At 64.2% G+C, this 107,680-nt stretch overlaps 2 protein-coding genes across 4 annotated transcripts; one reads left to right on the forward strand and one right to left on the reverse strand.

Moving 5' to 3' along the window:
• Positions 1-17,203: 17,203 nt before the first annotated feature.
• NKD2 (NKD inhibitor of WNT signaling pathway 2) lies at positions 17,204-32,957 on the forward strand. The gene is made up of 10 exons (XM_069492322.1): positions 17,204-17,228; positions 17,325-17,351; positions 17,548-17,651; positions 27,799-27,859; positions 28,548-28,669; positions 29,387-29,482; positions 29,909-30,056; positions 30,140-30,224; positions 30,800-30,927; positions 31,590-32,957. The coding sequence occupies exons 1-10, from the start codon at positions 17,204-17,206 to the stop codon at positions 32,129-32,131; spliced, it is 1,338 nt and encodes a 445-aa protein (XP_069348423.1). The 3' UTR covers positions 32,132-32,957.
• A 1,899-nt stretch (positions 32,958-34,856) lies between these two features.
• Positions 34,857-72,293, reverse strand: SLC12A7 (solute carrier family 12 member 7). Of its 3 annotated transcripts, XM_069492278.1 has the most exons (25): positions 72,093-72,238; positions 59,413-59,510; positions 58,922-59,044; positions 57,904-58,050; positions 56,833-56,887; positions 55,244-55,374; positions 54,354-54,595; positions 52,587-52,798; positions 51,821-51,997; positions 50,670-50,768; positions 50,124-50,181; positions 49,379-49,553; positions 48,849-48,967; positions 48,303-48,401; positions 47,710-47,829; positions 47,074-47,178; positions 45,962-46,130; positions 43,931-44,126; positions 43,469-43,638; positions 43,271-43,402; positions 43,029-43,136; positions 40,792-40,970; positions 40,145-40,159; positions 37,437-37,570; positions 34,857-36,287 (listed from the first exon to the last, which is right to left on the reverse strand). In XM_069492278.1, exons 1-25 carry the CDS (start codon positions 72,214-72,216, stop codon positions 36,196-36,198), a joined length of 3,279 nt encoding a protein of 1,092 aa, XP_069348379.1. In that variant the 5' UTR covers positions 72,217-72,238; the 3' UTR covers positions 34,857-36,195. The 3 variants fall into 3 exon arrangements, with proteins under 3 accessions (XP_069348379.1, XP_069348378.1, XP_069348377.1); XM_069492277.1 differs by lacking the exon at positions 40,145-40,159 and having other exon boundaries at positions 59,413-59,507; positions 72,093-72,293; XM_069492276.1 differs by lacking the exon at positions 40,145-40,159.
• Between the last annotated feature and the right edge of the window lie 35,387 nt (positions 72,294-107,680).

The following is a 107,680-nucleotide window of genomic DNA, read 5'->3' on the forward strand; positions in this document are numbered from 1 at the left end:
ATTTCTACCTCTGAGGGAGGAGCATGGACGCCTGCAGCTGCAGCCGTGGGTCCGTCTGCTCCTTTCGGAGCTGTCGGGTTCTGCCTGGCGTGTTCTGAGCCTCTGTGTCCAGGCTCTCGGTGTCGTCCTCGGTGAGCGTCCTTCTCTTTTATCCTCACGCGATGTCCCTCTTTATCCCTGGTCATCTTCTGTTACGAAATCTACGTTGTCGGAGTTTGATAGTCACCGCAGCGGTTATTTGATTAGTGTTGGCATCAGATATCTTTTAAATTCTCTTATTTTCAATCTACTTATATCATTATATTTCAAGGACTGTTTTTCGTAGGCAGCACCTGGGCGATGCGTCAAATCCATTCTGACCTAGCGCCACCACTATTATTTGTTTTTCTTTTTTCCTTTTCTTTTTCATTTCTCTGTTTCGCATTTCCTGCCTCCCTTTGAGTTATTTGATCGTGTTATAGTTTGTTTTAGTTAAACTGTTTTACCATTTTGGTTGAGGCAGTAAAATTCTTAGTGTCAATCATTTCGCCCCCAAACCCAGGTGAACTTCCGCTGCGGACTGTCGGGGAGGCGGGGCCCTCCCAAAGCCGGTTTTGCCATTCGTGGGCCGCACTGTCTGTGGACCTCAGAGCCTGTGACGTCCACATTCCACCATGCCATCCCCGCCCCGGCCCATCGGTTTGAGTCCCAGGCTCCTCCCTAGAACTTGTCCTGAAGCTTCTCCCATTATTCTGTGGTTGTCGGGACTTTGTTCCCCAGTCGGTTCCTCGGGAAGGGTGTGGGGACCACGCCCCCTCGCGCTTGTGTGTTCCCGGTGGCTTTGTCTGTGTTCCCGGTGGCTTTGTCTGTGTTCCCGGTGGCTTTGTCTGTCTGTGTTCCCGGTGGCGTTGTCTGTCTGTGTTCCCGGTGGCCTTGTCTGTGTTCCCCACGAGCTGCTGGGCTGGATACGACGTTCTTGCTTCACGGCTCCCCGAGGGGCCTTTCATGTTGCTTCACTGGTTTCTAGCGAAGAGTGATTGAGACGTTTGGTGCCAATGAATTTGGCTCTTCCATAAATGAATTGATCTTTTTTTTCTTCAATGTCCAAAGGATTTCCCCCTTATCTTTAATTCCAGCAGTGTACTGGGATAGATACTGGTGCTGACTGATTTTCCTGGTGCACCGTGTGTCTTTCTAGAGCCCCGCTGCGGCCATGACGCCTTCCCGCGGTGGCCTTGCTGGAACCTCGGCGTCTGCGTGTCTGACTCAGCCTCGCGGTAGCGACTGTTTTCCGAAGTGGTCGTGGTAACGTCACCTTCGCCTGCAGCACACGAGAGCTCCTCTCACTGAGACCCGGCAGCTCCCCGGCACTGCCTGACTTCAACCGCGAAACAGCTGGTGCCAAGCGATGTGCATGATTTTAAATTCCATTTACCTGACTGCTAATGAGGTTGAGCATCTTATGCTTCCTCGGGCTGTCTGTGCTTTGCTTGTTGGATTTTAAGGTTTTTAAAACCATATTCTGAATATTCCTACTTTGTTGATTGGAATCGCATTGCACCCATAGGTCTATTGGGAGAACACTGTCTTACAATATTCAATCTTGCCTTCCATCAACATGGTACTCTCGCTTCGAATTTAGTCTTTATTAATGTCGCTCAATAAAGTTTTATGTTTTTCTGCCAATAGTTTTGTTCATCTTTTGTTATATTTTTTAATGTTTTTTTCTAGAATATAGAAATGCAATTGATTTTATATATTGGGTTTGCATCCAGCATACTTGCTACTTGTTATTATATCTTCAAACTGTGTATGTAAATTCTTTTGGATTTCTATCTTTATCTTTTATTTCTTATATGTTATTTCCTTTCCATTTTGTTCATTCTTTCCTGATTTCCACAATGATACTTAGTCTGTTTCTGCTGCTATCAAGGAAAACCGCAGCTGGGTGACGCCGGAGGAACGACGTTTCTTTGGCTTACGGTTGTGGAGGCTGTGAAGTCCAGGGGCCGGCGCCTGCTGGACACTGGGCGAGGCCTCGTGCTGCGTCATCGCAGGCTGCACAGCAAGCGTGGGAGGGGGTCGGACCCTGGGACAACCAGCCCACCCCCTGGACAAGGACGTGGGTCCATTCACCTCCTGAAGACCTCGCTTCGGTTTGGCCACAGTGGAATTGAGCTGCAGCATGAGCTCCGGTGAACACGTCCCAACCACAGCAGATTCCAACTGTGAAGAACATTCTCCCTTATCCCGGCCATTTCCTCTCTGTCCCTCCCTCTGCCACCCTCTGTCTTTGTCTCTGTCTCTCTCTGTCTCTATGTCTCTCTCTCTGTCTCTGTCTCTCTCAGGACTGCTAGCGTAGCCGTAACCTACCGCGTTCTTGGTGTTACGGGAAACGCTCCCTGTGCTGCCCCGCTCGGTACGGTGCTGTGTGTGCTGGAGGGTTTGTGAAGAGACCCTTTATCCAGTTGAGGAAATTCCTTTCTATTCTTAGTCTGCTGAGAATTTTTCCTTGAATGGCTCTTGAATGTTCCCAGATGTTGTCCTGTATCTGTTCAAGGGTCTCGTGGTTTTTCTTCCTTCCTTCCTTAGCGCAGGCTCCGGGAAAGCAGGCTTTGTGTCCGCGCCCGTGCCCACGCCACCCGCGGAGCGCCTCGCACACGGCACCCCTGCACCCAGCCTCCCCGTCTGGAGTGTGGGTCCAGCTCAGTGATCTAGGACCGCAAACCTGGGGCTCAGGGCAGCACCAGCCAGGCCCCGAGTGGAGGTGGTGGCCAGGGCTCCGTGTGGCCAGGGCCAGGGGGGGAGCTGGTGCTGGGGGCAGGGCTCTGGCCCAGCCCTGCACCCTGACACGTGCTCAGGAGACGCCCCAGAAAGCATGAGGGTCCCTGCAGCTCCACTGGGGTCTCAGACCTCAGGCGGCCTCCAGAGAACCCCTCCCAGGGCTCTGGCATGACGGGCCCATGGGGTCTTTGGACTCACCTGCGAACACCCAGGATCCCTTGAGGGCAACTCTGCCCCACCCCGAAACCCCTGGCAGCTGAGACCCGATCGGCCTGGAGCCTGCAGTCCCCTCACCCAGGCTGGGGCCCTGGAGGCTGCGGGAGCCCCTGGGTCCCTGCAGGGGGACCCGGAGCAGCCTAAGGACTCCCCAGGCTGGGCATAGGGAAGGAATCCGCTGCCCAGCTTGCACTCCCAATGCGCATCCAGTTCTCCCCGAGGCCCTGCCCTGCTGGGCCCAGTGCGGTGCCGGGGCAGGGGTCCCCGCTGTGCCGGGACAGCCGATGGGCTCCACGATCCGCAAGGGCGGCCTCCCATCTGCCTCGGTTCCCTTCAGAGCCGCCCCCACCGCCATTGGGACGGCATTTCATAAATAATTACATTCCTTAAACTCTCCGAAGCCCAGAGAAAGCAAGACTGCAGTGCTGAGACTCCTGGCGTGTTTTCCAGGGATGGGGCCGGCCCCGGACAGGCCCCACAGCGAGCCCGGCCCCTGGCTCAGCTGCAGCCCTCTTTTTTGTGGCACTTGAGTCAAAAGACTTGAAAAGAAAATAAAGGTCTTTTATGACCGTGGTATCTGTCAGGGTCCCCCAGACAACGAGGAAACCTACCCAGACCCACAGAGCCGGCTCTGGCGCAGCCCTGTGGGGGGCGCAGGGCCCTGTGACTGGCCTCCTTCTCGGGCCCAAGACCCTCGAGGGCCCGAGGTCTCCTGGCCCGCCCTTGCCCCTTGCGTCTCCCCGGGACACGGGGGTAGCCGATGCTGGCCAGCCGCAGGCTCCGTTCCGAGCAGGTGGCCGCCTTCATCGTGTCCTGTTTTCTCCAAGCGTCTCCGTGGCACGCACCACGGCTGCGCTGGGCGGGTTCCCTGTTACAAACACAGGCTTAGTTTTGCCATTAAACAGCTGTTTTGACTCTGGTCTGGCCTCGCAGGAGACCGGGTGCGGGTCCTGGCGCAGGCTGGCTGGGGCTAGCCGTCCTGGCCACCACGGCGCCGCAGCATGCCTGGCCCTCCGGCCGCCAGCACTCGCCATGTTCACTGTGGGCATTTCTGGGCCATTTCCCCGTGTTTCTCCAGGGCCCCCACGTGGCACCCCGTCTGCTCAGCCCCCACGGCTGAAGTGAGAAGTGGGCTTGGCTCGTGGGGGACGTGCGGCGTTGGCTCTGAGGCTGTGGTGAGGCAGGGACTCCCATTCAGAAACCATTTGGGATGCAGGGTCGGGGTGGGGTGGCCCATGCGCCGCGTCCCATGGCAGGTCAGGGCCTTCCTTTGCTGGCTTTTTGTGGTGAGCTTTCTGGGCAAGACCGCAAGTTCTCATTCTGTTTGGACCAGGAGGAACAACACAAGGAAGTCGGGACGGTGCTGGGAATGCAGGGCAAGGAGCGTCCCCTCCTCTGGGGACACCCACGGCCCAGGCGGTGGGTTTGGAGGATAATCGAGTTCCAGCCGCTGGCACTTGGCTCAGCCCTCCCCGGACTCCCTCATCCTCCCCACGCCAGGCCAGTTTTCCAGAAAGAGACCATTGCACCCAGAACAAGAGCCATTTCGTCACGTCCTGGAACTTCCTCAAGCAAACATTTTCCCCTTGTGCGGATGTGGCTTTGCAAGGCACTGAGGGGGCGCCCGGCTGCTGGAAACGGCACAAAACTGCCCCCAAACCACGCGAGAGTGCGTGGGCGTGCGCCCCCCCAGACCTCTTGAGAGCGTGTGGGCATGGGCCCCCCAGACCTCGCAAGGGCGCGTGGGCATGGGCCCCACAGAGCGCGTGGGCGTGCGCCCACAAAGCAAGGAGTGTGGCTCATGTGGGGCTTCGGTGTGGAGCGGCGCTCACGGGGAGACAGCCGGGACGGGCGCAGGCTGCGCTCAGCTCTTGGGCTGTGGATTTTGAGCCGGTTCACGCCCACGGCTGTGCCGACACTTGGCAGGAGCCCTGGCGCTCACGTCGCACCCGGGGAGGACACTTCTCAGGACCCGCTGGGCCTGGAGCAGGGAGCGGGCGGGAGCTGTTCCCACTCTGCCACTGTCACTGTCCTCAGGCGGCCGCGGGAGCATCGCCAGCGGGCTCCACCCCGCACGGTGCCACAGTGCGCTGCTCGGGGAGGACAAGTTGCGACCCGGCCCCCCCGGTCCCCTGGCAGGCAGAGATGCCGCGGGGAGGTGGTGCGGGTCAGGCTTCTTTGACTTAGACAGCCCAAAGAACTGCCGTGTTTGGGGACAGGAGAGCGCCCCCTGCTAATCACGGAGCCGCGCCCACCAGCGTGAGGCCACGTCTGCTCGTCACAGGTAGGACAGTCAGTGTCACTCTCCAAACGGAGTAGTGTCTCCCACGGGCCTGGAAAGGGTGACCTCGGCTGTGGCTGGGAGCCGGCTCACTCTGCTCACCGGGTTTCCCTCTGCGCCTCGGCTTACCCAGCCAGAAAATGGGTCCAGCTGGCAACGTGAGGCACTGGCGTCCGGACCCTGTGAGTGGTGGGAGCCAGGGCTGCGCGGGGACGCTGGGTGATGACCCGGCTGTGCTCAGAGTCTAGAGGGGCCGGGGCAGCTCCAAGCCAGGAGGCTGCATGTCTCCCGGCCAAGGTGGCCGTGGGCCCTGCCTGCTGCCCCCACCAGAGGCCACTCACCTGGGCCGCCCTCCACTCCACAAGCCCCACGTCCCTCCAGCACCCCACGGACCTTCTCTCTTCCCGACACGAACACCACGCCCAGTCTGCTCTGTCCTGCTTTTCTGGACACATGGCCGGGACGGGACACGGCTGCGAGCCACGCCCAAGGCCAGGCTAAGATCTGAAAGTTTCATGCTCCCCTGACCGGCTGCTGAACAGCGTGTCCCCACACCCGGCACACCCGTGTCCTGTCCCTGCACCTCCCCTCTTGGCCAGCCTGGACACCAGCCAAGCGGGGGCGTCCTCAGCACTTCCTGCCCCTGCGGGTCCTCCCTCCGGCCCTCCCCTGCAGACCCCGTCGGAGTCCAGACCTTAGTAGCAGGAAGGGTTCCGGCCCCACCGTCCGGACACCTGGGTCTGCGTGAACCACCTGCTTCCCCTGGGCTGCGACCCTAAGGTCAGGGGAGTGGCTTCCTTTACACCTGTGGGACTGCTTGGTGCAGTGAACATTATCTTATGCCCTTGTTTTTAAAGTAAGGGAACAAGTGGTCCGTGCTGCTTTCTCCCCACAGCCGGGGGCTGGACGTCTCTCCCCTGCCACCTCCTTGCACGTCACCTCCTCCTGCCCCGGGGCCCCCTGTTGTCATCCCTGCTCGTGGGGCTGGGTTCAGGCCCAGAGTCCCCGGTGCCAGCACCTGGCTCTGTGTGGGGTCATGGGCCGTCCTCTCCTTGTAGGGCTATGACACCACTTCCAGATTTTTCTATTAAAAAGGTGTGAAGCACTGTTGACATTTCTAATTAACTCCTTAGGTGTGACTCCTAGAAACACACCTAGGAAGTCGGGAGGCGAGAGTACTTCAGACCGTCTGGCACCAGACTGGTGCCGTCCTGGTTCCTCCTCTGCCTCTAGTCCCAGAGAGGCGTTTGCCGCTTTCCCTGGGGGCAGCGGGGGGATCCCTGCTCCTGTCTGGTCCGGTGGGCAGTGGGTCCCCTGCAGACACGGTCCCTCCCAGAGCCACCCGGGATTCTCACAGCACTGCTGGGCACCGGGCTGCACCAGGACAGCCAGCCCCCTTGTGGCCTGTGCCTCACCCAGCCAGGTGGGCAAAACTCGCCGTGTGCCCTGCTGGGGGCCGGCCGTCACCCCCATCCTCCGAACTCATGCAGGCGCCGGGGTCCTCGGGGTGGGGGAGGAAGTCCAGGCTCCTGCTCCTCTGGCTTTGATCCCGGCATCGCCCCCTCAAGACGCCCGCGGGAGGCCGGGCCCAGCTGGGCGGCAGACACGAGGTTCTCATTACCTGCTGGGGCAGGAACAAAGCGGGGTCAGGTTTCTCCCCTCCACAGGCCCTAAACGGGGTGCTGAGCGCCATCCCTCATGATGGCGCCGCTCCCAGTAAAACCTGAGGCCAGCGGCTTCTTGCGTCTGCCCCAGGCAGCGGAAATGAGAGGACAGTGTCCGGAAGCAAAGCAGACAGAAGAACAGAGCAAAACCCTGAATCTGGAGGCCCCGAGGAGGCCGCCCCAGCTCACCTGTGAGGACCGTCTGGCCGCGTCCCCCTCACGGCCACCCCAGCCCGAGCGGATGGTGCAGCCCCTCTGTCTCTGCCACGACGATGGTGTCTGACAAAAGACCGGGGCGAGGCGGGTGGGACCCTCAGCTCCGCCAGCTGCTTTGGGGCCCTCCCCCACCCTGGGTGCCTCGGCTCCATCCCTGTGTTCCCTCGGCTCCCGGCTCTCCCTCGGCCAGACCCCGCTGCCCGCGGGTACCATCTGCGTGTGGGACGCAGCGAGGGTCCTAAGGGTGGGCCGTGACGTGACCGGCCTCATCCGCCCTCTGCCCACCTCCTCCCTGCCCAAGGGAGTGCTGTAAAGCAGTCGTAGAACAGAAGAAATGCCACCTATAGGAGCAGTGACGTGAGGGACCCAGGAGGGAAGGGGCGACGTCTTCACGACACTGAAAGAAGACAGCCGCCAGCGCCGGCTCCGGTTCCCGGTGCAGAGTCCTCACGCGTGAAGGTGGAACGGGGGAGTTTTCAGAGTAAAAACCAGAGGTGGCTCTTTGCCCAGAGACCTGCACGGAAGGAAACAGGAGGCGGAGCTGTTCAGGCCGAGGACACGTGTCAGCCGGAGCGGAAACCGGCCGAGGGCACATCCTGACAGTCCAAATGTCATAAAGACAGATGCCACCAACAGCACCGCCGGGTGGGGGTCAGAACGCAGGTGGGGTCACAGCGTGTGGCCACCTCGGCACAAAGCGGGGAGAGGAGCCCAGAGCCCCGTGGCCGGGAGGGAAGCCGCGGTGGCCGAACTTCAGACCCGGCAGCTCCGAGGGCCGAGCTCTGCTCTCCAGCGCGGGCGTCCCGGCTGCAGACTGCGCCCGGCAAGCGCGCTCCTGGGCGGAAGAGGGGACACTGAAGACACAACTGGGTTTCTCTTGGGCCAACAGAGTTGGACGATCAGTGTAAACACAAATACATCAGTAATGGCACTAACTCCTCTAATCCAAAGGTAAGGGTCACCAGGGTCAGGCTGGACCTGAAAGAGAGGAAAACAAAAAACTATGTGTTGCTTTTGACAGGTCCTCCTCACACGTAAGTGTTTGGAAGGTGAAAATTAACAAAGAAAAAGGCCACGCCAGCTGCCCGTTGGCCGCACCTCCGCCCGAGCAGACGCAGGGTAGCAGCGCTCGTTGGTGGGGGGTTCACGGCGGTAACAGGGGCCAGCCTGGGACAGGTGTGGCAGTCCCCACGCTGTGTGCGCCCGGCAGCGTGGCCTGACGGTGGGATGTAGCAGTTAGCAGCACTGAAGGTTAAAACAGACAAACCCGCAATCATTGGGGGAGTTTTTAACATAGGATTCTAAGCAACTGTCAAAACCAGCAATAAACAATATTGTAAGGCCGGGCGCGGTGGCTCACGCCTGTAATCCCAGCACTCTGGAGGCCGAGGCGGGTGGATCCCCCAAGGTCAGGAGTTCGAGACCAGCCTGAGAAAGAGCGAGACCCCCATCTCTACTAAAAATAGAAAGAAATTATATGGACAGCTAAAAATATATATAGAAAAAATTAGCCGGGCATGGTGGTGCATGCCTGTAGTCCCAGCTACTCGGGAGGCTGAAGCAGGAGGATCCCGTGAGCCCAGGAGTTTGAGGTTGCTGTGAGCTAGGCTGACGCCACGGCTCTCTCGCCCGGGCAACAGAGGGAGACTCTGTCTCAGGGAAAAAAAAAAAAAAAAAAGTAATGTCCAGTTAAAACAAAAGTTTAAAAACCATTTTGCTAAATGTTGGGAAGAATCGCAGTGTAGTCTCCTAAGTTATTGTGTAATGTTGCCTGTTTACCCACGAAACATTTGTCTTTAGAAAATTGAAAACATTAAGTGCATCGTAGGGCACAGAATGTCTACATGTGACAATGTCTCACTGTTGCAGAGGAGAAGGACAAAGGACAAGACACACGCCCTCATACTTGCATCCCCAAGTATTTCGCAATCCTCCCCGCTGGTGAAAACTCCGGCCATTTGTAGGGTTTCAAATCTCAGCTGGAAACGCATTTGTTTTTCCTGCTTTGATGAGGTTCTGTTGTTTTTTTTAGGGCTTTGAAGTTTATTGTCATTAAATTGCATTAATTAGTTTTGAAGCTTATACTTTTGTTCACAACTTTAAGACTTTGTGAAGGGCATAACATCAGCGTAGACTCAAACAATTCAAAGAAATGGATCCAGCAGTTACTTTTAATTGGCAGCAGAATACGGCCTCCAATTTATTACAAACTTACACGCTATGGTTTAGAACTAATTTTAACTTCCCCTTGAAGTTGGAATTCAAAACCTCACTCGTGGCTTGCCATGGTATTATCCGAGGAGAATGTTTGTTTCATAACTTGAAACAAGAACCTGGATCTTTTACGAGGCCCAATATTATTTCCATATGAGGGTGGGGACGGACGAAGCCGTGGGAACGGGCGCACACAGAGACCGTCCCAGCCCGGGCTCCAGCCTGGGGTGCTTGTCCCTGAGCCGGGTGATAAGTCTCCGTGTGTGTCTGTCCTGCTGCTGAGAGCCAGCCAGGGGCCTTTGCAAAGCCCAGCCTCCCACCAGGGCCAGAGAGACCTCCTGGGATGACAGTAACAAAGTAAGAAAGCAACCCCGCCGGCCTGCAAACCCCGGGCCCACTTTCCGGCAGGGCAGCTTGGCCTGTGCCTGCACCCACCGCCCAGCCGCCCACCCGCGGCCATCCGGTCATTGCCTGCTGCTTCCTTCATTCTTTCCCTGTTTCCTTTCTCAACAACGTCCAGAACGCCCACTGTGGGAGGGGCTTTTCCAAGCTCTGGGGCGGGCCGTGAGGAGAGCCCCCCACCTGAGCTGGGGAGGACGGGGTGGACCAGGGGTGCATGGGTCATCCCCGCTCCGGCCAAGGGGGATCCCCGGGTGGGGCAGACCCAGGACGCCCTGGGAGGCGGGAGTGTGCTGGGACGGTGGCCCAGGAAGGGGGCAGAGGACACAGCAGGCTGGGGGTGGGGTGCTCTGCTGGCAGCTGCCCTTCAACCCCCAGCCCACTGGGCCGCTCTGCCCTTAGCCGAGCACCGCCCTGGCGCAGACCCCGGCCCGGCAGAGGTGAGAAGCTGGGAGGAGTCCACTCAGGAGAGCAAGGCCTAGGGCACCGGGGGTCCGGAGGTCTCGGGAAGAGCAGGGACGGAGGCAGGGCCTGGGGGTTTTGGGGACTCCAGCCCCGGCTGAGAGGTCGAGGGGAGGCGCTGGGGCTTGGGGTGGGGACTGTCGGGTCTGACTTTCCGCAGGAGCCGCTAGAGGGTGGCCGGCGGGCAGAGTGACCCGTCCTGCGCAGACTCGAGGCACAGCCCACGCGTGTGCGGCGGGTGGCGGGGGCGGGGGTGTGAGCGGAAGGCCCGCGCGTCCTGGGTCTCCGTGCGAGCCCTGGAGGAGCTGCCAGCTCCTGGGGGGGCACAAGCCTGGGTGGGGCAGCCGGAAGCTCGTGGTGGGCGTGTTGGGGTCACAGCAGGCTGGGAATTTGGGGCTGGAGCGTCCCTTGCGTGGAAAGGGGGGACGGTGACCGCCCAGCCTCCTTTGTCAGGCTGTTTTTCTGCACTGTGCAACCTCCATCTGTGCCTGTGCCCAGGGCCACAGCCCCCAGGCCAGCCCCGTGGTCACCTTTCACCTCTTCTGCCTCAGTTTACAGATTCTTCCAGGGAGGCCTTTGACCAGCGGTTCCCAGAAGCCCGTCCCGGCCAGCCAGAGCCCAAAAGGAAGTTTTCCCCGGTCTGTGGTAAAGACAGAAACAGCACAGGGAGGCATCTTTCCCTACGGCAAAGGGGGCTCACTGCCCAGGGCCGGCCTCCGTTCTGAGAACGCTGTGCTCACAGTGACAGCTCCCGGCAGCGTTTGCGGGAGGACACGTCCAGCCCTGCGTCCAGCCGTCGGTGGGAGGTAAGAAACCACAGCTCCGTGCTGTTCTCCCAGAGTCTGACACCACCTGGGAATTCTTGGACGTGTCTCGCACCAGGAGGGGCACATCTGTCCCTCCCCTCGAACCTGGGGGGCTTTTCTGATGGCCTCAAAGAGCAGTCAGCACAGGTGCCCCTGCCTGACTTCCACGGCCAGGTTAGAAAAGGCCTGGACCTTTCTCCTGGGAAGGCTCTGGGAGCCTCCAGACATGGCGGGGGCGGAGAATTAGGGACACAGAGAGGGAGGGGGGAGGAGGGCGATGGGGACAGAGACAGAGAGGGAGGGGGAGAGTGAGACGTAGAGAGATGGGGGAGGGGGGACGGGGACGGAGGGACGGTTGCAGGGGTCGGGAGATGGGCGCCGTGTCACAGAAGGAGAAAAGTGACCCAAGTGTGGCGGGTTGATTTGTGTCCCCTGCCGACACATTCACACGTTGAGGTCCTAACCCCCAGCACCTCAGGACGTCAGCTTGTTTGGAAACAGGAGTTAATCAGGTTAAAACGAGGCCATCGGGGCAGCCCTGGTCGACTACACTAGTGTCCTTTCATAAAGAGAGGACATCGGGACCCAGACGTGCACCCGGGGAGAAGCCCACGTGAACACGAAGGCACTCGGGGTGAGGCACCCATAACCAAGAAACGCGGGGGACCCCGGAAGCTGGAGAGAGGCGGGGACAGCCCCTCACTGCCGCAGACGGAGCCAGCCCTGCGACGCTCGATGTCAGAGCCCAGCTCCAGCACAGTGAGACAGGGTCTGTCTGGGCCACCGGGTCTGTGGTCCTCCACCTGGCTGCCCCAGGAGGCTCGCACGCGACGGTCAGGGGAAGCGCGTCACTCCTCCTCCATCTCGCTCCGCCCCCTCTCTGCAGGGCACACAGGTGACCTCACTCTCAGCTGCGCAGAGAGGAGAACGCGGCTGATTCTGCCCACGAGAGAGTCTTCGAAACGAAATCACCCAGAAGACGAGAGATTCAGGGAGCAGAGCAGCTACGCCAGGCGCACGTGAACGGGAAGCGCGTGGAACTGACAGCGCCTTCATCGCAAATGAAACCAATGGTCAGATGCACGAACTGGAAAGAAGAGGGGCACTGTATATTTATAAAGGATTCACCCCACGTGAGATAAAAGGGCCAAGCTACTCACGTACCACAAACATAGCTTGGAAAATATGAAACATAAACTAGAATTGATAAACAATTTCATAATCACAGACTGTAATTTGCCTTTCTCATAAACTAATAATCAGTAAATAAAAATATTTTATAGACTTTTATAGAAATAGAGATTATTAAGTGCATTATCACACTCGTAAAGTAACAGATGCATAGAAAGCCATGTACCCAGCAAACTGAAAGTACACAATCTTTTGAACACTCACCGAATTTGAATAGCACCAAGAAAGCAGATACAGACAGGTAACACTCTCAGACCACAATATAAAACTTTTTAATTAACCAGAAAAACAGAAATAAACAAAAATCCACCCATGTACTTAATAATTAATGTGTTGGCTTCAAGGGGAAATAAAAACTAATGTATGGACAATTTAGAAATTAATGATAGTAAAACCACAATATATAGTTACCTGTGAATACAGTCAAAGCAGTCCTGAGAGTATCACGTATCATCATAATTATAGTCAATAGACACAAAGAATGATTGAAAATTTATCAACTAAGCATTGTACTTTAAAGACTAGGAAAAGAGTGACAAAGTTAACAGTAAAGAGAACACAAAACATTGCAAAAAGCAAAAATTAATAAACCATGCCTGATCAATAAAACAGAAATCCAGCCCTTAAAAAATATGAATAAAAGAGAAAGAAGTTATCCTGTGCCAAAACATAATTTCCAGTTACAGTTTTCTGGACAACACTTCTGCTTCCAGACAAAATGGAGGCAAGAGACTGAATTTATCTTCCCAGCTGGAACATCAGACAAAATACAGAAACGACGGTTTTCCAGACTCTGCACATGAGGACACAAAGCAGAGTGACACCTGAGAGGAGAACACAAATGAGGGGAGACCATGGCCCTCGGTATCCGTCCTGCCCGTGTCTGCAGGGCAGGGAGGGCAGGGTGACCGCATGCAGCTGGGAGTCGGCAGGCAGAGGATGCCGAGGGCCGCGGGAGACAAGGCAGCTTCGCAGAGAGAAGGAGCAGGAGATGAGCTCGTGGTTTCCCTCGAGTGTTCAGCTGAGTTTGATCAGAGCGTGCGTGAGAGGGAATTACCCGGGCCAGGACGACGTCAGAGGGAGCAACGTCTGACGCTTGCCCGGCGTCCGCACCAGCTCCCATTCTCGCCAGTCGGTGGGTTCTGCCTTCACAGTGGTTGTGGCTTGCTAGAGCTGCCATTAACAAAGGGCCACAGCTGGGTGGCTCAAATGGAAGACATTTATCACTTACAGTTCTGGACTCCAGAAGCCCAAGGTCAAGGTGTTGGCAAGGTTAGAAGGAAGAATCTGAGGGCTGTAGGGGGGCTCTGTTCCAGCTCCTCTCCTGGCTTCTGGTGGCTCGTTGACAACCTTTGATGTTCCCCGGCTTGTAGGAGCATCGCCCTGACACCTGCCTTCGTGTTCACACGGAGCTCTCCCCGCGTGTGTGTCTGTGTCCGATTTTCCCTTTTTCCAAGCACGGTGGATTAGGACCCACCCTGATGACCTCATCTTAACTTGATCATTTGTAAAGACCCCACTTCCAAACAAAGTCACACTCGTGGGTACTGGACTAGAGCGCCAACATCACGGGGGGACAAAACTCAACCCACATAGCGGTGACGCAGAATTTCTCACTGTGTGCTGCTCTGGTCCCAACTCAGAGAGCTTCCAAACCCAATCAGAAAGGAGCAAACTATGTCCAAATAACTATATTCTAGTACAAAGTTCAAGGATGTTTGTGGGAACAGAAAACCAACCAGCACCCATCTAGGTAATATTCACTATGGATGATATCCAATCAAAACTTGGCAAGCTGCAAAGAAGTAGGAAAATGTGACTCGATATGGAGAAAAATTGAAAATAATGGCAGCATGGCACAGATTTTGTAGACAATGACATTAAAACAGGATAACTGCATTCCGTATTTCACAAAGCCAGAGGAAAGTTTGAACATGACAAGTAGAGGCATAGAAAATATTAAAAAGGCTCAAATGAATTTCTAGAGGAAACTACATTATCTGAAGAGAGAAATACGTGGGATATGATTAACCGTAGAGTGTATATTGTGGAAAATAAAATTCATGAATTTAAAGTCAGAATAGTACAAACTATCCCAAACGAAGCACATGAAGACTGAAAAAATGAACATAGCATAAAAGAAGTGTGGAAAAACTTGGAGTGGACTAATATATGTGTTAAATAGAATCCCCAAGGGAAGGGAGGAGATATTAAAAATATTTGAAAAAATAATGGCTGAAGTTTTTCCAAATTTGATGAAAACTATAAACCTACAGATGTGTGATCCTCAACAAACCCCAAGTGTAACAAACAAGAGGAAAACTACATCAAATGCCGAAAACCAGTGAAAATAATGCGATCAGGAAGACAAAGGAGCAACATCTTTATAGTTCCAGCATTAAAAACTACCAAGCTAAAATTCTTTGGTGAAAATATCTTTCAAAAATAAATATAAAGGCCGGGCGCGGTGGCTCACGCCTGTAATCCTAGCACTCTGGGAGGCCGAGGCGGGTGGATTGCTCAAGGTCAGGAGTTCGAGACCAGCCTGAGCGAGACCCCGTCTCTACTAAAAATAGAAAGACATTATATGGACACCTAAAAATCTATATAGAAAAAATTAGCCGGGCATAGTGGCGCATGCCTGTAGTCCCAGCTACTCGGGAGGCTGAGGCAGTAGGATCGCTTGAGCCCAGGAGTTTGAGGTTGCTGTGAGCTAAGCTGACGCCACGGCACTCACTCTAGCCCGGGCAACAAAGTGAGACTCTGTCTCAACAAAAAAAAAAAAAAAAAAAAAATATAAAATAAATATTTCTTCAGACAAATAAGGGCTGAAATAATTCATCATAGCAGACCTGCACTACAGGAAATATTAAAAGAAGTCTTTCAGATGGAAATCCGGATTTTTACAAAGGAATGAAGAGCATCAAAGATAACAAATAAGTGGGTAAATAGACTTTTTTTCATGATTTAAATCTGTATAAAAAGATAATCAACGGTTTCAAGTCAAACCCTAGCGACGTACTTGACGTTGATAACGTGTGTAGGTAATCCGGCAACAGCGTCCCTAAGGCCAGGAGGGCCATACGGCGGTGTGACGCTGAGAGGTCCTTACACTACCCGTAAGTTGTTCCAATATCACTAGAACACAGATTGTGATAAGCTAAAGACGTAGGCTATAGCCCCTAAAGCAAACACCAAAATAACAGTTACAGCTGATAAGCCGTCAAAAGAGATAAAATAGATCATAAATGATACTCGATTAATCCATAGAAGTAATAAAAGTGGAGAAGGGGCATAAAACTAGGAAAGATGGAAAACAGCGAGATGGGAGATTTAAACCCCTGCACCAACAACCACATTAAATGTCAACGGTCTAAACGCGGTAATTAAAAGGCAGAGGTCGTCAGACTGGATTAAAGAAAGCAAGACCCAGATACCCGCTGCCTCCAAGAGACCCGTTTTAATTCTAAGGGCAAGCTAGATGGGGGGGGGGGAGGTAAACCATGCTTGCACCAATCAAAAGAGAGCCTGGGTGGCAATATTAATTCAGGTCAGAGGTCAGTAGCCAGCTCCGGTTCAGCCTTCAGTTCTGTGCTGCCGGCCTTGCACCTGGGGACCCCCGCGGTGCTCTGGGCCTCTGCCACATGGAGTGACAGCGGCACTGGCAGGACATGGGCTCGTCCAGGGGTGTCCTCACAGGGCGGGAGGTGGGGGCAGGGCCCAGGTGGCTGCGCTGGTGAGAAGACCCTGCTCCAGCAGGACGGGTGGGGACGGAGAGGGCTGGGGACCTGGCCAGCCAGAGGAGGCTGGCAGGGCCAGAGCTGGGCCAGGCGCCAGGCACCAGCCCTGTAGCCCAGGGCCAGGGCTGAACCGGCACCCACTGAGACTGGGGAGCAGGGAGGGCAGCAGCCTGCGGGGAAAGTGCTGAGTTTGCTCTTGAACCCGGCTCGGAGACAGATCGGTACAGCCCTGCCTCCGGGCAGAGGAAGCTCAGGCACAGCAAGGAGGGGTCCTCAGGAGCAAGCTGGGGTCGGGGCAGAGGTGAGAAAAGATGGCTTTTCGAGGGCTAATAGGGAAGAGGGCAAGGGTGGGGGGAGGGGTGCAGGGAGGAAGCAGACGGGGTGGAGGGCTGGGCACCCGGAGGTCCAGGCCCCGAGGACAGCTGGAGAGTGGGGGAGGGAGGTGGGGCCACTGAGCAGGAGGGAGGGGGCCTGCTGGCGGCCAGGCCTGGGGCTCCACGGACACCGCCCCCAGCCAGCCCGCACGGCCCGTCCAACCCAGGACGAAGGGCGCGGGCGCAGGGCTCCTCCAACCCCGCGACCCAAGGCTGGACCCTCATCCACGCAGCTGGCCTCGGGGAGCAGCTGAGCGCCCCGCCGGCCAGGAGAGCCACCATCTGGCTGCGCCCAGCGCCCTCCCTCCTCCAGCGGCCCCGCCCGGGCCGACCTGTCCACGCTGCCTGCACCTCAGGGCTCCCCACCAGCCCAGGCTGGCCGCGTCTCCAAGGCCCCCTAGAGTTGGGGATATCTTGACCCAGGAGGCCTGGTGAGGGGTCGAGGCTGCCCTCGCAAGGGTCCGCGCGGAGCCCCCAGGCCGCCCTCACAGTGGCTGGGCCGGGGTCCTCGTCGCTGGCGGGCGCCCCCAGGGCACAGCCCCCACAGCCACATCAGCCCGCGCCAGGGCTCCGGCAGGGGCGGGGACGGGAGTGGGGACACAGGGGTGGGTGGAGGGGGCGGGGACACTGGGGTGGGCCGGGGGCCCGGGCGCTGCGGGCCGCGGCCACGGGGGGCGCTGCGGGTGCCGCGGTTAAAGCTGGGGCGTGGGCGCGCGCGCTCAGAGGTAGCCGGGTGGCCGGGCAGTTGCTGTCGCCGTCGCCGCGCCCCGCCTCACCCCGACCCCGGCCCCGGCCCCGCCCGGCGCGGAGGCTGCGGCGCGTCCATGCGGCCCCGGCTTCGGACCGCAGACCCGCAGCGAGCGCGGGGCGGCGCGGGATGGGGAAGCTACAGTCCAAGTTCGGTGAGGTGCGGGCGGCCGGGCGGCGGGCGGGGCGCGGGCGCCGGCCACTCACTGTCCCTCCCTGTCCCCGCGTCTCGGGCCGCGTCGCCGCCGAAGCCTGCAAGCGGAGGGGGAGCCCGGAAGGTGAGGGCTCCGCCGCGCAGCCCTCGGGCGGGTCGGGGGTTCGGGCCGCGGGTGCGCGGGAGCTCGCGGGACCCTCCCACCCGCTCCCCCCGGCCCCGGGGCGCGGGCGGCCGGACGCGGCGAGGCGCAGCGCCCGCGGGGCTCACGGCGCGTCCTTTCTCCCTGGCGGCCCCCGCGCGTCGCTCGCCGGGCGCAGGGGACAGCTCCGGGGAATCCGCGTTCGCCGGCGGCCGCAACGGCGCGGAGGAGGCGGAGCGGCGCGCTGCAGGCGGCCTGGAGCACCGCGCGCGGGACAAGCAGGTAGGCGGCCCGCGGGGCCGGGATGCGGGCCCAGTGGCTGGGCGGGTGACGTTCGGGGGACGAAGACGGCCTGTCCCTCCACCGGGGGGGGGGTGGCGGGGGTCTCGCGGGGCGGAGCCTTGTCGGTGTCCTGTGCTGAGGGGGGTGGGGGGGTCCACGTTTCAGGCTGCAGGAGCTGGGAAAGGGGCAGGGAGGAGGGGCCAGGGCCTGGGTGTCCCAGGCGGGGCTCCTGTGGGGCGGGACCTCAATATCCCAGGCTGGGGGGCTGGGGCAGGGGCTGCGGGGCTGCGGGCCTGGGAGGCCGGGACTCAGTCACTGGCACAGCAGAGAGGGCTGGGGGGTGGAGGCCAGCAATGCCTCCCGCTTCCAGAGGGCCGACCACAGGCCCGCAGGGGGGCTGGGAGACAGAGGGATGGCAGGACGTTTTTGGCCACCCAGACTGCAGGCGCTGCCAGGGTTGGGCTCAGGACCCAGGTGTCCCTGAGGGTGGATAGGAAGGTGCTCTCGCCAGGAGCAGAGAGCTCTGCAGGGCTCTTGGACAAATCAGAGCAGCATGTTTGTGGAGCGTGAGAAAGTTGACACTAGACAGTCGTTTGTGTCCCTGTGCACTGGATTGGTGATGACAGCCACACCAGGTGGCGGGGACCCCACTTGCCCGCTGCCTTCTCCCTCCATCCCCAGAGTTCTCCGCAAACAGCCCGCGGCACACAGAGTCCTTTTTGGAAGGACATCTTCTGCCAGCTGGTAAATAAAAACTTCTGGTGTGTTTGTAAACACTGTCCGGAGAAGGGGCCCAGATGTGCCCAGAACTGCGCACGCAGTGAGCTGGGATTCAGGCTAACGCCATGCCTGTGAGGCAGGAAGTGCGCCCTGAGGGGTAACAGCGCTGGGTGGCCGTGTGCCTCCCGCCGGCTGCGGCCCAGGGCCAGGCCCGGTCTCCCGCCGGTGGTTCCATTTTCCCAGGGCAGTGCTGGTGACGGGCGGTGCCTCTCAACAGCGCAGAGCTCTCACGTGTGTGATTAGACGAGGCTGTGAAACCCGGGGGCCGGCGTTCACCTTGGTGGTGGCCGAGGGCTCAGGCCGGCCCCTGTCCTTTGGCCGGCGGCGTGGGTCCTCCCCCGGGAGGCTGGTGCGCTGCGTGTTTGGCTCCGTCCTTGGAGGCCCTGAGAGGGGCACTGGTGTGTCCAGAATGCGCCCCGGACACAGGCAGCCCCGCACAGCCGGAGTCTCCAGGCGGCGCGGGGCGGCGGAGGGCGCGTTGGACAGGGAAATCGCTTCCGGCCTGGCCGTGACGTGACTGCGGTGAGGGCCGAGATGGTGTTTTAGGCCAGGGGGGGTCCACACTTTGGGACCGTTTTTGTTGAAGACTGGCATGGAGTCTGGCTTTTATCCTCACTTCATGAGAGAGAGCTCCTTTCTAGTATATAAAGAATGAAGGACGGTCCATTGATTAAATACGTTGCACTTTCGGGCAAAGGCGCGGCCTCTGCCCTGTGGCCCTCAGGCTGCCCAGACACTAGCCTGGAGCTGACACGCCGGCCCAGGCGTACCCTCACCTGGCCCAGGTGTCCTCGATGCCACATTGCTGCCCCCTCACCAGGGGGCACATGCTACCCCGGGCGGCTCCTGCCCAGGCCCCACGAGGGCCGCAGCCCATACCCTGGAAGTGCCCAGGTGGGGCGTGCAGGTTTTGGACCCGATGTCCCTTCTGTTTCCATGGCATCCAGAGCCCTGTTCAGAGCCCCTGTCCTCCCAGGTGGTGTTGCCTGAGGAAGGCCAGCCCTGGACGACATGCCATACCCGCCAGTGACGTGTGACCGGGGCCAGCGAGGGGACTCTCTCCCCCTCTTTGAAGTCCAGTGCGTGTTTCCATGCAAGGCGACCCGTGTGCACCATCTTGCCACAGGAATTGTGGCAAATAACCCCGTGGAAATTAATCGAGTATCCACAGCGTCTGGTGGCCCTCTTCCCCCAGCCCCTAAAAGGTAGAACAGATGAGGTTGTTTTCACCATTAATTGTAGGTGAGCTATCATGGTTCCTGCCTCTATCTAAAAAAACTCTTACAAATACCAGCATTTCCCAGGCAGATGGCCCCCTGTCCCCTCTAGAACGGGTCTCCTTGTCGATTCTGAGAAGTGCAGCAGTTTGGTCTTGGTGGGACCTGCCCGGCTTCGTTACCGAGTGTCACCGAAGGGCCAGGCTGTGGGTCTGTGGCACGGAGGAGCTTGAGCGGAGCCGTGGGCTCGGAGCACAGGGGAGACAGGTGGCGGCACAGCAGCACCTGCGGGGGCCGGTTTTCACAGTGGGAGTGACCAGCCGGAGCAGCGGGTCACGTCACAGGGCAGAGGGCCCTGCCCTCACCCTCTGGGCTGCCCGACCAGCTTTAACCCCAACGCTCCCTGTCGCTGGTGGGAAATAGTTCAGAAGACAAGAGTCACCGTTAACATTGCAATTTTGCTGTGAATTAAACACAGATTTCCATTAAGCCTGAGAAAGGAATGTTCCAGCTAACCCCAAAGGTGGCATTTTAACCGAGGCTTGTGACGCCCCCGCCTGGGTGTGAGTCGAGTAGGCCGTCACTGTGGCCGTCACGGGGACTCTCGGCCAGGGGCGGGCCCTGCTCGTCCTGTCTGGGGCGCACCTGCCTTCGAGGATCCACTCAGCAGTTCCACCCAGTCCACACGCGTGTTGCGTGTCGCCCGAAAGGAAGCAGCCGCGCAGGGAGCTGGGGCGGCTGGCGAGAGGCCCTGTGGCGCCTCCCAGGGCGGAGCTCCAGGGAGTCACCTGCCGGCCTCAGCTCCAGCCAACCCGTCTGCCCTGGGCTCGGCCCGGCCACGGCAGCGCTCCTGGCTTCTGGGGTCTGGGCTCAGCCCCAGGGTGTGGCTTGACCCCTTCCAGGGGGCTCAAATTCCCTGGAGCCCTGGTGGGCCCCTCAGCAGGGGGCTGCTGCCCACCCACTCCCATGCTCTCTGAGGGGCCCGAGGGCCAGACGTGGTGGGGGACCCACAGTCTCAGCCAGTGGGAGTGGATTCCTGCAGAGGGTCCTGGGACACTCCCCTGGCCCCAGCACAGTGGACACCGCCCGGTCGACACAGAGCTGCAGTGTGGGGGGCACATACACGTTTGTAGGAGACTCGGGGGGACCGGGTGTGTCCCCAGACAAGGCGGTGTGGTCACCATGGCTCTTCCTCAGCCACGAGCTACGGGCCACGGGCCACGTGGGAGGAGCAGTATTTCCCATGTGACTTTCCATAGCACAGATGGTGGGCACTGCAGCCCCCACCAGCTCTGCATTTGGGGACAAACCACCGTAACCTAGGTGAACGGTGGCCTTGGTGGTGGTGGGGGGTGTCCCTCGGGGCGCTCTTGGGCACAGACTCCGACCGAGGGTCTTGGTCTCCGTGGTTGCTATGACCTCACGGAGTTGAGGCTTCAGTGCCCCCTGGCGTCAGGGCCAGGAGTGGCGGCACGGCGCACTGTGGCCGCACTTCAACTCGAGTTTGGTGCCCACGTGTCCCTACCCTGGGACGTGCCAGGGCTCAGGGCCCACTTGGACTCGGGGCGCTGAGGACAGGACCTCTGAGAGCCTGGGAGTCCCCAAGGCCGGGCGGCGTCCGTGCCCCTCGGCCCCCGCTGTGCTTCTGAAACTGCCCCGCTGGACCCCGCTCGGCCCAAGGCTGGGCCACGCGGTCCTGACTGAGCCCGTCCCCCAGCGGACGCGGGAGAACAGTCTGGCAGGTGGTCCCGGGAACCAGCAGGCCACTCTGTCGGCTGGCTCTGGGGTTCTGCGCCCCAGACCCTCGTTCCTCCTGGGGGTCCCCGCCAGGGCCCCGCCCACCTGCGCGGCTGGAGGACGGCAGGACCGTGGGGCCCCTCGGCGGGGGGTGCCGCCCGGTGCGCCTGCTCGCGTCTCCTGGGCTGCCCCCCGCTGGGCTCCCGGGACCTGCCGAGGAAGCCGCAGCTGCGCGGCCGTGGGAGCTGGGCCCTTGCGCGGGAATCCTGGTGCCCGTTCTCCTGGGGTGGGAGCAGCGTTCCAATCGGAAGGGAACGCTGTGCTTCCAGGAGGATTATGGGAGGGAGGCCTGCATCACAAAGCTTGTCTGCACGAATCCCTGCAAAGCAGGTGAGCCTCCCAAGGCGCAAACCCCACACCTGCTTCAGGTGAAAGTCTGTCCCGTGGGCCCGGGGAGGCGGATGCGCTCGAGCAGCTGGCGATGATGATGATGATGATGATGATGGTGATGATGAGAGCCGCCGGTGCGGGCGTGGCCACGCCAGGAGAAGGCGCCTCCCCCGGCCGACCACGGCCCCTCAGCGCGCCCCGGGGTCAGGGCCGTTAACGGTGTCCTGGTCCGTGTTCACTAACCGGTTCATGCGTGTTTACCTCGAGCACTGCTGAGTTTGGCTTTAGGGTGCTGAGAACAGCAGGTGGTGATGTGGACCCAGATTCAGTTCTGTGGCCTCCTGGAACATTCCAGAGAATTGCAGTTGTGTAAGTCCTGTCTCCTCACGGCCACTGCCTCAGAGCAGCCTCTCCTTACCCCGCTGCCCCCTGCCCTCAGGCCCCCACCCGCCCCACGCGGGGGCCAGTGCCGCGGGCAGGCCCCAGACCCGTGGACGCAGCCAGTGCCCAGGCAGGGGCCCTGCCCGCCGGCGGGGCTGGCGCAGGCTTGTGCTGGTGCTGCCGCCAGCACAGGTGTTACCGCTCTGTCCACACCTCATTTTAAAAGGCCAGCCCCAGCTGGGCACAGTGGCTCACACCTGTAATCCCAGCCCTTTGGGAGGCCAAGGTGGGAGGATTGCTTCAGCCCAGGAGTTTGAGACCAGCCTGGGCAATGTAGTGAGACCCCCGCTACAAAAAACTGAAAAATTAGCCAGACTCGGTGGCATGCATGTGTGTTCCCAGCTGTTCCAGAGGCTGAGGCAGGAGGATCACTTGAGCCCAGCAGTTTGAGGCTGTGGTGAGCTGTGATTCACCCTTGCCCTCCGGCTGGGCGAGGAGCGGACCAGAGGGGACACTGTCCTGCTGCGGGGTGTCCTGGGGGGCAGTGGGTCGCCGAGTGGGGTCCACTCCTGCGTCCCCTCCACGCACCGTCAGGTCAAAGGGCAAAGGGACCAGGCCCCTGCACCTGCCTTCCTGCTGGGCCGCATCCCTCTGCCTCCAGCCCTGGTGGCCAGAACAGTGGGTCCCGGCTGCCGTGTCCCGACCCTTAGAGCCACGGCGCTGCCCAGTCCGTGCTCGCCTGTGTTTGCAGCGACCCCGACGACGGCTGTGAGCTGGGGTTTCCTGCCGCTCTGGGTTCAGGCCTTGGGCCGCGCGCCCTTCCCGCGGTGAGATCGCGTGTTACTTAACAAAGACGTGCACGTAGGTCCCCTCCGAACACTTTGTACCTTTCACACGTGGGGTCGCACCTGAATTCCTTTACGGGTGAGTTTGCCTTCGTGTCTATACACGTAGCTTAGTTCAGCCTCTGCCCCTCGCGGCCGCCAGGTGTGGAGCTGCCGGCAGGGGCCGGGCTGGGGTCGTCGGTCCCGGCGTCTGCACTCCGTGCTGCGGAGGGTGCGTGGGAAAGCAAGCAGCGAGCGCGGCTGTTTTCGGGGCAGCTGAGCCCCCGGGTCCGGGCTGTGATCAAGCGTGAGCCCTCGACGCCATCCGCCCGCTGCTCTCTGGTGGGGCGCAGCCTTGCACGCCAGCGTACGGCGCCTTCTGCGTTAGGAAAACCCTGAACGTGCCGCAGTCTCCTCCGGCTTTGGAATCAATCTTCCTCCGAAATGGGAAACATGGGGCCTCCCGTGAATGGAAGAAAAGAAAGCTGCCCGGGGTTTCCTGCGGGAATTGAGTCCCAGCCCCGCGTCCAGGGGGGTTTCCTGCGGGAATTGAGTCCCAGCCCCGCGTCCAGGGGGGTTTCCTGCGGGAATTGAGTCCCAGCCCCGCGTCCGGGGGGGGGGGGGTTTCCTGCGGGAATTGAGTCCCAGCCCCGAGTCCAGGGGGGAGGGGCTGGGGAGGAGGCCAGCTGTGCAGATGAGCTGCAGAACGATCGTCTGAACTAAAAGCAGTCTCAGAATGCTGAAAACCGCACAGGTGTGTGGTGTGTACGTACATGTAGGCATGTGTTTACACACATGCATGTATATAGGCTATATACACAGACACGCCTACATACGTGTTTAATACCTGAGCTGAAAACATTTCATTTCAAGGCCTCCCCTCTCTCGCCCCCTGCAGCCCTAAACACCCCGGTCACCCCCAGTCACCCCTGGTCACTCCTGGACACCCCCAGTCACCCGGTGACCCCTGGGCAGCCTGCGTGTCCTGGACGCCCCCGGTTGGAGCAGAAACTGGGAAGGGCGTGGGCCCCGTTCCTGCGCCTGGCTGTGGGGTCAGCTGCGCTCACTGCTTCTCCTCCCCGTTCGCGCCTGGTGACATGGAAACCCCGTCACCCTGTCACTCTCTCCCAGCACAGGGAAGGGACTCGTGGCCAACCGGCCTTGGAGCCAGGTTCTCACGGGCCCCTCCTTGCCTACGATGTTTCTCCCGTGTGATGTCGGAGTTACTGTTCTGGCAGGCGGCCGGGGCGCCCGGTGGCTCCTTCATTCGCCCTCGCGCTCCTCACGGTGCGCCCTGGGCGGTGGGTGTCGGCAGCCGTCCCGACAAGTGTGCGCCCTGCGGGGACCGTCCCCCTGGGCCGGGGTGTTCACTGGTGAGCGCAGATGCCGACAGAGAAACCCTCTGGGCCCAGGAGCCTGCGGCGCTCCCTGCCCTGCTTGCCAGCGGCTGCGCGGTGAGAGCCTGCGGCCGGATGACGCGAGGGTGACCCGGACGCATCGTGACTCCTGCCTCTCACGGGAAGTGAGGCCGCAGAGTGTTTGGGGAGACCTTTTGGTCCCAAAGTTGCTGCTTTTCTAGGCACAAGTTTCAGGTGTTGCTATCACAGAATCTCTCAACAGCCCTGCCCAGAAGCACCGGGCCGGTCCTTGCAGCGCCTCCCCCAGCTGGGGAAGCTGGTTTCACTTTGGGGGGACCGAAGACGTCTGCACTGGCGTGTGAAGGCCGCTCACACCCCCGCGTGCCTTGGTTTCCCCTCCTGATCTTTCACTTCAGAAGCAGCAGTTCAGAGCGACACTCGCCCGCGGCGCCGGAGCAACTCGCGGTGCCGGGCCGCACGTGTGCCGTGAAGCTGCGTCGGCACATCTGAAACCGTTTAGCTCTTGAAGCCCAGACTCGACTTCAAAGCCCGCCGTGGGGTTTCCAGACAGACGCGCTGGCGGATCACCTGGAAGTCAAATTCCACCCGACGGTGACGGCCCTGCCTACGGGGCTCTGGCACTTTCTTGTGAGAATGGGGAGCCCCCGCCCCGCAACCAGCACCCTGGTGACGTCTGGAGCACGCTCTCGGCGTGGGAGTTCCCCGCAGTCAGGAGCGGGGGCTTCTGTGCATTTAAGGAGCTTGGAAGCAATTGCGGCCCCAGGACCCCCATCCCCCACTTCCCCGGGCCAACCCCGCCTTCCCTGTACCTGCCCGCCCCTCCCCCACGCCTGGCACGGTGCCCCCTGCCGGGGTGCTGTGGACCTCATCTTCCTGTTCCCTGAGCCTGCACCCTGGACCTGGCTGGCCTCTCTCCAGAAAGCACCAGGCAGGGACATTGGCCACCTGAGTCCCCACTCCCAGGGGAGCCTGTCCCCTGTGTGCCGCCCCAGTCAGAACAGTGACCGCATCATGGGTCTCTCCCAGGTGCCCCTCAAGACCTGCAGGTGCCAGCCAGAGACTGCTGACCTGTGCCTGCCGCCCACGCCCAGGACTCCGTGTCGGGGTGCTGTCCCCTCCCGGGCTCACGCAGGCGCTGGCGGGAGGGCAGCGCTGGGCCCAGCCCTGGCTGACCCATTCCTCGGGGCGCGACGGGACAGGCTGAGGCCACCGGGCAGGGCGCGAGGGGTGACATTGCTGCGAGCGGGCCGCCCGGGGCCTGAGCACCGAGACGTGTGTTTCTGGGAAGATGACACGGAAGAGCAGCTCGGTTCATGCCTGCCCTGGAGGCCGCAGCGCACAGAGGAGCCCTTTGCCCCCAAACCAGGACTGCGGCCCACAGCCACCGTCACTCGGGAACGTCTGGCTTTTGACTCCACAGAAGGCCGGGAGCCGAGATCCTGTGTGAGGTTCCCCCACACTCGGTCCCGTGGGCCACTGCAGGACAACTCAGGGCCAAGTGCGGGGGGTAAAGAGCTCAGTTCTGCCCTGGTGGCTCCAGGAGCAGATGTCCTCACTGTCACGTCCGGGGTGTGGGCCGTGGCGTCTGGGATGGCCGCCCAGAGCAGCCCTGCGGGCCAGAGGACGAGTGTGCAGTGCCGTGGGCTCTGGTCCCTGGGGCTGTGTGGCCGGGATTGGACCCGTCTGCCCCTGTCCACGGCGGCCCTGGTGCGGCGGGCAGGGACCCACTGCTTTGTGGGTCCTGTTCCCACTGGGATGCGGGCCCTGAGGGGCAGGGCGTTTTGGGGTCTTGATCAGTCCCCAGAGTGAGGGGCGGGCCTGGGAGGACAGCAGGGGGTGTGGGGCAGCGCAGGCAGGTGTGCGGAGGCCGGGAGAGCTGCCCGGGGCTTGGGGGCCGGGAGGACCCGCGGAGAGCCAGGCCCAAGCACCTCTGAGCGCAGGTGGCTTCTGTGGACTCGGAGGGCGTGGCGGGGGCAGGGGTGGTGCCTCGGGGTGGTAGGAGGGTGGGCTGGGGAGCCCCAAGCCAGCGGCTTGGCCAGGGAGGCCCATGAGGAAGGGGTGCGGCCCCCCCAAGTGGGATCAGGTTGGAGGGTTTTATATGGGGCTTGGGCTCCTTGGTGGGGGCAGGATGGGGGGGCTGGGGCAGAGTTGGGGCCCCTCGGGGACGTCACAGGTGGGAGAGGGGGAGAGCCCTGCTCTGTGGGATTTGGCCGCTGAGCGGGTCCCCCAGTGGGGAGGGGCCCACATCTGGCCGGCAGCGCTGGGCAGATTTTATACACTGCAGTTAGGGCTCTTGGCCTTCTACTTAACTGGAGCGGGGAGATTAAAGGGCATTTTTAGTAACCGGGACAGATCTGACTCAAATCACCAGTCTCGGAGACCGAATGACTTCTCCCTGCAAACGCTCATTTTCCTCTTATTTGACCCTCTGCATCTCGGAGGTGGTTGTGGACGTGGCTCCTAGGAAGCACCGTATGTCCCAAAGCCGGACACTGGGTGCGTGTTCAGCACGGTTCCCCGCGGTGGGGAGTTCTGTGCTGGCTGGTGTCCACCTTGCCGAGGACCCTCCCCGGGGGAAGGGGAGGCTCTGGGCGCCACCCTGGACCCCATGGGAGCCGGGCTGCATCTCCGCAGGCCGTTTTACCTTTACAGAAAAAAAATTAACCCAATTTCAAGTTTTTGGAGACTATTTGGTTTCAGCCCCACGTCCACCTGGGCCAGAGCTCCTTCCGGCTCAGGAGGACACGTCACCATGAACCTGAACGGGCCTCGTAGGCCCGGAGCGAACTCTTAGCACCAAACCAGGTCTGTGGCGGTCAGCGGCGTGGTCGGGAGGGACGTGGTCTCTCGAATGCTCGGATGTTTCCTCTCTTACTAAAATGAGCTCAAGCTCTGCTGCCTCCGTGAGGTCGGGTCAGGGGGCTCGTGGACCCAGTCTGTTTGACTCACAGGATGACCCGGGGGGCGGGGGGAGATGACTTTCGGGCCTGTTGTGGACGGGAGCCCAGTCCCCTCCTCTGCTGTGGCCTGGGCTGGCAGCCGTCTGTGTGGGACCTCCCACCGTCCCCTGTGAGGGCCCAGAACAAGCGCTGTGGCCCAGGGACCAGGGTCCAACAGTGTCCCCAACCCTCTGCCACCTGGGGCCCACTGGGCCAGAGCATCTGGGGCGTCGGGTGCACTCAGGGGTGACCCTGCGGGGCCTGCAGCCCCCGAGAGACGAGGAGAGATGGGGGGCCTCCCCTGACCCCGCCAGGAGGAAGGACCAGGCCACGGACCACGAGGGCGGCCGGTGGAGCAGCTGCACCGCCTTGGGCCAGATGCGCTGGGCAGCAGGCGGGCGGGTGGGGGCCGCGTCTGAGCGTCGGCAAGGAGGGGCTAGCGTCACGCTGACCCCTGAGGGGGCGGTGGGGGCCGCGCTCACAGCCTGTCCTCCCTGCAGGAGCCGCCCAGCGGGGACCCCGAGGAGGGGCCTCTCCGGCAGGACCAGTGTCCCCTAGAGGGTAAGTGCAGCTCCTGGGCGCCTCCCCCCAGCCTCGCAGACAGGCCCCTGCCCAGGCACAGGCGGGAAGGGCCCCCGGGAGCAGCCCTGCCTGTCACACGCACTTAACCCCTGGGTGCACATCCCCTCGGGGGCTCCAGGGGTCCGCAGGGACAGGCAGCTTGGACCTGCTGAGCGGGGAGCAGAGGCCACGTCTCCGTGGCTGAGCCCCAAGTGTGCGCTGTCTGCACTGGGGTGTGCGGGAGCCTGCGCAGGGTGACCTGTGACCCCTGGGTCAGGTGTGGGTCTGAGGATGGGAGAGACAGCGGCCCGGCCTGAGCACTGTGCTGTGGTGGCCTCAGCCCTCCCCGTGGGGTGCGCAGGGCTTTGCCAGGCTCGCCGTGGGGCGTCCCAGCGGCTGGGGAGCTGCAGGTGCTGCCTGCCCCTCACGGCCAGAGAGGCTGCACGGGAGGCCACTCCCCCGATGCGCGGGCTGTGGAGTGGCGGCACCCTAAGACCTGGGGGTGGCGTGAGGCACTGTGAGCTGGGGCAGGAGGGGCACCTGGCCGTGGCAGCCCAGGTGAGGCCTCCCTGCCCTCGCAGGGACGTCTGGGAGGGATCAGGCCCAGCGCAGGGAGGCGGCGATGCCCCGGGGCTGGCCACATCCCACCGCGTGCCCTCTGCCCTGCGCCCCCCTCTCGCCCCTGCAGTGGCACTGACCCCCGAGAAGGCCGAGGGCCGCGAGAGCCCGGGACGGCTCTTCAGCGCGGAGGGCGGAGAGCGGGCGGCCGAGGGCCCGCGGGGACCGGGCAGGAAGCGCCTGCACATCGACGTAGGTCTTCGCCCGCCCCTCCCGCGAGCTCCCGGGCGGCGCGTGTGGGCTCAGCGCGGCGGTTCCGCGGTTCCGCCGGTTTGGGGCGTTACAGGGAGACGCGGGCGTGCTGCCCGCCAGCGCTGGGGGGACGCAGGGTGTCGCTGTGGGTGTGGCAGTAAATGCTCCGAGGAGCCTCCCCAGCCTTGGCGCGTGCGGCGCGCGGGACACTAAGGCCGGGAGTCCCGCCCCGCGGAGGCGGAGCCACGGGAGGTCCCGCCCCCGTGGAGGCGGAGCCACGGGAGGCCCCGCCTTCCCTCCAGGCCCAGGGAGGTCACGGTTTCTAGAACCAACAGCCCTTGGCAGTTGGCGTGGCCTTGTCTCCTTCTGGGTTATGCTGAGCACCAGCACGAGCCGGGCGGGTGTCACACTGGGGAAACTGAGTCACGGGCACAAAGCCAGGTCCCCACCAGGAGGGAGGAGCCGGGTGAGGACAGGGTCTGCAGAGCCCAGGGCTCTAGCCTCAGCCGCGCCCGCCCTGTCCCAGCTGCACACTGGAAACAGACGACCCCCGAGCTGTGTCCCCCGGACACCCCTGGGAAAGGCCCCCCGGAGACACTGCCCTCTGTGGGGTCACGGGTCACCCGAGTGATGTGTGCGGAGGCTGAGGGCCCTGTGCGGGGACCCCAGCCCGAGTGCACCACTGACTCCCCGGGCCCACACCGTGTGCACCCACAGGCCCTCCGGTGCGATGTCTCGGTGCGGGAGGACGACCGCCAGGAGTGGACGTTCACGCTGTACGACTTTGACAACAGCGGGAAGGTCACCAGAGAGGTAGCGTGCTGTGTGTGCGGTGTCTGTCCGCGGGAGGGGCTACTCCGGCCCGGCCTCCCAGGTCTGGAGTCCGGCTGGGCTCGGTGCACAGACGGACGAGGCCGTGCCCAGACGGGGACGCAGAGAGGGCCGGGTGGGCAGGACCCCCCGCAGGCCCTCACGCGGCTGGAGAGGCTGCCTGAGCGCTGCAGGTGTTCCTGCAGCTGGGCCCCAACCAGGGCAGGGCCACCCTCGGCCTCCAGAGGCGCAGACGGGGCTGCCTTTGGGGATGGACCGACCGGCTCAGACGCGGTGTCTGTGTCCGTCCCTGCGGTCTGTGTGGGACGCTGAGCGGACAGAGCAGGGTGGCCCGTGGGTGGGGTGCCTTGGAGGGAGGGTGGGCATGGTCCCCTGGGAGGCCTGCTGTGATGCCGGTGCCCGGCCCAGGACGTGTCCAGCCTGATGCACACCATCTACGAGGTGGTCGACGCCTCCATCAACCACTCCTCGGGTAGCAGCAAGACCCTCCGTGTGAAGCTGAGCGTCAGCCCCAAGCCCTCCAGCAAGAGGAAGGAGGGTCCTCCCACCGGCCAGGGTGAGTGGGGCTGCCCCTCGCCGAGGAGCGATGAGTGGGCAGAGGGGACGAGCCAGGGGCTTCACACGAGGACCCTCTTGCAGACCGGGAGCCCCCTCGCTGCAGGACAGAGGCCGAGCCCGCCGAGGACCCCCGGGTGGCCGACAGGAGGCTGTCCGCCCACGTCAGGTGCGGAGCTGGGGCCGTGGTGGGCAGCCCCGTTTGGAGAGGCCCCTGCCCCTGCCCCTGCCAGCCCCACAGGCCATCGACGCCGTCTCAGCAGGCCTGGGGTGGGCACTGCCTGCCGGGTGAGGGCCCCGCCCTGTGGCTGGTGCCCCGGCAGAGCTGAGCTCCATGTCTGTCTGAGATGGCCTTGGTGGCCGGGTCGGCCTGGACTACAGTCTGGTCTCGCCCCGGCTCTGGCTCCGTGTGGCTCTGCCCACCAGCTTTGGAGCCCACGGCACTGGGGGTGGCTGGGGCAGCGGCCACCATGGTCCCCCGGTGGTGACCGCAGAACATCACAGCGTGAGTCTGAGGCACGTGGCATGTAACGGGGAGCTGGGGTCCTGGTGGGGACGCCCACGACCTTTCCTCCAGACAGTGTGCATCTGCGTCCATGCTCCACGGGCCCTTCCTCCTGCCCCGCGGGGACATGGCGCTGGCCAGAGCCCCGGGACCCCCGTGCCGCCTGCTGCAGGCCATCCACGGTCAGGGGCACTGCTCTGGCCACGTGCCGGTGGTCAGGCTCCCTGTGCTCCCCGCAGGAGGCCCAGCGCTGACCCCCCGCCCTGCTCAGTGCGGGGACCCTACTGCGTGGACGAGAACACAGAGCGCAGGAACCACTACCTGGACCTCGCCGGCATCGAGAACTACACATCTAAGTTCGGCCCCGGTAGGTGCCAGAGACCACCCCGGGCACCGGGCCCTGGTGAGGCGCCTTGTGGGGGACGAGGGGTCCTGCAGCCCTGAGTCTGGGGGGCACCCCCACCTGGCACCTGGGTCCTTCCACACACCCAGATGTGGACCCGCCTCACCCTCCCACCACCTGCTGGCACCTCCCACGAGCAAGGCAAGCGCCCGTCCAGGTGTGGGGGGCGCAGGGGGGTGACCTGGTCCAGAGGGAGGTGGAAGACCTTGCCTTGGGGTGGGAAGAGGGCGTTTTAGGAGGGAATTGCCAGCTCATGCACAAGAGGCCCGGCTCGCGGGACCCACCCCGGGGTCAGGGGTCTGCCTTCAAGGGAGCCCGGCAGAGCCAGGCAGTGGGTCACCCGTTGCCTACAGGGTGACAGCCAGGGTCCCCTGGAACGGAGCCACCCCGGAGCCGGGGCAGGGCCGGTGCAGGGCCAGGCTCTCCGGTCGCCTCTCCCGACCTCGCTCCGGGCACGTGGCCATCGGCACAGACTGGGCCCAGGCCAGCCGCTGCTGGGGGTCCTCTGCGCAGCCCTCCCCGTGTGGCCCTTGGTGACACGTGACTTTTGCGAAGAGGAGACAGAAACCTAACCCATGCGTCTGGGCCCGCACGCTGGGGCCTCACGCTCTGTCCCCTGCCCACAGGGTCCCCGCCGGCGCCGGCCAGGCAGGAGCAGCACGTCAGGGCCATCCACCCGCAGAGCAGGTCCCACTCCCAGGAGTCGGACGCGCCCGTCCCGCAGCACCGGCGGTCCCAGGTGCTGGCCGACCACGCTGCCCTGGCCACGGAGCCTGCCGCCTGGGCCCTGGACACGCAGCCCCGGCTGAAGGGGCAGGAGAAGCCATTCCTCAAGTCCCCCAAGGGTGCAGGGAAGCCGCCCGGGCTGCCCGGCAGCAGCAAGCCCGGCAGAGCCTTCGGCTACTACCTGCCAGCCCAGGGCCCGCCGGACGCCCACCATCCCCCGCAGCCCCCGCCGCCGCCCTACGGCCACCGGCGGTCCCGGCAGAAGGGCAGGGAGGGCCACTCGCCGCTCAAGGCCACGCACGGCCAGCCCGCTGCTGTGGAGCACGAGGTGGTGCGGGACCTGCCGCCCGTGCTGGTGGGCGTGATCCAGCGGCACGAGCACCACCACCACCACGAGCACCACCACCACCACCACCACCACCTGCTGCCCCAGCCCTGCTAGCCGCCCGCCGGCCGGCCTTGGCCTCCCCACCCGGCATCCCATCTGCCCCACGGCAGGTGTCGGCGGGAGGCAGCGCCGGGAGGGCCACGGGGGCGCCGCTTCCTCTCCCCGATGCTGCTGGGTCCCCGGCTGCAAAGCTGCTCGGTGTGACCCGTGAGCACCACACACGCCAGCGTGGGATTCCACAGTGAGGCGCGGAGCACTGGAGGGAGTCTCTGCTCGGACGCTCTGGGCGTGTTTTTCGCAAACTGCTTCCACTCTGGGTGCTGCGGCCGTTGCTGGCACAGGGGCGTGGCGGGGCCAGCAGCGAGTGGACAGGCGCAGCCTTTGCGTCATTCGCTCATCGCGAAGTCTCAGCCTGTGGGTGGCAGCTCCTTGGCGTGCAGCGTCCTCAGCCGCACTGGGCCGCGCAGGACTCAGCGGGAGACGGGCGGCCGAGGGAACTGTCCAGAAACGGCGGAGACGGGGCCAGGGGAGCGGCTGGGCTGGCGCTCGCGGGCGGGGGGACAGACCTTGGTGTCACCGGTGTGACAGTGGCGGGAGAGGCGGGACTGAGGTCAGCGCAGAGCACGGGCAGGCTCAGGCAGGCCCGGCTCCCCGGCATCTCACCCCCGGGGCCCTGGTTGCTGAGAGCCGCGCAGCCGCGAGCTCCACCATCGTGGGAACCTGTGCGTTCCTGTCCCCTGAGACGAGCGGGGGGTGGGGGGGCTTTCTGGCCGCTGAGGGCGTGTGCAGGGACTTCACGCTGCTGCCTGGCGCTGTCTCCAAGGGCAAATCAGATTTGTGGTCACCTGGTAATTGAGACTTTTTCCAGGCATAATAAAAATACGTGCATTTTGTAATACGCGATACCCTGTATTAAAACAGTCTTTTCAAAGAGGCTCAGTGCCCTGCGTCAGCATGTGGCGGGGGTGGGAGGGGTGTCCCTGCGTTCGCGGAAGGGAAGTTGACACACGCAGCACACGCCCCCAGGTACAGGCAGGCTTCTCCCCACGTCACTGCTCCAAGAAACCCCAAACCAAACCCTAACCCCAGGTTGGGTCCGTGGCGCCAGAACCTATCAGCCCCTGACACCCTGGTGCCCCCTCGGGCCAGGGCTCGGCGCACCAGCTGGGGCAGAGGGAGATTCTGTGAGGCCCGAAGTTCGCTGGTGTTAAGAGCAGAAACCATCGGTGCAGGTGCAACACCGGAAAACCCGGCAACGCTGAGCCCGCGGCGCAGGCGCAGCCCCGGCCCCACTGCAGCCTGCCGGCCGCGCCAGCCGTAAAGACAGAAAAATGCTGGCGACCCCCCAGTGACACGCACGCACCAAAGTGAGAGACCAGCGGAGGGAGGCGCCCGTCCCCCCCGCCCCCCTGGAGGAGAAGGCCCAGAGCCGTGACTCCGCGGTGGCCGGGATGAGGGGTGCTGCGTGCGTCCTGTGAGCCCGAGCTCTGGCGTCACGGGCCAGCTCTTGGCGCCACCGTTGCGTCCCCTCCCAGCCTCACACAGGACACTGGGGCACTGTGGTGTCCCTGGCATAGCAGCCTCTGTCCTCGGGGGCCCCCACACGCCCTCCCCAGCCGGGAACCCCAGGTGGAAGGTGGCGCTCGGGGGACAGCCTTGAGCGTCCAGTCTGACAGCCGCGAGCCCGACCCGTCCAAGCAGCGGGGAGCTCCCAGGCCTTGCTCCGGATGCCTGAGTCCCCCTGGCTCTGCATGTCCTGGGTGGCAGCGGGTCCCAGGCTGCCTGGGGCTCCCACCCCACCCAACACGCTCCCCACGTCCTGCTGACGTCACTTCCGAAGGTCCCGCCCACCACCCATGCTAGAAGCCGGCCCCGCTACCCCAGGAATGAAGAGCCACCTCCCGACGGAGGTCCCCACCGCAGGCCCTGCCTCCGTTCTCTCTGCCGGGGGCGGGGGGGGGGGCCTGCGCTCCCTGACCAGCCCCCACAGCGCCCCCCGCAGCGCAGCCCCAGCCCGGGCACGGCTCCCTCCACGCTCCCTGCACGCTCGTGTGGGCCGTGGCTGACGCTGCCCCTGCTCGACCTGTTGGCCTCAAGGTGCCACCACCGGGGGGACGGGAGGATCACAGCTCAGGGATGGTGGGGGGCACGCTCCCCAGGGGCTGGGCCCTCGAGCTGGGGCTTCGTCCTGGGGGTGGACACCCGGGCACAGTGGCGTTTACCCCCCCGGGGCCCGAGGACGGCTCTGCCCTCACAGTCACTTGCCAAGGGCCGACGCCGGCCTGTGCCATGTCCCTCCTGTGTCCACCGTCTGCAGGGACACGCATCAGCGGCGTGCCAAGGTGTGGGGCTGCGGGTGAGGCGGCAGCTGCTTAACTGGAGGAGCCACACGCTGCCCAGCGCCCACCCCGCCCACCTGCACGCACACGGCTCCCTCTCCACGCGCGGCCCAGCCCCCACCCCGCCCCCATCCGGCTTCAGCCACGCCAGCCACGGCAAAGCGACTGGCCCCCCAACTGGGGGTTTTCTCTGTGTTTCCACCTCCTATAAATTGCAGACTGAGCCCCTCCGACGCTGCAAAGCCCAGCGGGGGTCCGGGACGGCCCTTTGGTTAAGTGGGCAACTTTGTTCCAGCCCTCTGGGCCATGCGCGCGGCCGGCCCCAGCCCGCGTGTTGGCAGGGCCCGTCGACCTGGAAGGCTGGAGAGCAGCTGGTGCGTTTTCCCCGGTGGTTTGACGTTGACGCTGAACGAGACACGAGACTCTTCCACATACTCAGATTCACAGGACTTTATTCCACTAACAAAATCGTACAAAGACAGGGAACCCGTGACAGGGAAACAGGACATCAGTGGCCACAGTCACGGGTCACATGCAGTTTGCCGTGGAGAGGGAGGGGCTGGCGCCGACACGGGCTGCACACGCCAACCCCGCAGTGCACGTCGAGGGGCCTGGCCACCTGGCAGGAGCCTCCAGTCACCGTGGCTGTCCCCAGCCATCCCCAGCTGTCCCCACACGCCGCCGTGCCCTCCATGGGCTGGGCCCTCAGGGTCCACGTGCAGGCCCAGCCCAGACCGAGGGGTTTGGCTGCCGTCCGGGACCTGCCCTGGACAGGAGTCCCTGCGCAGTGACACCAGCGCCCTGTGCTGCCCTCAGCTCTGTGCGGGTGGGAGCCTCGTCCCAGCTACAGGAGCGACCTCTTTGCGGACAACCTCGTCACCATGAAAGCTCCCCCGGTGTTTAAATAAATAAATATGCTGTGGGGAAAGGAGGCCCAGGTCACTGCCGGGACCTGCAGCCAGGGACGCGTCGCCACCCACAGCAGAAAGACCCTTAGGCCAAGTGTGAACAGCCACCAGCTCCGCGCGTGGCTCTCCCAGGGCAGGGACCCGGGACTCGGCCCCACGGACGCCGAGGGACCTCCCAGCCCCCCAGGCGGAGGGCGGGACAGCACATCCCACGTGGCGCGTGGAGGACACGCGGCACTGACTGCGTGCCGTGCCGGCGTTCGGCACATCCACCTGCGCAGCTGGACGGCTCCACGGTGCGCCCTGGGGGGCCCGTCAGTGCTCAGGAAGAGGCGGCCGGATTTCCACGGGGCCGGGACCACGGCAGACCGGACACGGCGGGGCCCCTGCCAGGGCTGGAGCCGGGACCAGAACACGCCCAGCGACAGACGACCCGCCGAGCCCGGGCCACGAGAGCCAGGGCTGTGGCGTGGACGGAGCCCTTCAGCTCCTGGCCCCCACCCGCAGGAACACGCGCGAGGCGCACAGACCAGTACGCGCTGGAGGCAGCCGCACGGAGCCGCGGCCTGGGCTGGCGCTGCCTTCGTCACCGGGGGACGCGTCGGCCAGGCGAGCGTCTCAGGGACGGGCACAAAGGGAGCACTGCCGCCGCCCCAGCGGGGAAAGTGCGTCCAGGAGCCGAGGGCAGAGTCGCCGGCGTCTCCCCTCGGGCGCGAGGGGACCTTCCAGTTGCGCCCTCTCGGCCTGTCCTGCGGGGCTGCCCGGGACAGGAAACCCCAGGTGACAGGTCTAGAAACTTCCGGGGGGGCCCGAGGGGCAGGTCAGGCTGGCGTCGCTGGCCGTGTGTGCGGGTGCCCAACGCCGTCCGGCGCTAGGAGTAGATGGTGATCACCTCGCGGCCGCTGCCGCGGACCAGCAGGACTCTGTTCAGCCCCTCGGTCAAGACCTCGAGGAACTCCATGTCTGGGGTCGCGGGGTTAAGGCCTGGGCGTGTGCAGACGGGATCGTGGCGGGCGGGGTGACCCCAACCCTGTTTCGCCAAGAGAACAGGCGCAAGACAGGCCGGACAGGGCGGACCCGCTTGACCTCGCGCCTGCAGGGCCCGACCCAGGCTCTGACCCGGCGAGCTGGGGATGCGTGCAGCCCACCCGCCCCGGGCCAGACCCAGGGGGGACACGGCACCCACCCCCGCGACGCAGGGCAAGTGGCCAACAGGACACCAGGGCGCCATGGAGTCCCCTTACCGTGGAAGAGCAAAGCCCCAAAGCTCGTGGCCAGTCTGAGCCTTAGAACCCAGGAATCCGGCTTCTCACCCGCCACCACCAGGGCCCCCAGGTCGCCTCCCCAGCCCCCGCTGGACAGAGGGGGCCACCCCATGAGCGCCAAGGCCAGCTGGCGGCCACCCTCCCCACCCGCCAGGGGACCCTGTGCCTCCCGCCAGGGCAGCGAGGAGATGGTGCCCGCAGGGGCCCAGAGGGGCCCCTCAGCAGCACACGACACCCCCACGGGCCACAGGAAAGCGCCCACGGCCACAGCTGGCAAGGCTGGGGCCCCGCAGCGGGCGCTCAGGGACGCGTCGCCCTGGCTCGGGGCCGGTGTGGTGCCAGGACACCCCACGGCTCCACGGCAGGACGTCTGGGTCACACTGTCCCGTGGTGTTTGGGACACAATCTCCACGCTGCCCCCTCAGCATCCCGACCCTGGGGGCCCCCTGTTCCTTCATCAAGGGCTGTCGGCGCAGGACGCGTCTGTCCACACTGGTCACCTGAGCACCCAGCGGGCTCCCGGGCACCCCAGGCCACATGTGGTGTCCTCCCGCCAAACGCCGAGGGACCCGCCGTGCCCAGCCTGCTCCCAGGCCCACCGCGAGCGTCTGCCGGCCGCAGGAACCAAGGGGTCCACCCTGTCCTGCCACGGCCCCCGGGGCAGTGCGGACCCAGGGGGTCCCCTCATTGCACCGATGCCCAGGGCAGCCCCGACTCTCCCCCCCAGCGCCCGGGCCCCCTCCCGGAGCCCCCCTGACCGCGGAGAGCCAGCCTCGCTCACGGCACCCACGACCCCGACTCGAGGGCGCGGATGACACGCCTGCACACACCCCGGCAGAAAGGATACAGTTCTCGTCGCCTTGCCGGTTTCTGGGGGGCCCCGGCATGTTCAGCAGGACCAGCTGGGCGTCCTGGGACTTGTTGAGGACGACCTCGTTGAGCTTCACGGCCGTGTGCATCCGCCTGACGTTGGACTGGTCCCTGCAGGGAGGCGGGCACGGTCAGTGGGCGTCAGGCCACGCTCCCCACACGGGGCTCGCCCGAGCCCGGAGCCACCACGGCGCTCACGCGTGTGAGCAAGTCCAGAGGCAGACGGACTCGCCACCCGAGGAACCGGAGGTGACTGCATGAGTCACCTGGTGACAGGCCACGAGGCGGTTTATTCCCAACGGGAAGCACGTGGCCTCCCAGCACCTGGGAACTGACCACGCCCAAAGCTCCCACGTCCCCGAGGGACACGGCACGGCCGCTCTCAGGCCTGCGTGGGAGCCGCGGAGCTCGGCTGGAGACACAGGTGCTGCCGCGGCCACTGTCAGGGTCCCCTCCCCGCTTGGCCACCCAGACCCCGACTCGTCCTCACGGGGGCTGAGTCTCTGCACCCCAGGAAGCAGCAGGGCGAGCACGCGTGTCTCTGACACCGGGCTCTGCGTGCTCTGCAGCCGCAGCCCAGGGGGCCCTGCCAAGTGCGTCTGGGGACCCTGCAGACTCGGCTGGCAGCACCACAGGGCCGGGCGCCCAGGACAGTGGCCCCTCCTTCCCGCTCTGCCCGCCCCCCTCGCCAGGGAGGCCCGTGACGACCCGCCAGGGACGCCGCCCGCCTGGCAGCCCCGGCGTCTCCATCTGCGCTGACCTCGGTCACGGTGGACCCAGGGTCCGACCGCAGCCCCCAAGGGAGGCCACCTGCGCCCTGGACAGGGGGGCGGGGCCGCCCCACCCAGGGTCGGGGAAGGGCCCCCGGACGCCAGGCTCACACCCTGTGATCAACGTGGCCCTCAAGCCAAACAAGCCCAATCGTAACCACCAGTTCCAGGAGAAAACAGGGACACAGGCCCGTTCTGTTCCCTCCAATTTACTCTGATGAAATTACAGGCGGGGTCTCTGCGTGGCACAATCAGACGACAATTGCCGTGTCCGGGACAAACGGCGATCCCAGAGATGGGTGTGGCGCTGAAGGGTCTGTTAGGGTCAGGAGGTGGCTGGAAACCACACATAGCTCTAGAGCCAGAGTCTCGCCCTGCACGGGTTCCGGCTCCAGGCCATGGCCCTGTGCCGTCGGGGGCGGGGCCGTGGGGCCGGGTGTTTCCAGGAAGCGAATAAACACCAGCGCTTGCTCCCCGCAGCCCGGCTGCGCACCGGCAACACAACAGACGTGCACCGCAAACACGGCTCATCCCTGGGGAGGCACGCCGGGCAGCGCGGGGCGAGGAGCGACCGTCCCTCAGCGGTGGGTGGAGCCGCTGCCCGAGACAGACACGGTGCTCACGTCTGCAGCACGCATACCAAGACACGTGCATGCACACGCAGACACACGCACACACGCAGACACATGCTGACATGCAGGCCCGTGCTCACATGTACACACACAAGTATGTACACAAACAGGTACACGCACACCGACACACAAACATGCAGACACATCTGCTCACATGTGTGCACAAGTACATGCTAGCAAGCACACAAACACCCCTAAGCATGCTCCTGGGGACGCCAAGCTAAGTCACGCACACCTCGCACCTGGGCTGACCAGGAGAGGGCAGGGCCCGGCCACCCCTGCTGGAGGCTCCGGCAGCCCAACCGCGAGCGGCCGCCAGACCAGCCGGGCCCCAGCGCACGTCCGCGACATCGAGCCCTTAAGTCCAGTTTGTTTCTGCTCACAGCCCTGCTGGGACCTGACCCCGACGCTCCCACTCAAGGCAAGCCCATGTGCCAGAGGGCACACGGGCGCCTGGTGCGAGTCTTCACGCGTGTGTGTGTGCGTGTGCACGTGGGGGTGGGCTCAAACCCTACTTCCGCGTCTATGGGGTGTTCCGGTTTTGTTTTAGTTCGTACACTGTCTCGGGGCCCTTTGGGGTCTGCAGAGCAATGGCAGGAAGCGCAGGGTCCTGTGCTCCCTCAGGCCCTGCACACCCACGTGAGCCCCCAGACCAAACCCTCTCTGGGTCCCGCTGTGAGTAGCTCGGGTTTAGGGCTTAGGCGTAGCCACGTGGGTCTCCTCGGCCACGGCGCTCTCACCCGCGCCCCGCGCCACCTGCCCAGGAGGGAAGACGCTGCGGGGTCTCGGGCTGGAGGACCCCGGCCTGGAGCTCAGACGCGGCAGGTCCCCGGCCCCGACCCCAGGACGTGAGGAGCAGCTCTCTGGGGGGAGCAGGGTCACACAGCGCAGAGTGTGCTGGGGACACGCTTCCGAGCCAAGTGCCCTTGGCCTGCAGGGACGGCACGGAGCCAGCGACCGCGGCCGGCACACGCCTCCCCCCTCCCAGGAGCGGCTCCGCACCGGCCCCGGGTCTCGGCTCCCGGGCATCGCTGGGAAGAGGGATTTCGGGCGGAGCCCTGAGCCGCTCTGAACAGAGGGGACGGCAAATTGAACAGGACACCGAACCGAAGCCACAGCAGTGTCCAGCACACTCTGCCCACACGTGCACATACACACGGGGCTGGCGGTGCACACGCCATGCACAGCGCTGCTGAACACGCACAGGCACACACGGGCCACACACACAGGCATGCAAGGCCACCCGGTCTGGGGCGCAGCCCAGACGGAGCGAGCAGACTTACAGGTGTCCCCATTCTCTACACAGGCGAGAGAAACACAGGAAAGGTCACGTCAGGAGCGAACACGCACGGAACGTGTTTCACAGCAGCCGCAGGCGTGGCCTGGGCGGCCCAGTCAGCCGCACGGAACACGTTTCACAACGGCCACAGGCGTGGCCTGGGCGGCCCTGCCAGCCGGCGGGGCGGCTTGCCGTGGCCTCCGAGAGGGGCCTCCCTTCCCGGGAACTCAGGGCTCCCCATGAGGGGCCCCGGTGTAGACGTGGCCCTTGCACCCTGGGACCCGGAGCCAGCACCCCGCACCCCTCAGGCTCTGCTGCAGCCCACGGGGCCTCCGCCAGCCCTGGCAGGCTCGGAGCAAGGCCAGGGGGCAGCCACGGAAGGGACAGGCCCCGGGCCCGACGGGCAGCCTGGGGGGCGGCACAGCTGGGAGCCCACCCAGCTGCCCTGACTGCCGAGGGCAGAGCAGACCTCTCCGTCCACAGCCGTGAGACCCCCCACACGGAACGCAGCTGGGCCACACTGCTCTCGCACAGCTCCCCTGTGCCCTCACGGGCCCTGAGCTCTCAGTGAGTGGGGGCGAGCCTGTCCCCACGGCTGGGTCACTCAGCCGGGACCTGTCCCCCCGAGGCCACACGTGCAGGGACACTCACGGCTTCAGGCTGAAGAGGTCTTTGAATCCAGACACACTGGCGTCCTTGTTCTTGTGCCTCTCGGCGATCAGCTTCTCCCGCGTCCAGGTCATCTGCACCTTGTCTGGTGTGGACGGGGCCTGGGTCCTGGCGGCCGCGGCAGTGTGAGACGCGGTGTTCCTGTCGTGGATTAGCTGGGCCTGGGGGAGAAGCAGAGGCAGCCACGCACTCGGTGTGACCAGGAGGTGTGGGTGGCACCAGGCTGGCCACGGAACCAAAGGGCCACAGCACCCACCCCAGGCGCCCCTGCAGGGCCCACATCCTCACTGGGTCCATGAGTTCCCTCCCCGCTGTGGCGGGAAGTGGCGGGCGAGGATGCCGACCACGGCACTGACCACAGGGGACCCCGCAGGGGCGGCCGGGCCCTCGACAGCACCTCCTCCACCTGCGATGACGCACGGGAACCGTGGCACCAGGCCACGCTCACAGCCCACGCCCCACACGGGGCAAGGCCTGGCTCAGGGAGGACCCCACAGCCGGGGGTGCCTCGTGGCTGAGCACGGGCCAGCGTGGCAGACAGACATGTCCACGCTTCCTCAGACCACACCACGCGCTGAGCACACAGCCGTCTGCGGAGCCGAAGCTGGTTAGTGCTCGGCGACCAACTGCTTACACCAGTGTGTCTGCGTGTGCCTGTGTGTCTGCGTGTGCCTGTGTGTGTCTGCCTGTGCCTGTGTGTCTGCATGTGTCTGCGTGTGCCTGTGTGTCTGCATGTGTCTGTGTGTCTGCGTGTGTCTGTGTGCCTGTGTGTTAGCATGTGCCTGTGTGTGTCTGTTATGCCTGTGTGTCTGCATGTGTCTGTGTGTGTCTGCATGTGTCTGTGTGTCTGTGTGTGTGTGCATGTGCCGGTGTGTGTCTGCGTGTGTCTGCGTGCCTGTGTGTCTGTGTGTACCTGTGTGTCTGTGTGCCTGTGTGTGTCTGCATGTGCCAGTGTGTGTCTGCGTGTGTCTGTGTGTGTGTCTGCGTGCCTGTGTGTCTGCATGTACCTGTGTGTCTGAGTACCTGTGTGTGTCTGCGTGTACCTGTGTGTCTGCGTGTGCCTATGTGTCTGTGTACCTGTGTGTGTCTGTGTGCCTGTGTGTCTGCGTGTGCCTGTGTCTGTGTGTACCTGTGTGTCTGCGTGTGCCTGTGAGTCTGCGTGTGCCTGTGTGTCTGCGTGTGCCTGTGTGTCTGCGTGTGCCTGTGTGTCTGAGTGCCTGTGTGTGTCTGCGTGTGCCTGTGTGTCTGCGTGTGCCTGTGTCTGTGTGCCTGTGTGCCTGCGTGTGCCTGTGTGTCTGCGTGTACCTGTGTGTCTGCGTGTACCTGTGTCTGCGTGTGCCTGTGTGTCTGCGTGTACCTGTGTGTCTGAGTGCCTGTGTGTGTCTGCGTGTGCCTGTGTGTCTGCGTGTGCCTGTGTGTCTGCGTGTACCTGTGTGTCTGCGTGTACCTGTGTCTGCGTGTGCCTGTGTGTCTGCGTGTACCTGTGTGTCTGAGTGCCTGTGTGTGTCTGCGTGTGCCTGTGTGTCTGCGTGTGCCTGTGTGTCTGCGTGTACCTGTGTGTCTGAGTGCCTGTGTGTCTGCGTGTGCCTGTGTGTCTGCGTGTGCCTGTGTGTCTGCGTGTGCCTGTGTGTCTGTGTGCCTGTGTGTGTCTGTGTGCCTGTGTGCCTGCGTGTGCCTGTGTGTCTGCGTGTGCCTGTGTGTCTGCGTGTACCTGTGTGTCTGCGTGTGCCTGTGTGTCTGCGTGTGCCTGTGTGTCTGCGTGTACCTGTGTGCCTGCGTGTGCCTGTGTGTCTGCGTGTGCCTGTGTGTCTGCGTGTACCTGTGTGTCTGCGTGTGCCTGTGTGTCTGCGTGTGCCTGTGTGTCTGAGTGCCTGTGTGTCTGCGTGTGCCTGTGTGTGCATGTGCCTGTATGTGTCTGCGTGTCTACATGTCTGCATGTGTGTGCCTGCGTATGCCTGCGTCTGTGTGTCTCTCCATGTCTGCATGTGCCTGTGTGCGTCTGCATGTCTGTGTGTGTCTGCATGTGTGTGCCTGTGTCTGTGTGTCTGCGTGTGCATGTGCCTGCATATCTGTGTGTGCCTGCATGCGTGTGCCTGCGTGTCTGTGCGTGTGGAGGGGCAGCCGGCGCCCTCCTTCCCCACCCCCAAACACGCCCTCCCCTCCCACGTGTTTGGACTCGCAGCCTGCGTGTCGGGGCGTCTCCAGGCCTGGGGTCCCACCTCTCTCTCGCGCTCGGTCTTGGACAGCTGCATCTGCTTCAGCATCTGGGACCGCTGCTCCATCATCAGCGTCTTCTCGTAGGTGAACGCAGAGATGTCGTTTTCAACCTAGAAAGTTCCAAAGCACAGAAGTAAACACAACGTGCACGAAAACCACACGTCGCCACCAGACGTCACCTGTCTCCCCGGTGGCGGCAGGCCCGGAACGGCACGGTGCCGGGCGGCCCCCAGGCCCCGCTCACCATCTCCACCACCTCCACCTCGGCGCTGATCCGCAGGTGGTACAGGAACGTCTGCAGGTCCCGCTTCATCTGGATGCTGTTGTCGTCCACCTGGGCCACCGTGAAGATGCGCATCCGGCACTTCCGCCACACCTGGGGGGCAGGCACGGCTCAGCCTCGGGGAGCCGCGGCCGCCCGCCCCGCCGCCCGCGGGCCCACCTTGTGCTGCCGCAGCAGGAAGGGCAGCAGCATGAGCATGCCGCCGTCGTGCACGATCCACCACACGTCCACGTGCCCGTCGCCCAGGCGCTCCTGGTTTTGCGGAAACAGGTCCACGTTTTTGGCCACCAGCAGGGCCTGCTGCGCTGCGGTGGTGTCACGGACGGTGTCTGTGGAGAGAGGCCGCCACGGGCGGGTCACCCGGAGTGGGGAGAGTTGGGGGCTCGAGTGCACCGTGGAGCTGGTGGGGGCCGGCCGCCCCTGCGGGACGCGCCTGGACATTAGCCAGCGCGGAGGCAGCCACGGGCGGGGTCCCTGCAAAGCCCCACCCTCTCTCCGTCAGCCTCCCACGGCCCAGCCGAGCGCACGCGGGGCCCGGGTGCAGACCACGCTCCCAGGGAGCCAGGGGCCACGGGGAGGGCTTGGGAGGGGAGAAGCCGGGGCCACGCCGACCACACCTACCCACGAAGTTCTTCCAGGAGAAAGGGTTGTCCTCCTGCTTCCAGGACTCGGGCCAGGCCATGAGCACCGTGTTGTGCTTCATGGCCCCCAGGCCGGCCGACTGGATCAGGTGGGACGTGCCGTCCCGCAGGTTGGAGGAGACCACCAGCTGGCAGAAGCCTTTGGTCTTCTCCACGCCCATCAGAGACCGGATGTTCTGCAGGAGACAGGACGGGGTTGGTGCTGCGGCCCCCGACACCGCGTGTGCATGTGTGTGGCAGGGAGAGACACAGACGGCAGGGTGCACCTGACACTGCATGCAGGTGACAGGGAGGCACACGAGGCCAGGCGGTTCTCTGAAGTGATCCACATCGTCACAAACCACCCACCACACTTGCATGTTCTAGACCCTGTGCTCCACACCGGGGACACTCTTCTGAAGACTGTGGCGTGTCACGGGGTCCCAGCATGACATGCCAGACACACGACAGAGCCACACCAGACACCACCGCTGCACGTGGTTTCTGCCCTTCCCCGTCCTCTCACTGATGGGGGCAGCAGTGCCACACGGCTCGTTTCCACGGGCGGTTGGACACGCATGACCAGGACCAGCCCCGTTGAGGCAACGGTGTATGTGGACGCTGGTCTCCTGCCCCTGCCACTCCGACACTCGGGCCCCGGCTCCTGGGTCCCCTGGGGCAGAACCTCGGGCCAGAGTGCTCCGGCCGTGGCACTCGGGGGACTGCCCTGCTGGCTGAGACGCACGAGGGACGGGCCCCTGTTTGCTCTGACTTCTCCCTCTGGGGGCAAAGTCCCACCTTTGCATTTGGAAAACTGGTTCCTATGTCTCAAGGTCTGTGGACAGAGGATCTTGCCCAGGGTGGACCAGACCCAAAGTCTCACCCGTCCCTTGTGTCTCACCCTTGTCACCTGTGTGACTGGTGTCACCTGTCCTGCCCAGTACCGAGCTGGACGATTGGTAGCGTGAGATTTGGCACCTGGGATCTGAGACTGGGCTGAGACTTCAGACTCAGAGCTGATGCCATAACGGGTCGAGACTGCAGGAGGCTGGCTCGTTTGGAGACAACGTCCTTGTAGCCGTGATTACGAACCTTGTAAATTACATTATGATGCTGGGAGACCATCCTGATTACTGAGGTGAGGCCCCTTAGCGGGGAAAGGCGGGGGCTGAGACAGAGCAGAGTGAACCCTCCTTTCTCTCAGGGAAGGAAGGGGATCTGTACGTCCCGTCTGCCCTGAACAAGCGAAACCTCGGAGCAGTGGAGAGGCTGGCGGTCCAAGCCCACCAGATCCGGGCTCCGGGCCACGGGGCCCAGCCCTGCCTGAGCAGTGGCACCTGCCCGAGTGCCCGGCCTGGATCTGCGCCAGCCTCTGGGTGTGGACGGGGAGCACATGCCACGGAAACACCTGGACTCGCTGGCAAGGCCCAGGTGCAGTGGCTGCGGGGGACAGCAGCCTGAGGTCTCAGCCCAGAGCACCCAGGGGGCAGAAACGGGGCACACGGGCCTCGCGCTGCAGGCGGCTCGCACAGCAGGAGGCGGCCCGGCACACGGCACAGCCGCTGCAGCGGGCTCCAGACTGAGCTGGGGGTCCAGGGTACCCCCTGGAAAGGTCACAGCCCTCGGTGCCGCAGTTCCACGGCCTCCTGGGCGCGGCTGGCGCTGCCCCTGAGGCCTTGGCGCACTGCACAGCAGATTCTTTGGAGGGTCTTCCCTCCCGCTCACCCCACACTCACGGGAACAAACAACAGCGAGACACTGAGACAGATGCCGGCCAGCGAGCCCTCCCCGCGCAGCCGCCCCGCCTGGCCCGCCCACCTCCTCGGCCCGCCCACCTCCTCGGCCCGCCCACCTCCTCGGCCCGCCCACCTCCTCGGCCCGCCCACCTCCTCGGCCCGCCCACCTCCTCGGCCCGCCCACCTCCTCGGCCCGCCCACCTCCTCGGCCCGCCCACCTCCTCGGCCCTCCCCGCGCAGCCGCCCCGCCCGGCCCGCCCACCTCCTCGGCCCGCCCACCTCCTCGGCCCGCCCACCTCCTCGGCCCGCTGCGCCTCCGCGTGCTTGTCCAGGTAGGTCCCCTCCAGCACCGAGCCCACGATGGTCAGGCCCTTGCCGGCCTTCAGCTGCGAGGTGAAGGACAGCAGGCGAGGCTGCTTCACGCGCTGCTCAGCGTCCAGGCTCAGCAGCACCAGCACCTGCGGCCTGCGGCGGGGACAGGGCGGGGCGCGGTCACCAGGGGCTCTCCAACAGGCGGGACAGACAAGGCAGCCAGTGTGCCGCTCACTGACAGGCAGGACAGGTGGGACAGGTGACACGGATGATACAGGTGCAGGTCACACAGGTGAGATAGGTTATGTACAAGACAAGTCACACAGGCAAGTGGAACAGGTGAAACAAATGGGACACGTGAGATAGATCACACAGGTGACATAGGTAATGCAGGTGTCACAGGTAAGATAGATCGGACAGGAGAGACCAATGGGACAAGTCAGACAGGTCATACAGGTGAGATAGGTGATATAGGAGACACAGGTCACACAGGTAACATAGGTGGGACAGGTCAGAGAGATGGGACAGATCAGAGAGATGCAACAGGTAAGACAGGTCATACAAGTGGCACAGGCCACAGAGGTAAGAGGTGAGACAGGTGAGGTAGGTCACACAGGTGAGATAGGTCACGCAGGTAAGACAGGTGGGACCGGTAAGAGGACAGGTGACACAGATGACAGGCAGTACAGGTGGGACAGGTGACAAAGGTGGCACAGGCCAAACCACCACCTGGGCTAGTGCCTGTGGCTCCCTGCTGGGACCCACAGGGTCCCTCGGCTCTGGGCAGGGGAGCGGGCCCTCCCCAGGTGCGTGGGCAGGTGAGCCCCCCGCGGGTGAAGCCCTCCCGCTCCCCACGCCAGGACAGTGAGGGCAGAGTGGCCGGCTGTGACGTCCTCGCCCTACAGCGGGATGAGCATCGTCTCCAAGGCCACCAGGGGCCTGGGACTGGCCTCCACGATCTCCCCGTCAGTGGGCAGAGATCTCGCTCCGGGACGTCACCTGGGCCGAGGCGAGAAGCCCGAGACAGACGGGACGTGGCACCCCCGCGACACGGGCCCCCTGGCGTGGTGAAGGGGCGCGGGCCGCGGCAGCTCACCTCCAGTTCTTGGTGTGGGGCGGGCCGTGCTCCACGCGCAGCAGGGCGTAGCGGGCGGCGTTCAGCGACAGGCCCCGGATGCCGTCACCCCACTCCTTCTCAGCCCTGCGGGGGAGGGTGCGTCCAGCTACGCGCCCGGGAGGCGGCCAGGCAGGACCCGCGGGCAGGAGGGGCCAGACGGGGGGCCTGGCGCTGCGAGGACCTGAGGGCCAGCAGGACGCAGCACTCCCTGCCCCCGCCCCACCGCCCACCCAGGGAAGGGCCAGGAGGGGACGGCCCGCCAGGCACGGGGCCTCCCCCAGGCCGGTCGTCAGGGCAGCGGCCAGGCTCTCCCGGGAGAGGAGCCGGCTGCTCCGGGCTGCGCCTTGGCAGGGAGGACGCCCAGCACAGGAGAGGAGCCTCCTGGTGGCAGAGGCCGTGACACGGGGCTGCACCCGGTGCAGGGAGGGCGTGTGTGCGGGAGGGCGCACAGCGGGTGCTCGGAAGGACAAGCGTGGTTGTTGCTCGTGAGGACGGCGCTGACCCCGAGCCCTCAGGCCAGAACCCCTGTCTCTCTGCCTCATGTGGGCGTGTGGCCCGGCTGGGCACGGCGGGAAACCTGGGCTCGGGAAGGGCTGGCGGCGGCTCGGTGCTCACCCGCGGTACTCGATGTACTTGTAGATGCAGCCGGCGATGAGCATGGCGAACAGCGCGTAGTACCAGGAGCAGACGAACATCAGCGCCAGGCACAGGCTCATGCCCAGGAAGGACAGCGTCCTGGGGGACAGGCGGCTCAGGGGGGCCGGCCGACCCACACCCGAGCACCCCTCAGCGTCCTTCCGGGTACCCCGGGCAAACGGGCGCTGACGCCACAACCCAGCCACCCCCGTGGCAGCCGGGCTCCAGCACCACAGTGCGCCCCAAAGCTGCCCCACCCAGGCGCGCTGGGCACCACAGTGTGCCCGCGGCCACCGGGCTGCAGCCGTCTCCGAGCGCCAGCTCACAAGGAGGGCACAGAGACGACCCTGACCCCAGGTCCTGCACACCCAGCCTGGGGGCCCGGGTTGGCCACAGTCGTGGCCCAAGAGGCCAACATGGACGGCGGGACTTCTGGGGACGCCACGACCTTTAGGGCAGAGGCCAAAGGCCCAGGCCTAACCGGCTTCCCTGAGGCTTGATCCGGAAAAGCAGTTAAGGACCCCCCGGGTCCCCAGGCCACGGGGTCCCCCGTCACCGCAGCCGGGCCTCACCAGTGGTAGTACTTGAAGCGCGGGCGCCAGTTGGGAGTGCGCAGCAGGGTCTGCACGGCACAGGCCAGGTTCACGAACATGTAGCACATGAGGAAGAACCTGCGGCAGGCGGCAGGCTGAACACGGGCCACACACGCCTGCCGCCGCGTGCGCTGGGCCTGCACCCCACCTCCCGCGAGACTGTGCTCGGCCCCTGTACCCCACTGTCCCCCACGGGCTCCCTTGTCCCGTCCCTGTCCTGTCCACACCACTGTCCCCCACAGGCCATCCCTATCCTGTCCCTGTCCCATCCACGCCACTGTCCCCCACGGGCCACAACTGTCCCATCCCTGTCCTGTCCACACCACCGTCCCTCCCTCCACGGGGTCTCCATGCGCCCACCTCAGCCCCCACGTGTCTCTGCACAACAGCCGAGGGTGACATGGACAGGAGTCGGGCCCCCAGGTCCCTGCTGTCCTGTGGTCGCTGTCCCTCCCACAGCAGGCGTCTGTCCTGCGCACTGTGTCCCTTGGCCCACCGCCGAGCCAGCCCCGCCCCATAACTCACATGGACAGGATCGGGGCCACGCTGTCCAGGGAGGCGATGAGGACGCCCGTCTCGCAGATGAGGGCCGTGAGCAGCAGGGCCCAGGTGGGCTCCCCGTTGGCCTTCCCGTGGCCGAACACCTGCAGGGGGAGGGCAGGTGGGCAGGTGGCCGGAGGGGCAGGAGAAACGCCTCCCTTTTCAGAGACGAGCCAAACACACGAGCCGGCCCAGCAGACACTGACTTCCAGGACATGTCGCTGGACCTCACCCAGCCGGGTACAGACAGGGACCCCAACACAGGCCTGTGCCTTGGGTGGCTCCAAATGCTTGTCTGTACCTGGCCATGCCCCTAACTTGTGTGGCTCCAGCCACCAGAAGCCCCGCCTCAGTTTCCCCAAGCACGCAGGGCAGTGTGTCCAGGCACTTGCCGGCTGCCCACCCGCCTGGGGGCCAGGCCGAGCCTCGGGGACCCCACGGACGACCCTGACCTTCTGCGGCCGCCCCCTGGGGGAGCCAGGCGCCCACCGGCCAGCGTAGCCCGGCGGGCTCACCTGGAGGAAGGGGACGATGCCGTCGCGGGCGATGGCCTGCAGCAGGCGCGGCGCCCCCGTGAGGCTCTGCAGGCCAGCGCCGCAGGTGGAGAAGAAGGAGCCGATGACGATGACCCAGGGCGAGGGCCAGGCCAGCATGCCGATGACCAGGTTCCCCTGCAGCGCCTCCCCGAACCTGCGGAGCGAGCTCTCAGCACCCGCAGACGCACCTCCCCACGAGGGGCCTCCCGGGAGCCCCCAGCCGCCTGGCTGCAGACCCCAGGCAGGCTCCTCGTGGGTGGGGGCGTCCCGCTCCCCTCGGGGCCATTCCCGGAGCAGGAAGAGCCAGCCCGGCGGAGTCGGCAGGGACTCTGCACCCGCAGACACCGAGCCGCACTGTCGGGGACCACCCGGGACCCCTCGAGACATAGGGTCAGTGGACGCCCCGCCGGGGCTCCTGCCACATCTGCACTCGGCAGCAGGGCTGGGGTCTCCCGGGGTCCCCGCCTCGCAAGCCCATCCTCACGGCCTCCCTGGAGGGGCCCACGGCCCTGACCCCCTCCCCCGCTCCCCCAGGGCGGGTTTGCTCTGAGCAGCGCCGGCCCAGCGAAGGGACGACACGTGAATGCCCAAGCCACACACGGGGGGCCGAATCCCAGCGCCGGGACGGACACTGTGACGCCCTAGGGCGACTCCCATCTCGAGGCTGCCGCCACCCCCGGGAGGACCCCATGCAGGAGCGTGTGAGCTGCACACGGAAACGCACTTGTCTCGCAAGACCACGCCCTCGATGCAGGCCCCGAAGAGCACGATACAGGACAGATCTGCAGGGCGTCAAGGAACGGCGGGTCCCAAGTGGACGTGACGCGCTGGTCCTGGGCCCCAGGGGGGCCGACCCTGCTGTGCCCGACCCCTGTCCTGGGCACACATGCCACCCTGGTGGCCCTCAGGGCACCCCCTGGCTCCATAAATGGGGCTCGGTGGTCAGCGTGTGCCTGGCCTGCGCTGGACCACGGGGCACGGGGACTGGCCAGGGACACTCGCTCAGCTGCAAGGACAGGGCTCAGGGACGTCAGAGGCCAGCAACCCGGCCACACACACACCGTCAAGCACTACGGCCGCCCAGGGCTGTCTCCATAGCGTCACGCACATGTGACAGACGGCCCCGCATCACGTGACCAGCTGTCTCCATGGCGGGCGCTGTGGTCAGAACCCCCCACCCCGGGAGGGGTCCCACGGGTGCCACGCAGCACCCGGCAAGGGCGGGGGGCAGAGGCCATAGCCCCACCTCCAGGCCTAGACTCAAGGATACAGATGAAGGACGTGGTGACTATGGCCAAAATGGTCCCCGTGGGGATGGACTTCTGGGCGTCCTTGAGGTCCCCGGACCGGTTCGAGCCCGCCATGATACCTGCAGAAACAGTTGCCACCGTGACCGGCTCGCTGGGCTGGGGCGGCTCCGAGCGTGACCGCCACGAGCTGGAACGGTGGCCTCTGGGACAGCACAAGTCTGCGCTGGTGTCCCCCAGGAGGAGCTGGGGCTCGGAGGCCACAGTCCAGACCCTGCCTGTCCATACCACAGGCCGGCGGCTGCGGGGCACAGGCCACGGAGCCCTAGATGTCCCCACACACGGATCCCTGGAGCCCAAACTGAGCAGGGGGCGGGCGGAGGATTCCCAGGGTCCTCCCGACCGCGGGGCGAGGCTCAGGCCAGGCTGGCGGGCACCCTGTCCCCACCTCTGGCTCCTGTGGCCTCTGTGGCCCCACAGTCAAGGGCCAGGCTCCCAGGAGGACGTGGCCAGACGCTGACCGGCCCAGGGGCCCAACAAGGACAGGAGGGCCCAGTGGCACTCGGAGCCCAGCGTGGTGTTCCGCAGACTGACCCCTCCCGCCACCGCACCCACGTCAGCAGCCACCGTGCTCCGGTCACCACTTGGCGTCAGGTGCAAGCGGCGCACACCCAGCTCAGAGGGGCCCAGCGGGTGCCGGGTGGACGCTCCGTGTGACCCCACCATAGGGTCAGCCGGAAGCGTCCGTGTGCTCAAGGCGGCGTCAGGGGCAGTGGAGACACGGGGGCCACAGGCGTGCCAAGCACCCGCAGCCACACGGGCGCTCCCGCTCCCACCGCTGTGCCCACACGACCCCAGGGCCCCCACTCTCGGGTGAGGGCACTCGGGGCCCAGGCTCCCGCTCCTGAGGCCCCCCGACAGCGGCTCGTGGCACAGCACCCCACACGCGGGGCATCCGTGTGACACTGTCACACGCCTGTGCGGGAGAGCACCCGACGGCCCCGCAACCACTCAGAACACGCCTGGAGCACGGGAGCCCGCTCCGTCCCCCGAGCCAAACACGCAGGGAAGGGGGACGGAATGAGCCTGTCAGAGACAGAGAGACACAGAGACAGAGACAGAGACAGAGATAAAGAGACAAACACAGGGACGGCGGGCATGTCCCCGGCCTCACCGGTCACGGAGGGGAAGTAGATGCCGACCAGCAGGGTCAGGTAGGTGGTGATGTCCGAGAGCACGTAGGGCAGCCGGCTGTCGCGGCTGTCGCGGCTCTCCTCGGGCACGGGCACCGCGGGCACGCCCTGCTTCTCCACGTACGCCCCCCTGTCCGCGTACGCACTCCACAGGTTTTCTGTGGGGGAAAGCAGGCCAGGCAAGGTCAGTTCTTGACAGGATTCCGGCACCTTCCGTCAGTGCTCCCGCCACGGGACCACCGCGCCCGACAAATCCCGCCTGCGGCGGGGGGTGAGGGGTCACGGCTCACTCTCCCTGTGGACCCCGACCTCACACAAGGAAGCCACGTCACCACACTGAGCTCTGAGAAGGTGCCTTCCCCTTCTAGAACAGAGTTCTGCGCTCACGTGAAACGTCGCTTGCACAACACGCGTGTCCCAACTGCTCTAAGGGCACGTCCCCCTGGAGGGACCCGCCGGGTGACCTTTTCCCTAGAACCTCAGGCCTGGCCCGAGGCCGGGGGAGTCGCTTCCATGTAAGGAAGCAGATGGGAAAATCTGCTAAGTCACCACCGTCAACACGTCCCTCGTCCCCAGATGTCCCCCTGAGCCACGACACAGTAACAACGAACGGACCAATGAACGGACCCCAGAGCAACCCGCCGGCCCCAACGGGGGGCTGTGCCTGCCTCGCGCTGGGCGGGACGGGACCAGGGACTCAGGCGCCAGGGCCCACCCAGCTGCCCCGAGGCACCACAGGGCCCTTACCCAGGAAGACGCCGCTGGCCACGCCCGGGATGGCCTGCATCTCGGTGACGTTGTTCTGGGCGAAGTAGGCGTCGCAGGAGGCGCTGGGCTGGGAGCCGTTGCAGAAGAGGCCCCAGAGCGCGGTGGTCGCCGTGCTGTTGCCGTCCACGCGCACCTTGGCGCAGACGTCGAAGCCGCGCCGCGCGAGGGTGCGGTTCCCCAGGAGGCAGACCCTGCGGGTGGGGAGGCCGTCACGCCCGCGCCGCCGCCCAGGTGGCCAGCGTGGCCTCCAGGTGTCCCCAGAAGTGGCTTCTCTTCTGACACTACGCCTTCCACGGCAGGAGAGCCACTGAGGCACGTGAGGGACCAGCGCCTATGCCGGCCCAGCAGCCCCTGCGCTGCTCAGTGGCTCCCTCGGCCAAGCCCCGTCCAAACGTACCGAGTGGGAATTCCAGAAATAACTCGTTTCCTACTACGCACTGTTCTGAGTGTGTATGAGATCCCCTGACCCTCCCTCTGTCCAGCATCCGTGTTGTGGACACCTCTCATGGACACCCTGCCGTGGATACCCCGTGTGGACACCTTGCCATGGACACCCAGCTGTGGACACCCCGTGTGGACACCCCACATGGACACCCTGCCGTGGACACCCCGTCGTGGACACCCCGCGTGGACACCCTGCCGTGGACACCCTGCCATGGACACCCCGCGTGGACACCCTGCCATGGACACCCAGCTGTGGACATCCCGTGTGGACACCCCACATGGACACCCTGCCATGGACACCCCACGTGGACACCCTGCCGTGGACACCCTGCCGTGGACACCCCGTGTGGACACCCCGCATGGACACCCTGCCGTGGACACCCCGCGTGGACACCCTGCCGTGGACACCCCGTGTGGACACCCTGCCATGGACACCCCACATGGACACCCCGCGTGGACACCCTGCCGCGTGGACACCCTGCCGTGCACACCCCGTGTGGACACCCCGCATGGACACCCTGCCGTGGACACCCCGCGTGGACACCCTGCCCCACCACGGGGAGCCCCCAGTGCTCGTGCTCATGTCCCACTTATCTCACGTAAGAACGGCCCAAGCGCGCGGTGCTGCGCCTCATTCATAAGTTAAACTTGGCCGCAGTGCAGGAAAGGACAGGCCGGCAGGGCTCCAGGCCAGCCCTGTCTCTGCCATCCCCGGGGGTCTCGGAACACACCCTCGGTAAGGGGGTGCCCGTCCGCCCTATGAACAGGCTCTTATGCTATTTGGGGCTGCTCCGCCTCCCCCCGTTTTGGGGCACCTAACGCAGGTAAACAAGGCTGCTCCCTCGGTGGGGGGCTCTGCAGGGGACCAAGAGGCCCCACCTGGCCCGGCCGAGGCCAGACCCCTCCTCAGCCCAGTCCTGGGCTGGGCCGCCCGGCAGCCCACACTTTGCTCGGTCAGGGACCCTGGGACGCCTCCCCCAACCGCCCTTCCAGGAGGACAAGAGAAGAGGTCACTGGGGCTGTGAGGGTGAAGGGGGACCCACCTAGGACGCGCTCCGTGCTGCTGCCCCCTACGGCACCTATGGGCCACGGGGCTCCTGCCCTCGCAGATCTGGCCAGACGCAGCCGCGAGGGCGCCTGGACCCGCCTCACCCGCGGTCACACCTGTGGGAGCCCAGGAGCGAGGGTCCCCCAGGTTCACACCGCACCTGCTCCCACGAGGCAGGATGGTGCCCGCGGGGCTGGACCCCGGCGCAGGCGCGAGCCGCGACACAGAGGCCCCAGGACGGCCCCAGGACTTACGGGGTGTCCGGGGGGTCGAAGGCCGTCTTAATGACGCCGGCGTAGATGGCCAGGATGGACAGCACCACGCAGGCCAGGAACACCAGGGCCAGCTTGTTCACGTACTTGACGCCCACGAAGACCACCACGGCCATGAGCGCCAGCGTGCAGGTGCCGTACACACGCATGTTGTGCAGCATGGCCGCCGCCTCGCCGGCCGCCGCCTCCGCCTGGAAGATGGCCGCGCCGGGCGAGATGTAGGTCTGCGGGAGGGCAAGGGGGCGTCAGGGCACCGCCAGAGCCGACCTGACCGGAGGACCCGAGCCCCCAAGCCCCAGCACCACACAAGGGCAGCCCAACCCACTGGGAGGTTCCAGAACCTTCTCAGGCCACACAGCTCACTCCAGCAGCCCAGGGTGCCGGGAACCGGGTTTGGCAGGGGAAGGGGAGCGGAAGGACTGAGGATGGGGGTCCCACGGCCTCGCAGGTCCCAAGAGCAGGAAAGGGACTTGGGAACTCGCATGGTGACCAGCGTGGCCGGCCCGCATTCCTGGATGGCTGGGACACCCGCTGGCAAGCGCCTTGCTGGGCCGTGAGCTCTGTGCAGCACACGGATAAATCACGCGGGGAGCACGGCGGGGCCGGTGTCCTGGGGAGGGACCGTCTCCAAGCCCAGGCCTGGCCCAGACTGTGGCCCAGACGTCCAGGGAGCTGGCAGCCCGTGCTCAGCCAGGGGGACACGAGGGTGCCTGAGTGGCCCATGTGGTGCTGCGTGGACACTGCCCGGCGGCTTCCACACAGACCAACGCCGAGGAGGGGAGGCCGCCAGCCTCGGGAGCCTGGCATGCCGGGCGTCCAGAGTCGGGGCCAGGCTGGGGCCCAGCCAGGGAGGCACCCGAACCACCACTTACCAAAAAAATCTCAATGGTCCCCAGAATGTACATGGCTCCCGCGAAGGTCGTGCCCAGGTAGAAGCAGAGGCCGACGGCGCCTCCAAACTCCGGCCCCAGCGCCCGGGAAATCATGTAGTAGGAGCCACCGGCTGCAGCGCAATCAGCAGGGGACAGATGGCGGGTTAGGGACGCACTGCTTACCGCGAATTCAGACGTCGGGAGCAGAGCTCACGGTGCACGGAGCGCTGCCCCCGCCCCCACGCCCGGACACCCACAGGAGGCGCGCGGCTCGTGGGCTGCCACGAGACTGCAGCAGCTCCGAGCCAGTGGTTTTCTCATGGAAACTATGACCAAGGACAGGAACTGCCACAGCGTGGCACGAAGCCCCCAAGCGGCTCCTCTGAAAGATCTGCGTGTTTCAGCGTCAGACCCACCCCCCGTTCTGCTAACGGCTGTTTTTAAGAAAAGGCAAAAGAGAAATGACCTAGGCTGGTTAGGATTGTTTGGTGTGTTCCACATCACACTTAAAAGGCCCTCTTTGCGCAGCAGAGGCCCACGGCCCCGCAGTCTGTCCGCCCGGCTGACACTGCGCCTGGACGGGCACTGAGGGCTCCACAATCCAGGAATGTCTGGGTCGCAAAGGGCGCCAGTGCGCAGAGAAGCCAGCGGAGACCAGAGCCCCTGGGCAGCCCCACCCGGCCCCACGGAGCAGGAGGCCACTGCAGGCTGCTCACGGGAAGATTCAGAACCCAGAGGAAGTGCAGGCTCGGAATAAACGCTGGCCGTGTGTCCAGAGGTCAAAGGCATAAATTAAGACTAGGAAAAGGCCGGGCGCGGTGGCTGTAATCCTAGCACTCTGGGAGGCCGAGGCGGGTGGATCGCTCAAGGTCAGGAGTTCGAGACCAGCCTGAGCAAGAGCGAGACCCCGTCTCTACTAAAAATAGAAAGAAATTATCTGGCCAACTAAAAATATATATAGAAAAAATTAGCAGGGCATGGTGGCGCATGCCTGTAGTCCCAGCTACTCGGGAGGCTGAGGCAGGAGGATTGCTTAAGCCCAGGAGTTTGAGGTCGCTGTGAGCTAGGCTGATGCCACGGCACTCACTCTAGCCCAGGCAACAAAGCGAGACTCTGTCTCAAAAAAAAAAAAAAAAAGACTAGGAAAAAACCTTCCAGGGCATTCGCTGAAGACCCCACTCCAACGAGAACTCCCCACACACAGCCGCCCCGAGCCTGGGGCCAGCCCTGCGGGCCCAGCCTGTCGGCAGCGCCGCCCACTGGCTTAGAGAAGTCCCACCGCGCCTTCGCCTTCGGGGGCTCCAGGGAACAGGCGCCAGAGCCCAGGGACACCAGCGCCCGTCCCGCGGGCCGGGGAGGAAGTGCTGTCCTGACAGGTGGGCACAGGTGCGTCCCCCGGGGGCCGTCGGGGACAGGGGCTGTTTTCCCCATCGTGAGGAACACGGTGCCCTGGTGCCACCCGCGGGTGCAGGGCTAATGTCAAGGTCACTGTCCTCATGGAAGTGGAGTTGGAATGAGAACCTACCGCGCCCTGAAAATAAGATTCATCTGAAACATCTGGAGGGCTGCGCAGCGACGGGACCCCTTACCTGGGACCACGCCATTGGTGGCGATGGCGCTCATGGAAATGGCGGTCAGCAGCGTCTGCAAAGACAGGCCATCGCTGTAGGAGCAGGAGCTTTCCAGGAGCTCACCCGCCATAGATGCTCCGATGGGGACAGGCCTGTGGCCGGCCCCCCACACCCACCACGCCACGCCACGCCACGCCACGCCACACCACACCCTCCCAGGCTCTGAGCCTGGGAGTCACTGGGCAACAGGGCAGGGAGCTCCAGAGCGCCAGGCGCATGGCTCCCCGGAAACTTCCCTTCGGTGCTCAGCCCACAGAGCTGCCCAGAAACATCAGACTCGAAACCAAAAGACTGGCTCAGTCCCCCTCCCCGGCGGTGCGAGGGGGCCCTGTCCACATACCTGCCCTGGGGAACAGAGGCCCATCTAGGCGAGCTCCTCCTGGGGGTACAGGGGGACCTCGCCCAGTGCCCACCGCCCGTGGGGCTCAAGGACACCCTCTGGGCGCCCACCTCCCAGCACACCGCACAGCTGCCTGTCTGTGGGAACCAGAAGGCCCCTCGCCACCGGGGTAATCAAAACAACTAAATTCTGCTCCTCCAAATAAGAACAAAGAGAAAAGGCTGGGCAAGGACAAGAGCTCTGGGGACAGTGGGGTGAGCCGGGCCCGGGGGGCACCTCTGGCAGGTCCCAGCTGGTTGTGCCGCCCGGCCTGCGGCCGACCTGGGTCCCCTTCTCCACCACAGCTCCCTGCAAATGCCGGGGTCGTCCCACCTGGAAAGAGGCCTTGCTGTGCTCAGGCCCACAGAGCGGAGGGGGCTGCCCCCAGGCGAGCACTCAGCCGCCAGCACCGAGACGCCTCTGCACAAGCAGGTGGGCAAGACTCCGCCGGACGGGTCGGTAACCAGACGGGCCGCAGGGCCGGTCCTCCCTGCGCTGTACCCGGTTCTGGCGGAGGAGACGGCTCTTTGGGAAGAGCAGGCCCTGGACAGCTGTGGCTCTCGGGATTAAAGGTGGCCCTGCTGTCCCTACTGTCCAGCTGCCGCTGCCCCCAGGCGAGGACACGGCCTGGGGCCTCTGGGGACACTCACGCAGGAGCAGCACACGGCCACGATGAGGAAGGACTCCAGGATGCCGGCGGCCCCCACGATCCAGGTCAGGCGCAGGAAGAGGATGACACCCAGGATGTTCTGGAGGCAGGGCAGGTACACGCCGATGAACGTGCCCATGCGTGGGGTCTGCAAGGGAGAAGGCGTGTCCCGGGGGCCGCAGACCCTGCCCCGCAAAGAGCTGCAGACAGCCACGGGGACAGGAGAGGACAAGGAGGGTCCCCTGGGGCCACGGGGCAGCTGCTCAGCTCTGAGGAGATGGTGGCAGCCACCACGTCCCCAGACAGCACTGGGGACCCCCAGCACCCAGGGACTTCCCACCCGCAGATCCCAAGTTGTTCCCGCCCAAACCGGGAGGCCACGTGCCAGGTGTCGTGTGTCCCCGGACGGGCAGCGAGGTCAGGGGCCAGGCGCCCGCAGAGGGCGGGGGCAGTACCTGGGCGGGGACGGTACCTGGGTGGGGGGTGGGGGGCGGTACCCGGGCAGGGGGAGTACCTGGGTGGGGTTGGTACCTGGGCAGGGGCAGTACCTGGGTGGGGGTGGGGGTGGGGGCAGTACCTGGGTGGGGGGGTGGTACCTGGGCAGGGGCAGTACCTGGGTGGGGGTGGGGGTGGGGGCAGTACCTGGGCAGGGGGTGGTACCTGGGCAGGGGGCGGTACCCAGGCGGGGGGGCGGTACCCGGGTGGGAGGTGGGGAGGCAGTACCTGGGCGGGGGGGAGGCGGTACCTGGGCGGGGGGGGGGCAGTACCTGCGCAGGGTTGGTACCTGGGCAGGGGCGGTACCCGGGCGGGAGATGGGGAAGCAGTACCTGGGCAGGGGCGGTACCCGGGTGGGAGATGGGGAAGCAGTACCTGGGCAGGGGCAGTACCTGGGTGGGGGTGGGGGTGGGGGCAGTACCTGGGCAGGGGGGCGGTACCCGGGTGGGAGGTGGGGGGGCAGTACCTGGGCAGGGTTGGTACCTGGGCAGGGGCGGTACCCGGCGGGAGGTGGGGGGCAGTACCTGGGCGGCGCGCCGCCGGCTGTCCTCCGCCTGCTCGTGCTCCACCACGCCCTGGCTCAGGTTGGTGTAGGTGGCCAGCTTGTTGAGCAGCGAGGACACCATGGGGTTGCTGTCCATCTCCTCCTGCACGGGGGCCTCGGTCACAGGGGTCGTGCACGCCCCCCCCCCCCCCCCCCGGCCACGTGCGCTGGGCCCCACCCTGCCCTGGAGCCCCGTGAGCCCCACGAGACCCCACCCCACGCTCAGGCTCTGCACTTGGTCCCGTGAGGCCTGGGCGCCTGTGTGGCAGGTCAGAGGTCAGGACCACCCGCCCAGGGAGGGCACCTCCGACCAGGGAGCCCCTGGCGAGGCCTCCCCCCGCGTGGCGGTGCGAGACTGGGCTCCCCTGAGGCCCTCGGGATGCGGACGGTCCCCTGCCCGGGACCCCGTGCTGCGGCCTCACCTTCCACACTGAGCCACCGCCCTGCGCACCTTAGGGAAGACAAAACTACCTCAAAAAGGGCCATGTTCTTCCCTTCAAGGAAACTCTCTCTCTCCACCTCGACATTGTTCACGCACGGGATGCTTTCTCTGGGGCTTCCGTCTCCTGCTGGGGGAAGGACGGTCTGGGGTCAGCGTAGGGAACCCAAGGAAGCAGACGGCAGACGAGGGCGCGGGTGGGGGCGGCCCTGGGACCCCGCCTGCCACCAGCCGGTCACCTCTGGTCCTCAGCTCAGGAGACATGTATTTATCCACAAGCTCTCCTCCCCCCACACCGCGACCCAGAGAACGCCGGGCGCCCAGGCGCACACGCTGCCTTTTAGAACGAAGCCTCGGGAGCTGCTCAGCCCCGGGGCACCCGCGAGACAGGAGGCCCTCGGCCTTGGAAACCTCTCAAGCTGGACAAAATCACTTTCAAACGTCAGGCCACGCCTGCCAGTCCTGAGCGCTTAATCTGCCACTTTCTGACGGAAACAGGCCCTTCTGCTCCGTCCCACGGGGAGGATGCCCATGGCACCCAGCGCTTGTGGCCCCCAGGTAGATGACGCCTCTTTCCTGCGATGCCACCAGGCTGAGCCCTGACTGGGGCGGGACCCGGGAGGGGGTGCAGGGCCAGGGCTGCAGAGGCCCCTGGGCCCGGAGAGCTGTGGGTGCTGAGCCACAGGGCAGTGCCACACAGCGGGAATTGACCACGACACTAAGTAGTAACGCGAAGTACCCACAAGCCACCGTGCTACTCGCTTAAGAAAACAAAACAAGACGGCAGGGTGGGGAATGGGCGGCGGCTGAGCTCGCTCAGTGAGGTACGACAGGAGAGGGGGCAGGCACACCTGCCAGGGGACCAGGGGACCCGCCAGCGCCAGCCAAGTCGGGTGGACAGCATCTGCCCCGGACATCAGGGTCCCTCCCCAGAACACAGAGCCCCGGACTAACCGCACCTGAGCACACTCTCCAGACGCCTGCCAGGGCCCCCAAACCACGCAGGTGATCAGAAAGGGAAAGTCTGATCACGCACAGTCAGGAGGAGGCTGGGGAGACGTGACAACCAGATGTCACGTGGACTCCACGTCCTGCCACAGAAAAGGGCAGGAACACCGCGGAAGCCCTGGCCGTCGGGCCAGGCATCGGGGCGCACAGCCGCAGTCCCCACACTCGGGGAGGCTGAGGCGGGAGGACCACTTGAGCCGGGAGTTCAAGGCTGCAGTGAGCTGTGATCGCACCGCTGCACCCCAGACTGGGCAATAGAGACCGACCCCGTCAAAAAAAAAAAAAAAAAAGAAAGAAAGGAAGAAAGAAAAACGCTCGCAGAGTCGAGAGCCGTGGACAGCGAGACCCCAGGGCAGCCCCTTAGTGGTGACAGACACCAACCAGGAGTGTCAGCACAGGCCCCACGGCGGGGCCTCTGCCGCCTGCTCTGTCCTCACTCACGTGGCGGGAGCCATGGGCCCCACCTCGGGCTGGGCAGGAACAGCCTGCTGAACGCTCTCCCCAGAGAGGCCCCTGTGTGCGGTGGGACGGGGGAACCCTGGTGACTGCCACCTGCTTACTTCCCTGGAGGCTTCAGGAAAGCGCCGGTAGCCTGTCTGCTCCCTAAGCACCTCGCGGACGGCGAGCGCCAGGCCCGTCCACCCTCAGAGGCCGTGGCCCCCCAGGGCCTGTGCCACGCTGGGTGCACCCGGACAACCGAGTGTCTGGTCAGCAGGCCCAGCCGGCCTCGGGCCTCACGGGGACCTTGGGGAGCTCTCCACAAACACCCAAGGCAGATGCCGCAGCTCGAGACCTCCAGGCTCTGCAGGGTGCGTGGCGGGGGTGCCGAGCCGTCCTCCTCTGCCCGTGAAGGCTGCGGGGGCCTGCTCTGGCCTGGAGAACTGGCCAGGAGACTTGTGTTTTCCACCTTTTCCTTTCATGACCAAAAAGGATCCAGCGTCAGCAGAGTGCACAGGCATTCTGTGCACCCCCAGGAGCGCTGGGCTGTCCGGCCGAGGCTGGTGCGTGTCCACCGCAGCTGCCGGCTGCCTCCCCGGCAGGCACAGCCCCCATCAGAGCCCATGGGGTTTAGTTTCTCTCCGATATGACTTGGCCTGGGTAAGGAGACACGCATTTGCTGGGTTTGGACACGCGTGCCCTGCCTCACTGGGCCCCACCAACACTGCCATCGAGAACCGGCCCCTCTCTTCTTCCCTCCAGGACCCTCAGCCGCACAGGCAACCTCTGGCCTTTGCCTCAGCCTGGTTTCTCCCGCATCTCATCGTGCCTGTAAAGCGCAGGCTCCACCCCTGCTGTCAGCGCAGGGCTGTGACTCCTCCCAGCCAAGCCCACACCAGGGCTGTCCCCTCTCCAGGAGGGAAGGTGAGCTGCAGGTGAGCTGTGAAGCTGCAGGTGAGCTGCATGGGCTGCAGGTGAGCTGCAGGTGAGCTGTGTGGGCTGTAGGTGAGCTGTGAGCTGCAGGTGCGCTGTGTGAGCTGCAGGTGTGCTGCGTGAGCTGCAGGTGTGCTGCGTGAGCTGCAGGTGAGCTGCGTGAGCTGTGAGCTGCAGGTGCTCTGCGTGAGCTGCAGGTGTGCTGCGTGAGCTGCAGGTGAGCTGCATGGGCTGCAGGTGAGCTGTGAGCTGCAGGTGAGCTGCGTGAAGCTGCAGGTGCTCTGCGTGAAGCTGCAGGTGTGCTTCATGAGCTGCAGGTGAGCTGTGAGCTGCAGGTGAGGTGCATGAGCTGCAGATGAGCTGTGAGCTGCAGGTGAGCTGCGAGCTGCAGGTGCGCTGCGTGAGCTGGAAGTGAGCTGTGAGCTGCAGGTGAGTTGTGTGAGCTGCAGGTGAGTCGTGTGAGCTGCAGGTGAGCTGTGAGCTGCAGGTGAGCTGCGTGAAGCTGCAGGTGAGGTGCGTGAAGCTGCAGGTGAGGTGTGTGAAACTGCAGGTGCTCTGCGTGAAGCTGTAGGTGCGCTGCGTGAGCTGCAGATGAGCTGTGAGCTGCAGGTGAGCTGTGAGCTGCAGGTGAGCTGCGTGAGCTGCAGATGAGCTGTGAGCTGTAGGTGAGCTGCGTGAGCTGCAGATGAGCTGTGAGCTGTAGGTGAGCTGCGTGAGCTGCAGATGAGCTGTGAGCTGTAGGTGAGCTGTGAGCTGTAGGTGCACTGCATGAGCTGCAGATGAGCTGTGTGAGCTGTAGGTGCGCTGCGTGAGCTGCAGATGAGCTGTGAGCTGCAGGTGAGCTGTGAGCTGTAGGTGCACTGCATGAGCTGCAGATGAGCTGTGAGCTGCAGGTGAGCTTCATGAGCTGCAGGTGAGCTGTGAGCTGCAGGTGAGCTGTGTGGGCTGCAGGTGAGCTGTGAGCTGCAGGTGAGCTGCGTGAGCTGCAGATGAGCTGTGAGCTGCAGGTGAGCTGCGTGAGCTGCAGATGAGCTGTGAGCTGTAGGTGCGCTTCATGAGCTGCAGATGAGCTGTGAGCTGCAGGTGAGCTGTGTGGGCTGCAGGTGAGCTGTGAGCTGCAGGTGAGCTGCGTGAGCTGCAGATGAGCTGTGAGCTGCAGGTGAGCTGCGAGCTGCAGGTGCGCTGCGTGAGCTGGAAGTGAGCTGTGAGCTGCAGGTGAGTCGTGTGAGCTGCAGGTGAGCTGTGAGCTGCAGGTGAGTCATGTGAGCTGCAGGTGAGTCGTGTGAGCTGCAGGTGAGCTGTGAGCTGCAGGTGAGCTGTGTGAGCTGCAGGTGTACATGGCAAGTATCCTTCTGACAGCGGGGAGAGGATGGCTCCTCTGACCACAGACCAGACAAACAGGTTGGGGGTCTGGAATTCGGCTGAGGTCGCCCAGCTCATGGGCAAGGCCCTGCAAGCAGTCCCCAGGCCTGCCGTCCTGCCCATGACCGTCGGCCACGACGCGGTCCAGGTGTGGAAAGTGTTGGCCGTGACGCGGCCCAGCCGTGGAAAGCGCTCCCCAGGCAGCGTCCCGAGCAGGCAGGCCCCCAAGCCCTGGTCAGATTACAGGGCCTGCATCAGCTGCCTGTCTCTGGGCAGCCTCCTCCCTCCCGGGCTGGCCCTCAGATGTCCCGGCCATTCCCGCAAATGGCTGCAGAGGAGGAGTGGAGGGAGGCGGCTGAGCCAGGCAGGGCCGTGAGCTGGCGCCAGGGTCCAGCAGCCGGCACCCGTCCTGCCTGCAAGGGGGGGTCTGCCCCGCCCACCAGCACGGAAGGCCTGCAGCAGGTCGCCAGGGGCTGTCTGCGCTCCAGGTCTGGGGGCAGAGGACAAACCGCTGGCGGGTGGAGGTGGCCGTCCTCCCAGGAGGGACGCTGCCCCACCTGCAGGCCCCCCCACCTGCAGGCACCCCCATGGGGCCCAGGAGGTCCCCATAAGACCACTTCCTGGCGCCAGTTTGTTTGATGTGGAATAAACTTCCAAGCCTGTGAAGGTCGACCAATGACCCGGGACCCTTGTCCTGACCTCCACACTTCGCAGCTGCGTGCACCCTAAAATCCAGCACCCTAGCAAATCAAAGCAAGTGGGGTCCCCAGGAGGCACGAGCTGACGAGAAGAGACCGTGCTTGTGACAGCAGGTTCTGGCCTCAACAATAACATTCTCGGAGAAAACAGAGGGACATTGAGAGCCGCCCACGGCCGAGACAGCGCCTCTGCGGCTGAGGCAGGTCCACTTGCCCTGTCGCGGGACGGGGTGCAGGGGAGGGGGTCTGCCCTGGGAACGCACCTGCCCGGGGGAGGAAGCAGCGGGAGCCACAGAGGCGGAAGGCGGGGCCGCCACCCCCCGGGCTCCCGTCCCCACGCCAGTTACCCACAGGCCGCCCTCCTGGGCCCCCTCCCGCCCCCCCCACCAAGAAGATGCCTGTTACTCTGGGCTGATGTCGTGCTCAGGTGGTGTCTGTCCTGGGCCCAGGGGAGGGGGCTGCAGAGGTGGAGGCACAGTCGCCCCAGTGCTGGGGTCCCCGACACACACCACGTGACATTGGTGGCATTTACCCCTCCTCCACGAGGCTGCTCCTTGGGGACAAGCTCCAGGTGTGAGCAGGAGCAGCAGACGCCGCCCGTGAACAGGGAGGCCCAGGGCACCGCAGGCCAGAGCCCACCTGCACAGGTGAGTCCGCCCACTCCCCACCCTGGCAGGACCGCGATGCCCTCCCACTGTCGCCCACCAGCCCCGCGGTGCAGAGAAGCACAGATTCTCTTGGGAACACGGAAAAGATGTGGGGACCTTGCAGGGGTGGCCAGGCGAGGCTTCCAGACGCTGCGGGACCAACGGCGGTTCGCTACGTAGGGAAACAGGCCTGGGCGGGACCCCAGGGCTGGCGACTCCTGGGCTCATCACCACCCAGCGGCCCCGGTGCCGACAGCCCGTGCAGAGACGCCACCCCAGCACGCCGCCAGCACCGTGCCCCTCTGCTCCCAGGACACGGACGGCACCGCGCTCGGCTCACTGAGGCACCGCCACAGACAGATGCCGGGAACGGGGAGCAGGCCACGGTCAGACACGCAGGTGAGCACACGGACCACACGCAACAGACTCACGCGTGTGCACACACATGCATGCGCACGCACACTTCCATGTGCACATGCACACGCGGACGTGCTCGTACACACACATGTTCTCACACACCTCACATGCAATGGTCACACGTACACATATGCACACACATGCACTCCCACGTGCCCACGCATGTACACTCTCACACACGCTCTCTCATACACGTCTAGACACATATGTAAGCACGCATGCTCACACACACACACAGTGCACACACACGCACATGTGCACACACCCCCACGGCACACACACCTGCAGCGAGTCCCAGGGGTTACAGCCCCCAGACTCCGAGCCCCAGCGGGGGGCTGCCCAGTCCCCAGGCCTGATGGGGACCACAGCTCTGCAAGCTTCACAGTCTGGTTCTGGGACTTTCCATCCAGCGGACACGCCCCCTCGTGGGAAGGCGGCCTCTGGTGACCTCGCTTCCCGACACCCCCTGCGTCACGTGCTGCTCACTGGGCCTGGTCCAGCCTCTCCCTCCACGGAGGCCAGAGCGGCCGTCTGAGCCTGCAGGGGCCGGGGGTGCCAACGGGAGGGCCGCCGTGCCCTCCCCGAGCTCGAGGCTCAGACCCAGGGCCGCCCTCTGGGGGCAGAGCGGGAGGGAGGGAGGTGGAGAGGCCCGGCCTGTGCCGCCCCCGGCACCCGTGGGCCCTCCCCGGGGAGGCTCCCGTTACAGGCCTGTCTGGGCTGCGGCTCTCCGCGAAGTGGGGGGGCCAGGAGCAGCCTGGCGCCCTTCCCTCCCCGGCAAGGGTCGGAGTCTCTGAGCCTCCCCGAGAGCCCAGGCCCGACCCGCCGGCGCCAAAGACCTGCGGACGGGGCCAAAGAGATAGGAGGTCACGGCTCCCGGGACAGGCCGGCTCCTGGCCGGGAAACGGCAGATAGAACAGGCAGGATCGCCTTACCGGCCTCCTCACAGCCTCCCTGCAGGCCAAGGCTCGGGCGGCCACGTGGGGTGGCAGCACCAACGCCCCGGGAGCTCCCCCGGCAAGGACGGCTCCAGGCCGCGGCGGCACGCTGGCAAGCTCGCAGGCCTGCATGCGCGTGGACGCCATGGCCAGCCTCGGCCAGCCTCGGCCTGGGACTCAGCGCTCCGGCCACTCAGAGCAGCCAGCAGGGGAGCCACGCAGGGGGCGGGGCCCGGGGGACTTGCTCTCTGGACCCCAGGACCCCCCAGTGCCGAGTGAGTCACGCGAGGGCTTGTGGGGGCTCTGCCTGAGAACACCCCAGAACACAGGAAACTGTGAAGCAGCCCAACCCCCCACGATTCAGAAACGACACTCTCCTCCCCACAATTGTTTTCTCAAAAAGAAACCACCCAAGGAGAAAGAGGAAACTGCCCCTGGAGTGGTGGGCACTGGGCTGAGGGGGCGGCCCACGCCCTTCCCTGCGGGCGCAGTCCTGGGTCGCCCTCCAACCCAAAGGGCCCCGCCCAGGCCCGCTCACCAGCACTCAGGGCTGGAGGCCCCAGGACCCACGGGGGGCCGGCAGCCACGGACGGGGAGCCGGGCAGCCTCCTGGCTCAGAGCTTTATCTGCACAGACCAGACCTCTACTCTGAACAGGGAGTTTCCCCCTTTCTATAAAGCAAAGGTATCAACGCTCTGTGCCCTGCTCCCGCCCCCCACACCTCCCCAGCACGGAGGAGGGGCCCGGCCCTGCCAGAGCCCGGACGCCCCCAGCCCCAGCCTGGCCTGGGAGACCACTGCTGACGCCCCCAGCCCCGGCCCCGCGGAGCTCCCACATCCGTGGGTGGCGGCCTCTTCCCTCTGGAGGCCGAGGCGGGCACCACACTCCCCCGGCAGCTGTCACCACGAAATGACTCCAGGAGCCACTGCCAGGAACGCTCAGGCTAACAGGGGAAGTCACCAGCACCGCCCAGGAGAACAGCGGTTAATACTTCACCCTGAACATCGACCTTTGCCCCCGAGGCTGGGGCTACAGCGCTGCTCGCAAGAGAGACCCATCATTCCAACCGCGAGCCCCTCGGAACCCCCGGCAGCCCCCAGCGGCAGTATTGAGTCACCCCTCCGACACCAGCCCCGAGGACAGCAGCCTGGGGAGGTGTCCAGGGTCCCCCATCCCCCGTGCGGGAGCCTGGGCCTGTCCGGAGTCCCTGGTCAGGTCCAGGGAGCTGCCTGGGTGGCAGCCCCAAGTCCAAGGGGCAGAGCCCCTGCCAGAGGCGGCTCCGCGGCCCCCCACCGCCCGGCGGGAGGGAGGGAGGACAGCCCCTCACGCACCCCCAGGGTCGAACACCACAGACGACTCTGGCCACGCCGGCCACAACCTGGCGAGCTCTGTGACGGTTCCTGAGCCCCAGCAGGGAAGATCCCCGGCCACCCAGCTCCGCACCCAGGACAAAGCATCAGCCCTCTCGGGACACGCCTTGCCGGGGCCACCCAGACCCCAGGGGAGGCCGAGCCGGCCTTGCAGCTGAGCAGGGGACACGCAGAGCCAAGTGCGTGAAGGAAACCCCCCGAAATCCAGCCGCACCCCACCCACCGAGAGGAAGGGCCCCGCATGACTCCCAGGCCCTTGTGTGCGTGTGCAAACGTGTGCGTGTGAGAACGTGGCCCTTGCCACTGCGCCTGCTGCTCCAGCCTGGGTCCGACGCCCACGACAGTCCTCAGACCAGACGGAGCACCAAGGAGCCCCCCAGGAGCCCCCCAGGAAGTAGGCCCCCAGGAGCTACCGGCACAGAGAGGTGGGCCAGCGGGCTAGGAACACACAGCAGGTGCCACTCACCTCGGAGCCCTGTGACACCTCCCACGTCCCGCCATTCCCTGCTAAGTGACGCGCCTCCCCAGAGCCCAGCCGGGCACACACACGAGGCCCCACTCTGCCGGGCTCTGCCCAGCCAGCGCCAGGCTGCCTTTCCCGTCAAGTTCCCCGTGGCCAGCTCAGTGCCCCGTGGCCGCAGGCCCTGACACATCCCCCTCAGGCCCCTCAGAGGGTCAGGTGACCCCACAGGTCGGCAGCTCACGCTCTCCCAGGAGCGGCACTTGGGGGAGGCCGACTGCCGGTCCTGGTCCCCACCAGGGAGGGGCTCACACCTACCCCTGCTCAGACCTGCCCCCCACGGCCCCTACGCACCCCCGGAGCGTCCCACCTGCCTCCCCCTCCACCCGCCGCCCCCCACTCTGCCGGCACGGCTGTCCCCGGCGTCCGCGTGCTGCCCTGGCGTCCCTGTCTCAGCGGCTGCCTGTCTCCCACAGGACTCACCCGTCGCACGCCGGGTGCCGGGTCCTTCCCGTGCCCCAGACGAGGGCTGGTTCCCTTCACGGGTGCACCCAGGCCCCTGAGGGACACGGCCTGGGCAGATGACCCTTAGAAGGTCATCATCTACTGCGTACCCCAGCCGTGGTGACGGGGGCCCCTCAGGGTGCTGCTGTCCACACCCAGCCCTCGGGGACCCCCACCTCCCGCCGAGGCTCCCGTGGCCAGCCCAGAGCCCCCTTCAAGCGCAGGGGCAGCCCCCACGCCGAGGTCAGAAAGCTGCGGACCTTCCCAGGAGAGAAGCCGAGGACCCGCGTCCAGGAGGCAGCGGCCCCGGACACTGAGCACAGGCCCAGAGCTGGGGACACACGTGGACCCAGGACAAGGCCACGGCGGGGGGAGACGCCCAGCCACGCACCGGACACCAGGCACCCCAACAACGCCTGTGACCCTCTCCCCCCACCAAGTGCGCACACATGGACACACACGCCGTGCACACACATGCGCACATGGGCTCAGCGAGACGACCTAACACGCCTCACCACGTGACTCCTGGGGGGCCTCCTGCCTGGAGACGGTCTGGGGCTCCAGATTGCTCAGACGGGCCTGAACTTCCTGCAGCCTGTCTCGTGGGCACTTCCCGTGTGCTCTGGTCTTAAAGAGGGAATGTGATTCACCACACGCGTGTTTTGCAAGCTCTGCCCCCCACACTAAACAGCGATCTCCGGGAGCGACAAGCAGGACCCCCAGCCTGACACGTGCTGCTCTGCTCCCCCCGGGCCCGGCCCCGTCCTTCCTGCCTGGCCCTCCCCCCGTCTGTGCGGCGTGTCCTCCTGAGACCCGAGCTGGGGCTGCAGCCTCCGCCCTCGCTCAGTGGGACCCGGCCTGGAAGCTTCGTGCTCTGCTCCCCTTTTGAGTCCCCATGTCCCAAAGCGACCCCAGGACTGGCTGGGCCAGTGTGTGTCACCTCCCACTGGCAGCAGCAGCCCCAGGACAGCACGGAGCATGGTCCACTGCCTGGCCTGCATCCAACGCCCCCGCGTGACCACCTCAGGCGGCAAGACTCCTGGTGACCAGCGGGAGCCCAGCGGGAGCGTGAGGTTGCAGCAGGCCCCGAGGAGGCTGCGGCAGGCTCCGTCCAGCCGCGAGACAGCCCCAGGAGGGACCAGCCTCCTCAGGGCAGAGACCAGGGGCTGCCCAGGCAGCGATCCCACCTTCAGGCACCTGCCCGCTCTCCGAGGGCGCCCGCTCTGAGGCCGCAGTGCCCGCAGCACCTGCGGAGGAAGCTCCTTCTGGAGGGTGGGGCAGCCAGGCCTGCGGGGGCCTCGCTGGGGGCCATAATGCCGGTGGCCTCCCCACCCCGCACACACCCTGCCACGGCCTCCCAGTGTCCCAAGGCCTCCGGGTCGCACCCACACAGCCTGGGGAGGAAGAGGGTGGGCTCCCCCAGCTACAAACCCACCCCTCTGTGAAGTCGCAAAGAAGGGTCCTGCCCCCAGTACAGCTTCCTGCCTGTCCCCTGCTCTCCAGGACGGAGACACTGAATTCACACGTCCTTGTCACTTCAAGACAAGGCATTTCACATCAGGATAAAAGGAAGAGGAAATGTTCTGTCCTGCATAGGCAGGCGTGCCCCTCCCTGCAGGCTCTGGCCAGACACAGCCCACGGCCGGCTGCGGCCAGCTCTGGGGGTCCCGCGTCCAGAGGGTCCTGGCCACCAGGCTGGGCCGGTCGATCCTTGCTAGGCTGCTCTGGGTCAGGCCGGGTGGTCCAAGCGGGAGCACCCACCCCACCTCACCTGGCACCCCACACTCTGGGTGCCCTGAGTCCTGCTGCTCCGTCGGCTGGGGTGGCCCAGGAAGCCCGACTTCCACGACAGCACGGTGCTCCCGGGAGCACCTCGCACCCCGGGAGCCACCCAGAAACCCCAAGGCCTCCAAGGACACTTCAGGGGGTCTGCAACGGAGTCAGTGCCGGTGACTCCGTGGTCGGGTAGGTTTAGACGCTGACCCGTGACCACACGGCGTGGACCCACACAACAGGCGTCTGGTAGGGGCTCCGGCCTGGCTTTTCTGGCTTCTGCAAGACTTTCCCACAAAAAACAGAGTGTGCGGCTTGGCTCCTTCCCCTGCTCGGCCCCTCCCACAGCCCTGAGCACCAGCTGGGGGCCGGGGACTCATGCTGAAAATCAGGACAGTCAAGTGGATCCCGAAGGCAGTAGCACACCTGCCCGAAACCACACGCAGGTCACGGAAACAGGGGGCATGACGCCAGAGTCCCGGGTGCAAGTTCTGCGCCCGCTCGGCCAAACCGCACATGTCGGCTCAGACAGTAAAAGGTGCTCACAGGTGCGCCTTCTCATGCACGGAGATCGTGCGGGCAGGAGACTCCTGGCAAGGCCGCAGCAGGAGCTGAGATGAGCCACAGGCAGCCGGGGGCTGGCTGCAGACCCCGGCCCACCACCTGCTGAGCGAAAAGGGACACGGCTTGACAGTGACAGGCACAAGAAAAGGAGGAGACAGAAATCACCTCTGACTTAGAAGCAAGTAACACATAAAGCTAGAAAGTGAACGCGGCCGGCTAGACACCCACGCGGGAAGGTGACCAAGGCACCTTCTGAGAGCCCAGCGTGTGCTCCAAGGCCACTGACGCTGTTCCCGCAGAAAGGCCCTGCCACGGTGGACCCGCTGACGCTCAGAGTCCCCCAGGCTGCCGAGGGGAGACACCAGCTCAGACTCCGTGTGAGGCACACGCCAGTCCTGGCCAGGACTAAGACACCCCATGTCCCCACCATGCAGAGGGAGGGGAGCCGGCCCCTCACCCACGGGAGGGAAGGGCGAGGGACCCTCATATCCCCACCAGGCCTCAGCCAGTGCCCTCAGGGCAGTTCCTAATCTGTGTCCGCAGGCTCCCAAAACTGCCCGGAAGGGATGCCTGGCCTCTCCTGTCCAGGCAGGGGCCACAAAGGAGCTGAGGCCCCAGGACCTGTCCTGGACGGACCTGCCCCTGGAGCAGGGGTCATGACATCCACAGCATGGGACCGGGCACATTCGGGGAGTGGCGGCCGCAATGTGGGGGCCGGACAGACTCCCCTCACTGCAGACAACTGGGAAGGAAAGACCTGTCTGCCCCCGACTGCTGGAGGGGGCCGAGACCCAGAGAACACGAAGTGTCCCCAAGGTGACCACCAGCAGCAGGGAAGCCGGATGTGGAGCCAGGACAGAGGAACAGGCTGTGGGTTCCCTCCCCAGACCCCTCCCCAGAGTAAGTGCAAGTGCTAGAGACCTCCAAATCCCAAAGAAAAGGGGGCCCTGGGACACAGCCTGAGCAAGGCTCCCTGCTGCGGACCCCACAGGGGCCTGTCCAAGGTCAGCTGGAGGCAGAACTGGACCTCAGCCAGGGCCTGTCTGGCCGGCCGCCCTTGGCCCCGTGGCGCAAAGTCCAGCCCCGAGGAAGCAGGAAGGCACCAGCTCACGGAAGCCACCGGCGGGATCTGACTCGCTACCCGGGCAACCGGGCGGGCTTCTCCGGGCGGGGACGCTGCCCCGGCCCACAGCTGCCGCCCGCAGTCCACACCGGCTCCCGCTGTCCCACCCTGCCTGGAGCGCGCAAAGGCGGCCGGGGTGACCCCTCCTGAGCCCCTGTGGGGCAGCCACCCAGGCAAGGGCTGGCACGGACTGTCCGGGCCCCTGGCTAACTTGGGGAAGGGCTCTGGGGGGTGGAGGGAGCGGCGGGAGGAGCGCAGGGGGTCGTGAGCGAAAGGCGAGCGGAGCACCCCCACCCCACCCCCGGGCCGGCCTCCCGCCCCGTCACCTCTCCCGGCCGCCTCCCGGGCCGCCCTGCCCCACGAGCGGACCCTGCCCCTCCCGGGCCGCCCCCTACCCTTCCCCGGCCGCCCGGCCCGCGGGCCACGCGGGAGGGGCCCGGCCGCGGCCTTTGTCCGGCGGGCAGGTGCGGCCGCGCTCACCCGGGCTGGGGCCGACGGGCTCGGGGCCCTCGGGGGGGCCCGGCGCCTCCGTCCGCTCGGCCGCCTCCTCCCCGGCGCCGTCGGCGCGCGCCTCCACGGGCACCACGGTGAAGTTGGTGGGCATGGCCGCGCGCTCCGACCCGCTCCGGCCGGCTCTGGCCCGGCTCTGGCCGCCGCTCCCGCCGCTGGGGCCGCCGGACTTGGGCGCAGGGGCGGGGTCCTCCCGCCCCGCCCCCGATCGCCCCGCCCCGCCAGGGCCACGTGACCTCACCTGCCCGCCCCCGCGGGCCCAGGAAAAGTTTGCCGGCGGCGGCCGTGGCGACTTCGCGCAGGTTCGCCCGCGCCCGCAGGAGCCTCTGGAACCCCGGACGCGGGGCCTTCTCGGCCGGCGCCCCCAGCCCGCAGCCTCGCCCCTGCGCAGAGCCGCGACCGCCGCCCCTTTCCGCACTGTCCGCGCCCCTCCCAGTCCTCACTCCTCCCGCAGTCGGCCCCAACCGACTGGGGCGATTCCCCCCAGCCCAGCACTGCGCGCCCCCCACCCCCGGCAGTGCCCCGCCCGCCCAGCACTGCGCGCCCCCCACCCCCGGCAGTGCCCCGCCCGCCCAGCACTGCGCGCCCCCCACCCCCGGCAGTGCCCCGCCCGCCCAGCACTGCGCGCCCCCCACCCCCGGCAGTGCCCCGCCCGCCCAGCACTGCGCGCCCCCCACCCCCGGCAGTGCCCCGCCCGCCCAGCACTGCGCGCCCCCCACCCCCGGCAGTGCCCCGCCCGCCCAGCACTGCGCGCCCCCCACCCCCGGCTGTGCCCCGCCCGCCCAGCACTGCGCGCCCCCCACCCCCGGCAGTGCGGTCTGCACAGTCCGCCCACTGGCCTGCGGGCTCGGGATCCCCAGGTGGTCCCGGCTCAACCGGCCTGGCCAGGGAAGGTCTTTGGGCGGGAGCCAGGTTCGCCTGGGGGACGGCTCCTCTGGGGGTTGGTCACCTCCTCAGTGCCCCGAGGGAAGCCACCAGGCTTTGTGGCAGGCCCCGCCAAGCATGTGCCTCCATGGCACTGGCCTTGTCCCTGACAGCACCTGGTCCATTTTTCAACAAAAACTGGCAACAGCCAAATGTCCATCAATGGGAGATTGGGCTTAAAAGTTATGGCACATAAGTGCAATAAATCACCCCAAAACTGTTTTACAGCAACCAAGCAGAAATGCAGGTGGTGTAGGCAAAGATGGTCACAGTCTGTTGTCACATGGAAACATCAGCATGATCTAACCATGTTTTAAAACTGTGCGTGTCCTTGAAACCCTAAAAGGCAGCTGGGAGGCCAGTGATCCTCTGGGAGCCGAGAGCTGGGTGTGCATTGTTTTCATGTTGACAACCAAGAAATAAGAAAGCAAATTCTGAAAGCTATTTCCAATGAGAGACTCAGAGCACTCTGGAGTGGCCTGGGTTTCTAGCCTCTGCCCCATGGGCTCTGCTGGTCGGACACTGAAGGCCTGGACCCCTGTGGACTGTTCCCCCTCCAGCACCAGCCCTCTGCGGAGGCGAGGCCGGAGCAGCTGGCCTGGGCTCACACGCCCACCCCTTCCGCCAAGGGAAGGTCAGGGAGGTCAGGGCGGCAGACAGCTCCCTGCCAGATGCCCCTCCCAGCTGGTCAAGATAGAAGGTGGGAAACCCCACCTCCCCAAAAGGTAAAACAGCGTCCAGGCGTCCTCCCTGGGGGAACTGGCTTTGTTGAAAAGATCTGTGGTTGGGGACAGAAGTGCCAGTGGGGTCTATGACATGGTTTGTTCCCTGGGGTCTGGGCAAACTCTGTCCTCAACAGGGGAGTCTGCAAACGCACGGCTGGTGACGCAGAGCCCAAGGGGCCGGCACAGAGCTCCGGGGAGTGGATCAGGGCCCCTGACCCTGACAAGCAGCAGAACTGCGCACAGGTGTGGTCCCCGTTGTAGCTCCCCTGCGCATCCGCAAGGCTCCCGGTATGAGGCTGCCGGCCACCTGCTGACCCCAGTCCTCAGAGGGGCTGAGCCAGGTCAAACCCTTCACTCCACAGAGGGGGAGACGAGGCCCAGGGGTCCCTTCTCAGGGATTACAAAACCCAGCTGTGGCTAGGACCACACACTGTGGCCACAGCAAGGCTGTCTCATTTAAGTTGTAGACCTCAAGCGGGCCTGGGGCAGGGGCAGCGCTGCTGTTTGGCCTTGGTCTTGTGAGTCATTACAAGATGGACACCCCGTAACCCCCCATGGCCAAGACCCAGAAGTGGCCACCTGGAGCCACGTCTCAGGCCCTCCCGGCCCCCAGAAGTGACCTGTCCTGACAAGCACGTCCCTTCCCTGTGGCTTTCTCCTGAGTGCACCTTCTCACGCGCTGGCTCAGTGGTTACAGGCCATTGTGTGTCCTTTAGTTCTCTCTCCCTGTGGCCGCCGCCTCCACCTTCCGCCCCTTCCTGTCCTCACACTGCACCTGCTGCAGATCCGGCCGGCTTCCGGGCTCCGTCTCCCTGGAAGTGGGCGTCTGGAGTCAGGAGCCTGCGGGGTGCAGGCTCAGTGCCTGCAGCAGGGCCTGGCGGTGCCGTCTCAGTGGGGGTCACGCACTGGGGTGGCCCTTTCGTCAGAGCCATTGGTGCTCAATCTCTAGGTAAATGGATTCGTGGGGCTTGCAGAATCGGGACTTTCTAAACATTCATTTGTCATGAATCCATTGCAATAATTTTCCAGGAAGGCTCATTGCTGTCTGCTTGGCCTCGGTACAGTTCCTGTAGGAAAGGCAGGGACATGCCAGCTTCTCCGTCATTTAGCAGCTTTCCCGATAATGACTCAGACCTGCATCTTGCTCCACAGATATTTACAAACTCATGGATTCAAACGTTTTCGATGGGTTTCATCATCCTAGCTTCGCCGGATGGAGCCTTGCCCTTTGATGAGGTCCTGGCGGTTGGATGCCACTGGCCACGTGTCGGGCACAGCCGGGGGACCCCGCATGGCTGTGTGGTTGTGGTGGGTGCTGGGTGCTGTGTGTAGATTCTCAAACCAGGCCCTAACCTCTGCACCTGAGAGGGAGTTTCCAACTGATGGACGGGCTGCTGCTGCGTCAGCCTCGAGTCTGGAGAGATGAGGGTTGTGTCACCCATCCCTCCTGCAGGGGTGGCCGGAGGGCGCCTACCTCTGCCAGTCACAGACGGGGCCTGTGGGCATCTCTGTGCTGCGGTGCTCAGAGCCGGGTGCGTTCATGGCTCCTCTGTTCCGCCCCACGATGGGGGAGGTTTTACCTTCTCCCCGAACCCTGGGTCGGCGGCACTTCTGCCCTCCTGCGAGGGCGGGGCCGGGTGGCCATCTGATGGCCCTGTCTGATCTTCCTGGGCCGGGCACCTGCTGTCTGGGTCCCACACGGGTGCACCTCTTGGGCCGCAGCACACACGGGGTGTCTGGGGGGAGGCCCCAGGTCCAGGAAGGGGATTGGAGGAGGAGGCCGGCCCAGGGAGCCCATGGCCACTTCTCACCAGAAAGTTGCTGCCTTCAGCCTGGCGGGGCCCGGCACCCGCCCAGGTGTGCACACCTGTCCCGGGAATGGGAACCGCAGCAGGTGCTGCCCAAGACGCTGCTCTGACCCGAGGGCCGAGCCCACTGGGAGAGCCCATGGCGGGGGGAAGCCTTGGCTACCCGAAGCTAGTTATTTGTAAAAACAAATAAGTGTGGAAACTTTTCTGTTTTTAAAAAATAACTTTAGTTTTGGGTGCCCAGGCAGGATGGGTGTGAGCACAGCAGGGGGACACGTCAGGAGGCTGTCAGCAGGGCCTGGACTCTCCCCTGTCAGGGTTGGGGAGAATTCCACCCATGGCCAGGTTGTCCCTCGGCCCCGCCTCTGACACCACCGGCAGAGGCTCCCAGCAGGCCTGTGGCAGAGGACCCTGCCCTGCCCGGCGCCTCCCCAGGCTCCCAGGCTGCGGGGCAGGCGTGTCCCTCTCTGAAGAGGCGGTCACTGCCCTGAGGGTCTACCCTGCTTCTGGGATTCTGCAAACAATGCCTGGCTCTTCAAGAATGTCCTTGTCACCAGAGAACAGGCAAGCACACAAGCAGCCCCAACTCTGGGTCCCCAGCTTCCTCAGGGTCCCCGGGCGAGCGCTGGCCCCGGTGTCTGGGCCTCCAAGGGGTCCCATGTCCCTGAGTCACAGACAGCGCCCGGCTGAGAAGTTCTAGCAGGGTGGAGACTGGAGGCAGGTGCAGCCCCTACCACAGAGCTCCTCGGCGACCTCCGCAGCAGTTTGTGTTTGAGAAAAGTGAGCGACACTAAGAGAATTAGAACTGGAGTGGCCAAGGGAGTTTTACAATCCTTGAATTTACAGACACTGAGCCCTGTGCAAACCTCCCTGGGAGATTCCGCCCCTCCCTTGAGGGGCTCTGGGATTTTGATACCTGCCCGGCCAGCTGTCCTTCCCACAAGCTGTTATCATGTAAGGTCGTTCAGAATTTTGTGCCAATGTTCTGACCTCACTGTTGTGACATTCACGAACCACACAACACACCCAGGGCTTCTTACTGCCTTTGAAGTCTGAGGCATCCAAACACCGGTTTCCCCGAGCTCTTGTTCCGCCTGCACAAGTAACTTCTTTTCAAATAAGTCTTGGACAAAGGTTTGCTGCCATCTCGGGGGAAAAGGCCATTCCGGAGTCCAAGTGGGCTCCGAACCTTCGACGTGGCAGTCAGACACTGGGCCCTTCGGAGATGGGCAGAGCCTGGGACCCCTCAGAGGCACGGGCACCGCGTGGCCAAACCTCCCTGAGAAGCTGTGAAGCCGAGTCTGGGGGACGTGGCACACAGCCCTCGGCCCCCAGGGATCAGCCGGGGCTGCCTCAGAGCAGCAGCCGGGACCAGCTCAGAGCCCCAGAGGCCGGGGACCAGCTCAGAGCCCCAGAGGCCGGGACAGGAGTGGGCTCCTGCCAGGCCGCAAGGGAGCAGCGGGGCTGTGGGTGGGCCTGAGTCCCTTGAACAGAGAGATAACAAGATGCCACGTGGAAAAACCTTTCCGTACAATCCGAGAACATCACAAAGACCTTCCGGCCAGACCAGGCCCAACAGAATTCTTGGTGGCAGCAATGCCTTCAAGAGGCAGCTGCAGGCTGGGCGCAGTGGGTCACACCTGTGATCCCAGCACTCTGGGAGGCCGACGCAGGAGGATCGCTTGAGCTCTGGAGTTGGAGACCAGCCTGAGCAAGAACAAGACCTCATCTTTACTAAAAATAGAAAAATTAGCCAGGCATGGTGGCGCATGCCTGTAGTCCCAGCTACTCGGGAGGCTGAGAGAGGAGGATCGCTTGAGCCCAGGAGTTGGAGGTTGCTGTGAGCTAGGCTGATGCCACCACACTCTAGTCCGGGCAACAGAGTGAGACTGTGTCTCAAAAAAAAAAAAAAAAAAGAGGCAGCCGGAGTCACACCAGGGAAACGTTCCGGGAAAGTAGCCGTGACCCCAGACAAGGGGACCCAGAGGAGCTCCTGGCCACATGGGAGGGCCAGACACAGCCGTTCTTGGGCACGTTTCCCACCTGTAGATGGGAGGCTGCCTCCCACCAGGGAAGGAGGAAGGTGGAGGCCAGAGAGGGCTGGTCTAGTCTCCTGCGGCCTGAAAACCCAGGCAGAGCTGAAGCCCTGGAGGTGGCCAGGCAGTCTGCGGTGGCTGCTCCCAGGGAGGTGAAGGGAAGAGGGGCTCGCCGGGAACCGCTATCTGCCGAAAACAGAGGGCTCTCCCATCCCCACCCAGCACAGGGGCAGGCCCCAGGCCGCCTGCACCCACTCGCAGCCCTGGCAGGCCCAGGGCCTTGGGCGGGGCCAGTAAGCACCAATTGTTTTAATTTTAAAAAAGATAAGCAGCCTGCACAATTACCAGTGATAACACCGCAGCCTCCCCAGAAGGAATGTTCTGGCTGCAGTGGGGGGAGGGGAGAGGCTTTCTGTGACTGCTGGAGACAGCAGGACCCCCCTCGCTTTCCTGAAACCACAGTCTGATACCTAAACGCTGGATCTTGAAAACAGAGAACGTCCTGCAGATCCTGGACACATACGGGAGGTCAGAGACCCGGAGAGCTCCGGGAACACGCGCTCTAACCATCGCGCTCCAGAATCCCCGGCAGCCACGGGAGAGGCGCGGCTGCAACCGCCCCTCGTATTCACAGCAAGAGGCCGGTGGGATCCCAGGCCAAGGCCGGCCATGCTGCCGCCACCTCCTCCCAGACCCGCTTCTGGGGGACAGTTCTCAGCTCTCCCCGACCCCGGGCGACCAGGCTGGGCCTGGACACCTGTGGGCGCTCTCGGGCTTGGCCAGCACCACTGCAGGTGACAATGACCCTGCGGTGCCCAGACGCCCTGAGGGCTGTCGGCTCCTGGGAGCTGCTTGAGAGCTTGTCTCTGCTCGGGGGACACAGAAGTTCTGACCCCCTGGAACGGTCTGAGGCTGCTCGGTGGCCACACGGCCTCTCCACCCGCTCCCGTCCATCCGCTCAGGGCAACAGCGTCTCAAGACATGCGAGGGCCACTGGGCTTCCAGCCTCGTGCCTCCGCCCCGCACCCCTCGGGCCGAGCGGGAGCCCCAGGGCTGTGGCGCCGGCCCCTTCCTGGGACGGGAGCCCAGTGTCTGTCCCAGCTGTGCCCAGGCCCCGGGGCGGGGGGTGCCGGATACACACCCACGGCCATGCTCGGGGACGGTCAGCACAGCCTTGGAGGGACGCTGTCCTCATCGGACACCCAGGGCCTGTGCCCCTCCCCAGCCCTTCGGAGAGGTGGCCGCAGGGACCACGGCAAGGGACTCGCTGGCCCTGTCCTCCCACCCTCGAGGCGTTGCCCCACTCAGTGTCTGAGGCTGCCTAGAAGCAAATGGGTAGACGAGCCGTCACCCGCCCTCTGGGGGACTGGAACCCCACGGGCCACGAGGATGAGCGAGATGCGGGTGGGGAGGCCTCCGCCCCCAGCAGGTGTCAGAGCCTGGGCCAGTGCCCAGTGGGGGACGGAGCCTCCCGCCCGTGGGTCCTGGGCCCTCAACTCCAGCTCAGGTCACAGCTAAAAATGTCCACTCAGTTTTTACTTTGTTTTCCCTTTTTAAAAAATGTATTTTATTTAACTGCGGTACAGTACGCATAGGATCAAATTACCATTTCAGACATTTTCGAGTGGCGTTAAGTCCGTTCACATGGCAACCGTCACCCCAGCCCCCTCAACCCCGCGCCTGCTGTCACTTTCTGGCTCTGTGAAGCCGACGGCTCTGGGGACCTCACATGCGTGAGCCCCACAGCGCGTGTCCTTTGCCGTCTGGCTCGTGTCCCTGAGCACGAGGTCCTCACGGGTCGTCCTCTGCAGCGCGTGTCGGCGCCGCCTGCCCGCCCTCCCCGGCCGCGCTGTCCACGCTGGGCGGGCCACGCTGGGCTGTCCACACTGGGTGGGCCACGCTGTCCACGCTGTCCACACTGGGCGGGCCACGCTGGGCGGGCCACGCTGGGCTGTCCACGCTGTCCACACTGGGCAGGCCACGCTCTTCCCTCCATGGACACCCGGGTGGGCCACACTGGGCGGGCCACGCTGGGTGGGCCACGCTGTCCACGCTGGGCTGTCCACGCTGGGTGGGCCACGCTGTCCACGCTGGGCGGGCCACGCTCCTCCCTCCATGGACACCCGGATGCCCTCCCCCCCCCAGGGCTACCATGAGTGGTTTTCGCACAAGGAGGCGAGTTTGCCCCTAGGGAGTGATGCGGAGCCACCGCAGGCACACGTCTAGGTGCACACGGTGTCTGAAGCATGTCACTGCTGTGCGGAGGACCTCACGGGTGCACACAGCCCCCTGGGGGAGGCCGGCCGGGCGCAGAGCCCTGGGTGTGCCAGCGTCGTTCAGACAGAAACACGTCAGAATCGCTGCAATTGAGCAGCTGCCGCTGCCCCAGATAAGCAGGCCCCTCCCTGGCGCCCCCGGCAGTGATTTCTGTTCTATTTTTACCCACAGCTCAGATAAGGTGACCTGTGGCCTGTGCCCAAGGTCACTGCACAGGGTCCCGCTGAGGCGCTGACTTGCCCTGGCTGTTCTGATTCCCTCTGCGGAGCAGGTTCCGGGGTCGCACAGAGAGGCGCCCTCCGTGTGCAGGGCGGGCACAGCTGCAGGGACCCCCAGCCCAGAGGAGGGCAGACGGGGGCCGCCCTGGGCCCTTGCACCTCCCGGTCCCGGCACCTGCAGGGACAGCCCTGCCCCCAGAAGCCCAGAGGAGCCGACATCAGGGGATCCCCACAAAACAGCCCCCAGATAAAGGAATGAAGCTGCCGGCCCAGCCCGCCACCCCATGAGGGCAGCCACCTGGTCGGTGACAAGGCTGGCTGGAGGGGGTGCTGGGAGGGGACGTTCCCAGGCCAAGGGGCCGGGCGGCTCTTGGCCTCTCTGAGCACCCTTGTCCTCCGTGTTTGGGGACACATGTGTGTGTCTGCAGCCCGAGGACACGCGTGACTCAGCTACAGGCCATACTGTCAGTTTTCCTACTGACTAAGCAGCTCTTCGACTTTTAAACTTCACATTTTTCTTGGCAAACTGAACTGAAATCCACGTCTCTTCTCTCTCGACTCCCTCTATTCCCGAGGAGAAGAGAGAAGAGAAGTGTTTGACTGACGGTTTCTGCGTCAGACAACTTTTGGTTTCTTGCCTGATTCAAACTTCGATATTCGGCGTGAACCACGGAGCTTTCGGACAACTGTGTTGTTAGAATTCACTGTCTGTGGAGAGCTGCTTTTTGTCAAATACTGCAGGTCATTAATTGCTATTTTCTCAGGACAATGAGCTAAAAATACATTTTAAAAAACATGCTTTGAGTGCCACTGAAGGACCGACAGCCACGGGCCTCACGGCTCAAAACCCACAGGTAACGCCGGGTCCATCTGCCCAGCACGACCGCAGGGTCTTCCTACGAGACAGACTTCTCAGGCCAAAGATCCTCACACAAAGAAGCCGGCAAGTCAAGAGAAAAAGACATTTTTTTTAAAAAGCAGGGCCAACCGAGACTGTCTAATTGCTACGCTTTGTTTTTGACGGAAAAAGGAGGCACATTAGAAAAAAGATGTGCACCTCTAGCCTCTGGCCGCGGAGCAGCCCCTGCACGTGGCTGAGGCCAGGAGACCGGGGGTGATGCTCCGAAGTGTAGAAAGGGCCGGCGCCAGCCGGATGTCACCACGGCAGCAAACACCGTCATTAAGCGGCAAAGTGAAACCATTTCCAGACACAACCCCAAGCTGAGGGTGCACCCGGGCAGCAGGAAGGGCAGAGGGCAGGTGCGGGGGCATCGGGAAGAACACCGACCGGGGGCACCGCGGCCCGAACACATCAGGGCTGCGTCCACAGGCAACAACAGCACGGGGAGGGGGGCTTGGCAGGTGGCCACAGTCCCATTTGCTGTGTGAGTCGAGGGCGTTCGCCCAGGGCCGCGACTCTAGGGCAGCAAAACGCAGAACCAGCCGGCTGATGACGGGAGAGGGCAGTCACGGCTGTAAAAATGTTTAATACAAAGGAAAGAGGACGCCCCGTGCCGACACCAATGCGGACAGAGGTGGCAGGTCAGCACCTCTGAGCTCACGTGCCCGGTGACAGCCCCGGTCGGCACAGCCCACAGAGCCAGCCAGGAGGAGAGACCAACGGGGCAGGGAGCACAGTCAGGGACTTCAGGACGCCTCCTCGGTAACTAATAAGACAGGTGGGCAAGAAGAACTCGCCACAGGTAAAGAAGGTGTCAGGGTCAACGTCAGGGTCGCCTGGCAGCAGCAACGGAGCAGAAAATCAGCGCACGGAGAGGCAGCCGGGAAGCCCCGGGCCGGGGAGTCGGGCAACACGCGCCAAGGAATTGACGTGCTAAAAAATAAGCCATGACGTCAGATAGTGCTTTGGACTAAATAATGATGAAAATACAACGTATCCAAACTGTTAATGTGTGGCTGAAACTGAGCTTAAGAAAACAGTCACCACTGTAGGTCCTGCAAAAATGACAAAGGTAGCGTGGGCTGAGTGTCCCTCCAGAAGGACACGGTGAAGCCCCAATCCAGGTACGTGTGTGTGACCTTATTTGGAAAGGTCCCTGCAGATGTAATGACGTGGTTAAGCTGAGTCATCCTGGCCAGGGTGGGCCCTGGCCCTGAGTCCCGTGACTGGTGTCCACATCCCAAGAGATTTGAAGACACCGGAGACAGACAAAGAGCCGAAGGTCACGTGGAGACAGAGGCCGAGACTGCAGTGATGTGGCCACAGCCCAGGTCCCCTGGGGCCACCAGAGGCTGAAAGAGGCAGGAAGGCCCCTCCTAGAGCCTCCAGGAGCAGAGCAGGGAGTCCGGGGTCCTGCCAACACCAGGACCTCAGACTCCGGTCTCCACCGTGACAGAGAGCACACATCTGCTGTGCGAAGCCACCAGGTTTGTGGCCATTGGTCACAGCAGACTGGTAAGTTGACAGAGAGATTATGAATAACTTTGTGATGACAGTCTTGCAAATGTAGATAAAGTAGACAAATTCTCTGGGAAACAAAACCCACCAAAATTCACACAAGAAGAAACAGAAGCTCTGAATGGTACTATATCTCATGAAGAAATTAAATCCATAATTTAACACCCCTGATGCATGGGTACACGTAACACCTTCAGGGCCGGACGGATCCACTGGTAAATTTTTCCAAACACGTAAGGAAGAAATAGCATCAATTACCCTAAACTCTTCCAGAGAGTTTTTTAAAACTTACATTGTACAACTCGTGTTATCAAATCAGCATTTTTCATCAAGGAACTGGAAGATAAAAACACAATGAGATTATGCTACCCTCACAGAAATATCCAGAATGTTACTAAGATATTTTGGTGCTGTGATGTCCTATTTTATCTGGAGGGTGGTTACATGCAAGTGATCACTTTTTGGTTATTCAAGAAATAGGATTTGTGTAGTTTTAGCTATTTATGCTGCACATTAGTACAAGTTTACTTAAGAAATGGACTGTGTCCATCAGGAAAGCCTGCAGGTGGGTGTGGGGGGGCAGCCGCCCTGAGGAACTGACCCCTGTATTTGCACCTGGGCCTGGGCCTGCACCTGGGCCTGCACCTGGGCCTGGGCCTGCACCTGGGCCTGAGCCTGGGCCTGAGCCTGTGCCTGCACCTGGGTCTGAGCCTACACCTGCACCTGAGCCTGCACCTGCACCTGGGTCTGAGCCTGCACCTGCACCTGAGCCTGCACCTGCACCTGGGTCTGAGCCTGCACCTGCACCTGGGCCTGGGCCTGCACCTGGGCCTGAGCCTGGGCCTGAGCCTCCACCTGCACCTGGGCCTGGGCCTGAGCCTGCACCTGCACCTGGGCCTGAGCCTGGGCCTGGGTCTGCACCTGAGCCTGCGGTCCCGCTGAGGCAGGAAGCCGGCGCTAACTAGACTGTGGAGTCGGGTTGCTGGGTGCGGCGTCCAGGTGGATCCGCAGGGAGAACTAAAACTTGAATAAGCAGCTCTTGTGTGGAGCATTCAGGTCAGAACAGCCCAGGGGACACCTTCTGTCATCTCTGCCCACTCAAGTGGATTCCAGCAAACTGGATCCTCCAGCAAATGCTCCTCGGACGCCTTCACTGGGTGGCGTCTGGTGCTGCCCCCGGGGTCTGCATCTCCTGAGACCCCTGGCGCACGAGGGTCGCCCGACACCTTGTCGGGGGAGGTTTCCAGGACTCACCTGGGTGCACCCTGCGTCTGTGGGGACTGGCACCGCCCAGCTCCCTCCCACTCCCCAGTGAGAGCCGGTGACACCCACCCTCCGCTCCCCGAGGAGGACGGTTCCAGTGGCCTCAGCGCCCACTCAGGCCTGGACGTGGCCACAGGGCCACCAGCGGTGTCACGGGGAGCGTGTGGGGTCGGCCCCGAGGCCCAGGCTCAGGAGGGCCAGAGGACGTGGGGGGTGGAGTCAGGCTCCCCTCCCCTCTCGCTGCCCCTCGGCCCCAGCAGGGAAAAGCCCGTGTCCCCAGGGTCCCCAGGGGTGGGGAGAGGGCGGCTCCAGGTGTCCAGTGGCATCGGCCAGCCTCTACCCGAAGCGCGCCCGGCCCTGGTCGGGCGTCTCTGGGCAGGGCTCCCAGAGCGGTCACACGAGCAGGCGCGGGGCCACCGCACGCTGTCGCAGGGAGAGGGTCACAGCCTCCACTCCGGGGGATATAATTTCTGGACGTAACAAACGGGAAGACAACAAAAGATTTCGGCTGAGATTACATTGAGAACCGCCTCGCACCCGTCCTCAGCCCGAAACCTGTGACTCAGAGGGACGGGGCAGCTGCTGCCGTCACAGGCCGGCTCGGGGCACGGCTGACCGTCCCCTGACGCCAGGCGGCCATCCGACTCCAGGGCCGCCGGGAGGGACGGCCGTGCCTGCGGGACAGCCAGGGCCCTTTTGCATTTTCACCTAAAAAGCAAGTTTGAGAAACCCCAGGAGCTCTTGGTGTTGTCTCCGCGGTTTCATTCCTGGACTGGAGATCACTGGCAACTGCACGTGTGCTGGGCAGGGCCGTTAACTCTCCCGCCGCCCCCATCAAGGGGCCTCCACAGCAGCCCCAGAACCCTCCAGAATCTTCCAGAAGCCACAGCGCTTGCTCCAGCCGCAGGCCCCAGTGGGAGGCTGGCTGAGAGGAGGCCCCCAAGTCGCTGTCCTGGGCAGGCGCAAGCCTGGTGGCCCAGAAGCAGCAGGTGGGTCCCAGAGCTCTGCAGCGAGGACGCTCGGCCGCGCCATCCTCCGCCGCCCCCTACCGGCCGCCCTGCTGCTGGCCGACAGTCTCGGGAGTCTCCCCGGCGCCTGCTGCCATGTTCCCTCACCGCAGGCCCAACAGGGCATCTGCTCTGGGGAAGCACCGCAGAGGCCGTGCCCAGTGGAGCCGCCGTCGGAGGTGGTGGAGGAGGAGGCCGGGGTTGGCACAGCAGGCGGCAGGGTCTGGGAGCACAGGGCACCCCCGCCGCTGCCTCGGTGCACAGCCCTGCACAGCCACCGCCCTGTCGGCCCGGAACCCACCCTGGCAGTGGCCACCACAAGCCCTGAGATCCGGTCAGCCTCGGCGACCTCTCCCTGCCCACATGGCGGGTGTCACCCGACCTCTCTGGGTCCCTGTCCTGCCCGCCCCCAAGAGTCCACTCTGGGTGAGTGGCAGCTGGGACAGACCCTGGGGCGAGGACACGGGGAGGGGCTTCCCTTGGCGGCCCGCTGGGCCCAGCGCTGCCAGGACGGGGCCTGTGCCCTCCTTTGTGTAGACAGCAGCAACCGCCGCCTGGGTCCTTCTTTCTCCTGCCAACCAAAACCACGGCTGTTTCTGTCCTTTCCTGCCCTCGTCTGCCCTCGGGGTCTCGCGCTGCCTGGAGGTTTGCAAGGTTGTCACAACATCTGCAAACTGTCCTGTGTGTTCCAGCCCCTCCGCGAGGTGGTGCCCCCGGCCCCCACTTCAGGGCCTCCGGTCATCCCCCGCCCTGAAGGCAGCGTGACAGCGTCCGTGGTCAGAAGGGCCCGCGAGGGCGGCCAGCGGAGACACGGGCACTCGGGCAGGTGGGAACTTCAAACGAGTAACGCGTGTTTTGTTAGGGTGGAGTGGCCCAAACGCGGCCTCTGCTGAGAACTGCTGTGGTTACTGACTCTCGGCCTCGTCGGCCTGCGTGTTGCTGTTGGCTGGGCCTGGGCGCCCTCGGCTGGGCGCTGGGTGGGGCGTGCAGACGACAGAAGCTCCCTCCGGCCGTCTGGGCGTCTGCCCAGGTCTCAGCCTGAGAGCAGAGCCTGCCGGCCTGCCTGCCCCGGGAGCGGAGGGTTTTCAGATGCACGCCGAGCCCCGGGGACCCCGAGACCCCTGGGGAGACGTCTGGACAAGAGCATGGCCATCGGGCACCGGACAAAGGCGAGGGTGGGCCCCACACTGGCCCTTCCGGAGCAGGTTCTGGGTGCAGAGAGCAGGAGGAAGCAGCCGCCAGGGCCGCGTGGCTGCAGGTGGGCCCGGCTGACCGGGGCATGCTCTGGGCACCACCTTGTGGTTGTCGGCGGAAGGAGGCCGTCAGCCTCTGGCCGGTCTCCTCTAGGTGGCCCTCACCATGACCACAGCCCCCTCCCGAACTGGACACACATGGCCCTGCCCCAGGACCTTTGCACTGCTGTCCTCAGGGTGGATGTCGGGGCGGCTCTGGGCACCACCTCTGCAGTCCAGGCCGCTCTTCCCTGCCCAGGTGGTCACGGAACCCACAGGTGGGGCTGGCGGGGAGGCCGCACTGGCACCCAGGTCTCCCCTCCCCCAGTCCCTGGAAGGTAGGAACCGCTCCCACAGACACCACCAGGGCGCAGCTCTGTCCCCAAGGGGGAACAGCCCACACCCAGGTCTGCACACCCGCCAGCCCCTCACCTGGCCACCCTCGGTTCCACCAGCACCCAGGTCTGGGTGACAGGTGAGCAGAGGGGGGTGGGGCTAAGCCTCAGCAGTGGCCCTGGGCGTTCCCAGCTCACCAGGCGCTTCCCCCAGCAGCCCAAGGGCGGCGTTGGCTGTAAACAGGGGCCCAGCTGTGCCACTGCCCTGCCCAGCCCTGCGGGATGGGATCGGCGCCCGCCCTCCGTGTGCCTGGGACCCTGGGCTGCTCCCACGGGCTGATTAGCCCAGGGACGAGAAGCTCTGGTCACCAGGCAACGAGAGGCGGCGTGGAGGAGCCGGCCTGGGGAGGGCTCAGGTGGCTGGGGGAGGGGTGCGGGGAAGACTTGATCCTGCCGGGAGGGACAGGCTCCGAGTGACCTCACAGTGGACCAGCTGGCAGGAGACTCAGGCGGGCGGGGCCAGGAGGCCGAGGGTCACAGTGCCAGCAGATGCCAACAGGCTGCCGCCGAGGGTGAGGGTGCGGCAGGGGCCTCCTTAGTGCTGCCTGGTAGCAGGCGAGTGGGGGTCCCCACAGGCCTCCCCCTCCCAGGCCAGTGCGGGTGGGCGGGGCCTCCTGGGGCGGGGGAGGGGCCCTGCAGCTGCCTCGCTGGGCCAGACCCCATCACTCTCCCCGTGGGCACGGCTATGTCTGTGTCCAGACGCCCTGCTCTGCAAGGACACCAGTCCTGTCGGGCGAGGACCCCCCTAAAGACCCGGTGTCAGACCCTGTAAAGACTCTGCCTCCACGGGGGGCGCGTCCCCCGGCCCTGGGAGTCCCGTCTCCAACGGGGGCGTCTGAGACACAGGTCGGCCCACAGCACCGTCGTCACAGCCGCGGTAGCAGTGGCAGTTACAGTCGTCACAGTCAGTACGGGTGTCACAGCTGTCACAGCCATCACATCACAGGTGTCACAGCTGTCACAGGTGTCACAGCCATCACATCACAAGTGTCACAGCTGTCACAGGTGTCACAGCCATCACATCACAGGTGTCACAGTTGTCACAGTTGTCACAGCTGTCACAGCTGTCACAGTTGTCACAGCTGTCACAGCCATCACATCACAGGTGTCACAGTTGTCACAGGTGTCACAGCCATCACAGGTGTCACATCACAGGAGCCACAGTTGTCACAGCTGTCACAGGGGCCTCCACCTCCCAGCACTGCTCTGGCCAGCCATCAGTCCCTGGTGGACGTGCCCTGAGGCCTCGGTCAGGGTCTCCGCTGTCCCAGCCCCGGGCCTGCGCTGTCCTGTCCAGCAGCCTCTAAGCTCGTGTGGTCACTAAGGTTCAGATCTATCTAAATTAAAATTTAAAAACTAAAAACCAGCCAGGCATGGTGGCTCACACCTGTAATCTTACCACTCTGGGAGGCCGAGGCGGGAGGATCGCTCGAGCTCAGGAGTTCGAGACCAGCCTGAGCAAGAGTGAGACCCCATCTCTACTAAAAAATAGAAAGAAATTAACCAGACAACTAAAAATATAAAGAAAAAATTAGCCGGGCATGGTGACGCATGCCTGTAGTCCCAGCTACTCGGGAGGCTGAGGCAGGAGGATCGCTTGAGCCCAGGAGTTTGAGGTTGCTGTGAGCGAGGCTGACACCACGGCACTCTAGCCCGGACAACAGAGTGAGACTCTGCCTCAAAAAAAAAAAATAATAATAATAAAATAAAAAAAAAATAAAAAACTAAAAACTAAAAACCCAGTTCCTCAGTGGCAGGAGCCACGTCTCAAGTGCTCAGTGGCCACACGTGGCCGGCGGCTGCCCCAGGGGCTGCGTGGAGGCAGGACGACGCCGTCGGTGCAGAGGATGCTGCTGGGCGGCTCCAACCTGAGATCCTCGGGGCGAACACGTCGTCACACGCAGGAGAACAGTCGAAAACCTCTTCTAGGGATCACTGCGTGTGTCGTGTGTGTCTGCGTGTGTCTGCGTGTGTGCGCGCACAGGCACTGCAGGGGAGCCCCAGCTGGCAGTGGGGGGAGGGGTGACCGCCGGGCAGCTGTGCCCCCCTCAGGCCACCCCCGGGCCCGGCTGCCGTTTGCTGCAGGCGGTGAGGGGGGCTGGGTCCCGCCGGGGTCTCCCAGGCAACCGCCGGCAGCCCTGCCTGCCGCACTCTCTCCCTGGAGACCCTGCCCCGCATGGGAGACCCAGCTCGGCTTCCCTCTGAAGAAGGGGGCTCCATGCGGTCCCGCAGTCCTCCAGCCCCTGGCGGCGTCCGCTGGCGTGTGCCGCCCCCCAGCCCGGCGGCTTGTCCCCAGACATGGCCCGGCTGTGGCCGCCTAAGCTTCCTCCCTTGGGATGCAGCAAACTTCGCCGTTTGCTCGAGTTGTTCAGAGTCGGCCTCGGGGAATCGGACGTGGGGTCCAAGGTCGCATCTGTCACATCCCTGCCCTCCACTGCTGCCGGAGGGGCCACGCGGGAGGCCGAGCCCCAGCCCGGGGCGGGGGCTGTCCGGGCGCGCCCCTCCCTGCTCAGGAGGCCACTTTGTCCCACGCAGGCCTCCCGCCCACTGGACGAGGGCTGCGCACGTCACGGAGGGTCACCTGCTCTCTCAGTCCACTGTTACAAACGTTAGTCTCGTCCAAAGACCCTCTGGAATCATCCAAAAAATGCTCGACCAAATCTGGGCACCTCAGCCAGCCAAGGGGACACGTGCAATCACCTGTCACAAGGGAGAGGAAAAGTGCTCGGACATCGCTACCGTGAAAACCTCTTCTAGGGATCACTGCGTGTGTCTGCGTGTGTGCTCACGCATGTACATGCACACAGGTACACACACATGCACACACCTGCACACCCACACACATGCACACACCTGCACATGCACACGCCTGCACGGACACACCTGCACACGCACACGTGCACACCCACACACACCTGCACACGTGCAGGGCAGCGCCCTGGTGGTGCACACACTACTTTCAACCTCGTGCCAGTGTGTGGCCCGAGCTGCTGCTGCGTAGACCCCCTCTCTCCTTGATAGTCTCAGGTTTTGATTTTAGAAGTCAGGAATTATAAAACCACCAAACAGAATTGAAGAGAGTCTCAGGTCCCAACTGTTCTCCCGAGTTTGAGGACAAGTCCAGGGAGCCAGCGGCGTGAGGAGGGTGTGAACTCACATAAAACCTTAAGGCTCCCCCCACGGGCTGGCTGAGTGGACCCCCTCTTGGCCAAGGGGACACCCTAAAACTAAGCTGGCCGACACGAGGAGGGAGGTCGGACAAGGCTCATCGTGGCCCGCCCTCCTGGACACACCTTTGCCGCGCACTGCCAGGCCGGAGGCTGTGCCAGCCGCAGCCCCCAGGCCGGTCTCTGACCCACAGGCCTCCTCTCAAAGCACCCCAGGCCTTTAGACGTGGCTTCGCGTCTTTAAGCAATTACCAGAGAGTCCTTAAACCCACCTATGACCCTAAGCTCCGCGTCCAGGAGGCCCACCTTTTCTGGCCAGACCAACATGCGCCTTCCACGTGTGGATTTATGACTTCTCGTGTGACCCCTGCCTCCCTGAAATGTATAAAACCAAACTGAGACCCGCCCACAGCGAGTCCACTCGCTCAAGGCTTCTGGGCGTGGTTCCGGGTCAAGGTCCTCAAATTTGGCTCAGAATAAACCTCTTTAACATTATTTAATAGAGTTTGGCTCCTTCCCCCTCCCCCCCCCACCAGTCCAGTGCGAGGAGGCCGTCCGGGCCGCAGCCCTTCCTGGAGCCTGGGCAGGACGCTGGCGCCCAGTGGGGCCTCCCCTTCGGAAGGGGCACAAAGGATGTTATTGGAAACAGGAAGTTCCCTGGACAAAACCTCTCTCCCAGAGCCTGAAAGCCACCGTGCAGAGAGCAATTTAGACCAGGAAGGCCCCTCCTGGGACAGCGGCTGGGTGTGAATTGATCCAGTCCCACCGGCCTCCGCTCGGAACACGGGGCTGGACCAGGCTCCGGGCCCTGCCCCCTGTTTGCGTTCTCTTTCTGGTATTTATTGTCCTGTGGCAAAACACACATGACGTTTACCATGGTAACCGTTTTGACGTGCACAGCTCACTACACTCCCGCTGTGCGGCCATCACCACCGTCCGCCTCCAGAATTTTCTCATCTTCCCAAACTGCAGCCCTGTCCCCGAAAACACGAAATCCCCGCCTCCCCTCCCCGGCACGGCCATGTCACTCCTGCTCTGGGATGTGAGGCTCTGGCCTCCCGGGAGGGAACCGCACGGCGTTTGTCCTTCTGTGTCTGGTTTACCTCACCCGGCAGCATGTCCCCTCGGGCACCCACGTGCCGCACGGCGCCGGGCTTCCTTCTGTCATGTCACCTCCCCACTCCCCGCCCACGGCGTCCACACCGCACCCCACGTCCCACCTCCCCACTCCCCGCCCACGGCGTCCACACCGCACCCCACGTTTCACCTCCCCACTCCCCGCCCACGGCGTCCACACCACACCCATGTCTCACCTCCCCACTCCCCGCCCACGGCGTCCACACCGCACCCCACGTTTCACCTCCCCACTCCCCGCCCACGGCGTCCACACCACACCCACGTCCCACCTCCCCACTCCCCGCCCACGGCGTCCACACCGCACCCCACGTTTCACCTCCCCACTCCCCGCCCACGGCGTCCACACCACACCCACGTCCCACCTCCCCACTCCCCGCCCACAGCGTCCACACCGCACCCCATGTCTCACCTCCCCACTCCCCGCCCACGGCATCCACACCGCACCCCACGTCTCACCTCCCCACTCCCCGCCCACGGCGTCCACACCACACCCCACGTCTCACCTCCCCACTCCCCGCCCACGGCGTCCACACTACACCCCACGTCCCACCTCCCCACTCCCCGCCCACAGCGTCCACACCGCACCCCATGTCTCACCTCCCCACTCCCCGCCCACGGCATCCACACCGCACCCCACGTCTCACCTCCCCACTCCCCGCCCACGGCGTCCACACCACACCCCACGTCTCACCTCCCCACTCCCCGCCCACGGCGTCCACACTGCACCCCACGTTTCATCTCCCCACTCCCCGCCCACAGCGTCCACACTACACCCCACGTTCCACCTCCCCACTCCCCGCCCACGGCGTCCACACTACACACCACATTTCCCCTCCCCACTCCCCGCCCACGGCGTCCACACTACACCCCACGTTTCACCCACCCATTCACCCATCCATGGACACTGGGGTTGCTTCTACTTTTTGTCTTTCTTGAATAATGCTACTCTGAAGATGTGTGTACAAATATGTGTCCAAGTCCCTGCTTTCAGTTCTTTTGGGCACGCCTAGGAGTGGAATTGCTAGCTCAGATGGTATTAATTCGTCTATTTTTTGTGAAGCCACCGCACCGCGTTCCACGACTGCACCTGTCGCAGCCCCCCCGGCCGTGCACAAGGGCTCCAGTTCCCGCCCCCCCCCCCCTCCCGACATCGCTAGTCCACTCTTTACAGAAGCCATTCAAACAGCTGTAAAGCTGTTTCTCACTGTGGTTTTGACTTGCATTTCCCAGTGATTAGTGATGATTTGAGCAGCTTTGCATGTGCTCGAATATCTTTTCTGGAGAAATGTCTATTCAAGTCCTTTGCCCATTTTGAATCGGTCTATTTGGTTTTTGCTGTTGAGTTGTAGATGTTCTTTACATATTGGATATTAGTCCCTCATCACTTTGTAATTTGCAGAGATCTTCTCCCGAAGATCTGTGGGTGTCTGTCTGCTCTGCTGAGGGTGTCCTTGGACACATGCCTGCATTTCCTCTGCCTGTGCTCAGGGTTTCCTTTTCTGCCCCCGCAATTGTACAGTAGGTGATGCCCAGGATACACACGGGGACCCCACTCCATGTCTGTGTCTGCGGGGCACAGACCTCACCGACGGAGCAGCTGGGGCCGGCCGGGTGCCCACCACAGTGGGAGGAAGTCCTGGCCAGGAGGGGCCAGGGGCCCAGTCGGGCCCCTCTGGGTCCAGGGCCTGCCCCAAAGGCCCTCACGACAGGCTAAGGAGTGCCGCCCGGCCCTGAACACGGGTGTCTGAATGTGATCTCCTGTAGGGACGGGCCACTTGGACAGGAGATGTGGGGTGCTGGGGTACCCAGTGTCTGGGGGCCAAGGCCAGCCTGCTGCCTGGGGCTCTGCATGGAGGCTGCAGGCCCAGCCAGGGCCAAGCCCACCCCGAGGACCCCGATTCACGCTGCACAGCCGGGCTGAAGTTCTCTTTTGGGTGTTAAATCCTTTATTTAAAGAAAACTCTGATATATAAATGGAGTTAGTGCCTCAAACCCCACGCCCTCCCCCAATGGAAAAAGAAGTTAAATTAAACATTAAGTAGCAGAGAAGAGAAACGATGACCATGTGTCCAGGCATTTGTTTTTAAGCCGAGTTAGAAATCACTAAGGCGAGAATTCTTTAAGAGAAAAGTGACAAAATCGGGCTGTTCTGTCCCATGGACAGCGGGAGGCAGCTTGCAGATTAACAGAGGGCCGAGCCCCATAAAATATTTAAGCGAAAAGAAAACAGAGCCCTCCCAGCGGGCGGCGAGTTCTCAGACACCAGGGCTGGCGCAGCTGCTGGGGAAAGCGCCACACGGCCCAGAAAACAGGACTCTCCTGAGACTCACCTGGAGCAGAACCCACGGCTGAAGAAGGAGAGTGACCGGAACCACAGTAAGAAGTGCAGCCGGCTCCCGGGGCCACGGTGCTGGGGCCAGAGCTGGGGCTGGCAGCCTCAACCTGTTCCGGGTCCCGGGATCCCGGCTTGGCAGGTTTACACTCCTGCAAAGGCGCCTCCTAACGCGAGGTTGCTCTCCAGCCGCAGCCGCTGCTGGGGCTCAGGCCATCAGCTCCTCAAGACACCAACACACAGCACAGACACACACACACACACACACACACGGCACAGACACACACACACAGGACAGAGACACACACACGGCACAGACACACACACACACGGCATAGACACACACACACACACGGCATAGACACACACACACACACACGGCATAGACACACACACACACACACACAGCACAGACACACACACACAAGCACAGTGTGGTGGCTGGGCCCCTCGTTTAAGAGCCCCCGCTAGAGATGGTGGGTGGGTCACAGCCGGTGTGTCCTCGGATCCCTGGTGCCTGGGGACGGTGTCATTCAGCCTCACGAGTTCTGAGCCCCAGCCTGCAGGTGCAGTTGAGAGTTCGCAACGGTGCAATGGTCGGGGCAACGGTGCAATGGTCGGGGCAACGGTGCAATGGTCGGGGACTCAAAGCCGGCCTTCGACCCCCCCAGGATGCACAGAGCCTACTGCTGGGCAAAGGGCTCCACAGCCAGGGACCCAGCCTCCCACCCTCCTCTGGAGCTATGACCTCCCCAAACGTCCCTGTCCTTAGGGCAGCCTCCTGCACGTGGCTCTCCTCCCAGGTGGGGACCCTCTCCCGTTCCCCATCCTTTCTGGCTGGGGGTGCACTCCATGCGACTATCCATCTCACGCCTTGAGAGCTGGGTCTGGGACCCCCTGGGAACCCCCCACCAAAGACACTTCCCTTTGCCAGGGAAGAGGGGAGAAGGTGGGTGCAGCCACGTCCACCTCGGGAACCTCCCACACCATCTGTGACATTCCATCTCCATCGCCTGGTGGCCAGACCTTCCTGTGGGACCCAGGACGCACCACGATCACCTCCTGTTCCCTGCCTCCTCCCACCCCGTTGCACCCCAGCCTCCCACCCCTGTGCTTCCAGGACACAGGCACGTCTGGCCACAGGTGCACTGCAGACTCACTGTCACCGCCCGACTTTGGGCGTAGAAGCCTCTCCTGTCCCCACAAAGTGTTGCCGACCAAACAGCACAGCTCAAAAGCATGCTGCCAGCACCCATGGGGCTGCTGGGCGGAGTCGAGGGAGGTGGAGGAGGACCAGGGGTGAGGACCCAAAGGCTGCATTTACATCCTGAGGGAGGGGGAGGGGGGCCCGCACCATGGGGCAGGGGACCCCCCTTGTAGAGCACGGAGACCCCCCACTGTAGAGCAGGGAGGCCCCCCAGAGCAGGGAGACCTGCACTGTCTAAGCACAAACACACTCCAGCCAATCATGGCAAAGTCGAATGATTGTGTCAGGCAGACAGCAGGGGACCTCCAGTCCTCCTGGGGACACAGGCGGGTGCCCTGAGCAATGGCCACACCCAGGGGAGGAGGGAACCCCTACCAATCTGCCAATCAGAACTCAGCGCCAACCACCAAAGAATGCAAAGGACCCCCAGCTCGTGGGCGAAGCGGCACAAGCACAGTAGAGTCTGGAAGGTGACCTAGGACAACCTGAGACTATGTATCATGTCATCAGCTTAAAGCGACACTGTGGTTCACCCCCCGCCCCACAGTGAGCTCTCCGAGGGGCTCACGGCAGATCCGCCTGCGCGGCAGACTCAGGCCCTGCAACTCCAACTGCCCATCACCGTGGTTCACGTGACGTCTGAACCACGGGAGGCCTGGCCTACGACATGGAGCAGGACCCCAGACCGTGATCAGGGTCCTCCTGTCACGACAGGGGGTCCGTTCCTGGTCTGTGGTGTTTATCGTATTTCACTGGCACCGGCCCTACCTTGGCGTGTCTGGCCGTTCTCCGGCCAAGAGCACACCAGGAACCGAGAACAGACAACTGCGACCGACAATTAGGAACCGAGAGCACGGCAGACCGTCGTGGAGCCTGGGAGACGTCCCGCTTTAGCACTGGGGCCGTGAGCCCCCACAGTCGAGTCTCTGAGGGTCAGAAAGTCCGTCTGGGTCGCTCGGCCACACATCTGCCAGCAACAGGTCAGCGCCCGGCTCAGAGTGCAGGGCTCACCGTACAGCCCTTGTCCACTTCGCAGACTCAGTTCACGTGTCTTGACGGCAGCGCCAATTAACAGGCCTTCTGTTCCCACGTAGGGGATCGGCGCGAAAATCATTCCACGGGTGGGTGGCTGGGCCTGCAGTCCCCACACAACTGGAGTCGTCTGTCCACCGACAGGGGTCTGTCGTGGGCCAGCAAGGTGGGCCAGATGGGGCGGGGCAGCCCGGCACGGGGGTCTCCAACCCCAGGGCTGCCGTGGGGGGATGGACGGGACCAACAGGGAGGGAGGGGGAGAAGGGAGGGGGGAGGGAAGACCTCCCTGGGAAGACCCTGTTGACTGAAACTGTCCTGGCACCTGGCAAACCCTGTCCCCCTGGGACAGCCAGGAGCCTTACATCCCACTAGCTGCCCTAATCCATACGAACCCACAGCCCAAAGAATCACCCCTTCCCCTCTGGGGCTCCACGGAGAAAACCAGGAGACGCACGCCTTGGCGCTGACCTCTAGATTAGAAAGAAAGCTCGGCGCAGGTCGGAAGAGCGCCACGGAGCCTCGCCCCATGGCAGCGGTTTGAGGGGCGGGTCCCCTCCTGCTCGGGGTGGAGACCACAGCACCGAACATCACACACCACAAGGCACCACTGCCAGTGCCCAAGAACTGCTCCAGGGTCAGCAGGGTGCTGGGGAGCAGCACCGAGACCTGGCTGTCAGGCAGAAGGGCCAGTGTCACCCTGTCCCAAAACACGTGTCCACACCCGGGCTAGAGCACAGGGCACAGCTGCTGGGGACACAGACCCCAGCTCCCACCACACGTCTGTACCAACGGTGCTGTCCTGGAGACCCGGTTCTGCAGCACACACACACACAGACATGCACATACATACACACACACAGACATGCACGTACATACATATACAGACATGCACACATATAGACACACACACAGACATGCACATACACACAGAGAGACATGCACGTACATACATACACACACACAGACATGCACATAGACACACACAGACATGTACATACATACACACACAGACATGCACATACATAGACACACACACATAGACACAGACACACATCACACACACAGACATGCACATACACACAGACATTCACATACATACACACAGACATGCACATACATAGATACAGACATGCATATACATAGACACACACACATAGACACAGACACACATATCACACACACAGACATGCACATACATATACACACAGACATGCACATTCATAGGCACACACAGACATGTACATACATAGACACAGTCACGTAGACACCACACACATAGACATGCACACACATAGACACAGACACATACATCACACACACAGACACACACATACAACACACACACACACCACACACCACAGAATGCCTGATTTTTCGGGGGGAGCAACTCATCAGACTTCATGGAAATGTTAAAAACTTCCCCAGCAAATCAGCACATCGTGTTGGAAAAGAATCTTAAAACCCCTGCCCCTCTCAGTCTTCTGGTGTAGACCCTGCCTTCACTGCGGTCTCTGCACAGTGTACACACAAACGACACACACAGGAAACACACACGCAACTGGGCCCCCAGGGCCGGTAAGGAGGCCTTTCTACGAGGAGAGCCGACCCTCCCCGCGGATCCTGCGGGAACCACAGGCTTCAGACCAACGTCTGCCCTGTCCAGGAGCGGACCCTGCACAGCTAAGGCCCCCTGGCGAGCTACTGCCAAGGGACATCTGTCCTCAGGGGCCAATGACGTTTAAGCCCAGGCCCTGGGCCAGGCCTGGCCTCGTGTGGATACCGGGCAGGCTCCGCAGAGGCAGGGAACCCACCCCACAGCCCTGGGGACGCCTGGCTCTCCCTGGCCAGGGAGCTTACCTGGGCCCACCTCCCCCACGAGGGCTGTGGGCCCCCCAGCAGAGAGTGGTCAGCAGCGGCCCTGGGCTCTGTCCCCCCAACACGGGTGGCCTCGGGTTTATCCCGGGCTCTCGAGCCTCAGGAAAGGGGCACACAGAAGGTAGATGACCACGGGGAGTGGGCTGGCCGTCGCTGGGGAGCGTGGACAGCAACCCAAGCGACTGTTCCCCAGCTGTGGAAAGCACAGCTCGGACCTCGGGCCTCACTTTTCCCTGCGTGGTCACACCAGAGCACCTGCCTGGCTGGGACAGGGGAGCCTGGACCCCAGGTGCACCCCAAGCCCCGCCAAGGTGACTTGGTGTGGCCTCTGCAGACACAGGAACAATGAGGTCAGAGGGTGCCCTTGGGAGCGGTCACGGGCCAATTCCCGAGGGCAGCACCCCCGCTGGCTCCCGCACCGACTCTGCGCCCGCCGCCAGGTGCCAGGCAGTGCGGGCCACCGCGGGGCTGAGCCAACATCCCAGAGGGGCGTGCGCGGTGGCGCAGGGGCCAGGGTGGTCCCCACGGCCCCGCCGCGACAGAAGAGCGCTCCCGCCCGCCACCCTCGAGGAGACGCCCGGCCCGCGCACCTACCGTAGCGGCTCGGCTCGCGACAGTAGCGCAGGATGGGCAGCGCGTCCATCCTCGGCGGCGCGGGCGCGGCGGGGTCGGGGCCTGAGCCAGGGGCAGGGGCCCGGCGGGGGCGGGGGCTGCAGCCGCCCTCGGCCCTGGGCCCGGCGCCCCCCGCCCCGTCCGCCGCGGGGGTCACCACGAAGCGCTGGGACATGATGGCCGGAGCGTGAGTCCCCGGGCGAGCGAGGCTGCGGCGCGTGGGCAGGTGCGGAGGGAGCGGGGCGGGGGCAGGTGCGGAGCGGCCGGGCGGGGGCAGGTGCGGAGGGAGCGGGGCGGGGGCAGGTGCGGAGCGGGCGGGGCGGGGCGCGTCGGGGGCGGGGCTGGGCCGCGCGGGGCGGGCCGGCGGCGGCCTGGACGGACGAGGGCGCCCGGCTTCCAGAAAGTCCCTGCGGGGTGGGGGGACCCGGCAGCCTTAGGGTTGTGACCTTGGAGACGCCCCCCCACCGGGCGGCCGGGTCAGGGGCAGCGCCGAGGCCGGGCGGGGAGGAACAGACCTGCTCTGGTGGAACAGACCCCCCTGGGAGCGGGCGGCGACCCCCGGCGCCCAGGGGCCAGGGACCGAGATTCCCGCGGCGCGGGGGCCTCACCCTCTGGGCCTGGGGCGCGGGGAGAGCCCACCGGCCGCGGCCGCGCAGAAGCCGCCTCTCCAGCGCGCTTTTCCTCCCGTCTAAGCCTGGCGCTGCCCGCACCTGGCGCTGGGCTCCCTGAGGAGGTGCGAATTGCGGAGGGAGGCGGAGACAGAGCTCGGAGAGGCACAGGCCGGAGGGGGCTGGGGGTGTCAGGGAGGGCTTTCCAGTGGGTGTCAGGGAGGGCTCCAGGTGACACCCTGGCCTCTGCCTGTCCCTCCGGAGCACAGCCTGGAAGCTGCGCAGCACCTTGGCGTCTCCTGTTAGCGGGAGCTTGGTGGTGTGGCCACACCTGCGAGTGGAGAAGGCTGGGAAAGTGCCGGCGACGTTCGGGGCACTGGGGCCCAGGAGCCACCAGAGGCAAGGTCTCCAGGGCACACCTGGCGCAGGTCCAAAGATCAAGGTTCAGTTTTGGACGTTGGGGACGTCCTCTCACCACCTCCCCCCACCTCCATGCATGTGACATCGAGAAGAGGGGAAACTGGACAGACATTCCCACACCTGCAGGCACACGTGTCCACACCTGTCCACACCTGCCCCCCTTTGGGGTTCTTCTGGGGGGCTCTCTGTGGACCGAGGCTTGCCATACGCCCTCCCCCTCCTTCCACAGCATTTTCCCGGCTACTCTTGCCCGTTGATTTTCCCCAGGATGAACTTAAATCATTTGGGAAAGTTTCCCCCACATACATTTCTGTTGTGGTTGAAAAGTGTCACAGGTACAAGTAAATGTGCTGAGAACTGACGTCTTTATGGTGTGAAATCTCTTCACACAGGTTCTGCACGTTCCCCATTAAGTCTATTCATGTTCATTCCCACTTCCTGCGGCTGCACCGGACCCCACGGTTATGCCGTGTGCACGACAGTGAAACACGGCTGGCTTCCGTGTGTTTCCTTTGTAACCTGCCACCTCACAGAGTTCTGCATTCTACCGTCCAAACGCGTTTCCACGTCAATCGCTTGCATTTTGCAAGGAATTTTTTTAACCTGTAAATAGTGATAGTTTTGTCTTTTCCACAGTGTTCACCTCGTCTGTTTTCTTTTCACCACTTTCTTCTTGTCTTGGAATTTTCTAGACGTTCCAGGGCGATACTCAATACTATGTGTGCTTGTGGAGCTGCTGGTCTGGTCTGGGCTGGCAGAGGACGTGGAGTGGGGGTCCTTGCTCCGTCCCCCGGCGAGCCCTGGCGCTGTCCCTGGAGACCTGCAGGCAGTTCCTGGACTTGGCCGAGGACAGAGCCCCACAGCCGGCTCTTCTCACCTCTCAGCTTCTCCTTCCTCTGTTCGGGGTCCACGGGCAAGAGTTCCTCACAACTTCTGCCCTGGGGACAGCCTGTGGTACCGCTTTCATTTGGAAATGCCCAAATCTCTTCTGGCCAGCCACACCCTCTGCCCACCCTGTCCCTGGGCTCGTGGCTGTTCCAGAAGTTCCAATGGCCCTGGACCGTCACAGAAGCCACTGGCAGCTGACCTTGGCCTGGACAGGTGGGGTGGCTGCAGCTCCTGCATCCTCAGCCTCGGGTGGGCCGGGAGGCCCTCCTGGTGTGGTGGACGGCTGTTCCTGGGAGCCCGCTGGCCCGATCACGTCACACATCTGCAGGGGAGAAAAGATGCCACGTGTCGCGGCACTGCTTGGCTGTTAGATGTCAGAAGTGCTGGACACAGAGAAGTGCAGCGTGGCGTGCGGAAGTTCCCCGTCCTGAGCGGCGGTCGGAGGTGGGGCCGAGACTGCGAATGCAGCTGCGCCGCCAGGTGCGGGAGAAACATGCCAGGGGACTCGCCAGTCGCACGGGTGGGGAGACGGCTGCCGGCAGACTGGGGCGTGGCCCCTGGGCGTCCCCCCCCTCCAATTCTTCCAACACCTGAGCACTCCCCGAGCTTTCCTCCCCCGCGTCTTGGGGAGTGGAGGGACACTGGCGGCCTCGCACCTGCCTGCGGAACGCCGGCCTCTCGATGGCGTCGTTGTCCACGGCCCATAGCCACAGTGCTAACCTCTCCAGCTCTCAACCTACCTACAGCCGCACGGTTTTTCACTGACGTTTAGTCGAGGGCTAGTTCCCAGGCAGTGAGACTCGGGGTCTCTCCTGCAGAGTTCGGGGGCCTCACAGCCCCTCGGCTGCCCCCGCCCCGCGCCTGGCCCACGGCCGGGTCCCCCCTGCAGCCTGTCTTTTCCGGAACGCCGCGGTGGCATCTGCTGCACAGCGTGTGGACTTGGAAGTCTTAGCCCGGACAGGTGTGAGGCAGATGTTTTTTTTTTTTTTTGAGACAGAGTCTCACTCTGTTGCCCAGGCTAGAGTGAGTGCCGTGGCGTCAGCCTAGCTCACAGCAACCTCAAACTCCTGGGCTCAAGCGATCCTCCTGTCTCAGCCTCCCGAGTAGCTGGGACTACAGGCATGCACCACCATGCCCGGCTAATTTTTTCTGTATATATTTTTAGCTGTCCATATAATTTCTTTCTATTTTTAGTAGAGATGGGGTCTCGCTCTTGCTCAGGCTGGTCTCGAACTCCTGAGCTCAAACGATCCGCCCACCTCGGCCTCCCAGAGAGCTAGGATTACAGGCGTGAGCCACCGCGCCCGGCCAGGCAGATGTTAAAAATGCGCCGGCTGCAGACCCGCCGTGCGGCGCTGTGCCTGGGCCGCCTTTCAGGGAGGGGCACACCTGGGCCTCGCGACCTGCTTCAGAGTCACCCACGGGCCTGTGCTGGGCGGAGGGCACTTGTGTGTGACGCCGATGACAGCATGCGGTGGAAGCCGGGACATTTGGTGGCATCTGACCAGGTGTGCATGGGAGACGCCCCCAACCAGGCGGTCACGCAGGGGCTCCGGCTGCACAGAGCGCTCTGAAAGGAGGGCTGTCCTGCACGCCCCCCACTGGGCCACCCCGGCCACCAGGGTCCAGAAGCCCCTGGGCCCCAAGTGCCCCTCCTCAGAGCAGGGGAGAGAGAGAGAGACAGAGACAGAGATAGTGGGGGAGACAGAGAGAGAAAGAGAGTGAGAGTCAGGAGGGGGCAGGGGAGGGAGAGGCAGAGAGGAGGAGGAGGAGGAGGAGGAGGAAGGGCAGGGGAGGGAGAGGCAGAGAGGAGGAGGAGGAGGAAGGGCAGGGGAGGGAGAGGCAGAGAGGAGGAGGAGGAGGAGGAAGGGCAGGGGAGGGAGAGGCAGAGAGGAGGAGGAGGAGGAAGGGCAGGGGAGGGAGAGGCAGAGAGGAGGAGGAGGAGGAGGAGGAGGAAGGGCAGGGGAGGGAGAGGCAGAGAGGAGGAGGAGGAGGAGGAGGAGGAGGAAGGGCAGGGGAGGGAGAGGCAGAGAGGAGGAGGAGGAGGAGGAGGAGGAGGAAGGGCAGGGGAGGGAGAGGCAGAGAGGAGGAGGAGGAGGAGGAGGAAGGGCAGGGGAGGGAGAGGCAGACAGGAGGAGGAGGAGGAGGAGGAAGGGCAGGGGAGGGAGAGGCAGAGAGGAGGAGGAGGAGGAGGAAGGGCAGGGGAGGGAGAGGCAGACAGGAGGAGGAGGAGGAGGAGGAAGGGCAGGGGACGGAGAGGCAGAGAGGAGGAGGAGGAGGAGGAAGGGCAGGGGAGGGAGAGGCAGACAGGAGGAGGAGGAGGAAGGGCAGGGGAGGGAGAGGCAGAGAGGAGGAGGAGGAGGAGGAAGGGCAGGGGAGGGAGAGGCAGAGAGGAGGAGGAGGAGGAGGAGGAAGGGCAGGGGAGGAAGAGGCAGAGAGGAGGAGGAGGAGGAGGAAGGGCAGGGGAGGGAGAGGCAGAGAGGAGGAGGAGGAGGAGGAGGAAGGGCAGGGGACGGAGAGGCAGAGAGGAGGAGGAGGAGGAGGAAGGGCAGGGGAGGGCCAGCACCGGCCCCTTCTCCCCCCTGTTCACTGACCCCACATTGGACAACAGGACACCTCCCTCCCCAGTTTGTCTCCAGGCCTGCTTGGGCCTTGGGGTCTCCGGGACCCTCTTGGGGGATGCAGAGAGGACGGTAGGAGAGGAGGTGGCAGGTGTGCAGCCGCTGAGGGGCAGGGCCATCGCCCCGTGGTGTGAGAGGCTGGTCCCCCCCACTCCCCGCCAGTACGTGGAGCTGTCCCTGAAAATCACCGTGACAGTGGCCACAGGGGGGGTCTCTGTGCTCGGGTCTCCCTCCCGGTGGGATGAGGCCTTTGAGGGTGGGCGTCCTGGGAAGCTCTGTGGGGGGTGTTGGGGTTTGGGGCTCAGAAGGCCACTGTCATCCGACCGGGATTTTGTGTCTTGTTTTACCTGTGATGCTGTCAATTCAACTGTGAGAGGAAAAGCCCCCTCTCGCTGCCCACTCCGCAGCAGCAGCGTGTTCGTGCGAGAGCACAGTGTGCGTGAGCAGGAACGGCAAACCCACCCGGACCAGCAGGCCACGGGCAGGTCTGGCCCAGCCTCAGCTCCGCACCCAGAGGAGCCCACCAGCCCTGATCAACTGGCTCCCGAGGACCCCGGGCACGAGCACAGACGACCACAGCTGTGGGTGGTTTGTTAGGCAGCACGGCTAACCCATGCACCGGTTCTGCCTTCCGGGCGAATTCTCTCCAAGCCTCGGTTTCCTGGTTTCTGCAGCTGGGGTGGTGGTGACAGTGGCGCCTTCTCCCTGGGACCAGGTCTGATCAGTGACGCGTCCAGGGGAGTTATTTGCGCTGTGCTGTCCCATAGCACCACGCAGTGAGCGCCGCCCGCGATGCCTGCTCTGCAGACGGCCAGGCCCGAGGGGCCCAGTCTAGGCTCCCAGCTTCTGCAGGCGGCTTCCTGTGTGGCCCCTGCTGCCATCGTCCTCCAGCCCGGGCAGTCCCCGCGGCTCCTCCCCTGCCGCTCCGCACCTTGTTTGCAAAAGCTGCACTTTACTCGGCTGTTACCTTCCTGTGGTAGGGTCACGACTTGTCCCTTGTTGGTAGCTTGGTGACACTTCCTGGAGACGAATGCCCAGGGTTGACAGTGTAGCCACCGTGCTACTCTAGGGAAGGGCCCAGCCTGGGGACACGAGCCCCTGCTCATGGGCCACCCCAGGGCTGGCCACACCCTGGCCACCACCCACGCCCAGCCAGACGTGGGACCCCACCCAGGGCCAGGCGGGCGGGAGACAAGGGGCTGGGGATTCCCTCCCGGTGCTGGTGCCCACGGCCAGCGTGCCACAGGGTCACTCTCTGGACTCAGGGGAGGGGCATTGTGAGGGGCTGGGGCAGAGGCCGCTGGAGGGGGTCTAGTGCCCCCACGGAAGGCCCCGGAGAGCAGCCAGGGGGTGAGTCACAACCACCATGGGGGGCAGTGCTCCCACCCCACTGCCTCCAGAGGGTGCTCCCGCGGGAGAGTCCTCACGTGCGACACAGGGGCTCCCAGCCTTTCTGGGAAGCGGAGCTGGGCCCTGTGCACACAGGGGCCGTAGCAGCTGCCTCGTGGGGGCACAGGAGGACCCAAGGGGGAGCTGGTTTTCTTCCAGTGCCTCTGTCCTGCATCCAGAATCTTCCTCCAGCCCCTCCTGGCCCCCCTGCCGAGACCCCTGTCTGCCCCCTGGGTGGCCTCCAGCCACTGCACCCTCACGAGCGGCGCCAGCCGGCCGTGGCCGTGACCTGCGGCCTCACCAGGTTTCCATCGGTGGCCCCGGGACAGTCCTTGGCCCTGGGGGCCCGTGCTGGGAGCTTGGAGCCCGTGCACTGAGCAACAGGGCAGGCAGGTGGCCGGCTGGAGCAGGAGGACGCGGAATGTCCCCATGACAGGAACGGCCGTCCCTCCCCAGTCGGCCTCGGTTTACCCTGGCAACGCGCCCACGGTTTCCCCGGCAGCTGTGGACGCACCGAGGTGCCCTCTCAAGGCGCCCAGCTGCAGATGTGATTGTGACCCCCTGGGGTCCTGCACGTTCGCGTCTGAGGTGGGACGGGGCGGGGGGTGGGGGGGAGTCGGGGCTTCACCACCGTGAGCGGAGGGGGTCCCCCAGCCCCGGGCCCGTCCTGCCTCCCTCGGGGACACGTGCGGTGGCCGGCACGGGCCCCCCCCGCGGCAGGTGTCCTCAGCGCACAGCGACCCTGGTGAGGACTTGGGCGCAGGCAGCGCACAAGGAAGTGCAAGAAAACAAAAGGAAAGAAACGGATTTGGGGACAGATTAGATCATTTTCTTCCCTCGGAGCACTCCCTGCCGTTACCTGACTGATTCTCTTTTCTTTTTGTCGTCTTTAGGGAATGTCCTAGTCGGGAATGTTGGCACCTGCCAGGATGCGGGGCTGTGGGGCAGGGGCGTGGCTGTCCCCTCCACGGAGGAGGACGCTCAGTCCCACAGTGGGGTCACCGCTCTGGGAAGGGCAGGCTGGGCCGTGAGCCCAGGGCTGTGCTGGGGGGCAGCTCCCCAGTCTCCCCCTCACGTGTGCTCCAACCACACAGTGTGGAGGCCCTGGGGGCCGGTGGGCTGTGCCCCCCATGGGAGACTCCCAGGAGGTGGGTCTAAGCCCATCTCCAAGGCCCCGCCCGGCCGTCACTCAGTTCAGGTGTGACAGGTGAGCAGGGTCCGGCAGATGATCCGGGGTCAGGGACTGGGGGTGAGGGCTGAGGAGAGGTTGCATTTCTGGGAGCATCTTCTGTGCATCCAGGCGAGCAGGTCTGGCCCGGGTGGTGTCCTGCTGTGCCTGGCAGGGTGTGGGGACCACTGGGCCTGGCTCTGGGATCCCTCTGCTCCTTCCCTGTGGCCAGATGGGGGCGGCCCCCGGCCTTCCCCGGCTATGGGGCCGGTGGTGATAGCCCAGATGGGCCGCCCTGGCTCTGAAAGTAAACCTGGTCTCAGGGAACACCAGGGTCAGGGTGCTCGGAGACCCCTTGGGAGACCCATGCCCCCTCCCTGGCCTGGGGCGACGTGTGACGCTCGGAGGTCAGCCCCTGGCCGCGGGCCCCTTCCTGCGGGAGACCTGCCCCACTTAAACTCACACCCACGGAAACTGGGGCCACCCGACCCGCTGCCTCTCGTGGCATGGTGACCTGATCCCTGGGCCCCTCGCTCCCCCTCGAGGTCGGGTTTCTGGCTGGCGCGGCGGGCTCCGGCGAGGGGCGCCTGGGGTGACGCTGGCGCTGGCCTCCCCAAGGTGCCTCCCAAGGCCTGCAGCACGTGACGTATCAGAGCTGTTCCCGCAGCTGCGGGGGCACAGGCCCCAGTGGGCCCCCCGGGTGGCCTGGGCACTGCCTGGCTGGGGCCGAGGCCCACTCCAGGGTCCAGCGCGGGCGCAGCCTGGGCGGGCAGACTGGGGTGGGCTTTTCCCCAGGACGGCGAGAGCCCACAAGCTTGGCGTGTCGCCAGGGAGACCTGCAGGCTCAGGACACGTGACCCCTCTTGCATGGGAACATGAAATGTAACCAGGGTGGGGAAGCACGGGGGGCTCAGGCCCTCTGCACACCTACAGGGAGCCGGTGGCGGGGGGAGGCCAGATGGGAGCCACCCACTGGCGCTGCCCCTGTACCTCCAGGCACCCCGCGGGTGCAGGTTCAGGGCAGACGGCTCCTCGAGGAGCTCGGCCTGACAGTGCGCGTCCAGCTGTGTGCTTGCGCCCCCTGCAGGTTCATTCGGACATCGCCGTTGACAAGGTTTCCTGAATCCCGTCACCTCTTCCTGCTGGGGTGACGGGACTCCCCATCCCATCCCGTCCCCCAACCGTGCCTTAAACTAGAGCAAAGCTGATTTCTCCCCCACACCGAAGATGCCCCCAGGAGGGGCCCGGGGTGGGCAAAGAGAGTCCTATGTCAGAAGTGCAGGAGGGGAACAGGGGGTGCAGGGGTGCAGGGGGGGTCCCGTGTCAGGAGCACAGGAGGGACACAGGGTGGGTGCAGGGAGTCCCATGTCAGGAGCGTGGCTCCTTTTGTCTCACGGACTCACCGTCACAGCCTGGGCTTCCTCCTAGTGGCCCAAGGCAGCTGCTCCGGCGCCAGCCCTCACGCATGCCTTCCAGGCAGCAGCAAGAGCCCCAGGGAAGAAAGGGCCTGCCCCTCCCTTTAAGAAGACCCTTGGAGATCGCGCACCCACTCTTGCTCACCAATCGTTGGCCTGAACTTCTTGTGGCTGCTCCTAACTCCAAGGAATCTGGGGAGTCAGCAGGAGGAGGAGCCGCGAGGGCTCTCCGTGTGTCTGCACAGCAGGGACTGCGAGCCCCCAGCCCCGTGGGCAGCTCTGCTCCCGTCCTTCCCTGCCCACCACCCTCTTTCTATCCCTTCGCGCACGTGCCGGGGGCCTCTGGTCCAATTCTGTCCCTGCAAGGAGCAAACAGGAAGGGCTCCCTCCCCCCAGGAGGCTGCACAGCCCACGGATGGGGTGGAAGTGCCTTGCTGTGTAGCCCCATGACCAGAGACAGGGCCACTAACACCACCGGGCCTCAGTGTTCTCATCCGTAAGGTGGGGACATGAACAGCACCCACTGCAGAGGCTGAGGTGAGTCAGGCTGGGGAGGCCGAGGGAGGGGCAAGGCTGGGGGGGGGGGTCCGGGCTGGAAGAGGCCGGGGTGTGGGGAGGCCAGGCTGGGGGAGCAGGTGGAGGGGGGTCAGGCTGGGGTCAGGCTGGGAGGGTTGGGGTGCAGGATGCTGGGTGGGGGGCCAGGCTCGGGGGCCAGGCTGGGGGGGCTGGGCTGGAGTCAGGGTGGGGGGCCAGGGTGCAGGATGCTGGGTGGGGGGCCAGGGTGCAGGATGCTGGGTGGGGGGCCGGGCTGGGGGTCCAGGCTGGGGGGCCGGGCTGGGGGGCCAGGGTGGGGTGCCAGGGTGGGGGGCTAGGGTGCAGGATGCTGGGTGGGGGGCCGGGCTGGGGGGTCCAGGCTGGGGGGCCAGGGTGCAGGATGCTGGGTGGGGGCCAGGCTGGGGGGCCAGGCTGCAGGGCGCCTGGGCTCACTGGGGTGCTCTGGCCGCCGGAGTGGAAGGGGCTTCCACTAGGCCCACCCAGGTCTGCACTGCGGTTGAGCTGTCTGGTGTGCTGTGGTCACAGCCGCTGGCCACCTCTCGCGCTGCAACCTGTTAAACACGTATGTTAACGTTCGGCAGCTGAACAGAGCGTGAACCAAACGTGTGGATCCACAGCTCAGAAAGGAGCCTTCCCAAAGCAAACGGCGTTTCTTGATGGTCCTCTAGAGTAAGAGGGACTTGAGCCACCGCCCGAACCACTGCCCAGGCACTGAGGGTGGGCCCTGGCCCACACCTGCGCCTGCCACGGAGGAGGGTGAGGGTGTGGCCTGGCGGGAGTGAGCCCCAGAGTGTCTGCCCGTGGCACCCCCTTCTAGCAGGGCTGTAC

Source organism: Eulemur rufifrons, chromosome 17 (assembly GCF_041146395.1).
Source record: "Eulemur rufifrons isolate Redbay chromosome 17, OSU_ERuf_1, whole genome shotgun sequence".
Taxonomy (NCBI): Eukaryota; Metazoa; Chordata; class Mammalia; order Primates; family Lemuridae; genus Eulemur; species Eulemur rufifrons.

What these genes read in the sequence shown, in the direction of transcription:
- NKD2 (XM_069492322.1), top strand. Translation starts at nt 17,204, where the DNA reads ATGGGGAAGCTACAGTCCAAGTTCG. An exon ending in GAAGCTACAGTCCAAGTTCG is followed by an intron (nt 17,229 to 17,324) that starts GTGAGGTGCGGG and finishes TCGCCGCCGAAG; the next exon opens with CCTGCAAGCGGAGGGGGAGC. An exon ending in GCGGAGGGGGAGCCCGGAAG is followed by an intron (nt 17,352 to 17,547) that starts GTGAGGGCTCCG and finishes CGCCGGGCGCAG; the next exon opens with GGGACAGCTCCGGGGAATCC.
- SLC12A7 (XM_069492278.1), bottom strand. Translation starts at nt 72,216, where the DNA reads ATGCCCACCAACTTCACCGTGGTGCCCGTGGAGGCGCGCGCCGACGGC. An exon ending in GCCGGCGGCGCGCCGCCCAG is followed by an intron (nt 58,051 to 58,921) that starts GTACTGCCCCCC and finishes TCTCCCTTGCAG; the next exon opens with ACCCCACGCATGGGCACGTT. An exon ending in CCGGCAAGGCGACGAGAACT is followed by an intron (nt 36,288 to 37,436) that starts GTATCCTTTCTG and finishes CCGCGACCCCAG; the next exon opens with ACATGGAGTTCCTCGAGGTC.